Source organism: Chelon labrosus, assembly GCF_963514085.1.
Source record: "Chelon labrosus genome assembly, chromosome: 6".
In the NCBI taxonomy this organism is placed as follows: Eukaryota; Metazoa; Chordata; class Actinopteri; order Mugiliformes; family Mugilidae; genus Chelon; species Chelon labrosus.
Genome location: NC_140342.1, coordinates 18,565,529 through 18,708,904, shown reverse-complemented (window position 1 = coordinate 18,708,904; position 143,376 = coordinate 18,565,529). Strand labels below are relative to the sequence as shown.

General features: G+C 40.3%; 9 protein-coding genes, 3 long non-coding RNA genes and 1 pseudogene across 14 annotated transcripts; 3 read left to right on the top strand and 10 right to left on the bottom strand.

Annotated features, from left to right (window-relative positions):
- Window positions 1-4,715: 4,715 nt before the first annotated feature.
- LOC311489138 (protein translocase subunit SecA-like) lies at window positions 4,716-8,220 on the bottom strand (annotated as a pseudogene). The gene has a single exon. The product of its transcript is annotated as a protein translocase subunit SecA-like (transcript).
- Window positions 8,221-25,054: 16,834 nt separating this feature from the next.
- Window positions 25,055-28,059, top strand: LOC311489042 (protein translocase subunit SecA-like). The gene is given in 2 exon segments (XM_084545940.1): window positions 25,055-27,634; window positions 27,636-28,059. Coding segments are annotated over 2 exon segments (2,601 nt in total). The 5' UTR covers window positions 25,055-25,090; the 3' UTR covers window positions 27,693-28,059.
- A 16,800-nt stretch (window positions 28,060-44,859) lies between these two features.
- LOC311489427 (uncharacterized protein) lies at window positions 44,860-57,750 on the top strand. The gene is made up of 3 exons (XM_084546500.1): window positions 44,860-46,083; window positions 48,910-56,461; window positions 56,685-57,750. The coding sequence occupies exon 2, from the start codon at window positions 48,940-48,942 to the stop codon at window positions 56,455-56,457; it is 7,518 nt and encodes a 2,505-aa protein (XP_084402626.1). The 5' UTR covers window positions 44,860-46,083; window positions 48,910-48,939; the 3' UTR covers window positions 56,458-56,461; window positions 56,685-57,750.
- A 1,365-nt stretch (window positions 57,751-59,115) lies between these two features.
- Window positions 59,116-60,413, bottom strand: LOC311489157. The gene is made up of 3 exons (XR_014699103.1): window positions 59,606-60,413; window positions 59,414-59,503; window positions 59,116-59,300 (listed from the first exon to the last, which is right to left on the bottom strand). It is a non-coding gene; the product is annotated as an uncharacterized lncRNA (long non-coding RNA).
- Window positions 60,414-62,106: 1,693 nt separating this feature from the next.
- Window positions 62,107-63,201, bottom strand: LOC311488861. Its single transcript, XR_014699090.1, has 3 exons — window positions 62,798-63,201; window positions 62,608-62,697; window positions 62,107-62,491 (listed from the first exon to the last, which is right to left on the bottom strand). It is a non-coding gene; the product is annotated as an uncharacterized lncRNA (long non-coding RNA).
- Window positions 63,202-65,354: 2,153 nt separating this feature from the next.
- On the bottom strand, window positions 65,355-66,542 carry LOC311490037 (uncharacterized protein). Its single transcript, XM_084547375.1, has 3 exons — window positions 65,859-66,542; window positions 65,672-65,761; window positions 65,355-65,555 (listed from the first exon to the last, which is right to left on the bottom strand). Exons 1-3 carry the CDS (start codon window positions 65,982-65,984, stop codon window positions 65,460-65,462), a joined length of 312 nt encoding a protein of 103 aa, XP_084403501.1. The 5' UTR covers window positions 65,985-66,542; the 3' UTR covers window positions 65,355-65,459.
- Window positions 66,543-69,610: 3,068 nt separating this feature from the next.
- Window positions 69,611-71,002, bottom strand: LOC311488819 (uncharacterized protein). Its single transcript, XM_084545670.1, has 3 exons — window positions 70,499-71,002; window positions 70,312-70,401; window positions 69,611-70,195 (listed from the first exon to the last, which is right to left on the bottom strand). Exons 1-3 carry the CDS (start codon window positions 70,622-70,624, stop codon window positions 70,100-70,102), a joined length of 312 nt encoding a protein of 103 aa, XP_084401796.1. The 5' UTR covers window positions 70,625-71,002; the 3' UTR covers window positions 69,611-70,099.
- Window positions 71,003-75,735: 4,733 nt separating this feature from the next.
- Window positions 75,736-103,079, top strand: LOC311489912 (uncharacterized protein). The gene is made up of 14 exons (XM_084547223.1): window positions 75,736-75,870; window positions 82,604-82,825; window positions 86,424-86,560; window positions 90,984-91,064; window positions 93,211-93,308; window positions 93,874-93,954; window positions 94,061-94,207; window positions 94,697-94,832; window positions 95,516-96,060; window positions 96,284-98,239; window positions 100,041-100,220; window positions 101,033-101,194; window positions 101,866-101,961; window positions 102,042-103,079. Exons 1-14 carry the CDS (start codon window positions 75,758-75,760, stop codon window positions 102,147-102,149), a joined length of 4,062 nt encoding a protein of 1,353 aa, XP_084403349.1. The 5' UTR covers window positions 75,736-75,757; the 3' UTR covers window positions 102,150-103,079.
- Window positions 103,080-103,273: 194 nt separating this feature from the next.
- plxdc2a (plexin domain containing 2a) lies at window positions 103,274-111,980 on the bottom strand. Of its 2 annotated transcripts, none has more exons than XM_084546544.1 (14): window positions 111,626-111,976; window positions 109,963-110,171; window positions 109,645-109,788; window positions 109,402-109,471; window positions 108,567-108,689; window positions 108,324-108,439; window positions 108,144-108,243; window positions 107,947-108,042; window positions 107,742-107,823; window positions 107,131-107,191; window positions 106,830-107,049; window positions 106,239-106,274; window positions 105,961-106,118; window positions 103,274-104,633 (listed from the first exon to the last, which is right to left on the bottom strand). In XM_084546544.1, the coding sequence occupies exons 1-14, from the start codon at window positions 111,714-111,716 to the stop codon at window positions 104,418-104,420; spliced, it is 1,722 nt and encodes a 573-aa protein (XP_084402670.1). In that variant the 5' UTR covers window positions 111,717-111,976; the 3' UTR covers window positions 103,274-104,417. The 2 variants fall into 2 exon arrangements, with proteins under 2 accessions (XP_084402670.1, XP_084402671.1); XM_084546545.1 differs by lacking the exon at window positions 103,274-104,633 and adding an exon at window positions 105,219-105,409 and having other exon boundaries at window positions 111,626-111,980.
- Window positions 111,981-112,593: 613 nt separating this feature from the next.
- On the bottom strand, window positions 112,594-116,412 carry LOC311489845 (peptidyl-prolyl cis-trans isomerase Fkbp12-like). The gene is made up of 4 exons (XM_084547150.1): window positions 116,204-116,412; window positions 116,059-116,106; window positions 115,259-115,371; window positions 112,594-114,460 (listed from the first exon to the last, which is right to left on the bottom strand). Exons 1-4 carry the CDS (start codon window positions 116,238-116,240, stop codon window positions 114,335-114,337), a joined length of 324 nt encoding a protein of 107 aa, XP_084403276.1. The 5' UTR covers window positions 116,241-116,412; the 3' UTR covers window positions 112,594-114,334.
- A 1,901-nt stretch (window positions 116,413-118,313) lies between these two features.
- LOC311489069 lies at window positions 118,314-121,379 on the bottom strand. The gene is made up of 3 exons (XR_014699098.1): window positions 121,233-121,379; window positions 121,055-121,130; window positions 118,314-118,866 (listed from the first exon to the last, which is right to left on the bottom strand). It is a non-coding gene; the product is annotated as an uncharacterized lncRNA (long non-coding RNA).
- A 1-nt stretch (window position 121,380) lies between these two features.
- LOC311489068 (MAM and LDL-receptor class A domain-containing protein 1-like) lies at window positions 121,381-124,421 on the bottom strand. The gene is made up of 5 exons (XM_084545967.1): window positions 124,289-124,421; window positions 123,762-123,999; window positions 123,226-123,385; window positions 123,001-123,115; window positions 121,381-121,775 (listed from the first exon to the last, which is right to left on the bottom strand). Exons 1-5 carry the CDS (start codon window positions 124,418-124,420, stop codon window positions 121,581-121,583), a joined length of 840 nt encoding a protein of 279 aa, XP_084402093.1. The 5' UTR covers window position 124,421; the 3' UTR covers window positions 121,381-121,580.
- Window positions 124,422-124,463: 42 nt separating this feature from the next.
- LOC311489911 (apical endosomal glycoprotein) lies at window positions 124,464-131,613 on the bottom strand (the record flags this gene model as incomplete). The annotated part of the gene is made up of 13 exons (XM_084547222.1): window positions 131,585-131,613; window positions 129,905-130,252; window positions 128,692-129,102; window positions 128,507-128,615; window positions 127,643-127,765; window positions 127,436-127,535; window positions 127,106-127,265; window positions 126,586-126,691; window positions 126,329-126,475; window positions 125,623-125,810; window positions 125,099-125,264; window positions 124,664-124,871; window positions 124,464-124,467 (listed from the first exon to the last, which is right to left on the bottom strand). The coding sequence occupies exons 3-13, from the start codon at window positions 128,872-128,874 to the stop codon at window positions 124,464-124,466; spliced, it is 1,494 nt and encodes a 497-aa protein (XP_084403348.1). The 5' UTR covers window positions 128,875-129,102; window positions 129,905-130,252; window positions 131,585-131,613.
- Window positions 131,614-143,376: the final 11,763 nt, after the last annotated feature.

The following is a 143,376-nucleotide window of genomic DNA, read 5'->3' as shown; positions in this document are numbered from 1 at the left end:
TCTGATTTCATGATTCATATCCAGAGGTCCCTTGATGATGATCCGGCAGGTGGAAGATCTCTGTAGTTTTTGTTATACTTGTTCACCAGTCTCAGGTGTCGACACACTGTAAAGATGACAGAAATGCACTCTGGTCAACTGCTCACTGTAAAGTGAAGTATGCAGTGTAGCATTTTCTTTAGATATACTGTATATATATATATATATATATATAGATGGACAAGGGCGGATATATACATATACATACATATACATACATACATACATACACATATATATATATATATATATTATGGCATGCCATTCAGGAAATTAATCTTTGAATATATGGAATGAAACTTGAATATATTGAATGAATCTTGAATATATTGAATGAAACTTTGAATATATTGAATGAATCTTGAATATATGGAATGAAACTTTGAATATATTGAATGAAAGTTGACTGACGTCAGACTTCACGGCAGTGCCTGCGGTCATCTTGTTTAACGTGTGGAAGCTGCGGGCCAAAATCCTCCCGATACCCCTGCCCAATACCCTGCCCAATACCCTGCCTGTTCTTCTAACGAAGAAGTTCGCTCCTTTTTAACCGTGGCAGAGCTATTAACGGAACACTCTGCTGTGTGTAGAGGTCTGTATGTAGGTCTGTATGGTTAGCCTGATATAGTTTTCAGGTGATTTAATGAAGGCAAAACACATTGAATGGCCGTGCGTAACGGCACTACGCTCTGACGCGGCTCTTCTCTGGGACTGGAGAAGCTGCGGCTACAGGGATTTCGTGAACTGAAAGAGAAGCTCTTCATATATTGTTTGGATGCAAAAAGAATCACCCACATTCATAGACCAATGTAGGCTGAATATTTAGTTTAGTATTGAACGTATTTGATGATCGGTGACACATTGTCAGCTTTGGGCACGTTACTCACACAGCGGACTGCAAAAAGGAGCAAACTTCTTAGAAGAACGGGCAGGGTATTGGGCAGGGGTATCGGGAGGATTTTGGCCTGTACACGCATTCGCCAGTGTGTTTGTCATGTCCTTATTGTTTAATATTGCCGCAACGAGATTGCGAGTGGCCTGACTCGTTGTCACTCTGTCACTTTTTGCTGCAGCATCCACACGCTAAACAAGATGGCCGCAGGTACTGCCGTGAAGTCTGACATCAGTCAACTTTCATTCAATATATTCAAAGTTTCACTCCATATATTCAAAGGTTCATTCAATATATTCAAGATTCATTCAATATATTCAAAGGTTCACTCCATATATTCAAAGTTCATTCAATATATTCAAGATTCATTCAATATATTCAAAGGTTCACTCCATATATTCAAAGTTTATTCAATATATTCAAGATTCATTCAATATATTCAAAGGTTCATTCAATATATTCAAGATTCATTCAATATATTCAAAGGTTCATTCAATATATTCAAAGGTTCATTCAATATATTCAAAGGTTCATTCCATATATTCAAGATTCATTCAATATATTCAAAGTTTCATTCCATATATTCAAAGTTTCATTCAATATATTCAAGATTCATTCAATATATTCAAGGTTCATTCAGTATATTCAAAGATTCATTCAATATATTTAAGTTTCATTGGCTGGATTAATTAATCCAAACACAGACATGTTTGGGTTACATCTCAGGGTCAGAGGGCAACACCAGTGATACTTGCACTTCTTGGTGCATTGTTTTCTGTTGACATTCCCACGTCAACTTTGACCTCGAGCTAGAACATTTACACATGATGCACTATGAAAATGTGTCTCTGTTTCTGTATTAAATATTCCAATATCACAAGCACTCATATAGATGGGAAAGTTGTGGTTTAATTTAGTATCATATTAAATGTGATGTTACCTTTTCATCATAGGAGGTTGGAGACCTGGTTCCTGTGCGGGTCATTTTGATTATCGTAGCCCTTGTTATCGATCCATGTAGTAATGGTGTCAAGATGGGCTGGTGTCATGACACCCTTTCCTTGAAGAGGCTTGAACCATGTCTGTACCATCTTTCTACTGTGTTTCTGAAAACTCCGTTCAAAAACTTCAAGTCTGGATTTACTCGTGTTGTCGTTCTGAAAGTTCTTGAGGTTGTTTTTAAATTTGAATCTTGGCATTGAACCGAGGATCGCCAGTTTGAAGGTGCCCTCAACATCATCATTGCTTATGGCGGTAGCTAAATGCGATCTGAAGGCTTTTGATTTTGTACTGAGAAACTCTTGATGTATTTCTTTAGGGACATATACAGCTGGAAGTTCACGGCCATGATTTTTGTGCACATTATTTATCAGATTGTTATTCAGAGGAGAAGACTTTGTTCCCACTTCAAGCATGGCTTCTGTTAATCTGCTATTCTGGTTCTTCTTTCTAGCTTCCAGTATACTTTTGACTGGTGGCTGGTGATCTGCATTGATGAACTGTCCAACTCCTGGATTTTTAATTGCATATGCTTTCCATTCTTTGTATGATGTCACTTTTCCAGTCTCTTTCTTGAGTATCATTTTGTCTTCTGTGATCTTTTTTGTTGCTGCTCCTTCTGCCATGTACCAGTCTCCTCCCCTGATGCTTTCAGTAAGCTCTTTCCGCTTAATGAAAGACTCCCATTGAGCTGGATTTCTGAGGAGGGTCTGGGCCTCCACAGATCGGAGTCGGTCTGCTTCCAAAACAATCTGTTCTTCACTGGCCTGTGGTTTCATGCCTTGTGCCAAAGCATGAAATAGGCAGCCCTTGCCATCGCTGTCTATGCTCACTGTCTGGTTGTTGATGCGTACATCATAATGTCCATCAGGGTATTGGTCACTCTTTGGTCTGTAGATCAGTGTCACAGTTTGGCTAGCGGGTTTAGTGCTTGGGATCACCTCCTGCATTTTGGTAAGTCTGCCATGGCTATCCTCTGTTAGGATGTCAACCTTAGTGCCACTGGCTTCTGACAAGACTCTGATGTCGAGGATTGTACCTGCAGTCGTGGATTTCTTGATGTTTTCAGCATGTAACTTTGAGAGTTCACCTGTCTCTCCTGAATTTGGTTTTATTGGCATGTGTGCGATGTATCTGTTGTTCTGTGCAGCTCTGAGTTTTTCCTCTGTTCTGTCAGTATTTAAGGCACTTCTGACTTTCTGGCTGATGAAGCCATTTACTTTGTTTTGAACAAAGGAAACAATGTGAGTGGAGAACTTCTGGTGGAACACTTCTACCAAAGCATCAGCCAATAAATCACTGATGGTGTTGGCTAATTCCTGTTTGAATTCTTTCAGCATATTAGTGTCTGAAGCAGAGAGCTCCTTTACATCCACTTTCTGTGAAAAAACATCTTGATTTTTAAATTTATTCAGTTCTTCATGAAAGTTTGAGAAAAACTTTTTGGAGAGGCTGAATGCTGCAATGGTGGCATCCCCTGTCAGCGCTGCCAAGTGGGTAACTTTAATAGCTATCAGAATTGCTTTGAGGTGCTTGAGCTTCTGTTTTTTGGCCTCTGCTTCAGCACTTTTCATCACTGTGAAGATGGATGAGTTAAGCTTTTTCTGCCAGCTGAGGTCTGCGTAGAATGGCTGTAAAGCAGTGCTGCTTAACTGTTTGAAAATGTCCAACAGTTGAGTCTTTCTGTTCTCGTCCTGCAGGAGGTCATGGAGTTGCTCTTGATCTTCAAGGTGTGAGAGTATAATAGAGTCTACTAATGAAGCCGTGGGCTCTTGTACTATTATGGTTTTTATGTTGTCAGCAACACTCCATTTCACTGCAGGTTTGATGCTGTTCAGTATTTCTTTCAGTATTTTCTCTTCTGCCTTTCCTATTACATACATAATGGTTTCATTAACTACTGTTTTAACAGTGATTTGTCCTACAGTCTTCATAGTATTCATTATCAAAGCACTGCAGCCCTCTTTATGCTGATGAGAGAGAAACGTTGGCATTGACTTCAGGTTGCAAAATACTTTAGTTGATATTTTACAAGCTTTGAATCCCTTTGCAACCAGCTTTCCAACTCCAAATGCAATAAGAGATACACCAATAGAAATAGCCTTCTCTATAGCCCATGATTTCCAGCTGAATTCTCCTGTCACCATGGACTCTATGCTAGTGATGCAGTCCGATATTCCCTCAAAGATGAGTCCCATGCCAACATGAACCAATGTACCAACCATAACTGCAGTGAGCAATGCTCCTCCAACAATCTGTAGAACGCCAAGAAAGAACACCAGCAAAGCTTCCCATGGGAAACGAGGTTCCTCTTCCACAGAAAATACATATTTCAGACCTTGGCAGTAGAGGTTGTAGGCTTCGACCTGGAGATCTTCTTCAGAACTTGACACCAGGGAGAACATTGGTGATTTTTTAGCCATTGCATCCCTCCCCCTTTCCTTTATTTCATCTATCTTTTGGATGGCCTCACTAATGTTTTTGTCAAAGTAACTGAGCATGCTGCCCTTTGTTGTTAGCTGTTTTTCAAGACTGGATGGGTTACTATTGCCTGATGCAGCAGAGGACATTTTTACAAACATAAGACAGAGCACAGATTCCTCACTGAGATACTTAAGAGACTCCTGTGCCTTCATTAGATCATCTTTGGCCTTAGTGAGGTAATCTGCTTCCTGCTTCTTTATAGTGCAGTAGGCATGATTGTAGAAAGCTATGGCTGCCCAACTTTCATCTTGTTTCATGGCCTTTTCAAATAGCCTGGTGCTGATGTCCCATTTTTTTTCATTCAGTGCAATATTTCCAAACTTGATGTAGTGATAAATGCTAGAACATGGTGAAGTTTGACTTTGACACTGGGTTTTTGCAGATGCCAAATCAGCCTTTAAACTTTTTTCCAATTCATTTCTCTTCAGCTGCTCAATTTGTTTTGATTTAATTTGCAACCATATCCCCCAGAACTCATTCATGATCGCAACAACAGCTCTTCTTTCATCTCCATTTGTGTTCTTATAAATATCTTGAAGAGTTCTGCAGTATTCTGAAAACAGGTCTTCCCTCAGTTTCATCTCAGCAACATCGCTCATCACGTCATTATTCTTTTCTGCTGCAAGTCTATCCCTTCTGCTCTTGGCTTCCTCCAGAGATGACACAGTGCTGAAAGACTGCTGCAGGTGTTCAGTGGACATGATAACTTGAGCAGATCCAGGTTTACCTTTGCGAGCGGTCCGACCAAAAGTCTGGAGTTCCACTCTTGTGTTCTCAGAAAGAAACGAGAGTATCACGAATAATCCTCCATTATTGTTCACCTGTTTGGACACTTTTATGTCTGTGCCACGCCCAGCAAGGTTTGTGGCAACAATGACATCTCCAGGAAGCAGCTCTTTATCTATTTTGCTCAAACTGTCTTTGTCACTGCGGCAATAGAGAATGATTTGACCTGGGATGCTGCTTTTCAAGTCTTCGTAGATCTCGTTGGCTTTGTTGATAGTTTCACAGATCACCAGGGCGGCTCTTCCACCTCTGTATGAGTTTGGGCAAATCTGAGCCATAACTACATGTTTGATTTCAGATTTCCACTCTTCAGCTGAGGTCTTCAGAGTACCTTTGATCTCAAACAACTTTTTCCGGTTGAACGTTGGCATTTAGCAGACAGAAAGATTTGCATATAGGTCTTGCAAAAGCAGAATATCTGTTGTGCTCCCAAGTGTCCCTGTTGTTCCGTATATTTTTCTATCATACTTTTCAAAGAAGGAGATGTTAGAAATGTAATTTGTCACTGTTGAAATTGTGCTCAGTTTGATTTGGTGTTTGATCTCAACAAACTGCTGCAGACCATCGCCCCATTTCTTATTCAGTTCTACAATACCAGTGGAACTGAAATCCACTGGACAGACATTGTCGTTTTCTACAACATATTCTCGTCCTTGCTGCAGCTGCTTTGCCAGAAAGGCATTCTGAACCCACACTAACACTTTGCTCTCTATCAGATTCTTCATAAATCCAGGAATGCTGATTTTGTCTTTAATATTTGCACACGGGGTGTACTGAATCTTCTCTGAGATTAATTCAGCAATGGCCTTGATAAGAGGTTCTTCTGAATCATAAAGAGCACAACACAAGCCTTCCTCCAAGACAAGAAATGTAAGCTCTGGAATATCCTGGTTGTTGTACGGGCTGCTCTTTCTCAGACAGAGCAATCCCGTGTCGTCCAAAGTGTAAACAGTGAAACCATAGGGGACATATTGCTCAAGTTCTTGGAAAAAATCTACCACTGCATCCTGACTCACAGATTTCAGTTTTGTGAGAAGTTCATCCTTTTCACTTTTGAGGATATCCTCTGTAAATCCTTTTGGCACAGTGTTGGATTCTTCAGCAATAAGTAAAATGTCTGTTGGAGCCTTTATTTCACTTTCATCAGTGTCCATTGAGTCAAAGATGGCCTTGAAGAATGATGCAGGAGGAGCCTGTATAAATGTCTGATGTCCTGCAGACAGGAAACCATACTGGCTGACATGGCCCCAGATCATAGCCAGACTAACATTCAGGTGCTGCATGGAGACCATGGGGCTAGACAGGTAGGTCAGCTGCAGTCCCTGATCCAGCAGCAGTGAGTCCACTTCATCGATTATGATGCACTGATACTTGCGATCAGGCCTCACATCCTTCATCTCGAATATCTGGCGAAGGTGATCTGCAGCGAAGGCTTCAATAGTTCCATAGACCACGTCCTTCTGGTAGCATTCCTGTCGATCCTTCTCTTCGATTTTATTTGTGTTTGTGTCAACTGTGATTCCAAAGTACTTATAGAATTGGGTCCATTCTTCTGCATCTCTTTGACATAACACAGAAGAGCTGGACACTGTGTCTACTTTTTCACCCCTAAGCACACGCAGAACTGCAAACATTGCTATGACACAAGACTTTCCTTCTCCAGTGCCCATCTCCAGGAGTTTACCAGTGTCAGACAAGGCCAAGAGGCACCAGCTTATCATCTGAGTGGCTCTGGGCCACCACTTCCCTTCAGCCTTGTGCAGGTTTACAGCATTGCATAAGACTGCCAGGATCTCCTGAAGGTCTTCTGTGTTTGTCCTGTGACTCAGATTCTTTGCTCGTTGGATATCTTTGTGGTTTTTGATTTCTCCAGTTTTGATCAGGTCTGTTACATGAGTTACTATATCGCATGATTTTCTCAATGTCTGTTCATCAATGTCATTCATCTGCCTTATTTCATCAAAAACAGTGTCAATGCTTTTTATTTGCTCATCTCTCAGGCTCTTTTCTAAATGCTGGATCAGATTCTTAGTTCTACATTTATCTAAGAGGTTGAGGAGAGACTGATGGTTCCCATCTGTCCACTTGGAGGAAACCTGATATGTAGCCATCAAATGTAAAATCTTCATGATGGAAATACAGCCCTTGTCATAATGGTGGTCATTTAGAGCTCCAAGCAGGTTCAAGGCCTCTGTTTCTGACCAAAGTCTTTGTGCCACAAGACTTGAAACCATCTGGAGAAGATCTTTGGTTTGTTCTTTTGAGTCCTGGAATTTCTCCATACCGGCAAATAAAATCTCCAAACACCATTTGCCTGCTGGAGAAGTCGTATTTCTCTCTGCTTTTGTTTCTCCAGTAAGGAGTCTCAGGAGATTCTCAAGAAAGATCAGAATAAAGATCTGGTTCGACGGTAGTTCATTTCCATTCATTTTCTTTGAGATGGAGATGATTTTATTGCCAGTGTTTGTGTCTTTGTTTGGGTTGGTGTTGAGCACCTGAAAAATGGCTTTAATGAACCTGCGTCTCAGTTCCACAGGTTCATTGTGAAATTTACTCAGGAGGTTTTGTAAGACCTCTGCAGCAAACACCAGGGAATCATTGTCCTTGAGCTTTGAAAGTTTCATATTGCGGGAAACACTGAGATTTTTTTCTTCAGTGAAAAATCCACGACTAAGCTGGGCCTTCCCTGTTTCCATCACCTCTATGCCATGTAGAATGTAGTCAGACACAAAGTTATCCATAGTACCATACACAATATCTGCTTCATAGACCTCCATGTATGAAGCATTAGTTTTCTTCATGTTTGTGTTGACAGACATTTCAAGGTACTTGTAGAAGTCAGACCATTCCTTTGTTTGCTCCTGTGAGTGAACATCAGAGCTCAGCGCAATGTTTATCTTGTTTCCCATGAAGACTTGTGATGCTGCAAACATGGCTGTGACACACTGGTCTATGTCAATACCGACCACTTGTAGCACTCCACTTTTCTCAGTCAGCATCAATGCACACCACTGCAGCATCTGCCTCACTGTAGGCCACCAGCCTTTTGTGTCAAAAACTGCTTTGCAGAGCTGAGACAGTAGGCTCTGAATCTGGCCTTCATTCAGTGTTACACATTTAAAGGAATCTTTCAGAAATGGTGAATCTTTTGGTGCTTTTTCTGAATATTGCAGGACACCAATGGTAATGTTTTTTATACATATCAATCAAAGAATCATTCAAATTCCATAACATTTTTAATTCTTCCAGAGCTACATCTAGACTGCTATCATCATTCTCTCTGAGAGTCTTTTGGAAATCCTGATAGAATTTCTCAGGGCCATCAAAGTCAAGGGTCTGAATGAGAGAGCGTCCAGATTCATCTTTCCACTCAGGTGATATGTCATACACTTGAACCAATGTAAGGATTTTATTTATTGAACCATCCTCTCTGTATTTCTGTGACAGTGCTTGTAGCAGATTCAGGGCCTCTGTTGGGGTCCATTGGTTTGTTTGTACGAGTTTGAGGAGCATTTCAGTGGAAGCGGAGAATGTTTCTTTTCCATTCAGATGTGTGAGTATGGATAAAAGGAGTTTCAAGCACTGGATTTCCATCTTTAAAATAAACACTGAGACTCTTCCAACTGCTTCCTGCAATGATGATGTGAGGGTACTCAGGAATTCTATAAGAAAGAGTTGCTCAGTGTAAAGCTCATCTTCAGCCAATTGTTTGGCTATGAGGACTGCATCAGTGTCAGAGCTGCCGTCATTGAAAAAGTGCATCAGAGTCAGATACAGAGCTTGAGTCAACAGGAAACTCTGACAAACATCACTTGCTGATTGGTTGATTGACTCCACCAGGGACTGCAGGTGATTGGAGATGGTTTCTTGGGAACTTTCCTCAGATCCCTCCAGGGACAGGGAGCACAGCTCTGTGATGAACACCTGAGTGTGCTGCAGTGTGCAGAGAGATGGGATGGCACTAATCCATTCATCAAACAGAAGTTTGTCCAAGGCTGAGAGGATTTCTCTCATTTGATCATCTGTCAGCTGAGTGAGTCTGAGATTTTGAGGTGGGATGCTGAATTTCAAAGAGAGGATCTCTAGAAGCTCATCGTTGTCTGATTCATCACTATCTTTAAACTCATCCAAATGTTTTATTAGAACATCTTGCTTTGATTCATATCGTTCTGAAATGTCACTGCTTAGTTTCTCATGCTGCAGTTTGGCTCGTTGCTGTGATTCTTGTAGTCTTTGATTTAGTTTTTCTTGCCTCTCCTCTTTTCTCCTCTCCTCCTCTCTCCTCCTTTCCTCTTCTCTTCTCCTCGCCTCCTCTCTCCTCCTTCTCTCCTCTTCTCTTCTCCTCTGCTCCTCTCTCTTCATGTTCTCCTGATCCCTGATCGGCTTGTTAAAGCAGTAGTCACACTCGTACATATTATCGTAACCAACTTGTCTGTAGTATTCACCTCCATTGTACACATATACATACTGTCCATGAACTGTACTTTTGTAAAAGTCATCAAAGGATTTACATGGAGGAAGGACTTTACAACACTTGCAGCATTTCAGGCGGTCGCCCATGTTACTTTCTGATGGTGCATTTCCCATTTTTGATGATTTGAATTCGAAGTGTTGATTTTTATGCGCAACATGTGTTTTCCTGAAAGACAAATAATATAAATCATGTTATGATATAATTAAAAAGCAGAGGGGCCTTCCAAAGAAATAAGGCAACACATATGCAACAATGCCAGTCCATATAAGTATATCCATATTCAGTAACTGATCTTAAACACTGATAGTAAACAGACAATTCTACTCTGCCAATTGGAGCGACCTCACACCCCATTCATAACATCCCTCATTCATCCCCCAGGCCATTCACACTCTTGCCATGCAATTAGTCAGTGGTTGTTAGTTTCATATTTATTTTTCCTTACTCTTCTTCTATAGTGGTTTAACTGTCTTGAGTCAGTATTTTCACACAAATACATGTTGTAGACATCATGGTATTTGCTTAATAGCCTTTCATAAGATGTAAAGAAGGACAGATACCTTCCACTTAAGTAACGTGATTGAATACTTCCTACTCTATGGCGCTCTCAGGGTCAGTCTCCGTTCCATTCAGACTCTACAAGAGAAACCATCAAAGATCTGAAGAGCAGCTGCCACTTTCTTCTCACAAGCTGAAAATCTGGACTCTGCACTTTCAGCTACAACCCCATCTTGTGTGGCCACTGACCATTTATGACATGAAGATCACATGACATAAATACTGTTGCTTATTATGAAAGCCAAGAGTTTGCATTTAGTTTACTGTTATCAGTAATATATGGTAATGTGAACATACAGTAGAAGCCACCTGCAATCAAAACACGAAACTACTGACCCAGATTACTGTTATTTTTATAGAAAGACTAGATCTAGTGAAGTCATATCAAATAACCAATGACTACAACCAAATCATCTCTCATATTTGAGTCAGTTGAGTATTGTAATATTGCTAATTTCTGTAGTTTATCATTTTGTCAACAATATTCGCCACAGGAAAATATGGTCACAATATGGCCATATGAAGTTTCATGATTGCCAACAATGGGCAAGGACAACCATTACCTGAAATATGTATATCTGGAAATACAGCATAGATGACTAATATATCACTAGTCCCATTTTGTAATAAATGATCCCAAAACACTCCTTACGTGTTGTGTTATTAAACTTATTATTGTCAGGCTTACTTACTTTTCTCTGAATCCTGAAGACCTATTCTTGGCCACTGAGTTAAATGTCCTTGGTCTCTCTTTTCTTCATCACAGTTTGTTTTTCAATAGCAGGAACACCACCATCTAGTGGAAAGAATCAGTTACAGTCACATAAATGAATCAGAAACACAACTACTCCCTTAGGCAAGATTATTAGAAAACATGCCATAAACGTCCATTGTTATGCAGATGACTATATTATCCATGGAACCAGATGAAACGATCAGTTGGTTAAACTCCAAGCATGTCTTAAAGACATAGACAAGACTTGGATGACCTGTAATTTCCTACTCTTAAACTCAGACAAAACAGAAGTCATTGTATTTGGCACTAAACATCTGAGATCCATTATCTAATCATGTAGTTTCTTTGAATGGCGTTAACTTGGCCTCCAGTACTGCTGTGAAAAATATTCGACAAAGATATGTCCTTTAAATCACACATAAAGCAAGTAACCAGGGCTGCCTTCTTCCACCTACATAATATCGTCAAAATTATGAACATCCTGTCTCAGAGTGATGCTGAAAAACTAGTTCATGCATTTGTGTCTTCCAGACTGGATTACTGTAGTTCATTACTGTCTGGCTGTCCAAGCTCTTTAAAAAGCCTCCAGTTGATTCAAAATGCCGCAGGAAGAGCATTGACAGGAATTGGCAAGAGAGATCATATTACTCCAGTTTTAGCTTCTCTTCATTGGCTCCCTTTAAAATCTAGAATAGAATTTAAAATCCTCCTCCTTACATATAAGGCCCTTAAAGGCCTAGCTCCATCGAATCCTAAAGACCTGATTGTACCATATCATCCAAACGAATCACTTTGGTCTCATAGTGCAGGCTTATTTGTGGTTCCCAGAATTTCAAAAAGTAGAATGGTAGGTAGAGCTTTCAGCTATCAGGCTCCTCTCGTGTGGAACCAGCTCCCAGTTTGAGTTCGGGAGGCAGACACCCTCTCTACTTAAGTCAGGCTTAAGACTTTCCTTTTCGATCAAACTTGTAATTAGGGCTGGACTGAACCATCCCTTAGTTATGCTGCAATAGGCCTAGGCTGCTGGGGGACAATACACCGAACACATGTCCTCTTATCTCTTCTCTCACACGAGCTCCTATCCTCCACTTTTTTTTCTCTGGCACCGAGTTCTTACCCTCTAACTTCTTATCTACTACTAGTCATGCAGTTCTGTGCTATTACTGTATAGCACTTTTACTGCTGTGTGTCCCTCTCCCCCTCCTCCTCCCCTCCCCTCCTCCTCCATCTTCTTGTGAGTGTCTCTGGCCTGGAGTTCCTGTGGAGCTCCATACTACATCTTTTGTTGTGGTCCCATCAACCTGCCCAGTCTTTATGGCCTCCTGCAGTTATCCACCCTTACCTGAATGAACAATTATCCAACCTGCCCATGATTCCTCTTACATTCTCAAGCTGCCTTTTAACATCATCAGCTATATGTTGTATTTGTATCATCATCAGATTCTACATGTATGCTTTAGTCAGATATATCAAATCAAAAATCAAATCAAATCAAATCAAATCAAATCAAAATTTATTTATATTGCACTTTTCATGCCTTTTAAAAGCAACACAAAGTGCCTCACAGAGGCTAAAAACAGCAAAAACAGAACAAAAAATCGAACCCTCCCACCCCCATAAAAACACAGAGACACGAGACACAAACACCCCCCCCCCCCCCAACACACACGCACACACACACACACACACACACACAAACACACACAGACATGTCCCACACACCCCACCCACACACCCACAAGAGACATGGCCGGGCACCAAGACCCGGCGCAAGGAGAAAGCCACCTTTGGGAGCCGACCACACCGAGAGGGCCTCCAGCCCACGACTGTAGGGAGCACCGCCATAGAGACAGCCCCGACCCGGGCAGACAGGAGGCCCCACACCAAGGTGCAGAGCCCTCCAGCCACCAGGGCCAGAGCCGCCCACAGGACAGCACCCCCGTCAGTAGACCAGCCGCAACTCCCAGTGTGGTCGGCCCCCATGAGGAAACACTGGGGCTAAAAACCGAGGACTAAAACGACCAATATGGATAAAATGCTTTTCAGCTCATAAAATTAAAACATGTCGTTATAACGTATAATTAAAATAAAAATAGAAAAGGAAATAATAAAAAGTCTGATAAAAACTACTAAAAACTAAAAATTGCTAAAAACTGAGGGACTAAAACTGTAAAATGGGAAAGAAAGGAACAATATAGATAAAATGCTTTCTGACGTACCATAAAAATATATTAAGAGAATCAATTAAAAGCTTGGTTGAAAAGGTGGGTCTTGAGCCTCTTTTTAAAAACATCAACAGTCTCTGCGGCCCTGAGGTTCTCCGGCAGGCTGTTCCATAATCGGGGACCATAATAACTAAAAGCCGCCTCCCCGTGTGTTTTTGATTTAACTTTAGGTATGATTAAAAGGCCAGTGCCGGAAGACCTCAGGGTCCGCGAGGGTTGATATGGTAAAAGTAAGTCAGATAAATAAGAAGGCCCAAGACTGTTAAGACACTTAAAAACAAGTAAAAGAACCTTGAAATCGATCCTGAAGCGCACGGGAAGCCAATGCAGCGATTTTAAAACCGGTGTAATGTGCTCCCGCCCTCTGGTCCTCGTCAGCACTCGTGCGGCTGAATTCTGAAGTAGCTGAAGATTAGAGATACTTTTTTTGGGAAGACCAGAGAGCAGGGCATTACAATAATCTAAACGACAAGAGATAAAAGCATGCATCAGTACCTCCGTGCTGGCCTGAGAGAGAAATGGGCGGACTCTGGCTATATTCTTAAGATGGTAAAAAACAATCTTTGTTATGTTTTTGATATGTGGAATAAAACTAAGCTCAGAGTCAAAAATCACGCCCAGGTTTTTTACAATTTGCGATGGTTTAAAATCTTGTATGTACATCTGTCATATGTATCTATGACAGATGTATGTTTATCACATTTCTCCTGCTGTTTTCTTCCCTCTCTTTTCTGTCTCTACCTGGCTGGCCTTAGGCAGATGGTTCCCTCCATATGAGCTGGGTAAAAGGGAGTTTTTCCTTGCCACCGTCTTCTTCAGGCTTGCTCTGGGGGTTTCAGGCCGGGTTTTGTAAAGCATCTTGAGACAATTTGTATTGTTATTAACGCTAAATAAATAAAATTGAGTTGAATTTAATTGAATTGAACTAACTGGACTGTGCTGATCTTCGGAGTAATATTCAGGATGAGTTGCCTTTTATGCTCTGATACTGCACTGATGTTTACATCTGGATAACATATACACTGTAATAAAGTGAACACGGAGCCTTATGTGTTTAAACATCAAAATATTCCTTCAATCCACTTGATCACAAGGCAAGAAACATAACTGTCATTACCATGGCCAGAGTATTATTGGTCTTGTACAGTTTGCCAGTACCTACACATCTGTACTGAAACCCAGGTTACATACTTGTTCTGACACACCAATGGATAGGGGCTTCATATCAGTGAGCCAGGGAAGCCCATAAAACTCAGGTCTGGCTGAGGCAGTGATGAGGGAAACAACACAGTTAGAAACAATGAGACATTTAAACCACCTGGTTCTGAACAGTGTCTTTGTCATGAGCTGCTGGAAGTGACATCTGCTGGATGAGTCTCTGTTATACAGAGAGCTATTCTTTTCTACACAACAATGTACAATATCCTGCAATAATCTACTGTGTAGTTTTATATAGTTTTTATAGTTTTTATAAAGGGGATATATGTAAGAAATAATAGTTTATGTATTTAGTATTTATTTCTCCTTCTTGCTCTTTGCTGCTGCTTAAAATGTTTACCATAGTTTTACCATAGGGGATTTTTAATATATATCTATAAAAAAAAGCTGATGCAGGGAACTTTGCTCAATAATTCCAATGTACCTGTCCAAATGGTAATAAAATCTATTGTATTCTATTCTATTCTATCCTATTGATCTTTTTCACTAGCTCTCCCTTATCAGGTGATGTCCTGCAAGGGTAACGATCGGCTCATGCCTCACTGGTGGAGGGATATGCACTCAGCATGTGACGACTAAAATGAGTCCGCCCAACAGGCAATGACGAAATTCCAGTTATCGGAAAAAAACATAAAAACCTTGTTTGGGATTATGAGACCGTTACATAACTGGTTAGTACATCATCTTTATCTGAAGGCTGAGAAGGAGAAAATGATCTGAGCCATAGAAAGTAAAACCAATAACAAATGTTTTCATTATCATCACCGTTAGGCCCATATATTTTTGGATATCATCCAACCTCCTCTATTTATTCTGCTGTTTACATTCTCATTCATATTTAACTGGCGATTGTTTCACCTGACGTTGTTACTGTTACCTTTTTTTTCTTTGAAATTAAAATGGTGTCGTATTATTTTATGTATTGTAACTAAAGCTGTGTAGCTGAGTTAAGCTAAAGAATAACATTTCAAAATGGTTAGTACATTACCTTCATCTGGAGGCTGAGACGAAGAACGTGATTTGAGACTGTCATAGAAAGTGAAACTAACAACAGGACTACGATGATTATTTCTAGCTGTTTTATCAAAAATAATTTATTTTTCAGTTATACCATATTGATAGCTCTCTGTTTGGTTAAAATGCTCTAAAATTCTCTCAACTTTAATGTGATGGTATTCACATCCATATACACAGTCCCTTAATTCACTTGTAACTGTACAAATCAGAGTGATCATAAATGAAATGTTTGTTTCATAGTGTTAAGAATCTCATAGAAATAAAACGAAATATTACTTATAGCTGAGGCTGTGATTCACCTGCTTCCAACAATCATCAGTCCAGTTGAATAATGGAAACCAAACAACAAACTGAAAAACATAACAAAATTATATTAAATATTGGTATGTACGAGGCTTGAGAGATTACTGTGTCAGACAGCTCTTTAAATGCAGTGTTTTATCTGTCACGTCATATCTCCTTCAAATAAACACTGTAATTCTCCATTTATCCAGCAGATATCCTCATAGAGTTTCTGGCTGATCTCACCCATTTGTTCTTTTTTGAATAGTCTTTGTTTCCTCTCCCCACACTGCCTACAGCTTTACGGGATTTATTCTTGTCTCACTCCCCTTTTTTTTTTTTGATTATTTGTTTTCATATACCACCTAATTCCCAAAACATCACCTGATCCACATTACTACAGTAATTATGTATGATACTGTATTAGAGTGGTAGCTGAGAATCAAGATGTGACTAAGATTAAGATGCTCTAAAGCAAGATAGTAATTCAACATTTTTAGCAGTAATCTCCTCTGAAAATCAAAATTCATCAGGAAACTTTCATTTCTTCCATGTTGATAATTTCTACAAGAGAGAAAAACTGCCTTCTCGGGATCATGCAGCATAAGGGGAAAAAACAAGTTCCAACGAATCTCCAGTGACGTTTATTTCTGTTTTAATTATCAGTCTATTTTCTTTTATTTGTTTTTTGAATTAATCAGTATATCCTTTGTAGCCTTTCCAACTATATTATTATTGAAATGTAAATCCTATATGAGCCATGTCTTCTTCATAGAAAGTAAAACCAAGAACAAATGCTTTCAGTAAACATTATCAGCATACTGTTAGGTCCATATATGTTTGGATATCATCCAAATGGAAAAGCTGCTTTCAGTCATTTATTAAGTGGTGCTGTACATTAATCAGCAGATGCTATACTTATTCTACTGTTTACATTCTCAAATATTGACAGATATTTAAATAGCGATTGCTAAAGAATAACATTTCAAAATGGTTAGTACATTACCTTCATCTGGAGGCTGAGACGAAGAAAGTGATCTGCGTCTTTCATAGAAAGTGAAACTAACAACAGGACTACGCTGACTCATAGTCTCATTATTTCTAGGTGTTTTATCAAAAATAATATATTTTTTCAGTTATACCATATTTATAGCTCTCTGTAGTTAAAATGCTCTTAAATTCTCTCAACTTTAATGTGATGGTATTCACATCCATATCCACAGTCCCTTAATTCAGTTGTAACTGTACAAATCAGAATGATCATAAATTAAATGTTCATTTTTCATAGTGTCAAAAATCTCATAGAAAAAAAAAACGAAATAGCAAAAAAGGAAAATATTACATATTGTTGAGGATGTGATTCACCTGCTTCCAACAATGGAACAATGGGTAATGGAAACCAAACAACAAACTGAAAAACTTAACAAAATTATATTAAATATTATTATGTATGAGGCTTGAGAGGTTACTGTGTCAGACAGCTCTTTAAATGCAGCGTTTTATATGTTACGTCATATCTCCTTCAAATAAACACTGTTATTCTCCATTTATCCAGCAGATGTCCTCAGAGTTTCTGGCTGATCTCACCCACTTGTTCCTCTTTTTTAAATAAGTCTTTGTTTCCTCTCCCCACCCTGTGTTTTCACATACCACCTGCCTGTCCACAGACCACAGACTATCTCAAACATCTGATAACAGCTGACAAAGATAACTGAAGGTCCACATAAGTTCCTTGTTTCAACCAGCGAAGGCAACTGATTCAGAGACCAGTGAGTTTTTATGACATGTAAAAACATCCTTTTTAAAAGAAATGATCAAAACGACCACTCTTTATTTTTATTTTATTTTTACTGTCCAAGAGGTCACCTGCTTTTTGACACATTGTAATTTGCTGGTAGTAGCTTTCTGATCGTTCCATGTTGGACATTGTTATAGAAGTTTTGCGTCAATTTCACAGGCCTCTTCAATAAATCAAGGGAGGAGCAGCGGCCCTAAATCTAGTGTATGTAAAGAAACAACACAACAATAACAAAGTGACACAACTTGTTACAATAGAGTAGCAAGCTACAACTAGTTTTACACAACCAGAGGGCTTCAGCTGAAACTTCGAACTGGCCTCAAACAAGCACTACAATTAATTCGCTCTCCACAAAAGAGGTAACTTCATGCAAAACTTTTACAAACATGAGAGAGACTCTTAACCACATGTTTAACCAGCTGCTGTGATGAGACCAGCAGCTTGACTGGAGGACAGACTGGAACACTGAATTGTTAGATTTTGGGGAACCAAAATGGAGCACGAATCCAGTTGACCACAAGTGTTCTCAGGTCATGTGCAAATCGCCATTCCTCCTGCTGGCCATCATCTCAGATTTCTTTATTTTAATAATATTATGTTCTCAGGGATCTTCTTAGGGACTGCTTTAAGCTCCTGAGGAGCAATTTCATGACCATATCATTGCATGGTTGTGACTGTACTTGTTTTTAGTTTCTCAGTGTGTGATGTTCATTAATAATAGTGTGTGTGTGTTTTAATTCATTATTAAAACTATAAATTATTATTATGATTTTATACCACAGTTCTGATAACATTCACTACAACAGAAACCCTTTTGTAGTGCACTTTTATGTACTGAATCTTTCACACTGTGGTTTTATAAGTGAAATACACTGATCAGGCATAACATTATGACCTAATATTGTGGGCCTACTGAGGGTGTCCCACGGTGTCTAGCAACAGGATATTGTTAATGGGGTCCTTTGGGTACTATGGGTTGAGGGGTTTTTGTGTTTTTTGAGGTGTTTCTAAACTGAAACCTGAACCTGAAACCTGGAAAATAGTGTGAGAGAGCTGGTTACTTAGGGTCACAGAGACACAACAGGTGACATTCCAGCATAAATGTCAGGCTTAGGCTTGTCTTTGTTATGATTTTCTCTGTGCCACTTATCCTCATAATCAGTTTCTTCCTCCAGGGCCACGTGAAGTGCAGTGCAGGTCAGGCGTGAAGGCTGACTGATGCACGTGGGGAGTGAAGGCTGGCTTGTGTGATAGGTGAGCTACTGTAGCTCAACTTGCTGAAAAAGTAAATACAGGTTGGTCAGGGTGGCCATGCTGTCCCTTGTCCATGCGTCTACAAAGGGCATCTGAGCTTCGGAACTGGACCATGAAGGTGCCTTGGTCTGATGTAACATATTATATCATGTAGATGGCCAGGTGCAAGTAGATCACTTACCTGGTGAATACATGGCAACAGGATGCACTATGGGAAGAATGCAAGCAGGCAGCGGCAGATTATTGCTATAGGAAATGTTCTGCTGGAAGAACTTGGGCCCTGCCATTAACGTGGATCTGCCTTTGACATGCACCAACTAACTAATCAATGTTGCAGACCATATACACCGTTCTGTGGAAATGGTATTCCCTAATAGCAGTGGCTTCTTTCAGGCTCCCGAATTTCCCAGGTCTCAATTCCAATTGAAAATGTACACTTAGGCTCGTAGGATATCTCTGAATCTGCCAAGAAGGGACATGTCATGTTATGCATCTAAACATTCCTGGGACATCCAACATTTAATGTGCCAGTTCATGCTCTTCTCAGATAAGCTCTTGCATATGGACACAAATTGCAGTTACCCTTTATCTTTTATCCTTCATCTCTGACATTTGAAAGACATGCTGGTGATATAGCTCTCACGCACCTCCCTGAAACTTCCTGCTCGATCAGTTCGACTTTTCTTAAAGGTCGAGGCACAGATTGCTTTCTCCATCTCAACCTCTGGATGAAGAAAATGTAACAGGTTTGAAGCATTTTACTATTTATTGAAAGATGTATTTTTAATTTCTCAAAACTCTCAAGTATAGAGTTGGCTAGAATTGGAATAGTGGATTGTATTTGTGAATGGTCTGTTATTATATTTACACTATGTGGAGACATTTCTCAGTGGGGTCTTTAAATGTTATTTTTTTTAATTAGATTTAAAACTAACTGTCACTTTTGTTAAAACTGGTACTTTTGTTAAGATGTGATAAAAAACAAACAAACAAGTTATTTTCTGAAAGGGCTTTATTGAGACTAGAAGGTAGTTTCTGTTTGTGCAACTTCCAATAGTGTAAAATAACAAAGTCACCTACATTTATTTAACAAAATTTCCGTAAAGCATGTTTGAGAATGGTTTAGCCTTTATTTATGAATACATCTCTAACAGTCACTAGAAGTAAATGCATATAACACATACAGTAACTGCCTGCAATCTGATGTGAATAGTCATGAAATAAATGGTTATAATGGTATAATAATACACGGTTTTATTAATAAAATGACCAAGTCAAAATTATGCACCCCGTGAACTGTTTAAACTATCAACAGTTCCGTTGATATGGATATGTTTCTTAAAATTGAATAATAAGATTTAGGAACACATTTCAATTTTGTCCAGTTTCACACATTCATACAGCCTGTAATTGTTTGTTTTCCACTCAGAATAAGCTATACATTTGACAAATATAGATGCATATTACTGGCCCATGATCCCAAAGTTTGGAACAAGGTTTCTATTTTATTTCGACCTTTGGAATGTCATTGGTGTAGACCAGCGGTTCCCGAACTTTTTTGGCCGCACACCCTCTTCTATGTCCCAACCGGGTTGACACCTGTTATAATTAGGGGTCCATGCAAACGAAGTTGCAGGATGCCTATTGATTTTGTTGCAGTTTTTCTTCTTCTTCTGTTCCTTCTGCTTAGCTAAAAGTATCTGCCCAGGTCAAACTGCAAGGGCGAAAGGCATCAACCCTGGTAACTTGGTAGTCCTGGCATTCCACTTTGCCAAGGTGTCAATACACATGCCTACAGCTGGGTGCCGCTATATTAAGCCACTTTACAAGGACAAGGAAATTTCCCATACGTGGGATTAATAAACATGTCTTATCTTTACGTTTTGGCTCATATCTCGAGAACCATGTGCCTTAGAAACAAAATTCGTTCTCCCTCTGATTCCTTATATAGCCCCGGTTCTAATGGGCTAGGCCACGCCCATGCCATTTTTTTCTGCCATTTTGAAAAAATTGCACCTCAAAGCAAAATAAACTCCTCCTCGCCCGGTCATCCAATTCCAACCAAACTTGGCATGTATCATTTATGGACAAAGATAATGAAAATTCTTCAAAAGAATTTTAGCAGGGTTATTGATGATAAGGTTAATGGCTAATTCATTTTTATGGCGTTGCACAATATAACCCCATAGCTAATATTTTGTGAGGTATATACCCAACCTTATTCAAACTTCATATCACTGATAATAATATGATTCTGTACAAGCACCTCAACTTTTGTGATCCTTGGTCTCTAGGGGGCGCTACACAGCAACATTTCAATTTCTCAAAAACTGCAATAGGTTACTTCATGAAATTTGGCATACACAATCTGTAACATATTGTGTAGATGCCCATCAAGTTGCGTGACATTACGTCTATTGGGGGCGCTACATGTGACGTGGAAACTCTTTCAGTATTCACTCAGTCCTTATGAAACTTAGCAACCATCATTATAATATGCTTGCATACAATCATGCCAAGTTTCATGTAATTTGGGCTGTAGGGGGCGCTTCAATGACTACATGTTTATATCTCACAAACAACCACAGTAAACTGCTTGAAATTTGAGAATAATAATCTGCGGATGACTCCCTACAAGCAAACCAAGTTTCGTGCAATGCAGTCTATAGGGGGCACTACTGGTGACTTATGCCTCTGCGTTATGCTCAGGGACGACTTCCCCATAGCATGAACCCCTTTATGATCACTTGCGATCATCTAATTGTTATAATTTATTTTAGCCACATTAAACCAAAATGCCCGTAGTTTTAAACTTTAAATGACCATAGAGCTAACACAAAACCGTCATCATAGCACAGCGGTTATGGAAATAACATTAGAACAACAGTAATTTGAATTAAATTGTGATAAAGTTACACACAGCCCACAACATAAACATCCTTCATCACTAACTCTGGCTTGAGATATCCCACCTGACAGTTTCCCTGATTTCAGCCATTTGAAATACTCAAAAACGAATGATGTGTGACTTCTTCTTGCGCACCGCCTAGAGGCAGCTCCAAACTTTGGGAATCCCTGCAATAGATACTTTAATAATTTATACCAATACACAAAGACGAGATGAGACACGGGGTAAAATAGATGCCCCTGTAAAATTACCTTATTTTTGTTAAATAAGAATGCATTTATGCTTCAAATAAAACAATACGTTAACCATCACTATGGCATATCTTACTGAAAAATTGCAGAAATAATCCCTAAGAAAACGCTAATAATAAATATAATAAATAAAGTCGAAGGTAATCCTTCATTGATTCCACAGTGTGGAAATATGCAGTGTTACAGCAGCAGAAGGGCTAAAACAAACAGCATCAGTACAAATAAAGCAGGCAGTAAAAAACTATAAAAGGTATAAATAAGTACCAGTATAATACTGTACACTAATAATAAGTAACATAACATTTTACAGATTAATTCTCCAGATTCATTCATTACGTGTTTACAAACCTATTGAAAGACAAACCTATTTAAATCTGTGTAGGTGATGCAATACGTTATTTCATAAAAACATATATTATTATTTATTTTTTTTACATTTTTTTGGGAAATCACAGGTACAACCACTTATTCAAAGATGGGGAACAAATTACCAAAAGAAAGTAACATGGGCGACAGCCTGAGATGCTGCAAGTGTCATGAAGTCCTACCTCCATGCAAATCCTTTGATGATTTAGTACAAAGTATAGTTCATGGACGGGAAGTACATGTGTTCAATGGAGGTGAATACTACAGACCAATTGGGCACAATGACTTGTATGAGTGTGAATACTGCTTTAACAAGCCAATCAGGGATCAGGAGGAAATGGAGAGGAAGAGGAGAGAAGAGGAGAGAAGAAGTGAAGAAGAGAGGAAAAGGAGAGAGGAGAGGAGAAGAGAAGAGGAGAGGAAGAGGAGAGAGGAGGAGAGGAGAAGAGAAGAGGAGAGGAGGAGAGAGGAGGAGAGGAGAAGAGAAGACGAAAGAAGGAGAGAGGAGGAGAGGAGAAGAGAAGAGGAGAGGAGGAGAGAGGAGGAGAGGAGAAGAAAAGAGGAAAGGAGAAGAGAAGAGGAGAGGAGGAGAGAGGAGGAGAGGAGAAGAGAAGAGGAGAGGAGGAGAGAGGAGGAGAGGAGGAGAGAAGAGGAGAGGAAAAGGAGAGAGGAGAGACAAGAAAAACTAAATCAAAGACTACAAGAATCACTGCAACGAGCCAAACAGCAGCATAAACAAGTGAGCAGCAACTTTTCAGAAGAATATGAATATAAGCAAGATGTTCTAATAAAACATTTGGATGAGTTTGAAGATAGTGATGAATCAGACAGTGATGAGCTTCTAGAGATCCTCTCTATGAAATGCAGCATCCCACTTCAAAATCTTAGTCTCACTCAGCTGACAGTTGATCAACTGAGAGAAATCCTCTCAGCCTTGGACGAACTTCTGTTTGATGAATGGATTAGTGCCATCCCATCCTTCTACACACTGCAGCACACTCAGGTGTTCATTACAGAGCTGTGCTCCCTGTCCCTGGAGAGATCTGAGGAAAGTTCCCAAGAAACCATCTGCAATCACCTGCAGTCCCTGGTGGAGTCAATCAACCAATCAGCAAGTGATGTTTGTCAGAGTTTCCTTTTGACTCAAGCTCTGTATCTGACTCTGATGCACTTTTCCAACGACAGTGGCTCTGACACTGACGCAGTCCTCATAGCCAAACAATGGGCTGAAGACGAGCTTTCCTCTGAGCAACTCTTTCTTATAGAATTCCTGAGCATCCTCACATCATCATTGCAGGAAGCAGTTGGAAGAGTCTCAGCGGTCATTTTAAAGATGGAAATCCAGTGCTTGAAACTCCTTTTATCCATACTCACACATCCAAATGGAAAAGAAACCTACTCAGCATCCACTGAAATGCTCCTCAAACTCGTACAAACAAAGCAATGGACACCAACAGAGGCCCTGAATCTGCTACAAGCACTGTCACAGAAATACAGAGAGGATGGTTCAGTAAACAAAATCCTTATGTTGGTCCAAGTGTATGACATATCACCTGAGTGGAAAGATGAATCTGGACGCTCTCTCATTCAGACACTTGACTTTGATGGCGCTGAGAAATTCTATCAGGATTTCCAAAAGACTCTCAGAGAGAGAGAGAAAGATGATAGCCAGCTACATGTAGCTCTGGAAGAATTAAAAAAGTTATGGAATTTGAATGATTCCTTGATTGATATGATAAAAAACATTACCATTGGTGTCCTGCAATATTCAGAAAAAGCACCAAAAGATTCATCATTTCTGAAAGATTCCTTTAAATGTGTGACACTGAATGAAGGCCAGATTCAGAGCCTACTGTCTCAGCTCTGCAGAGCAGTTTTTGACACAAAAGGCTGGTGGCCTACAGCGAGGCAGATGCTGCGGTGGTGTGCATTGATGCTGACTGAGAAGAGTGGAGTGCTACAAGTGGATGGTATTGACATAGACCAGTGTGTCACAGCGATGTTTGCAGCATCACAAGTCTTCTTGGGAAACAAGATAAACATTGTGCTGAGCTCTGATGTTCACTCACAGGAGCAAACAAAGGAATGGTCTGACTTCTACAAGTACCTTGAAATGTCTGTCAACACAACCATGAAGAAAACTAATGCCTCATACAAGGAGGTCTATGAAGCAGACATTGTGTATGGTACTATGGATGACTTTGTGTCTGATTACATTCTACACGGCATAGAGGTGATGGAAACAGGGATGGCCCAGCTTAGTCGTGAATTTCTCATTGAAGAAAAAAATTTCAGTGCTTCCCACAATATGAAACTTTCAAGGCTGAAGGACAATGATTCCCTGGTGTTTGCTGCAGAGGTCTTACAAAACCTCCTGAGTAAATTTGACAGTGAACCTGTGGAACTGAGGCGCAGGTTCGTTAAGGCCATTTTTCAGGTGCTCAACACCAACCCAAACAAAGACACAAACACTGGCAATAAAATCATCACCATCTCACAGAAAATGAATGGAAGTGAACTGTCTTCTAACCAGATCTTCATTCTGACTTTTCTTGAGAATCTCCTGAGACTTCTTACTGGAGAAACAGAAGCAGAGAGAAATACGACTTCTCCTGCAGGCAAATGGTGTTTGGAGATTTTATTTGCCTGTGTGGAGAAATTCCAGGACTCAAAAGAACAAACCAAAGATCTTCTCCAAATGGTTTCAAATCTTGTAGCACAAAGACTTTGGTCAGAAACAGAGGCCTTGAACCTGCTTGGAGCTCTAAATGACCACCATTATGACAACGGTTGTATTTTCATCATGAAGATTTTACATTTGATGGCGACATATCAGGTTTCCTCCAAGTGGACAGATAAGAACCATCAATCTCTCCTCAACCTCTTAGATTCACGTGGAAGTGAGAATCTGATCTGGTATTTAGAAAACAGCCTGAAAGATGAGAAAATGAAAAGCATTGACACTCTTTTTGATGAAATACGGCAGATGAAAGACATTGATGAACAGACATTGACAAAATCATACAATATAGTAACTCATATAACAGACCTGATCAAAACTGGTGAAATCAAAAACCACAAAGATGTACAACGAGCAAAGAATTTGAGTCACAGCACGGGTACAGAACACCTTCAGGAGATCCTGGCAGTCTTGTGCAATGCTGTAAACCTGCACAAGGCTAAAGGGAAGTGGTGGCCCAGAGCCACTCAGATGATAAGCTGGTGCCTCTTGGCCTTGTCTGACACTGGTAAACTCCTGGAGATGGGCACTGGAGAAGGAAAGTCTTGTGTCATAGCAATGTTTGCAGTTCTGCGTGTGCTTAGGGGTGAAAAAGTAGACATAGTGTCCAGCTCTTCTGTGTTATGTCAAAGGGATGCAGAAGAATGGACCCAATTCTACAAGTACTTTGGAATCACAGTTGACACAAACACAAATAAAACCGAAGACAAGGATCGACAGGAATGCTACCAGAAGGACGTGGTCTATGGAACTATTGAAGCCTTCGCTGCAGATCACCTTCGCCAGATATTTGAGATGAAGGATGTGAGGCCTGATCGCAGCTATCAGTGCATCATAATCGATGAAGTGGACTCACTGCTGCTGGATCAGGGAGTGCAGCTGACCTACCTGTCCAGCCCCATGGTCTCCATGCAGCACCTGAATGTTATTCTGGCTATGATCTGGGGCCATGTCAGCCAGTATGGTTTCCTGTCTGCAGGACACCAGACATTTATACAGGCTCCTCCTGCTTCATTCTTCAAGGCCATCTTTGACTCAATGGACACAGATGAAAGTGAAATAAAGGATCCAACGGACATTTTACTCATTGCTGGATTTACAGAGGATATCCTCAAACGTGAAAAGAATGAACTTCTTACAAAACTGAAATCTGTGAGTCAGGATGTAGTGGTAGAATTGTTCCAAGAACTTGAGCAATATGTCCCCTATGGCTTCACTGTTTACACTTTGGACGACAAGGGATTGCTCTGTTTGAGAAAGAGCAGCCCGTACAACAACCAGGATATTCCAGAGCTTACATTTCTTGTCTTGGAGGAAGGCTTGTGTTGCGCTCTATATGATTCAGAAGAACTTCTTATCAAGCCCATTGCTGAAATAATCTCAGAGAAGATTCAGTACACCCCGTGTGCAAACATTAAAGACAAAATCAGCATTCCAGGATTTCTAAAGAATCTGATAGAGAGCAAAGTGTCAGTGTGGGTTCAGAATGCCTTTCTGGCAAAGCAGCTGCAGCAAGGACGGGAATATGTTGTAGAAAATGACAGTGTCTGTCCAGTGGATTTCAGTTCCACTGGTATTGTAGAACTGAATAAGAAATGGGGCGATGGTCTGCAGCAGTTTGTTGAGATTAAACACCAAATCAAACTGAGCACAATTTCAACAGTGACAAATTACATTTCTAACATCTCCTTCTTCGAAAAGTATGACGGAAAAATATATGGAACAACAGGGACACTTGGGAGCACAACAGAGATTCTGTTTTTGCAGGACCTGTATCCAAATCTTTCTGTCTGCAAAATGCCAACGTTCAACCGGAAAAAGTTGTTTGAGATCAAAGGTACTCTGAAGACCTCAGCTGAAGAGTGGAAATCTGAAATTAAACGTGTGGTTATGGCTGAGATTTCCCCAAACTCATACAGAGGTAAAAGAGCCGCCCTGGTGATCTGTGAAACTATCAACAAAGCCAATGAGATCTACAAAGCGCTGACAAACAGTCTGCAATGTCATGAATGCATGCAAGTCATTCTCTACTGCCGCAGTGACAAAGACAGTTTGAGCAAAATAGATAAAGAACTGTCTCCTGGAGATGTCATTGTTGCCACAAACCTTGCTGGGCGTGGCACAGACATAAAAGTGTCCGACGAGGTGAACAATAATGGAGGATTATTTGTGATCCTCTCTTTTCTTTCTGAGAACACAAGAGTGGAACTTCAGGCTTTTGGTCGGACTGCTCGCAAAGGTAAACCAGGATCTGCTCAAGTTATCATGTCCATTGAACACCTGCAGCAGTCTTTCAGCACTGTGTCATCTCTGGAGGAAGCTAAGAGCAGAAGGGATAGACTTGCAGCAGAAAAGAATAATGACATGATGAACGATGTTGCTGAGATGAAACTGAGGGAAGACCTGTTTTCAGAATACTGCAGATCTCTTCAAGATATTTATAAGAACACTGATGGAGATGAGAGACGAGCTGTTGTTGGGATCATGAATGAGTTCTGGGGGATATGGTTGCAAATCAAATCAGAACAAATTGACCAGCTGAAGAGAAATGAATTGGAAAAGAGTTTAAAGGCTGATTTGGCATTGGCAAAAACTCAGTGTCAAACTCAGACTTCACCGTGTTCTAGCATTTATCACTACATCAAATTTGGAAATATTGCGCTGAATGAAAAAAAATGGGACATCAGCACTGGACTGTTTGAAAAGGCAATGAAACAAGATGAAAGTTGGGCAGCCATAGCCTTCTACAACCATGCATACTGCACTATAAAGAAGCAGGATGCAGATTACCTTACTAAGGCCAAAGATGACCTATTGAAGGCACAGGGGTCTCTAAAGTATCTCAGTGAGGAATCTGTGCTCTGTCTTCAGTTTGTAAAAATGTCCTCTGCAGCATCAGCCAACACTAACCCATCCAGTCTTGAAAAACAGCTGACAACAAAGGGCAGCATGCTCAGTTACTTTGACAAAAACATTAATAAGGCGATCGAAAAGATAGATGAAATAAAGGAAAGGGGGAGGAATGCAATGGCTAAAAAATCACCAATTTTCTCCCTGGTGTCAAGTTCTGAAGAAGATCTCCAGGTCGAAGCCTACAACCTCTACTGCCAAGGTCTGAAATATGTATTTTCTGTGGAAGAGGAACCTCGTTTCCCATGGGAAGCTTTGGTGGTGTTCTTTGTTGGCGTTCTACAGATTGTTGGAGGAGCATTGCTCACTGCATTTACGTTTGGTACATTGGCTCAAGTTGGCATGGGACTCATCTCTGAAGGAATATCAGACTGCATCACTGGCATAGAGTCCATGGTGACAGGAGAATTCAGCTGGAAATCATGGGCCATAGACAAGGCTATTTCTATTGGTGTATCTCTCATCACATTTGGAGTTGGAAAGCTGGTTGCAAAGGGATTCAAAGCTTCTAAAATGTTAATTAAAAGATTTGTCAAACAGCTGAAGTCAATTCCAAAGTTTCTCTCCAGTCAGGTTAAAGAGGGCTTCAGCGTTGTCGCAAAGACCAATATGAAGAATGCAGTAAAAGTCACTACTAAAATAGTAGTTGAGAAACTCTTTATGTATGGAATAGGAAAGGCAGAAGAGGAAATACTGACAGAAATAATGAACAGCCTCAAAACTGAAGTGGAAAGAGGAGTTGCTAACAAGGTGAAATCCACAATAGTAAAAGAGCCCATGGCTTCATTTGTAGACTCTATTATTCTCTCACACCTTGAAGATAAAGAGCAACTCCATGACCTCCTGCAGGATGAGAAAAGAAAGACTCAACTGTTGGCCATTTTCAAAGAGTTAAGCAGCAGTGCTTTACAGCCATTCTACGCAGACCTCAGCTGGCAGAAACAGCTTAATTCATCCATCTCCACAGTGATGGACAGTGCAACGTCAAGTGCCACAAAAGGAAAGGTCAAAGCAATTCTGATAGCTATTAGATTTGCCCACATGGGGGCACTGTTCACAGATGCCCTCAATACAGTACTCGGCCTCACCGACAAGTTTTTCTCAAACCTTCAAGAGCTGAATACATTTAAAAATCAAGGTTTTTCAGAGAAAGTGGATGTTAAGGAGCTCTCTGCTTCAGACACTAATATGCTAAAAGAATTCAAGCAGGAATTAGCCAACACCATCAGTGATTTATTGGCTGATGCTTTGGTAGAAGTGTTCCACCAGAAGTTCTCCACTCACCTTGTTTCTTATGTTCAAGACGAAGTAAATGGCTTCATCAGCCAGAAAGTCAGAACTGTCTTAAGGAGTGACAGAACAGAGGAAAAGCTCAGAGCTGGACAGAACAACAGATACATCGCTCACATGCCAAGAAAACCAAATTCTAAACATCAGCTTGCAGCAGAGACAGGTGAACGCTCAAAGTTACATGCTGAAAACATCAAGAAATCCACAACTGCAGGTACAATCCTCGACATCAGAGTCTTGTCAGAAGTCAGTGGCACTAAGGTTGTCATCCTAACAGAGGATAGCCGTGGCAGACTTACCAAAATGCAGGAGGTGAGCCTAAGCACTCAACCTGCTAGCCAAACTGTGACACTGATCTACAGACCAAAGAGTGACCAATACCCTGATGGACATTATGATGTACGCATCAACAACCAGACAGTGAGCATTGACAGTAAGGACAAGAGCTGTCTATTTCATGCTTTGGCACGAGGCATGAAACCACAGGCCAGTGAAGAACAGATTGTTTTGGAAGCAGACCGACTCCGATCTGTGGAGGCAGAGACCCTCCTCAGAAACCCAGCTCAATGGGAGTCTTTCATTAAGCAGAAACAGCTTACTGAAAGCATCAGGGGAGGAGACTGGTACATGGCAGAGGGAGCAGCAATAAAAGATATCATTAAAGAAAACAAAATGATACTCCAGAAAGAGGCTGGTAAAGTAAGATTATACAAAGAATGGAAAAAACATGCACGTCAAAATCGAGGGATCGGACAGTTCACCAGTGCACCTCACCAGCCACCAGTCAGTGGCATGCTGGAAGCTAGAAAACCATGCTTGAAGTGCTGAAAAGGTAACATCACATTTAATATGATATTAAATAAAAGCACATGCATATTATTCATATTGTGTGTTATTGTTTACAGTAATACAATCCTGTGGAACAATAATAATAATAGTAATAATAATGTCTGCGTTTGATTAGTAGAGATTACTCCTACACTGTATATTTTGCATTACAATGAGCAGTTGACCGGAGTGAACTTGTGTTTTTTTTGTTTTTGTTTTTTTACAGAATATCGACTCATGAGTATACAACTGGTGAACAAGAGCAATAAAAGTACGAAGATCTTCTACCTACCGGATAACCAACAAGAGATATATGTATTGTGAAGATTGCTTTTTCTTTTATATTCTTTCAGAATAACTTTATTTTACAGTCCAGGCGCTGTAAACATTACTGTAAACTATCTATACTGTGATCAGAAATCATAGTTGCATGTGGTTAGACACAACATACAAGTTTTGTTAATGTCATTTTAAAATCTATTTCAACTGTGTCCTCTTTATTTTTAGGATACTGTACTTATTTTGGATGCTTCTGTAACACCTGAATCCAGATTATAAGTAAGATAATCAAATAATCGTGTATACATTTGGAAAGTCTTGATCTGTCATGGCTGTCAAAGGCTAGATGAGATGAGTTCATGAGAAACATCTTAGATCAACAACCTCCATTTAAACCTCCTTTTGTTTAAAGGAGGATTGCATACACACCAGTATCAATTTTGTCTTTGAAAATGAGTACACTTCAAATGTCAGTGTTGGACTCTAAGTGAGTCTAATTCATATCAGTGGTAATTATTTTATTCTATAGCCATGTTTCCCTTATTAGGTCATGCATGACATAGCACAGCCTATCACATGTGCCTTGATTACATAATTCAAATCAGAGAGATTCATCACTTTTAACAGCTATACATATTATTTCACATGAGCTACTCTGCTCATTAGTTTGACCGTTTTTTTGATAACCAATTTTTCCTTGTGCTGGACTATGCTGAGTATTACCAAGGTTCAGCTTTTATTTATGGATTTATGGGATGCACCTTTACTGTCACAGTACCCTTAATGGTTGTTTTAACAGATGCTTGTATCCATTTTTATTCAAATATCGCTACAATATAATATTTAAGATGTACATACAAGAGGTTGTTCACTGCTGTGCCTTGACGCTTTAAGCATCATGTCGACTAGTCGCCAATAACAACATTGAGGCCTCCTAGATGACAGTTGAGGAGCCCAGTGGGTCGTTGCTGCGGTTCATCAAGTGTGTGGAAATACTTCACTAAAGATGAAGCCCATACTACCTGCTGTGTCTGTATGTTTATGTTATGTCTGAGGACTACGGATGGAAATCCGTTTTTAGCTAAATCCAGCATATTTACCCAACGTCATGTATTTGTACCAAGTCTTCATTAATTTGGACTGTCCTCACCGAATAAATAAAGAATAAATAGACATGCAGTATATGTAAGTCAGTCCTGAAATACAACAAATGTACTACTGCATTACACACACATCTGAAAAGACATCCGGTAACGCTAACAGAGGAATGGTCCAAATCGTCTGGACAGCAGTCATCTCCACCAAATGCCCTGCGGTAACAGAGAGAAGGAGACTGTACATCAACAATTTGATGATGAATTTCATTATTAGACCTTTATTATTATTCTTTGGGTGATTTTATTTTATCCCATCTTACAACATGCTGTGAAGTACTATTACATGCTATTGACGGTGCAGATTATAAAGGCTAAACATATCTGAAGCGCTCATGTGTTTATGTTCAGTTCTGCTGCGTTCTATTAGTTTACATTGTGTTTGTGGTTGATGTCGGTGAATGCGCCATGTGAGAGACGGAAGTTGTGGTAGAGTTGAGAGTTTGCCGAACGAGTGCTGCGTATTAGAAGTGTCAGACTGACGGTGTGTGTTGGCGTAGGCTACAGTGGACAGTAGTCCGTGTTCAAGCTTCGGTAAACTTGCAGAAAAGCCTTCCTTTGTGTAAGACGCTACAATATGTATTCAGGCCAAGAACATAGATTTCATTGTTACAAAGCTTTACTTTCTATTGTGTTATTATGTGTGACGTCATCGGCTACTTGTCGACTTCGACTCGATTTTTACCACATGTTAGTTAGTTGTTCAACATCTAGTGCATATACATATTACATTTTAGATTTTCCAATGGATTTGTGTGTGCCTGCTTTTTATATTGCCTGCGTATATATTTTCCCAATTAATTTCCATTTTCTGTTTCTGCTTTGGATTTTGGGTTTTTTTTGGTTTTTTTTCATAAATTTAAATTTTTTGTGTGTGTGTTTAACAAACCAAGATAATTCAACACAGAGAGCTGAAGTGTCCAATCAAACCAATCAACTACAGTAAATTTGCTTTGTGGATTGCTCTCCAAAGTCATGATGTGTTATGACATCACATTTATTATCTGCAGATTATTCTTTCTCACTTATCCTGTGTAATTTAGATCAATAAAAATGATCTTTTAACTCCAAATTTTTATCCCGTGTGTTCCTTTAGAGTTTGAATAGTACACATCCCCCATGTATTCAGCTCAAAGAAGTACCAGTCAAATCTCCTTAAATATTGGTGTGATGACATAGTAAGGATGATTCTATAAGAGCTAGACCACAAAGGGAGCTCCAAATGGACAAAATCTACCTTGTGGAAATCATAAAATCTACAGAGGGGTGCAAATAATCAGTGAGAAGTACTGTAACTCTAGGTTACAATACATTTCCTCATGCTTTAATCATGCAGCACTTTACAAGGGAGATGTGATGCTCTGAGAAGGGCTTGCACCAAGGACTGAATATCCCAGTGTTAGGGCTGAAATATCCAGCCTGTAAAAACCTTGCAAATGTGTGACATGAGTCCCAGCAGGTAGCTGCATATTTTTTTTATTAATAAATTATCATGATTATTTGTTTATTATTTATTTATTTTGGATCAGACATTAGTTATTTTAGACAACCCCACAAAGCTCAGATTATATGAATAACTGAACCGTAATTGCACCGCTGTATTAATAACACTGGTCCTTGCTGAATTGTTTCATTACACATGGCTGCCGTGTATACACTAATCAGGCATAACATTATGACTCCCTTCCTAATATTGTGTAGGTCTCCCTTGTTCCTCCAAAACAGTTGTGACTCATCAGAAAATGGTCATGGGCCTGAGTCTGTGTAGCTGTGGTTTTTCTACTGAACTGATCTGACAAAAAGCAGGTGGAGTCCAACTCAATAATATTAATTTACTCTTATGCATATACACAGAGCCATTGTTAATGTTGTTAGTCATCTCCCAGTTTCCTAGAAAATCAAATAATCTTGTATACATTTGGAAACTCGTGATCTGTCATGCCTGTCAAAGGTTAGATAAGATGAGTTCATGAGAAACATCTTAGATCGCCAACCTCTTTATATAGTTTTTCTCGATTGCTAAAACACAAAACCTGGTTCCTGTAGCACAAAAACCCAAACCTTTTCATCATTCCCAGAAGCACACACACATTTCCCATAACCAAAAACACAATTCACCTGTTTCCACACATGTCTCAATATTCAAAACTCTGCTGCAAAACCTGACACAAAAGTGGCCAAATAACTCATTCATTGTGTGTTCATGTGTTCATTCAGCAACACATGCTCTCAATATAATTACAGTTTTTCTCAATTGCTAAAACACAATTTCTGAAACCTTGCTCCATTTTCTCAAAACCTTAAACACAAAACCTCAGCTTCAAGCACGATTTACAAAACTTCTGACTCCTCTTGCAAAATGAAACTTTGGCCTCAAAACAGTTTTACGTGTGCCCAAAATGAAACTTTGGCCTCAAAACAGTTTTACGTGTGCCCAAAATGAAACTTTGGCCTCAAAACAGTTTTACCTGTGCTCAAAATCAAACACTGCTCTCAAATAATAAACAAATTGCTCAAAATGACATACACTATCAAGCAGTCAGTAAACAATACACCAAAAAATAGAAAACACATTGTTCAAAACATATAGTTCTCAGGGAGAAGTACATTTTTAATCTCAAAATAAATTTCATATGTTTCTGTCATTATACAAAAAGCTCAAAATTGATCAGAAATTACTGTTTTGCTCTTTGCATTTTTTTTTGTTCTTCCTCCTTCTTGTACCCTTATTTTTACAGTGCTGTACCCTGCATCTCAAAAACTTCATCTCTGTGATACTGTAATTCTTGTTCTTTGATGATATGAACCTGTAACCAGTCGAAATCTATTGAGCAGTCAGTACTGAAAACAAATGGAAAGCACAATGTTCAGGGCCATACAATTTGTTTATTGTACAATATACAGCCAACAACATGGTCTATGATTGTTGCTCGAATTTCATCGGATATTTCCACTCTTTGTCTTCCTCTTCCTCTTCCTCTTCGTCCTCCTCTTTCTCTTTCTTGCCCTCCTCCTCTTTCTCCTCATCCCCCACCTCGCATACGCACTCGTCCTCGTCCTCTCACATAAATTCTTCTGTCCATTCTCACACTTTCCCATTCCCACCTTCAACAACCTGTTTGCTCTCTGAACTGGCTTATATTGGTTGTCACATCATTTGAAAGAAGTGAAATCAATTTTGACTGATTGTGTTCAATCAATGACATTTCTGCTCTCTTTATATGTAATTGTTGCCACTTGTGTTTACTGGTATGGATGACATGTGCATTAGAGTGCAGAATGTGTTTTAAGAATGAGAATGTGTTTAGAGTTTTGCTAAACCATGTGAAATGGTTTAAGGTATTGACAACAGACTGAACAGTTAGCTTAATGAGTTCAAGCAACTGAGAACTTCCTTCAGCCAATGGATTTTAGTGTTTTAGCAACTGAGAAAAACTGTAAGTTCAAGTTATCATAACCTAAACTCAGAGACCACACCCTTCTCCAAGTGAAAACACTCAGCCTAAAAATTGTTAACACACCAATCAGAACTGGGGGTCAATAAATAGAGCCTAGAGGCATGTTCATGTCCTTTGGAACAATGGATCCCAACCATGCAGAGGTTGAGAGACAACAGAGAGGACGGGGACGAGGAAGAGGGAGAGGTAGATGAAGAGGAAGAGGAAGAGAAAGTGGGAGAAGACAACAAAGACAAGTGATATCTGATGAAATCCATGCCACTGTCGTTCATCATGTGATGGTAATGGGAGGACAATGAAAGAAGCTGGCAACGATTCCAGTATGTGCAGGTAATTGCTATACTGTACAGAAATGCTATAGTATGTAAAGACCCCTCTTTCATTCTAATACACACAGTACTGTGTTAGAAGTAAAATGTGTGTTTTTTGACTCCTGTAGACAATCTTTGAGACGGATGCAATGGCTGAGCCTCATGAATACATCTTTATCGATGAGGCAGGGTGCAATCTCACAGAAAGGCACAAAAGGGGCCGCAACATCATTGGACAGCATGCAATCACACAAGTTCCGGGCCAACACCCCCATGTGTGCAGCCATTAGCAATCATGGCATCCTCCACCGCCATGCCATACTGGGTCCAACACTGCATTACTCCTTTAGTTTCTAGATCAGCTGCACAATGACATTCTCCAACAGGAAGGGGAGCCAGGGCAACCAGAGCAAGCCCAATATGTTGTCACTTGGGATAACGTGAGCTTCCATCGGTCTGCTCTGGTTCGCACCTGGTTCAGTGACCACCCCAGGTTCAGCTTCCTTTTTCTGCCAGCATTCTCCCCTTTTCTGAATCCAATAGAGGAATGTTTCTCAGCATGGCGGTGGAGAGTCTATGACTGCAACCCATACACACAGCACAATCTCCTGGAGGCAATGGTGAATGTCTGTGAGGATATTTCTCTGGAATCTATCCAGGGTTGGATCCAACACACAAGGGGATATTTCCCGCACTGCCTGGCGAGAGAAGACATACTGTGTGAAGTTGATGAAATACTATGGCCTGACCTTGACCCGAGACAAGATCATGCTGATGTTGATGCCAATGCTGATGAACCTCAATATGGAAATACTGTGAATGAACCCTATTCTTGACATTTTGGTGGCAGTGTGTTGAATTAATCCCTACTGTGTGAAACAAACACTCATGTAGTCTGTGTTTTGACAGCTTGTATTGTCTGAGGGTAAAAACTGATTGGGACCCAGAAGTTAAATGTTTGTGCTGTTGGGTGTGAGTTTTTAAAATTGTGTGTGAAGATTTGAGAAAATGGTGAGTTGTTCCAGGAACTGTGTCTAAGCAACTGAGAAAAACTGTACAATATTGTTAGTCATCTGTAGTTCTCCATCTGTCCACCAGGTGTCGTCAGAGAGTCTTACGTTTGTCACCCACCTGCTGTTTGTGCCACAGTAGCTTCTATAAATGACTTTTGTTTACCACTCAGAGATGTGTACCAAACATGAAACCACACAATATCTGATTTGAAACTTTATTTTGTAGGTAATATAATGAATATATATTTCCAATCTTCCACATTGCATGGCCGTTCCTGAAGAGCATGTGTAGAGCTTCTGATGATCAAGCGATCACATGAAGTTGACTCTTTCTTTCACGGCTGATTATTAATTTATCAAGAAGTGAAATGGTCTTGGTGGGTTTTGTGGGTGGAGGCTAAAAAAAAGGGGGACGGAGAGATACAGTCAATATTCTTTGTATAATTTCTATGTAATATAATAAATTGTGCCTTTTCAAATAACCGAATGAACTCAAAGTAAAGCAAGCTTACCACTATGAGTGCACTACACCCTCCTGTTTTCCACCCACAGCCTCCCTCGAACCAATATCTCCTCCTCAGCACTGCATTTTCTTTTACTCTCTGAAATATAAGTGTGTTACTCCTTTAGCTGGCAGTTCCTCATGGAAGGGCCAAGCTGATGTTCCAGTGCTGAAAGGCAGTCTTTGCTGTGTGTTCCTGATGGCAGACGTCAGAGGGAAACTGGCCGCTCCTTGAAGTCCTTTGAAGTAGCCTGTTAGCAGCACAGTGCTAACTAGCTGTGTGGCTCCTGTTGTTTGGGGGTTTAGCCTGCAAACCATCTGTTTGTTGGCTAAAAGAACTTGTAGATTTCTCAGCAGGATCTTGCTTCGCTGCTGTAAGGAGAATAGGCCTGGGGTAGCTGCTCTTCTCTTCTCCTCTTCTCCTGGACCCCCAGCTGCTCAGCTACAACTGATCAGGTAGCCTGCTAACAAAGAGCAGCTACTCCATACCTACCTTTCTAGCCTTAGAAGCTACGAATGCTACTTAGCATAGCATTGCTAACACCATTGCTTTGTTGTTGTTTTTGACACCTCTCCTCCGTCCCACATAACAATGGAGAACCCCTATGTAGAGCAATTTTTTTCGTCCCTTGCACAGAGCCTAAACCCAGGCTACCCAAAATTCATCAGCAAGTTGAATTTCAGTGAGTGCAGGGATGAGATAGATTCACTACTGAGTGACAGGTGCGATGTGCAGACTGCATCCAAAGGCCCATTGTTAAGATGTTTGCTTCTGAACTTCCACAGGCAATCCAGCCTTGCCTTTCAGAGCAAAGCAGCCCTAGATAAGGAGGTAGAGTCCCTTAGAGCGCAAACTGCTGGTCTCCTTCATGAGGTACAAACAGCCAATAAAAAAGGTATGCGCTACTTAGCAGACCTGCACTCAGCAGAGTCTGATCTTTGTGCACACAAAGAGGAATTGTTAAGGCTTAAAGGGGAACTACCGTTTTTTACAACCTGGACCTTATTTCTAGCATAAAATACCATAATTTACTCACCAACATTACTTTTGTTTCATTTGGACTTGTTCAGGAGATAATTAGATCAGCATATATCCATGTAGCGGGAGTGCCCAGGGCACCGAGACACAGCCTCTAAATAACGCATTATCTGTTGCAAAACTTGTTCATTTTGCCAATATTTTGTTATGATACGCTAATGCTATTCCATGTTGAGTGATACTGTATTACAGCGGGAGCTGGGAATCAAGTTGTGACTAAGGTTAATTATTGTGCTCTAAAGCATGATAGAAATTAAACATTTTTAGCAGTAAGTTCCTCGGAAAAGCAAAATTCATCAGGAAACTTTAATTTCTTCCATGTTGATGATTTGCACAAAAGAGAAAAACTGCCTTCATGCAGTATTAGAGGCACAAAAAGTTCAAATGACCCTTTATTTCTGTTGTTGTCACAATATGTTATACTCTATCTGTATACAGAATCTTACAGTTTTTCTCAATTGCTTTGACACAATTCCTGGAAAAACTCACCATTTTCTCAAATCTTCACACACAATTTTAAAAACTCACATCCAACAGTACAAACATCTAACTTCTGGGTCACAATCAGTTTTCACCCTCAGACAATACACACAAGCTGTCAAAAGACACACTATATGAATGTTTGTTACACACAGGAGGGATTAATTCAACACACTGCCACCAAAATGTCAAGAATAGGGTTCATTCACAGTATTTTCATATTGAGCACATATACAGGTTCATCAGCATCGGCATCAACATCAGCATGATCTTGTCTCGGGTCAGGGTCAGGCCATAGTATTTCATTAACTTCACACAGTATGTCTTCTCTCGCCAGGCAGCGTGGGAAATATCCCCTTGTGTGTTGGATCCAACCCTGGATAGATTCCAGAGAAATATCCTCACAGGCATTCACCATTGCCTCCAGGAGATTGTGCTGTGTGTATGGGTTGCAGTCATAGACTCTCCACCGCCATGCTGAGAAACATTCCTCTATTGGATTCAGAAAAAGGGAGTATGCTGGCAGAAAAAGGACCCTGAACAGGTGGTCATTGAACCAGGTGCGAACCAGAGCAGACCGATGGAAGCTCACGTTATCCCAAGTGACAACATATTGGGCTTGCTCTGGTTGCCCTGGCTCCCCTTCCTGTTGGAGAATGTTATTGTGCAGCTGATCTAGAAACTAAAGGAGTAGTGCAGTGTTGTATGGACCCAGTATGGCATGGCAGTGGAGGATGCCATGATTGCTAATGGCTGCACACATGGTGATGTTGCCTCCCCTCTGGCCCGGAACTTGTGTGATTGCATGCTGTCCAATGATGTTGCGGCCCCTTTGGCGCCTTTTTGTGAGATTGAACCCTGCCTCATCGATAAAGATGTATTCATGAGGGTCAGCCATTGCATCCATCTCAAAGATTGTCTACAGGAGTCAAAATACACACACTTTACTTCAAACACAGTACTGTGTGTATTAGAATGAAAGAGGGGTCTTTACATACTATAGCATTTCTGTACAGTATAGCAATTACCTGCACATACTGGAATCGTTGCCAGCTTCTTTCATTGTCCTCCCATGTACCATCACATGATGAACGACAGTGGCATGGATTTCATCAGATATCACTTGTCTTCGTTGTCTTCTCCCTCTTCCTCTTCCTCTTCCTCGTCCCCGTCCCCGTCCTCTCTGTTGTCTCTCAACCTCTGCATGGTTGGGATCCATTGTTCCAAAGGACATGAACATGCCTCTAGGCTTTATTTATTGACCCCCAATTCTGATTGGTGTGTTAACAGTTTTTAGGCTGAGTGTTTTCACTTGGAGAAGGGTGTGGTCTCTGAGTTTAGGTTATGATAACTTGAGTTAATTATATTGAGAGCATGTGTTGCTGAATGAACACATGAACACACAATGAATGAGTTATTTGGCCATTTTTGTGTCAGGTTTTGCAGCAGAGTTTTGAATATTGAGACATGTGTGGAAACAGGTGAATTGTGTTTTTGGTTATGGGAAATGTGTGTGTGCTTCTGGGAATGATGAAGGTTTGGATTTTTGTGCTACGGGAACCAGGTTTTGTGTTTTAGCAATTGAGAAAAACTGTAATTATCAGTCTATTTTCTTCTGTTATTTGTTTGTGAATTAATCTCATTAATCAATTCGTATATCCTTTGTAGCCTTTCCAACTATTTCAGTTATTATTAAAATGTAAATGCTATATAAGCCATGTCTTCTTCATGGGGCGATATGGACCAAAAGTCATATTCAGCCGATATATTTAGGCTGAATATCGATATATGATATATATCCCGATATGGAGCTTTTTCGGGTTATGGATGGCTTGCGACTGGGGCTTCTGCAGCACATACTGTAGTTTCACACACTCTTTGTACTGCAGTCTGTGCCACTGTTTTAGGTGGTGAAAAAGATTTGTAGTGCTTCCACCCCTGGCTGTAACTTGTTATTTTCCGTCGTTGACCGTTTTTTTAAAACTGTGACTGAAAAATCTGAAGGCCATCTGTCATTTAGACAGATTGCAATTCACACCCCTGACCACTTGGTGGCGAGTGACGTTATTAATTGGCTCTTGTCTCTAATTCCAAACATCACGGAACGTTTATCAGTCCTCGATTTCCTGGTACACCGATTATACTGATGCACACGTCAGAGCTTGGCTAACCGTAGACATATATACAATATGTAGACATATATACACATATAGACAGGTGGGATAGGCCCCAGCAGACTCCCGCGACCCTTAACAGGACTAAGCGGGTATAGAAGATGAATGAATGAATGAATATACACATATATATATATACACACAATATATATGTATATATGTCTCTGTCTAACAGCTACCAAAATGGAGGAACTGGATGAAAGCACGTTGCTAGGACTGATGAGTTTTTGTGTAAATTGTGCAAAATAAAAGAGTCTGCATACCACCAAAGCGCTTCAATCTTACGGTGCCATCTAAGAGCTATTATCGCTAGCAGTCCCGGCCCGAGTACGGACACGATGTGTCGGCAGCCCAAAGCCCAAGGATAACTGAAGGTACACATAAGTTCTTTGTTTCAACCCATGAAGGCAACTGATTCAGAGACCAGAGTTTTTATGACATGTAAAAACATCCTTTTTAAAAGAAATGACCAAAACGACCACTCTTTATTTTTATTTTATTTTTACTGTCCAAGAGGTCACCTGCTTTTTGACACATTGTAATTTGCTGGTAGTAGCTTTCTGATCATTCATTGTTGGATATTGTTATAGAAGTTTTGCGTCAAATTGACAGGCCTCTTCAACAAGGGAGGAGTAGCAACCCTAAACCTAGTGTATGTAAAGAAACAACACAACAATAACAAAGTGACACAACTTGTTACAACAGAGTAGCAAGCTACAACTAGTTTTACACAACCAGAGGGCTTCAGCCAAAACTTCGAGCTCGCCTCAAACAAGCACTACAATTAATTCGCTCTCCACAAAAGAGGTAACTGCAAAACTTTTACAAACATGAGAGAGACTCTTAACCACATGTTTAACCAGCTGCTGTGATGAGACCAGCAGTTTGATTGGAGGACGGACTGAAACACTGATAGATTAGATTTTGGGGGACCAAAATGGAGCACCAATCCAGAACAGTGGATGTGCACGAATGAACAGAAAGGGTAAGTAATGCACCAAAAATTAGGTCGAAGTGTTGTCAGGTCGTATGGAAATCGCCATTCCTCCTGCTGGCCAGCGTCTCAGATTTCTTTATTTTAATAATTATATCATGTTCTCAGGGATCTTCTTAGGGACTGCTTTAGCACCTGTTGATGTTAACAGTTTCATGGCCATATCATTGCATGGTTGCGACTGTACTTGTTTTAGTTTCTCAGGGTGTGATGTTCATTACAGTTTTTGCCAGTTACTTGAACACTATAGACACCAAAGTAACATAACTTGAAGTTGTTGTTACTATACCTTAAACAAAGTGTAACCATACCTTAAACAAAAGCGCTGCTTTGCACTTTAGTTGAAATTCTGTAACACACTTGACCCTTTCTGCAAGACACTTGCTGCTGCACACTACACACTATTTCCTACATGAAACAATTAGTTCAAAAATGAAATCTCAGGGTACCATTGGGAAAACACATCTATTCAAAATACAACACACATTGGTTTATTGAAAGTACTTAGACACACACCAGAAAATACTTAGAAAACTGAACACCAATCAGCCAGCTACAAAAAGACCTCAGTTAAGCTATTTTGAGAACTTTGCAAGTATGGAGGCAGGGAGAGCTAGAGGCAGAGGAAGAGGAAGACAAAGGGAGAGAGGAGGACGTGGTCGAAGAGGCCGTGCAAGGACCATTATTTCAGATGACATAAGAACAACTTTGGTAGCCTAGAATCCGGACGCGCCCCAAGCGGCAGCAAATTACATTTGCTTCCAGGGGCAGTCTAGTTACTCTCCGTTGACTTGAGATTTCGAAAAATCCAAGATGGACCGGGCCAATTACGAGTCGGTGGGCGGGCTTAACATGATGACGACTGACCTGCGACCATAAGTTACGCGTGAATTCCCCATCCTGCTAGAACTACCAGAGCGATGGCTGCTGCTAGCGAACAACTTTCTTTCGAATCGGCTTTGGCCGCCACTCTGAAAGACTTGAAGTTAAGCTTTTCCAGAGAATGTCTAATAGGAAGCCTAACAGGAATAATAATAATAGGAATCCGTAGACGGGCTCTGGCTTTTCTCTGAGAAAGGAACTCTTTTTTCCGTCGCTCTGACTACGTCACCTTCTTCGTTGCTCTGATTGGTTGTAGCGCTATCCTATTGCGTGGAGAGGGAGTTTGAAAGACAACCGTTTATCCCACCCCTCCGGTTGAGCCCTGTCTATGGAGAGTGCCCAGACCCTACATTTAATGTGGGTCTGGCTCGTCAGGCTATAACTTTGGTGGACCATGTCATAAACCATGGCCTGACTATGAGGGAAGCTGGGCAGAGAGTCCACCCTAATCTAAGCCGTTTCACAGTTTCATCCATAATGAGGACATTCCGACTGGAAAACAGATATGTCTTCAACCCTCTACTCAGACTGTATCTAGAGTATTTACAGTACTGTACGATATCACGTATCACATGTACTGTATTGCAGGGTGGCTAATGCTCTTTTTCGAACAAAAGTGGTAGTTTTGTGAAACATACCGTGATCATGTGTTGAGATGTTTCAGTACTGTTTATGGTAAATACAGTAAAGTACAGTATATTCAGTACTGTAAAAAAAGAAGCAAACAATAATAATTTGTGGTTGCATTTTTCTACAGAATGACTAGAAGACCTTACGGGGGTGGACGCTAACAGACGGCAGGATCCATAAGCTCCTGTGCAGAATTGTGTTTTTCTGTGTTTACAGTAGTGTATTGTTTGTTTTATTTTTAATTTAATTTTTTGCTTTAACTGAATTTACTGTACTGTAAAATACACTACTGTATTGTAATGATTTTGAGTATTTCACTTTTTGGTTGTTGTGAAAACTTTCCGTCTGTGGAACTGAATAAAAACAGTGAAAACAAAAGACTGCAGTGTTTTATATAAAGCAGACGAGTGTGTTGCTGCTGATCTGACAGTGTGACATTGATATGATGCAAGTGGGTATCATTTTGTCAACAGAGTGACATTTTGACAAAGGATTGTTAGGTTTTGATAGCAGAGTTTCAATTTGACATAGATGTGAATGGTTTATTTCCCAGTGACGTGTCTTATTTGCTTGTGTGAAGAGTTTTGAAACACTGAGCCAAGTTTTGCAAAACGTGTTCAAGCAATATTGTATTCCACAGATCTGATAACATTCACTACAACAGAAACCCTTTTGTAGTGCGCCCAAAATCTTTTATGCAAATCAATGACAGTCACATTCGGAAGCCTGAAAGAGGCCACTGTCGTTAGGGAAAACCATTTCCACAGAACGGTGTATATGGTCTGCAACACTGATTAGCTAGTTGGTGCATGTCAAAGGCAGATCCACGTTAATGGCAGGGCCCAAGTTCTTCCAGCAGAACATTTCCTGCAGCATTAATCTGCCTCTGCCTGCTTGCATTCTTCCCATGCTGCATCCTGTTGCCATGTGTTCGCCGGGTGAGTGATGTATTTGCACCTGGCCATCTGCATGATAAAATATAATACATCAGACCAAGCCACCTTCATGGTCCACTGGATGCAAGAAAAGCTTATCAGAATTTATTGAAATACAAAAGGTAGATGATACAAAAATCTCCAAGCAGAAACAGTGGGGAAGGACCAGACCACATGGTTGTGGCAAAGCATCAGAGTTCTAACAACAAAGACAGGCCTAAGCCTGATATTTACGCTGAAATATCACCTATCATGTCTCTGTGACCCTAAGTAACCTGCTCTCTCGCTCTGTTTTCCAGGTTTCAGGTTTAGGTTTAGGAACAACTCGAAAAAACATGAAACCCCCTCAACCCGTAGGACCCCACTAACAGTATCCTGTTGCCAGACACCACAGGACACCCTCAGCAAGACCATGTATTGCTCACAATATTAGGTCATAATGTTATGCCTGATCGCTGTATTTCACTTATAAAACCACAGTGTGAAAGATAGGCAGAGGTGGGACTTTGATTGATATTGATTTGCATAAAAGATTTTGGGCGCACTACAAAAGGGTTTCTGCTGTAGTGAATGTTATCAGATCTGTGGAATACAATCACAGTAATAATAATTTATAGTTTTAATAATACATTAAATTTAACAACAATTTAAACAGAAAGGGTAAGTAACGCACCAAAAATTAGGTCGACCACAAGTGTTCTCAGGTCGTATGCAGATCGCCATTCCTCCTGCTGGCCAGCGTCTCAGATTTCTTTATTTTAAGAATTATATTATGTTCTCAGGGATCTTCTTAGGGACTGCTTTAGCCCCTGATGATGTTAGCAGTTTCATGGCCATATCATTGCATGGTTGCGACTATACTTGTTTTTAGTTTCTCAGTGTGTGATGTTCATTAATAATAGTGTGTGTTTGTTTTAATTATTGAAACTATAAATTATTATTACTGTGATTATACTCCACAGATCTGATAACATTCACTACAACAGAAACCCTTTTGTAGTGCGCCCAAAATCTTTTATGAAAATCAATATCAATCAAAATCTCACCTCTGCCCATCTTTCACACTGTGGTTTTATAAGTGAAATACACCGATCAGGCATAACGTTATGACCTAATATTGTGAGCAATACATGGTCCTGCTGAGGGTGTCCTGTGGTGTCTGGCAACAGGATGTTGTCAGTGGGGTCCTATGGGTTGAGGGGGTTTCATGTTTTTTCGAGTTGTTCCTAAACCTAAACCTGAAACCTGGAAAACAGAGCGAGAGAGCAGGTTACTTAGGGTCACAGAGACATGACAGGTGATATTTCAGCATAAATATCAGGCTTAGGCCTGTCTTTGTTATGACTCACTGTGTGCTAATTATCCTCATAATCAGTTTCTGCCTCCAGCAGCCACAGAGTTTTGTTATAACTTTGATTTTTTTGCCACAACCATGTGGTCTAATCCTTCCCCACTGTTTCTGCTTGGAGGAGATTTTTTTTATCAATTACCTTTTTTATTTCAATAAATTCTGATAAGCTTTTCTTGCATCCAGACTCAATTTCACTGGTTGTCCTGTGTTTGTCCCTAAATTCCCTTGGACCCTCTTAGGGACGTAACAACACCCAAAAGCGTCTACAAAGGCCAGGGGAGCCTCGGAACTGGACCATGAAGGTGGCTTGGTCTGATGTATTATATTTTATCATGTAGATGGCCGAGTGCAAGTACATCACTCACCCAGCGAACACATGCCAACTGGATGCACTATGGGAAGAATGCAAGCAGGCAGAGGCAGATTAATGCTGCAGGAAATGTTCTGCTGGAAGAACTTGGGCCCTGCCATTAACGTGGATCTGCCTTTGACATGCACCAACTAGCTAATCAGTGTTGCAGACCATATACACCGTTCTGTGGAAATGTTTTTCTGGTTAAATTTGCCATGACATGTCATGCCACGCCTCTAAACATTCTTGGAACATCCAACATTTAATGTGCCAGTTCATGCTCTTGCATATAAACACAAATTCCAGTTACCTTTAATCATTTATCCTTCATCTCTGACATTTAAAAGACACGCTGGTGATACAACTCTCACACACCTCCCTGAGGCTTTCCTGCTCGATCAATTTACTTTTCTTTAAGGTCGAGGCGCAGATTGCTTTCTCCATCTCAGCCTCTGGATGAAGAAAATCTAACAGGTTTGAAGTGCTTTATTATTTATTGAAAGATTTATTCTCATTCTTTTTCATTTCTCCAAACTCTTAAATATAATGATAAACACCAATGAAAATATCTGTCATGTTGTGTCTATAGAAAGTAATATGCTAGAATTATAATAGTGGATTTTGTGTGTGAATGGCCTGTCATCATATTTACACTATGTGGAGACATTTCTCAGTGGGGTCTTTAAATGTTAATTTTTTTTTTAACTGTCACACTAAATCAGCTGCTTCTAACACACATCTAATATAAACTGGTGCTTTTGTTAAAATGTGATCAAAAACAAGTTATTTTCTGAAAGGGCTTTATTGAGACTAGAAGGAAGTTTCTGCTTGTGTAACTTCCAATACATTGACTCCAGCATCTCTGCAGAACTTTCTAGCCACCCTTTAAAACCAGACTGAAATGATCTTGCCTCAAAATAATTGGTTCTAAAAATTGTTATTCAACAAAATTTCCATAAAGCATGTTTGAGAATGTTTTAACCTTTATTTATGAATACATCTCTAACAGTCACTAGAAGTAAATGCATATAAAACATACAGCAACTGCCTGTAATCTGATGTGAATGATCGTAAAATAAATGGTTATAATGTAATACACAGTTTTATTAATAAAATGACTGACTCAAAATTAAACACTCTGTGAACTGTTTAAAATATCAACAGTTCCATTGATTTGGATATGTTTCTTAAAACTGCATAATAAGATTTAGGAACACATTTTAATTTTGTCCAGTTTCACACATTCATGCAGCCTGTAATTGTTTTGTATTTTTTCGACTCAGAATAAGCTATACATTTGAACAAATATAGATGCATATTACTGGCCCATGATCCCAAAGTTTGGAACAAGGTTTCTATTTTATTTCAACCTTTGGAATGTCATTGGTGTAGACCAGCGGTTCCCAGTTTTTTTTTTTGGCCGCGCACTTAAGTCCCAACCGGGTTGACACGGATTGGGGATGTTATAATTTTTTTTTTGCCGCATTAAACCAAAATAGCAGCAACTTTAACTGAACATGGAGCTAACACAAAACCGTCATCATAGCACAGCGGTTACGGAAATAACATTAGAATGCCAGTAATTTGAATTAAATTGCAATAAAGTTACACACGGCCCACAACGTAAATATCCTTCTTCACTAACTTTGGCTAAAGATATCCCACCTGACTGTTTCCCTGATTTCAGCCATTTGATATTTGGAAAAATTAATGCTATAAGAGGCCGCAAGCTAGGTGCACATATACAGTGCAGAGAAGAAGATAACTTCTTCTCAAGCACCCCCTAGAGGCAGCGCCACACTTTGGGAATCCCTGCTATAGATACTTTAATAATTTATACCAATACAAAGACTAGATAAGACATGATGCCCCTGTAAAAATTACCTTATTTTTGTTAAATAAGAATGCATTTATGATTCAAATAAAACAATATGTTAACCATCACTATGGCATATTTTACTGAAAAATTGCAGAAAATAATCCCTAAAAAACGGTAATAATAACATAAAGGGGTCCATGCCGTGGCGAAGTCGTCCCCGAGCGGAACGCAGAGGCATAAGTCACCAGTAGCACCCCCTATACACCGTAACATAGTAATTTCTAATGCACATGGTTCTCGAGATATGAGCCAAAATGTAAATTGGCTTATTATAGTGCCACCTAGGTGTAGGAATGTGTATTGACACCTTGGCAAAGTGGAATGGCAGAAAATTGGAAGCCAAACTAGATGATCACAAGCGATCATAAAGGGGTCCATGCCGTGGCAAAGTCGTCCATGCCATGGCGAAGTCGTCCATGCGTCCGTGTGACGCAGAGGCATAAGTCACCAGTAGTGCCCCCTATAGACCGTATTGCATGAAACATGATGAGCTTGTAAAGAGTCATCCACAGATTATTATTCTCAAATTTCAAGCAGTTTACTGTGGTGGTTTGTGAGATATAAACACGTAGTTGTTGTAGCGCCCCCTACAGCCCGAATTTCACAAAACTCGGCATGATTGTACGTAAGCATATCATATGACGGCTGCTAAGTTGCTAAGTTTCATAAGGATCGAATACTTAAAAGTTATAGGCCTTAAAGTCATATGAAATGTTTCCGTGTCACCTGTAGCGTCCCCTGTAGACGTAATGTCACGCAACTTGATGGGCGTCTGCACAATATTTTACAGATTGTGTATGCCAAATTTCATGAAGTTAGCTACTGCAGTTTTTGAGATATTGAAATGTTGCTTTTGTAGCGCCCCCTAGCGACCAATGGTCACAAAAGTGGGGGTGTTTGTACAGAATCATATTATTATCAATGATATGAAGTTTGATTAAGTTTGGGTATATACTTCACAAAATATTATCTTTGGAGTTATACTGCGCCACACTGTAAAAAATAATTAGCCGTTAACTTTGTAATTAATAACCCTGTTAAAGTTATTTTGATAACTTTTAATTATCTTTGTCCATAAGTGATACATGCCAAGTTTGGTGAGAACTGGATGAACAGGCTAGGAGAAGTCGATTTCGCTTTTTTTTTCAAAATGGCAGGCAGAAATGGGTGTGGCCTAGTCCATTAGAACCAGGGCTATATAAGGAATCAGAGGTAGAAAGATAGATATAGTAGATAGATATAGCTATAGATAGATAGCCTTGCGATGGACTGGCGACCTGTCCAGGGTGTACCCCCGCCTCTCGCCCGATGACAGCTGGGATAAGCTCCAGCAGACCCCCGCAACCCTTAACAGGAATAAGCGGGTACAGATGATGAATGAATGAATATAGATAGATCATTTATTTATTTATTTTTTTCAGGAAATCACAGGTACAACCACTTATTCAAAGATGGGGAACGATTTACCAAAAGAAAGTAACATGGGCGACAGCCTGAGATGCTGCAAGTGTCATAAAGTCCTACCTCCATGCAGGTCCTTTGATGATTTAGTACAAAGTACTGTTCATGGACGGAATGTACATGTGTTCAATGGAGGTGAATACTACAGACCAGTTGGGGACAATGACTTGTATGAGTGTGACGACTGCTTTAACAAGCCAATCAGGGATCAGGAGGAAATGAAGAGAGAAGAGGAGAGGAAGAGGAGAGAGGAGGAGAGGAGAAGACAAGAGGAGGAAAGGAGGAGAGAAGAGGAGAGGAGGAGAGAGGAGGAGAGGAGAAGAGAAGAGGAGAGGAAGAGGAGAGAGGAGGAAAGGAGAAGAGAAGAGGAAAGGAGGAGAGAGGAGGAGAGGAGAAGAGAAGAGGAGAGAAAAGAAAAACTAAATCAAAGACTACAAGAATCACAGCAACGAGCCAAACAGCAGCATGAGAAACAAGTGGGCAGCAACTTTGCAGAAGAATATGAATATAAGCAAGATGTTCTAATAAAACATTTGGATGAGTTTGAAGATAGTGATGAATCAGACAGCGATGAGCTTCTAGAGATCCTCTCTTTGAAATTCAGCATCCCACTTCAAAATCTCAGACTCACTCAGCTGACAGTTGATCAAATGGGACAAATCCTCTCAGCCTTGGACAAACTTCTGTTTGATGAATGGATTAGTGCCATCCCATCCCTCTCCACACTGCAGCACACTCAAGTGTTCATCACAGAGCTGTGCTCCCTTTCCCTGGAGAGATCTGAGGGAAGTTCCCAAGAAACCATCTCCAATCACCTGCAGTCCCTGGTGGAGTCAATCAACCAATCAGCAAGTGATGTTTGTCAGAGTTTCCAGTTGACTCAAGCTCTGTATCTGACTCTGATGCACTTTTTCAATGACGGTAACTTTGACACTGATGCAGTCCTCATAGCCAAACAATGGGCTGAAGACGAGCTTTCCTCTGAGCAACTCTTTCTTATAGAATTCCTGAGCACACTCACATCATCATTGCAGGAAGCATTTGGAAGAGTTTCTGTGTCCGTTTTAAAGATGGAAATCCAGTGCTTGAAACTCCTTTTATCCATACTCACACATCTGAATGGAAAAGAGACATACTCGGCATCCACTGAAATGCTCCTCAAACTTGTACAAACAAACCAATGGACCCCAACAGAGGCCCTGAATCTGCTACAATCACTGTCACAGAAATACAGAGAGGACGGTCCTATAAACAAAATGCTTACGTTAGTCCAAGTGTATGACATATCACCTGAGTGGAAAGATGAATCTGGACGCTCTCTCATTCAGACCCTTGACTTTGATGGCGCTGAGAAATTCTATCAGGATTTCCAAAAGACTCTCAGAGAGAGAGAGAAAGCTGATAGCCAGCTACATGTAGCTCTGGAAGAATTAAAAGTGTTATGGAATTTGAATGATTCTTTGATTGATATGATAAAAAACATTACCATTGGTGTCCTGCAATATTCAGAAAAAGCACCAAAAGATTCATCATTTCTGAAAGAGTCCTTTAAATGTGTAACACTGAATGAAGGCCAGATTCAGAGCCTACTGTCTCAGCTCTGCAAAGCAGTTTTTGACACAAAAGGCTGGTGGCCTACAGTGAGGGAGATGCTGCAGTGCTGTGCATTGATGCTGACTGAGAAAAGTGAAGTGCTACAAGTGGTCGGTACTGATATAGACCAGTGTGTCACAGCCATGTTTGCAGCATCACAAGTCTTCATGGGAAACAAGATAAATATTGTGCTGAGTTGTGATGTTCACTCACAGGAGAAAACAAAGGAATGGTCTGACTTCTACAAGTACCTTGAAATGTCTGTCAACACAACCATGAAGAAAACTAATGCCTCATACAAAGAGGCCTATAAAGCAGACATTGTGTATGGTACTGTGGATGACTTTGTGTCTGATTACATTCTACATGGCATAGAGGTGATGGAAACAGGGAAGGCCCAGCTTAGTCGTGGATTTCTCATTGAAGAAAAAAATCTCAGTGCTTCCCACAATATGGAACTGTCAAGGCTCAAGTACAATGGTTCCCTGATGTTTGCTGCAGAGGTCTTACAAAATCTCCTGAGTAAATTTGACAGTGAACCTGTGGAACTGAGACACAGGTTCGTTAAGGCCGTTTTTAAGGTGCTCAACACCAACCCAAACAAAGACACAAACACTGGTAATAAAATCATCACCATCTCAAACAAAATGAATGAAAAGGAACTGCCTTCTAATGAGATCTTCATTCTGACCTTTCTTGAGAATCTCCTGAGACTTCTTACTGGAGAAACAGAAGCAGAGAGAAATACGACTTCTCCTGCGGGCAAATGGTGTTTGGAGATTTTATTTGCCTGTGTGGAGAAATTCCAGGACTCAAAAGAACAAACCAAAGATATCCTCCAGATGGTTTCAAGTCTTGTAGCACAAAGACTTTGGTCAGCACCAGAGGCCTTGAACCTGCTTGAAGCTCTAAATGACCACCATTATGACAACGGTTGTATTTTCATCATGAAGATTTTACATTTGATGGCGACATATCAGGTTTCCTCCAAGTGGACAGATAAGAACCATCAATCTCTCCTCAACCTCTTAGATTCACGTGGAAGTGAGAATCTGATCCAGTATTTAGAAAACAGCCTGAAAGATGAGAAAATGAAAAGCATTGACACTCTTTTTGATGAAATACGGCAGATGAAAGACATTGATGAACAGACATTGACAAAATCATACAATATAGTAACTCATGTAACAGACCTGATCAAAACTGGTGAAATCAAAAACCACAAAGATGTACAACGAGCAAAAATCACGGACACAGAAGACCTTCAGGAGATCCTGGCAGTCTTATGCAATGCTGTAAACGTACACAAGGCTGAAGGGAAGTGGTGGCCCAGAGCCACTCAGATGATAAGCTGGTGCCTCTTGGCCTTGTCTGACACTGGTAAACTCCTGGAGATGGGCACTGGAGAAGGAAAGTCTTGTGTCATAGCAATGTTTGCAGTTCTGCGTGTGCTTAGGGGTGAAAAAGTAGACATAGTGTCCAGCTCTTCTGTGTTATGTCAAAGGGATGCAGAAGAATGGACCCAATTCTACAAGAACTTTGGAATCACAGTTGACACAAACACAAATAAAACTGAAGATAAGGATCGACAGGAATGCTACCAGAAGGACGTGGTCTATGGAACCATAGAAGCCTTCGCTGCAGATCACCTTCGCCAGATATTTGAGATGAAGGATGTGAGGCCTGATCGCAGCTATCAGTGCATCATAATCGATGAAGTGGACTCACTGCTGCTGGATCAGGGAGTGCAGCTGACCTACCTGTCCAGCCCCATGGTCTCCATGCAGCACCTGAATGTTATTCTGGCTATGATCTGGGGCCATGTCAGCCAGTATGGTTTCCTGTCTACAGGGCACCAGACATTTATACAGTGTCCTCCTGCTTCATTCTTCAAGGCCATCTTTGACTCAATGGACACAGACGAAAGTGAAATAAAGGATCCAACGGACATTTTACTCATTGCTGAAGAATCCAACACTGTGCCAAAAGGATTTACAGAGGATATCCTCAAAAGCGAAAAGGATGAACTTCTTAAAAAAATGAAATCTGTGAGTCAGGATGCAGTGGTAGAATTTTTCCAAGAACTTGAGCAATATGTCCCCTATGGTTTCACTGTTTACACTTTGGACGACAAGGGATTGCTCTGTTTGAGAAAGAGCAGCCCTTACAACAACCAGGATATTCCAGAGCTTACATTTCTTGTCTTGGAGGAAGGCTTGTGTTGCGCTCTATATGATTCAGAAGAACTTCTTATCAAGCCCATTGCTGAAATAATCTCAGAGAAGATTCAGTACACCCCGTGTGCAAACATTAAAGACAAAATCAGCATTCCAGGATTTCTAAAGAATCTTATAGAGAGCAAAGTGTCAGTGTGGGTTGAGAATGCCTTTCTGGCAAAGCAGCTGCAGCAAGGACGAGAATATGTTGTAGAAAATGACAATGTCTGTCCAGTGGATTTCAGTTCCACTGGTATTGTAGAACTGAATAAGAAATGGGGCGATGGTCTGCAGCAGTTTGTTGAGATTAAACACCAAATCAAACTGAGCACAATTTCAACAGTGACGAATTACATTTCTAACATCTCATTCTTTAAAAAGTATGACGGAAAAATATATGGAACAACAGGGACACTTGGGAGCACAACAGATATTCTGTTTTTGCATGACCTATATAAAAAACTTTCTGTCTGTAAAATGCCAACGTTCAACCGGAAAAAGTTGTTTGAGATCAAAGGTACTCTGAAGACCTCAGCTGAAGAGTGGAAATCTGAAATTAAACGTATGGTTATGGCTCAAATTTGCCCAAACTCATACAGAGATGGAAGAGCCGCCCTGGTGATCTGTGAAACTATCAACAAAGCCAAAGAGATCTACGAAGAGCTGAAAAGCAGCATCCCACGTCAAATCATTCTTTACTGCCGCAGTGACAAAGACAGTTTGAGCAAAATAGATAAAGAACTGCTTCCTGGAGATGTCATTGTTGCCACAAACCTTGCTGGGCGTGGCACAGACATAAAAGTGTCCAAAGAGGTGAACAATAGTGGAGGATTATTTGTGATCCTCTCATTCCTTTCTGAGAACACAAGAGTGGAACTTCAGGCTTTTGGTCGGACTGCTCGCAAAGGTAAACCAGGATCTGCTCAACTTATTGTTTCCACTGAACACCTGCAGCAGTCTTTCAGCACTGTGTCCTCTCTGGAGGAAGCTAAGAGCAGAAGGGATAAACTTGCAGCAGAAAAGATTAATCACATGATGAACGATGTTGCTGAGATGAAACTGAGGGAGGATCTGTTTTCAGAATACTGCAGAACTCTTCAAGATATTTATAAGAACACAGATGGAGATGAGAGAAGAGCTGTGGTTGGGATCATGAATGAGTTCTGGGGGATATGGTTGCAAATTAAATCAGAACAAATTGACCAGCTGAAGAGAAATGAATTGGAAAAGAGTTTAAAGGTTGACATAGCATCGGCAAAAACTCAATGTCAAAGTCAGGCTTCACCATGTTCTAGCATTTATCACTACATCAAGTTTGGAAATATTGCGCTGAATGAAAAAAAATGGGACATCAGCATCAGGCTATTTGAAAAGGCCATGAAACAAGATGGAAGTTGGGCAGCCATAGCCTTCTACAACCATGCCTACTGCACTATAAAGAAGCAGGATGCAGATTACCTCACTAAGGCCAAAGATAATCTAAAGAAGGCACAGGAGTCTCTTAAGTATCTCAGTGAGGAATCTGTGCTCTGTCTTCAGTTTGTAAAAATGTCCTCTGCTGCATCAGGCAATAGTAACACATCCAGTCTTGAAAAACAGCTAACAACAAAGGGCAGCATGCTCAGTTACTTTGACAAAAACATTAGGGAGGCGATCCAAAAGATAGATGAAATAAAGGAAAGGGGGAGGGATGCAATGGCTAAAAAATCACCAATTTTCTCCCTGGTGTCAAGTTCTGAAGAAGATCTCCAGGTGGAAGCCTACAACCTCTACTGCCAAGGTCTGAAATATGTATTTTCAGTGGAAGAGAAACCTCGTTTCCCATGGGAAGGTTTCTTGGTGTTCCTTCTTGGAGTTTTACAAATCATTGCAGGAGCATTGCTCACTGTATTTACGGTTGGTACATTGGCTCAAGTCGGCATGGGACTCATCTCTGAAGGAATATCAGACTGCATCACTGGCGTAGAGGCCATGGTGACAGGAGAATTCAGCTGGAAATCATGGGCTATACAGAAGGCCATTTCTATTGGTGTATCTCTCATCACATTTGGAGTTGGAAAGCTGGTTGCAAAGGGATTCAAAGCTTCTAAAATGTTGATTAAAGGATTCGTCAAACGCTTGAAGTCAATGCCAAAGTTTCTCTCTAATCAGGTTAAGGAGGGCTTCAGTGTTGTCACAAAGATGAATATGAAGAATGCAGTAAAAGTCACTGCTAAAACAGTGATTGAGAAAGTGATTATGCATGAAATGGGAAAGGCAGAAGAGAAAATACTGACAGAAATACTGAACAGCATCAAAGGCAACGTGAAAGAAGGAATTACTGACGAGGTGAAATCCACAATGGGAAAAGAGCCCATGGCTTCATTAGTAGACTCTATTATCCTCTCACACCTTGAAGATAAAGAGCAACTCCATGACCTCCTGCAGGATGAGAAAAGAAAGACTCAACTGTTGGACATTTTCAAACAGGTAAGCAGCAGTGCTTTACAGCCATTCTACGCAGACCTCAGCTGGCAGAAACAGCTTAACTCATCCATCTTCACAGTGATGGACAGCGCACGAGCAGAGGCCAAAGGAGTACTGAAGATAATTCTGACAACCATTCAAAGTGGCCACATAGTAGCATTAGCAGGAGAAGCCATCCATGCAGTGACAACCCTCTCCAGCAGGTTTTTCTCAAACCTTCATGAAGAGCTGAATAAATTTAAGCAAGAACAAGGTTTTTCAGAGAAAGTCAATGTGAAGGACCTCTCTGCTTCAGACACTAAGATGCTGAAAGAATTCAAACAGGAATTGGCCAACACCATCAGTGATTTATTGGCTGATGCTTTGGTAGAAGTGTTCCACCAGAAGTTCTCCACTCACATTGTTTCTCATGTTCAAGAGAAAGTAAATGGCTTCATCAGCCAGAAAGTCAGAAGTGTATTAAAGAGTGACAGAACAGAGGAAAAACTCAGAGCTGGACAGAACAACAGATACATCGCACACATGCAAAGAAAACCAAATTCTAAGCATCAGCTTGCAGCAGAGACAGGTGAACACTCAAAGTTGCATGCTAAAAACATCAAGAAATCCACAACTGCAGGTACAATCCTCGACATCAGAGTCTTGTCAGAAGCTAGTGGCACTAAGGTTGTCATCCTAACAGAGGATAGCCGTGGCAGACTTGTCAAAATGCAGGAGGTGAGCCCAAGCACTCAACCTGCTAGCCAAACTGTGACACTGATCTACAGACCAAAGAGTGACCAATACCCTGATGGACATTATGATGTACGCATCAACAACCAGACAGTGAGCATAGACAGTAAGGACAAGGGCAGCCTATTTCATGCTTTGGCACGAGGTATGAAACCACAGGCCAATGAAAAACAGATTGTTTTGGAAGCAGACCGACTCCGATCTGTGGAAGCAGAGACCCTCCTCAGAAACCCAGCTCAATGGGAGTCTTTCATTAAGCGGAAACAGCTTACTGAAAGCATCAGGGGAGGAGACTGGTACATGGCAGAGGGAGCAGCAATAAAAACGATCATTAAAGAAAACAAAATGATACTCCAGAAAGAGGCTGGTAAAGTAAGGTTATACAAAGAATGGAAAAAACATGCACGTCAAAATCAAGGGATTGGACAGTTCACCAGTGCAGCTCACCAGCCACCAGTCAGTAGCATGCTGGAAGCTAGAAAACCATGCTTGAAGTGCTGAAAAGGTAACATCACATTTAATATGATATTAAATAAAAGCACATGCATATTATTCATATTGTGTGTTATTGTTTACAGTAATACAATCCTGTGGAACAATAATAATAATAGTTATAATAATGTCTGCGTTTGATTAGTAGAGATTACTCCTACACTGTATATTTTGCATTACAATGAGCAGTTGACTGGAGTGAACTTGTGTTTTTTTGTTTTTTGTTTTTTTTACAGAATATCGATACATGAGTATACAACTGGTGAACAAGAGCAATGAAAACTACGAAGATCTTCTACCTACCGGATTACCAACAAGAGATATGTATTGTGAAGATTGCTTTTTCTTTTATTTTCATACAGAAAAACTTTATTTTACAATCCAGGCGCTGTAAACATTACTGTAAACTATCTATACTGTGATCAGAAATCATAGTTGCATGTGGTTAGACACAACATACAAGTTTTGTTAATGTCATTTTAAAATCTATTTCAACTGTATCCTTTTTATTTTTAGGATACTATACTTATTTTGGATGCTTCTGTAACACCTGAATCCTGATTATATGTAAAATAATCAAATAATCTCGTATACATTTGGAAAGTCTTGATCTGTCATGGCTGTCAAAGGTTAGATGAGATGAGTTCATGAGAAACATCTTAGATCAACAACCTTCATTTAAACCTCCTTTTGTTTAAAGGAGGATTCTGGATGCTTTGGAGTTTTGTTTTGTTTTTTTTGCTTGTTTCATTTACCACCGTTTTTTGTGTTTAACAAACCAAGTTAATGCAACACAGAGAGCGTTGAAGTGTTCAATTAAATTTTCAACTACAGTAAATTTTCTTTGTAGATTTTCGAATGTTTTTGTCGTATAGCGATCCCTCTCTCACAAGTCATGTTGTATTATAAATTCATTCATTAATACACATTATTATCTGCAGATTATTCATTCTCATTCATCCTGTGTAATTTAGATCAATAAAAATTCTCCTTTAATTCCAAATTGTGATCCTGTGTGTTCCTTTAGAGTTTAAATAGTACACATCCCCCATGCATTCAGCTGAAAGAAGTACCAGTCAAATTTCCTTAAATGTTGGTGTGATGATGTAGTAAGGATGATTCTATAAGGGCTAGACCACAAAGGGAGCTCCAAATGGATAAAATCTGCCTTGTGGAAATCATGAAATCCATAGAGGGGTGCAAATAATCAGTGAGAACTTTATGTAATGGAGAATAATGCTGGGAAGTACTGTAACTCCAGGTTCCAATACGTTTCCTCATGCTTTAATCATGCAGGTCTTTACAAGGGAGATGTGATGCACCAAAGACTGAATGTCCCAGGGTTAGGGCTGAAATATCCAACCTGTAAAAACCTTGCAAATGTGTGACGTGAGTCCCAGCTGGTAGCTGCACCTTTGAACAGAGACTGGTTATTTGAATGTGTCTCTGTGATCTGATCACAAGTAACCAGTGGAAACTTCTTTGGTCACACTTTTAAATGCGTCTCAAGATTTGATCACTGTTTTGCACTCTGCATGCAATAAACACATTGCATGCAGTAAACACACATCATCTGAGGCTCAGTGGAATGTTGTAACCACCGCTGCCTCTAATGGATCGCCATCTCTGCATCAGAAGCATGTATTGACATGAAGACCTGGCGATATGACAAACTTTGGAACAAGCTGTAATGTCTCTCTCACTCACTGAATGCATGCACCTATGTTATTTATTTTTTATTTATTTTTATTGATAAGTTATCATGATTATTTGTTTATTATTTATTTATTTCTGATTGGACTTTAGTTATTTTAGACATTAGTTATTTTAGACAACCCCATAACTGAACCGCAATTTCACCGCTGTAGTAATAACACTGGTCCTTGCTGAATTGCTTCACTCCACATGGCTGCCATGTATACACTAATCAGGCATAACATTATGACCCCCTTCCTAATGTTATGTAGGTCTCCCTTGTTCCTCCAAAACAGTTGTGTGACTGAGTCTGAGTCTGGGTAGCTCTAGTTTTTCTATTAAACTGATCTGACAAAAAGCAGGTGGAGTCCAACTCAATAATATTAATTTACTCTTATGTATATACACAGAGCCATTATTAATGTTGTTAGTCATCTCCCAGTTTCCCAGATAATCAAACAATTTTGTATACATTTGGAAAGTCTTGATCTGTCATGGATGTCAAAGGTTAAATAAGATGAGTTCATGAGAAACATCTTAGATCTCCAACCTCCTTTTAAACCTCCTTTTGTTTAAAAGGAGGATCCAACAAAGGTTCAAAAAAGGCAACGGGACTTGTAGAGTTTTTTTGAGAAGACGTTTCACCACTCATCCAAGTAGCTTCTTAAAAGGAGGATTGCATCAGACACACGAGTATCAGTTTTGTCTTTAAAAATGAGTACACTTCAAATGTCAGTGTTGGACTCTAAATGAGTCTAATTCATATTCACGCTAATTAATTTACTCATATATAGAGCCATTGTTAATGTTGTTAGTCATCTGTAGTTCTCCGTCTGTCCACCAGGTGTTGTCAGAGAGTCTCACGTTTGTCACCCACCTGCTCCTGGTGCTACAGAAGCTTCTATACATTACTTGTTTACCACCTAGAGATGTGTACCAAACATGAAACCACACAATGTCTGATTTGAAATTTTATTTTGTAGATAATATAATGAATACATATTTCCAATCTTCCACATTAAATGGTCATTCCTGAAGAGCATGTTTAGAGCTTCTGATGATCAAGGGATCACATGAAGTTGACTCTTTCCATCTTAACGGCTGATTTTTAATATATCAAGAAGTGAAATGGTCTTGGTGGGTTTTATGGGTGGAGGCTAAAAAAAGGAGACAGAGAGACACAGTCAATATTCTTTCTATAATTTCTATGCAATTTAATAAATTGTGCCTTTCCAAATAACCAAATAAACTCAAAGTAAAGCAAGCTTACCACTTTGAGTGCACTACACCCTCCTGTTTTCCACCCACAGCCTCCCAGGGACCAATATCTTCTCCTCGGCACTGCATTTTCTTTTACTCTCTGAAATATTAAGATAAATGTAACACCACTACACACAGAGCTCCTCACAGCAACATTTACAGCTAAACAGTGCAGAAAGCCCATTTGAAGCAAGGTTCTCACCAGATCTACAGGCTGTCTTCGTTGAGGATCATCAGTCAGCAGAGCTCCACCATCAGCAGCAGTGAAGGCTGAGATGAGCAGAAAGGCCTCGAGACACAACAGGACCAGCAGCAAACCTTTGTCCATGGCTGATGAACTGAAGAGTCTGAAACATACACGTCTTTATGTACCTGCTGCCCGCAAACCACACCCGTGTGAATAAAGAGGAAGTACTGTACCAACAAGCCTTTCATCACCAGTAGACGTCAGAGCATCTTGAAGGTAACTTTAGTTCCTTTAGCTGTTTTGTGTCGTGTCTGGTGAATGAGAAATCATCACTGATGTAAGTTGTGTGTGTGTGTAGTCTGACGTGGGCTGTTACTTAATTTCTTTACTCTTTTGCAGTGATTTGACCACATTGTCACAAGTAACTGCACCAAAAAATTCTCACTATTAAATGTCAGTGATCCACATTAAATATGATAGATCTGACATCCATCTTATATAAATCAGAGTCATTGAGTCCATTTATTTTGTATTAATTTAGTTTGGTTTGGTTTGATTTCATCATAGTTTAGGGAAATGTAATTGAGGATATTTCGACACCTGTAAAATAAAGAGGAAGCATCACTGAAATGAAGCAAGGTGATGAAATAAATTACAAAACAAATATAATGACACACACGCTCTGTATTCAAATTAGTTGATGAGAAATTCAATTAAATCCTACAGAATTTAATTTTCTTTATTTGTAGATGACCTGGCAACTTTTTCGCAGCAAAACTTGTTTCATTTATCGTCTTCTGTCAATACTAATGAATTGGATGCACTGGAATGTGATAAAAATAAAAAATAGAGTACACTACTGGCTGCACTTCCATTTTAACTGGATCCAACTGTTTGTACAGTAAAAGTTTATGTTTAGATTAAGAGAAAATTTATTTCCCAGTCACTTTAAATATATTATATATTATTCACCATCCTTTCTACTCTTTTTTTTTTTTTGAGACTACGTGGGCAACATGATTACTCCAATGGATTCTCTGATTGTACTTACAACACACATATGATTAGACACCTCTATTTGTGGTCTCCTCAAATGTAGCCTGAGGTTTCAGGTAAATACCTATGCGCTTATCAACATATTGTCATCGCTGTGAGAAGTTGAGTTGTTTACAAGAAACTGGGGCCTATTAGGAACACTTTAGGAGGTGGCTTTGGCTCAGTAGGTGGGTAGAGGAGGTTGACCACAAACCAGAGAGTAAGCACTTCGATCCCTGGTCGATCCATAGACCAGTGTTTTTCAACCACTGTGCCGCGGCACACTAGTGTGCCGTGAGAGATCGTCAGGTGTGCCGTGGGAAATTATGCAATTTCACCTAATTGGTCTAAAAAACTTTTTTTGAAAGCGAATTAATTATTATCTGCAAATAATATGCCATTGTCCAGTGTCTGTGTATATATATCTGTGTACCTATAGGGCAAGAGCTGTATTCATACAAACAGGTCCAGGTTTCACACTGAATGAGTCGAAATATGAAAGATCATAAGACTTTTTTCTTTGTGTTTATTTGATTTCGGTTGGTGGTGTGCCTTGTGATTTTTTCAATAAAAAAAATGTACCTTGGCTAAAAAAAGGTTGAAAAACACTGCCATAGACCACATGCTGAAGTGTCCTTGAGCAAGACCCTGAACCCCAAGTTACTCCCAGTGCTTTGGCACTGTTATGTGAATGTGAAGTGCGTTTTATACCTCTGTGGGACATATATGCAGAAGCCTAAGCTGGTGCGAGCCATTTGTACTTGTGCGCTCGTTAGTTTGGCTCGCTCTGTAACAACGACACCCAAACACTAGACAGCGCTGTGTCTTTTTTGCCAGTCGATTTAATTTTTGTTTCTACTTCCTGTTTCACTTGCAAAAATGGCAACTGAAACATTCGGCCAAGACAACTCATACAAATGTTTGTAGCTCTGAAACTCCTCAGTCAATCTTTCTTCGATGTGTTCCATCTTTATTAAACCGAAACAATCAATTTTAAAAGTACGGAGATGGAGAAGCAGGCGGAAATACTAAAGTGGAAACATACTACCGAGCAGACCAATCACAACTCTTGTGGTCTGCGGTCGCCGTGACGTGTAGTTACATTTCTAGCGAGGTGCACGTCAAGCTACAATGCTTAGGGTCTGCATAGGATGTGGGATGTAACTGTAGCTACGGCTTCAAATTGGCGCAGAAGCATAAGCCGCGCATGAGTGTGCTTGTGTGAATGGATGGTAGATGTGTCATTATAACAGTAAAGAGCTTTGGACACCAATAGGTAGAAAAGTGCTTTAGAAATATTGCTTTATACATAAACATATTTACCAAAATACAAGGCCATTTTGAGTTATTTATTAAGCCAACATGCTTCACTCATAATATAATTTTTTTAGAACTGCAGACAAAAGAAACCTTTGGGGCTCCTTGCCATTTTGAGCCCTCTGGTCCCCTCACTACTCCACCCCTTAAAAAACTTCAAACGCAAATGCATTCTGATCACTTCATCGTTTATTACTGAGGCTTTCCTGACATTCACTTTAATAGGACAAACTGCTCAAAAACATAATGCTTCCAGCCACGGCTGCTGGTAGTACGGAGACATAAAACAATACATTTATATAACAGAACGCTTGTTCTTTAAAATGTGATGAAATAGCAAAGAGATATGCTGCTAACTGTGCCACACAAATTTTTAGCTTGGAGAAAATATAATGAATACATATTTCCAATCTTCCAAATTGCATGGCCGTTCCTGAAGAGCATGTTTAGAGCTTCTGACGATCAAGCGATCACGTGAAGTTGACTGTTTCCATCTTCATGTCTGCTTTTTATTTTTTCAAGTGAAATGGTGGGTTTTATGCGTGGACGCTAAAAAAAAAAGGAGTCAGAGAGATACATTCAATATTCTTTGTGTAATTTCCACGTAATTTAATAAATTGTACCTTTCCAAATATATGAATAAACTCAAAGTAAAGCAAGCTTACCACTACAAGTGGAACACACCCTCCTGTTTTCCACCCACAGCCTCCCACGGACCAATATCTCCTCCTCGGCACTGCATTTTCTTTTACTCTCTGAAATATTAAGATAAATTTAACACCACTACACACAGAAATCCTCACAGCAACATTTACAGCTAAACAGTGCAGAAATTACTTGAATTAAGGTTCTCACCAGATCCACAGGCTGTCTTTGTTGAGGATCGTCAGTCAGCAGAGCTGCACCATCAGCAGCAGTGAAGGCTGAGATGAGGAGGAAGGCCTCGAGACACAACAGGACCAGCAGCAAACCTTTGTCCATGGCTGATGAACTGAAGAGTCTGAAACATACATGTCTTCATATACCCGCTGCCCGCAAACCACACCCGTGTGAATAAAGAGGAAGTGATGTACCAACAAACCTTTCATCACCAGTAGACGTCAGAGCATCTTGAAGGTAACATTAGTTCTTTTATCTGTTGTGTCCGGTGTTTGGTGAATGAGAAATCATCAGTGATTTAAGTTGTGTGTGTGTGTCTGATGTGGGCTGTTACTTAATTTGTCTGCTCTTTTGCAGTGATGTGACCACATTGTCACAAGTAATCGCACCACCTGTTAAAAAACAAAAAAAAACACTCTCAGACACCTTGATTTTCCTGGCATTTACCTCCAGTGATCCACATTAAATATGATAGATCAGACATCTCCCGCGACCCTTAACAGGAACAAGCGGTTACAGAAGATGAATGAATGAAAAGATCTGACATCCTTTTTATATAAATCAGAGTCAGTGAGTCAGGTTATTTTGTAGTGGTTTGGTTTGATTTCATCATAGTTTAGATTTAATTGATTTAATAGATTAATAGATTTAATTAACAAAATATTGGTGAAATGAACAAGTTTTACGGCAGATAATGTGTTATTTAGAGGCTGCATTTCGATGCCCCAGTCAGTCCCACTATATGGAAATACGCAGATCTAAATATCATCTGAACAACTGACACCAAAGTTATATTGGTGAGTAAATTATCGTATTTTATGCCAGGAATAAGGTCCAGGTTGTAAAAAACGGTAATTCCCCTTTAAGTCATGTGAAGCAACTTCCAGTGAGAACATTAAAAACACACAAAACAATCACTAAGAGCAAAATGACCACTAAGAGTAAACACACTTATAAAATAAAATGCATAAAGAAACACAAAGCAACAACGAAGAGATTACATCCTTAAATATTTACACCACAACCACTATACTCACCCTGAGCTGAGTATAAACCAACAATTTACTTATTAGTGTATTAATACTTCCTAAACAGAAAGTGATTTAGTTGTTGGACAGTTGAGAAATAATAGACGTTGCATTGAGAACCTTTGAGTTTGTGTAGTTCTGGTTTGTTAATTAACTGATCTGTTAGGGTGTTGGACTGTAGGAATTGCACAACAAACCATAGAAAAATAATAAGGAAGCTTCTCAGAAATGACAGAACAACACCAAACAGAGAATATAACAAACATAGAGACACCCTGTTCTTCCTCTATAGTTGGATCCTGGTTGATTTCCTCTTTTTCTCTTTGTAAGTTGTAATCAGTAAAAGTCTCAGCAAGTATTTAAAGGCATGAAGTACAGCACTAAAAATGACATTACTTTGTATAATGACCCTATAATGTAAAAGTAGCATTTTTGTGCAGTGGTTTCCACCTTATGGGTCGACACCCCCAAAAATCACTGGATAAATCTGAGGGGTCTTGAGATGATCAATAGAAAAGGAAAGACTTATTCATGATTTGGGGTTGTTTCATTTGCTTTACTGAGCATCTTTGGAAAGAAATTTTGCTTCGCTTTAAGCATGAGCCCACCGAGAATGTGCTGAAGTCTGGTGTGGACCACATCTCAAGACGTCTGCGCTTCATGTAGCGATTTGAACAAACATCTATTGAAAAATTAGGAAGAGGCAACTCCAAAATGAAGCACTAGAGTGTGATAAAAATAAAAAATAGAGTACACTACCCTCTTCTACAAACAGATAAATTATTTAAGAGTAGTCATGTCTGATAATGATGACCTGCACACATCAGCAAAATGTTTCCAGCATTTAATGAGAAAGTGACTCATGGCTGCAACATGATTACTCCAGTGTATTCCCTGATTGTACTTACAACAGAAATGAAATGAATAAAACAGACACTTAAAAACACACATTTGATTAGACAGCTCTGTTAGTGGTCTTCTCAAATGTTGCCTGAGGTTTCAGGTAAATATGTGTTTAACAACATATTGTCATCACTGTGAGAAGTTGAGATCTTTACAAGAAACTGGGTTTGCCTCCAGCCGCGGCTTCTGGTAGCACGGAGACATAAAATAATACATTTATATAAGAGAACCATTGTTCTTTTAAATGTGATGAAATAACAGAGAGAAACGCAGCTAACTGTGCCACAAAATGCTCCTGAGCTTAACAAAACTATACACCAGGCAGATCATTCAGGGACATCAGTCATCATTACTGTTGTTAGTCATCTCCTGGTTTGTTAAAAGTATTTTGATTATTATTCAGCCTTATAATCCTAGAGCTTTATTTTAATGGGGATACAATCATACTGCATGTTTCATCTCCTTCTACCAGACTCTGTAGTTCTCCATCTGTCCACCAGATGTCGTCACAGAGTCTCTCACGCCTGTTCCTGTCAGCAAGTTCAATACATTACTTTTGTTTACCACCTAGAGATGTGTACCAAACATGAAATCACACACTATCTGATTTGAATTTTTTTATTTTGTAGATAATATAATGAATATATATTTCCAATCTTCCACATTGCATGGCCGTTCCTGAAGAGCATGTTTAGAGCTTCTGATGATCAAGGGGTCGCATGAAGTTGACTCTTTCCATCTTCACGGATGAGTTTTATTTTATCAAGAAGTGGAATGGTCTTGGGAGGTTTTGTGGGTGGAGGCTTAAAAAATAAGGAGACAGAGAGATACAGTCAATATTCTTTCTATAATTTCTATGTAATTTAATAAATTGTGCCTTTCCAAATAAACGAATGAACTCAAAGTAAAGCAAGCTTACCTTTCTGAGTGCACTACACGTTCCTGGTCTCCACCCACAGCTTCTCTTCATCCGACTTCTCATCCTCCCCACTTCATTTTCTTTTACTCCCTGAAAAATTAAAATAAATGTAACATCACTACACACAGACATCATCACAGCTGCATTTACAGCTAAATGGTGCGGTAAGCACATTTGAGGTTCTCACCAGATCCACAGACTGTCTTTGTTGAGGATCGTCAGTCAGCAGAGCTGCACCATCAGCAGCAGTTAAGGCTGAGATGAGCAGGAAGGCCTCGAGACACAACAGGATCAGCAGCAAACCTTTGTCCATGGCTGATGAACTGAAAAGTCTGAAACATACATGTCTTTATGTACCTGTGCCCGTAAACCACACCCGTGTGAATAAAGAGGAAGTACTGCACCAACAAACCTTTCATCATCAGTAGACGTCAGAGTATCTTGAAGGTAACTTTAGTTATTTTAGCTGTTGGGTCGGTGTTTGGTGAATGTGAAATCATCAATGATTTAAGTTGTGTGTGTGTGTCTGACGTGGGCTGTTACTTAATTTGTCTGCTCTTTTGCAGTAATTTGACCACAATGTCACAAGTAAGTGCAACACCTGTTAAAAAAAACACTCTAAGAAACCTTGATCTTCCTGGTGTTTACCTCCTGTTTAAAAAGTCTTACTATTAAATGTCAGTGATGCACATTAAATATGATAGATCAGACATCCCCCGCAACCCTTAACAGGAACAAGCGGTTACAGAAGGTGAATGAATGAAAAGATCTGACATCCTCTTTATATAAATCAGAGTCAGTGAGTCAGTTTATTTTGTAGTAATTCGGTTTGGTTTGATTTCATCATAGTTTAGATTGAATTAGCAGATAATGGCAGATAATGTGTTATTTAGAGGCTGCATTTATTTAGAGGCTGTGTTTCGGCTGTGTTTCGGCTTAAATCTAAAGGTGACCGAGCTTTTTCTGTTATTGCCCCTCGGCTTTGGAACGACCTACCTGAGGAGATAAGGCTTGCAGAATCAGTAACCTCTTTTAAATCACTTCTTAAAACTCAATTTTTGTGATGTCGTCTTCGTTTTACTCTTTAATTTTTAGGTTTTGAGTTTTAATTTAACTGTGTTCCTTTTATTTGTTCTGCTTTGTTTGTCAAAGCACTTTGTAAACCCTGTTTTTAAAAGTGCTATATAAATAAAGTTATTATTATTATTATTATTTCGGTGCCCCAGTCACTCCCACTATATGGAAATATGAAGATCTAAATATCATCTGAACAACTGACACCAAAGTTATATTGGTGAGTAAATGATCGTATTTAAGGTCCAGGAAATAGGGTCCAGGTTGTAAAAAATGGTAATTCCCCTTTAAGTCATGTGAAGCAACTTCCAGAATATACAGTGAGAACATTAAAAACACACAAAACAATCACTAAGAGCAAAATGACCACTAAGAGTAAACACACTTATAAAATAAAATGCATAAAGAAACACAAAGCAACAACGAAGAGATTACATCCTTAAATATTTACACCACAACCACTACACTCACCCTGAGCTGAGTATAAACCAACAATTTACTTATTACTGTATTAATACTTCCTAAACAGAAAGTGATTTAGTTGTTGGACAGTTGAGAAATAACAGACGTTGCATTGAGCAGTTGTGGTTTCTTACTTGTTAACTGATCTGTTAGGGTGTTGGACTGTAGGAATTGCACAACAAACCATAGAAAAATAATAAGGAAGCTTCTCAAAAATGACAAAACAACACTAAGCAGAGAATATAATAAACATAGAGACACCCTGTTCTTCCTCTGTAGTTGGATCCTGGTTGATTTCCTCTTTTTCTCTATGTTAGTTGTAATCAGTAAACGTCTCAGCAAGTATTTAAAGGCATGAAGTACAGCACTAAAAATGACATTACTTTGTATAATGACCCTATAATGTAAAAGTAGCATTTTTGTGCAGTGGTTTCCAAACATCACGAGATAAATCTGAGGGGCCATGAGATGATTAATAGAAAAGGAAAGATTTATTCATGATTTTTGTTTTTTTCATTTGTTTTACTGAGCGTCTTTGGAAATAAATTTTGCTTCGCTTTAAGCATGAGTCCACCGAGAATGTGCTGAAGTCTGGTGTGGACCACATCTCAAGACGTCTGCGCTTCATGTAGTGATTTGAACAAACATCTATTGAAAAATTAGGATGAGGCAACTCCAAAATGAAGCACTGGAGTGTGATAAAAATAAAAAATAGAGTACACTACTCTCTTCTACAAACAGAGAAATTGTTTAAGTATAATCGTGTCTGATAATGATGACCTGCACACATCAGCAAAATGTTTCCAGCATTTAATGAGAAAGTGACTCATGGCTGCAACATGATTACTCCAGTGTATTCTCTGATTGTACTTACACAGAAATGAAATGAATAAAACAGACACTTAAAAACACACATTTGATTAGACAGCTCTGTTAGTGGTCTTCTCAAATGTTGCCTGAGGTTTCAGGTAAATATGTGTTTATCAACATATTGTCATCACTGTGAGAAGTTGAGATCTTTACAAGAAACTGGGTTTGCTTCCACACAGCAAATCCTGCAGAGTTAAAATTCTGGTGTTGGCGTAATTTTAGCAAGTGTAGTGTTAATTCTACTCTTTGTAGAGTTAAATGTATTATAACTCTCTGAGGACAAATAGTTGGTGTTAAAATAGAGTGTCAGAATGGAGTGTTTGTGATTTAACTCTGTAAGTGTCAGTGCAACACATTTAACTCTCTTAATTTCTACGACGAGCTCTGAACCTGCATATAACCCCTACGGTGTTAATTTATAAACCCGCCCATTTATTATACCCACACCTGGACAGTTATCACCACAACTACCGACTGATTATGGCTGATGAGAAAACGTTGTTTGGTGAGTAAATGTGCTTCACTTTGTGTATAATGTTATGTTTGACGTAAATATTGACTCTTAATCTTGCATGCGGCATCATGCCCCGTACACACTGTGTCCGAACAACAAGCTAACGCTAACGCTAACATTCGAGTTTACACGTATGCTACAGTCAGTAAATGCTAATTCATGTTCAGTTACAAGGTTAACATAAGTAGACTGTTTCAGTTGTTACAGCTGACCAAGTAGACAAAGACCGTATAACTGCGGTGGTGTTAACATGCGTGTCGGTTAGCATTAAGGTTTGACGCTAGCTAAACGCGGGACCGTCACTGTCGGTGCCGACGCTAACAAAGAGCAAGCGTTTCACATGAAGTCCAAAAACTCTGTATTAGTCATTTGACTGTATTTCTCTTTTAATTCATTTTTTTTTGTGTGTGTGTGTGTGTGTGTGTTTGTTTGTGTTTGTATGCGTTTCTTTAACCAGGAACTCTACTATGACCCTGAGGTAATACAACACCTGCTGTAGGAGCTACAGGACTAATTCTCTCCTTCACCCTGATGTCTGGGAACAAAGTATCTGGAAAGTTTGATGTGGCATTTAATGTGTTGTTCCATGCATTTTAAAATAAATGTTTTAAGCTTAACATGGCCTCTTTATTTCATCATATTTAATTTTACACGTAATATGTAACTGAAAACAATATTTACACCATACAGTGTAAATATGGAGGTGGAACACCTGTAGTAGTTAACAACTGACACTATGAGATAGTTGATATCTAACACTATACACTAGTGTTGAGAGAAACTAACACTGGTTAGTGTTGAGAAGTGTTAAATTTTAACTCTAAGAAGAGTCAATAATAACACTTTGGGAGTGTTAACATACCAACACTTCAAAAAGAGTGAAATTAACACTGTGGTGTGGACCCATATAGACACTTTAAAAGTGTTGAGATTAACTCTGGTGGTGTTGATTTGGGTATGCTGAATTTGCTGTGCAGCCGCGGCTTCTGGTAGCACGGAGACATAAAATAATACATTTATATAAGAGAACCCTTGTTATTTTAAATGTGATGAAATAACAAAGAGAAACGCAGCTAACTGTGCCACAAAATGCTCCTGAGCTTAACAAAACTATACACCAGGCAGATCATTCAGGGACATCAGTCATCATTACTGTTGTTAGTCATCTCCTGGTTTGTTAAAAGTATTTTGATTATTATTTAGCCTTATAATCCTAGATCTTTATTTTAATGGGGATACAATCATACTGCATGTTTCATCTCCTTCTACCAGACTCTGTAGTTCTCCATCTGTCCACCAGATGTCGTCACAGAGTCTCTCACGCCTGTTCCTGTCAGCAAGTTCAATTCATTACTTTTGTTTACCACCTAGAGATGTGTACCAAACATGAAATCACACACTATCTGATTTGAATTTTTTTTATTTTGTAGATAATATAATGAATATATATTTCCAATCTTCCACATTGCATGGCCGTTCCTGAAGAGCATGTTTAGAGCTTCTGATGATCAAGGGGTCGCATGAAGTTGACTGTTTCCATCTTCATGGATGGTTCTTATTTTATCAAGAAGTGGAATGGTCTTGGGAGGTTTTGTGGGTGGAGGCTTAAAAAATAAGGAGACAGAGAGACACAGTCAATATTCTCTCTATAATTTCTATGTAATTTAATAGGTTGTGCCTTTCCAAATAAACGAATGAACTCAAAGTAAAGCAAGCTTACCCCTCTGAGTCCACTACACGATCCTGGTCTCCACCCACAGCTTCTCTTCATCCGTCTTCTCATCCTCCCCACTTCATTTTCTTTTACTCCCTGAAAAATTAAGATAAATGTAACGTCACTACACACAGACATCATCACAGCTGCATTTACAGCTAAATGGTGCGGTAAGCACATTTGAGGTTCTCACCAGATCCACAGGCTGTCTTTGTTGAGGATTGCCAGTCAGCAGAGCTGCACCATCAGCAGCAGTGAAGGCTGAGATGAGCAGGAAGGCCTCGAGACACAACAGGACCAGCAGCAAACCTTTGTCCATGGCTGACCAACTGAGGAGTCTGAAACATACATGTCTTTATATACCACACCCGTGTGAATAAAGAGGAAGTACTGCACCAACAAACCTTTCAACACCAGTTGATGTCAGAGAGAAATCTGAAGACAACACATATTTGCTGAGGTTTGTAGAAGTGGAAGCAGTTTACCATCCTCTTTCTCAAATATATTATGAAAACATGGAGTTTTGTGAACACAGAGACACGAACATACTGCGTGCCTCTGAAATAACAACCATAAACACAGTTGGGAGTAGAATTGAATTAAAATTTTCTAAATAGAAAATGGAAAAGTGTGTAGCGTCAACAAGAAAAGCAAAGAGTATGGATATTTGTTTTGATAATCGGCACGTCCCTTTCCATTAGAGAAGAAGAGAAGAAAACAATTATTTAATTTAAATTAACTAGCTATGAATTTACAGAAAGTTACTTTAACACTGCACTGGTTAAAGTCTTCAAAGACACAAGACATATCCTCTTGTGTATTTGTCGTGTCCAGACAGCCCTCTCCACAGCCACTTCCACCAGCTCCTCCGGAGGAATCCCCAGGCCAGGTCCTGGGTTGGCCCCGAGGTCTCCTTCCGGTGAGACATCCCCGAAACACCTCTCCTGGGAGGCGTCCGGGAGGCATCTTTACCAGATGCCCAAGCCACCTCAACTGACTCCTCTCAACTGATGTTTTGTGCATTATTCCCTTCTCCTTCCAGATGTTTTTAATGAATCACAAAAATATTTTTTGTGTCTGCTAAATGTGGATACCAAAATTTGAGCCATTAATTTAGAAAATGTGCTAAGAACAATAATTTATGAGGATTAGACTGGATTTATAAAAACATACATAGATATTGCATACAGTTTGCAGACTGGGTATTCATCAATATTTAATACTCATGCTGAAATACTGTAGTGATGATTATGTTGCTGAACCAGCATTTGACAGGGTTGAGTGGGATTATGACTTTGTTGGTTATATCATATGCTGTAAAAGTCTAGTGGTTGCCAACCTAAGGTTTCCCAAATGTTATTAAATAAATCCAAGAGGCCATGAGATGATTAAGACAATTGCTTGGTCACAGTAGCAAAAAATGACCAGAGAGAAACTGTAAAAATGAAGCCCTGCAATGTTTGTGGTTGTCTTGTACACACAGAAAACGTTTCTAATAGTGATAATTTTCTTAGTAAGGGTGTCATAGCTGCAGTTCTCTTTTAGTCGTATTGCTCTTGACCTGAGGGTTAAGGTTTGAATAAATAAAGGTTTATGTTTAGATTAGGACCAGTAAATATAAATAGAGTTCTTTTCTTTTAAATACAAGTACTACTCATTTAGACTACTGTAACTCTGGGCCAGTCATTAATACGTTGCCTGCAGGTTGTACAGAACGCAGCAGCCTGTCATTTAAAAGGGAAAGAAAACGACGTGACCACATTACACGGGTATTGACATCCCTACACTGGCTTCCAGTCCATTTTAGGATTCATTTGAAAATTTTATTACTTGATTTTAAGAGTCTGAATGACTGGGCAGCATCTTACCTGTCAGGATTGTCGCCATACTCTAGCCTGAGGACTGCGATCAGCAGATCAGCTGTTACTGAACCTAACCCAGATCCAGGCTCAAACACAGAGGGAGTAGAGCCTTTTCAGCAGTGGACCCCCAAACTCTGGAACAGCCTACCATTTTATGTCATGTTAAAAAAACAAAAACAACTATGTCTTCTCGCTAGCCGTCAGTCCAAGTTGAGCAGGATATCTTGGATTTTATCATGCAAACACAGTTTTTATTCACAGTTTTACTGTTGTTTTATTTGGTGTTTTATTGCTTATTTTAGCTCATAATTATTTGTTTTTATATTAATGGGGATTGTTGATTAATTTACATTGATTTGAACTGAGGTTGTTTCTAAATGTGCTTAAGAAATAAACTTTGACTTAACATGTCTTGACTTTACAGTAACTCACCCTCTCCATCTGTTAAACGCAACGCCTTTATTGAGAAACACCACTTGGGCCACATGATTGCCCCACTGGTTTCCTGACTGAACTTAAAATCAACAATGAAAAAGGACTAAAACCAACACGTAAGAAAATGGAGCAGTTGAACTGACGCCTCTCATGTGTTACCATGCAGTCCAGTTAGATACTGCATACACTAAAATATAAATGAATGGTGTTCCGAAAAACTATATGGATGTTATTTCTCATGTGGGGCTCCTTGAACCGCCTTTGTTCTAGGACATTTTATTCACACTTCCTGATAAATCTGTAATCTTGTCCAGATGGTGAACACCAAACAAGCTGACAGATTAAAATCTTCTTGTTCGCTTTCACTTCCTCCTCTGCCTTCCTTCCCAAAAGCAGGTACATGGTACTGTACTGTATCTGGCATTTATGACTATGGATGCCCTCTAAAGGACATGTCTTTTCAGATTTACAAAAATGTGAAAGCGGCTCAGGTGAAGGAAAGCAGGTACTCGTCGGTTCTTCTTTAAGGTTAGAATTTGTATAGCACCTAACAGGAGGCATGTTGTCATGTCAAAGCAGGCAGAGCTCAATTGTAAAAATATTATTCATTCATTCATTCATCTTCTGTAACCGCTTGTTCCTGTGAAGGGTCGCGGGGAGGCTGGAGCCTGTCCCAGCTGTCATTGTGAGAGATGCGGGGTACACCCTGGACAGGTCGCCAGTCTATCACAGGGCTAACACAGAAAGACAGGCAACACATGTACATACTACGGCCAATTTAGAATCACAAATTAACCAATTAACGAGGATGTCTTTGGATGGTGGGAGGAAGCTGGAGTACCCGGAGAGAACCCACGCAGACACAGGGAGAACATGCAAACTCCACATAGAAAGGCCCCAGTCGGCTCATGTCCTGCAAAAATATTAGTAATAGAAAAGTGATCATGGCTGACATTAATTTCACGATTCATCAATTAAAAAATGAAAAAGGAAACAGGGTTAGTCCAAGCCTGCTGTCAATTTTGCGTACACCTGAACAGAGCAGAGCCATTGTTAATGATATCAGTAAAACCTTACGGTAAATATGGCTGTTGTGATGAATGGATTATTCTCAGAGATGGGAACATATTAAAATCACATAATTAATTAATAATAATTATTATTTTATTTGAATCTAGACACAAACATGCTGCATGTAGTTCCCCACCTGTCCACCAGATGTCCTCAGAGACTTACTCTCTCTTGTCACCTACCTGATCCTTGCGGTAGAAATACTCTCTGCTTCTCCTCTCCACGCTTTCGGCAACGTTAAATTGTTTGTCTTGTTTCTGGTGCCGTGATTGTTTTCTTGCGTGTTTCTTATCTGCTTTTTCATCTTTTAGTTTTCTGTTCTGTCAGTAGCCTACCTAGCTAAACAGCCTAAACACGTGCCTAAAACAACACGTGTTCCCAACGTTGCTGTGATTTAGGGACGACACTGAGACACAGTGACACTTGGGAATCAAGATTGTTAATTACTGTGCAAAGAAATGCCCTAACGAGACTGAAACTGAGCATATTTTGGCAGGAATATCTTCAAAGCAGAGATCAGACTCGTAATCACAATCTTCAAACTTCAAACTTTTTTATTTATTTTTTCCTTTCATAGAGTAAACTGAAAGCTTTCATCACTTCCATGTCGCCTTGGCAAGCAGAGAAACACTGGAAGTGGACTCTAATCAGGCTTTATCCTGATTCTCTCTCACAAACCGAGACTGGCTGCACTGACAGGACCTGCAGCTTATCAGCCTTTACCAGAAATCATCACCTCGAAGACTCATTGGACTATAACAGATTCTTATTTATTTATATTTATTTCATTTTTTAAGAAAAGATAACTTAAAGTGCAAAGGAGGTTTTTTATTTCATCAAGCGTGGGCAACGGATTCAGAGACCGGTGAGTGTTTAAGACACATTAAAGCTTCCCTCTTTATCATTAATATTAATTGGGTCAGGAGATCAGATCTGCTGTAACAGTAACAGGAAAGGGGCTCTTTACATGTACTATTTATTCACATTTCTACTCTCAGTTAAATGCAAATGTTTCTTGGTGGCAAAAGTTGGTTCATTTTTTACACAGTTTAAACATTAAATTCAATTTCAAAATGGATTTACAGTAAGGATTACTTTAGAAACCTAATGCAACTTATGCTCACTGCACAGATCCTCTACTTGAATAAAAGTATATAAATACTTTTAACATAGCCTATATGTCAAAATTCTACATTGCTATATTATATAGACCGATCAGCCACAATGTTAAAACCACTGACAGGATAAGTAAATAACATTGACCATCTTGTGATAATTTAATGTTCTGCTGGGAAACCTGTGGACCTGGCATTCATTTGTGTGGATGTTACTTAGACATGTACCTCCCACCTAGACCAGACCATAGCAATGACACTCCTTGACGGCAGCAGTCATCCACAGCAGGATGCAGCCTGACACAGGCACAGACACAAACACACTTTAGTAACAACTAAAAAAAAAAACATTAAAAACAGCACAAGGTGTTGACCTGGCCTCCAAATTCACTAGATCCCAAACTGATCAAGTATCTGTGGGATGATCCACAAAGGTCCCTCCCCTCAACCCATAGGACCCAAAGGCCCCCACTAACAACATCCTGTTACCAGACACCACAGGACACCCTCAGAAGGCCCATGTCCATTCTCTGATTAGTCACAACTGTTTTGGAGGCACAAGGGAGACCTACACAATATTAGGAAGGTGGTCATAATGTTATGCCTGATCAGTGTATGTGACATTGTGTGGTTAACACTGAGGCCTTAATGCAAAAGCAGCATCTTGTGTGTTAGTTGAGCTGACCCAACTCTGAAGTCCAAATAAATTACGTAATTATTAGTGGAATAGTCCTTCTGAAATGTAATGTAGTAGAAGTATAAAGTGCTATAAAATAAAAGCATAGTTACAACGAGTACTCAGAAGTATTATTAAGTACAATTTCTTTAGATATAAAGGTGTTTAGAGACTTTCCATTACTGGTTTACCAATTCACTGTTAAGAGTTTGTCTTCCAATCTTTGTTTTAAGATGAAAACAGTAAGCTGAGTGGCAGGTCAGAGGGGTTGAGTGCCAGCCGGAGGGGTGTCAATGATGGGTCGGAAGCTGGATCTGTCGGGGCTGTCGGACAACGAGGCGGAACATGTGCTACAGGTGGTGCAGAGGGACATGAGGCTACGCAAGAAGGAGGAAGAGCGACTCAGGTGAGTTCTGACGTCCTAATGTTGGTGTGTGTCTCCTGAAAGTGTAAACAGGAATCTGTCATCTAACTAACTAGACCCAATGGCATAAAAAAATATGTTACACTAATGCTGCATTTATACCTCCATTTATAATAAAAATATGATTTTAAACCAACTAGATAGTTTTTTGTGAGTCAACAGATAAATGTGAACAGTCAGATTTAAGTTATAATGCACTATATAAGCTGTGGGGATTTACAGGAGTCCTCTCAGTTTGCATTCGAGGCATTTTTAAAGCTTGGTGGAGATTTCTCTTCCTGCCTCTGTGGTCGGAAGTTTGTCCTGAAAAATACTGGACAGGAAGTGACGCCCTTTTCCTGTTGCACTCACACCGGCTTCCTAAAAATGTCCATGCAGCCTCCAAATCCTAAACACAATACACACAAACACAAAGACTTGAGTATTGTGGGATTAGGTGGATTTCAGCTAAGTCTCTGGTGCATATCAACCTAAGTCAGAGAGGTACAATAGAGGGAAGTGATTTGTCTGCTTGTTAAAAATAGCAAGAGTATGTCATTTCTTTCTTTACTTCCCATGTTTTCTTTCTAAAACACGATCTGCTTCTAACAACATTAGTCCTTCAGTTTCTTCAGGGAAAATTGCCTTTAGCGATCAGGGAGCCCAATCAAAAGGACCACACATACAAGATAAGCCCTAATAGCTGTAATTTCCTTCAGATTTGCATCAGCAAAAAGCCTTAATGTGGACATTTGGCTCACTTAGTTGGGAAGTTGCTTATCTCTTTTGACCATTAATGCCACAAGTTAACAGAAAATTAGATTCTTGCTTAAGAAAACAGTGCTAGTAAGTATTGTCAGGAATAAATACGTTCTGCAAGAACAAGGTCAGCGCAGTTTAGTGCACACAGACCATCTCACACCCGTAAGTCTGTTTCAGAGCGATGCATGTCAGTGGATAATACTGACAGGTGTGCTCTGTTGTTTACCCTGAGCGCTGTAAATGGTGCAGTAACACACTTTTATTACAAGCTTCATGAATGTGGGAATTATTGCCAGAATTTTGTATTTGACTCCACTTGTTTTTGTTAACTGGCGACTGGCAACTGCTCCAAATATCCGTCTGGCCTAAATCTCTAATTAAAACCCCGTGACGGTCTGGTTTGGACCCAGGTTTCTTCTGTAGACCTGAAATCTTGCAGAATTACAGCAGTCTATCTAATGTTATATCCTGTTTTGACCTGCATGTGTTTGCATGACTTCACAGAGACCACTGAGCACAACTAAAGTTATTGCACATGAGTCACATTTGCAGCTTTTTCTATGTTATAAAACCATGTGACATGACACAAAACGGACAAGCAAGGTGGTTACCAGCAGCTAATCTTGTTGTTGTTTACCGGCTATGTTTTGATGACGTTTTGCATATCTTCTGTAATCATAAGAATAATCTATAACTAATCTAAAACTTTCTAAAGCTGCTAAATGATGGGAAACACATTCACGTCTCATTTTTAGCGTAACCATTTTCAGATTTCACATGTACGAGGTGAATCCCTCATGTCGTGCAGATTGCCGACTTTTCGGCTTCCTCTCACACCGAGGCGTTAAGTGGGCGCTCGCTTCACGCATCCTGCCTTTCAATTTCTGCACTGACGCCCCCCTGAGATGAAACCCGGCAACCTGACTGAATGTCAAACACGGATGAGTGATGGACAGGGGAGCACAGGAATGGGCAATTAAAGCTGAAGTTTAGAAACGAGCACAGATGAGAAATGAACATGCGTCACTGATGGTTACTTTTGTTGGCGTTAACTCACGAGATGGATAACTTAAATACGGCACAACTGTTCATGCTAGATTAAGATGCATGCCTATTATATGTAATAATAGTGAGATTTTTGCTGATGAGATTAAAGTCATGTACAGGCCAAAGCACACACAGCTAAACACAGGACATCTAATGATTTAATTTAGATTGTGATAAACAGGCAGGGTTAGTTAATGACAATATTAATCACACCTGCTTAATGTTTGTTTCATGCATCATAATCTGTATTAAAGTTTCCCGTAATCCTGTTTAAACACTGAGATTACCGGAAGAATGAACAAACTAATTAGTTATTTTAAGCTCTGAAATCAAGCAAAGATTATTGGCTGCATGGATTAGAATGAATACGTACGTGTGTGATTACAGAGATTTTACACACAACCTGGCCTTATAAGGCGCTCTAATTCAACATTCCTGTTTTGCTCGTATGTGTTTCAGAGACGTGGTGACGCTACTGTATGGTTATCGTTGAAGATAGATTGTTTGGGTAAAGTGTGTCAAATGCAAGGCAGTGGGAGAGTTTTATAGAGCGATTCAACATGTAACATGTACTTTAAGAAGTCTAAACAACTTTATTGATTTTGGTCACTCATCCTGCTCTCGTGGATTTGTTTCTGGGCATAGCAGGCAGGTGTTTTCACGGGAAAAGCTCTAACTGCTCAACACAAAACAACAAATGGGCCCAAGTTTCACCAAAGTGGATCCAAAGATTTGCTTGAGATTGAACAAAAACCCCTTTAAGAAAGATCACCTTAAAATCAAAAAGAAGCCATCTTAATCCTAACTATTGCTGGAAGATAGAATCTCTCACGTTACCCACTAAAGCGTTTCCTTTCGCATAAACTAAACTTAAATTATAATAATAATTGTCACCATTACCTGTAATGGTGGCATGTGCATAAACAGTACCTGGATTAAAACACATCCCAACGTTGCCTCCTACTGTACAAAAGCAGCATGGCAGGAGCATTTTCAAGACACCACATTAACGTACACCAATCCGGCATAACATTATGACCACCTTCCTAATACTGTGTAGGTCTCCCTTGTGCCTCCAAAACAGTTGTGACTCATCAGAGAATGGACATGGGCCTTCTGAGGGGGTCCTGTGGTGTCTGGCAACAGGATGTTGTTAGTGGGGGGCCTTTGGGTCCTATGGGTTGAGGGGAGGGGCCTCTGTGGATCATCCCACAGATACTTGATCAGTTTGGGATCTAGTGAATTTGGAGGCCAGGTCAACACCTTGTGCTGTTCTTCATGTTTTTGAGTTGTTCCTAAAGTGTTTTTGTGTGTGTGTCTGTGTCAGGCTGCATCCTGCTGGGGATGGCTGCTGCCATCAAGGAGTGTCATTGCTATGGGGTGGGGGTGTCTGGTCTGGTCTAGGTGGGTGCTACATGTCCAAGTAACATCCACATGAATGCCAGGTCTAAAAGTTTCCCAGCAGAACATTGAACTGTCATAAAATGATCAATGTTATTTACTTCTTCTGTCAGTGGTTTTAATGTTGCGGCTGATCGGTGTTTAACATATATTTATATTGCACATATAACAAACAGCAACAGATCACCAACCAAATGCGAAGGCACACAAACCCCATCACACATTAATGGATGTCAGGTTATCCCAGGGAAGCAGACTTTCAGTGAGGATTATTGCAGCTGACATGGCTCCAGTCGCTCCTCGTTTTTTTCTCTTTATGCCTGAAGCCAGAAGGCTCCTTCCGACAACCGCACAATGCTTCACATCAGACTGTACACGTCTGGATGCTGTCGTTCGGAACGTTGGCTTCTGAGCTGCTTTGTTGTGAATATCACCGGACACTGTTACTTCAAGCTCTTGCTGTGAAGATTTCACTGTGACCGTGTGTGCATGAGTGTGTTGTGTTTGAGAGTTATTTATATCGTCCGCTGAGCTTCGGTAATGGATGCGCCGCTGTGGCGAGAGGGCAGCCGTGTCTCTGTTAGACAGCCATTTAAAGGGCACTGTGAAATTTTTATAGTTTGAGGCTGAAGTCTTGAGATTCTTCAAAAAGCCTTTCTAAGTTGTATAAAGCTGAAAAGATCAGGAGAAAGATTCACAGATTACAGCGTCGCCAATGTAATTTCTACAGGTTTTGTTCATTTTCCAAAAATGTGATAAATTGTGACACTTCCTGGCAGGATGATCTAGTGAGCAAATTAGAGCAGTGGCAGAAGGCAAAATATTTCCAAACACAGATCCTTCATGTGAATGCTGTGGTCTTGCATCGGCATCATTAGGGCATACTATGTCCTGGAGCTGTCAGTGGAAACACTGCTGAACAGAATATGGCACAAAGATAGATCTAAAGGTACGGACGCACAAAACTAAAAATCAAAGAACTACCGGCAACGAAGGCCGACTGTGACTTCGCCCTTGTCTAAATCCAAACGTAGCATTTGAACATAACGGCAGCCGACATCTTCTTGTTCAACGTGCTGAATCGCCTGAAAAGCTAGCAACAGGGTCAGTATAAGTGGCAACAGTGCATTCTTGTTTAGGTTCACAAACACTCACCGACTGTCCCGATACCAGAAAAACTGTTGTAGATAACCGTGGGATAAATTAAACGATTATCTTATCTTAATAGTGTTTTTTTAATAGCATTCTAACTCTTGTACATTCAAGCTTTTGGGATGTATAACTGCGCCATGTATCTCAATTCACTTTGAAACAACCATTTTCAGGAAGTGGATTCTCCTTTCTTCAAAACACTGGAGCGAATATTTGAGCGTTCAAAGGCCTGGGTCGGGGGTTGAGGAGTTTAGATTTGATTTAAAATTTAGTCGTTTCAAACTTGAATCAAACCAACTTTCATAGACGCGGTGACTCCTTGTTTCTGTCTCTGTCCCCGTCGTGTCAGACTCCATCAGTCTCCAGCTGTAATCTCCTATAAAGGATTCAGTCATGGTTGATGCTCCTGCTGTCATAATGTGAAGATAATCGACTTTTTTTTATTTGACACTTCACTTTTAGCGCGACGTACACCAGATTCTACGTCTCTCTCTCTGCCTTCATTCTTCGTGTTTTTCTCATTTTTAATTCCATCATATTTAAGCCCCTGTCGTACGCGTCGGCTTCGGTTTGACGTGTAATTTCATGCGAGGCTGCTGTTCAGTATTATTTCTTGGCAGGTAACCTTCCAGTATAAGAGTCAAAACATGTCAAATCGTTACGTAATACAAGGAACAAGATGAGACCTTTAACCTGCCAGTGAAATGTTGAGCAAGATATTCTCTACCTTTTCATGAAAGATTTTACCAAAAAAAAGAATAAGAATATTTTTAATATGTATTTAAAAAATGTGAATACTCCTTGAATAGACTTCAGAGAGACTTTATTCATCCACAAGGGAAATTGCTTGGTCACAGTTGCACATAAAAAGACACTCTTGAGAACCACTAGTGAAAAGAAGAACAGGTGAAGATGTATGATATAAGTTAAAATCCAGTAACAATAAAAGCAAGTAAAAATGTACAAAATTTGCATATAAACAAATGTGCAAGAATTAGAGAATTAGTATATATTATATACAGAGGAAGGATTAATAAGGTGCAATAATGTGAATTAATATGAATGGACATGGAGTTATATAGACTTCGAGACTCTGATCAAAAGTCAAAAAGGTTTCTTTAATCAGGAATTCATACACAGCTTTTATACAGATATGTATCTTGGTATGTGGTTTCCCTGGTAATGTGAGTACTATCAGTCCCTTATCACTTGTTGCCCGCAACGTCCTCAGTACAATGACTTTGTGAAGGCAGAAGAACAGATGAGAAAACAATGTAAATCCAACCATAGAGATGTTACATAAAGGGTCATTGTTAAGATTAAATGTAAGGTGAGCATAGAAAACAATCAATGATACAGTAAGTAGTATTTTTCTATCACTATTTACTATATTAGCTAAAAGAAAATAAAGATCACGTGACATTATCGCCAACTCAGTTGATTGGACAGTTTCTTCTCAGCGTCTGTTTCCAACATCAAGGATGAACGTTGACGCTCAAGTTTAAAACCTTTTAACCTATTTCTGCTGGATTTTACATTCCTCTAGGTAATCCTCGATAACTTGACAGTTAGACATAATAGAGCCATGTTTTAATAGAGCTGAAAACACCCCGAATACATTGTCAATGACTTTGAGGTGTTTGCTTGTATGATACAGACTTTAGTTTTAGTTATCGAATAGCTTGTTTCACTTGTAAAGAGGATGTGGTTATTGACACATGAGAAAAAAAGCTCCAGCACATTTAATTACCTGAGTAAGTAAATGTTGTTTATTTATTTGTTTTTGTAAATTAATTTAGTACTCTACCATCTGAGGATGTTCATGCAGAAAAGCCGTCGTCAGGGAATCTCACTGACATATTACTGAGCTCAGCCTCCTCCTGTAACCTTCACATGAGACATTAAAACAGATGTGGAGCGATAAATGCTCCGCTTTAATACTGAGTCAGACATTTCTGCTTTGATAGGATAGAAGGGGAAGCTGTATCACACACTGCACCTGTTTTTGGTCATCATTTACCTTTTGATGGTGTTTAGAAAACGATGAAATGAAAAGACTAAGTTCGTGGAGCCACTTTAATTTGTGCTCCACTTTCATTAAAGCGAGGTCGAGGATCAGCGTGTCCTCGTTGGGATTATCATCCTGACTCTGTGAACTCAGGACTGATGCTTTATCCACAGAGAGGCACTGGATCTCCTGCTTCTCATCCTGCTCGCTGTCACAGTTTTAAACAGATTTATACAACTCGCTCACACACATGCACATTCCTGGTTTCACTGTCTTTCTGCCTCTAACCAAATCATATTTCTCTCTCTCTCTCTCTCTCTCGCTCTCTCGTCCTCTCTTCCTCTCCCACCCCCCTCCTCCCCACAGTGAACTGAAGCAGGAGCTGGACGAGGAGGGCAGTCGCTGCCTCCTGCTGTCACGGCAGAGTTGCTTCAACCAGCGCTGCTGCATCCGCTGCTGCTCGCCCTTCATCTTCCTACTCAACCCCAAGCGCCAGTGCCGGGACTGCCGCTACAACGTCTGCAAGGCCTGCCGGGTCTACAACAAACGGGAAAAAGCCTGGCTCTGCTCAGCCTGCCAGAAGAGCAGGTAAGGCTGTCAGAGGAATCTGGGAGTGCATTTGTGTGTTTGGACAAGAGTGTTAAGGATGAGAGGATGCAGTGACGTCAAAGGTTATTGAGGTCTTCCTCTGCTGCTGGAGAATTGGATTTAGCGCTTAGACACACTATAGAATAAAGTCTCATCTGGCGCCGACATTTGTACTAATGCAAGACTTACGAGAGGATGTTTGAAAATGTGAAACAACATATCAAGGCTTTCCACATTTTACTCTTACTTTGAAAGTCTTAGGTGCTGCATTCAGAAGTGTTGTAGATGTGAAGAAGATTTTAAATAGTTTCAAATGGGATTTGCAGTTGATTCACTGGATAGAATTCAAATTGTGTTGCTCTTTTGACGCTTTAGGGAGCTGACCTTTACAGAGAATCAATGACAAATATCTCAAATGCTGTCTTGTTGGTTGTGCTGTGAAGCAGGCAGTCATGCAACAGGCTGAGGCGTGATTATCATTTAAAAGTTCATGCATTTTGAGACGGACAAGCAATTTCAGATGACCATGACCAAAGAACCAAAAGAATGGCATTTTGGGTACGAGATGGCGAAATGAGTTTCCACTGTAGAGTGTCTGGGCTCTGACTTAGAGATAGAATGAGGTGCTCAGACTAGAGCACCCTGCGATGAGAGAGGCCAATTCAGGTGGTTCTGGTGAAAACTTCCTGGGCGCCTTCTCTCTGAGGTTTACTGGTACCGCCGGCTGGAAGGAGACATGGATGTAGACCCAAAATTTGCTGGATGGATTACGTACTTTGACCGGGAATACTAAGGATGACTTGGAATCCGTCATGAAGAAGAAAAATTACCAAGCTGTTGCCTGTTGCCGCTGTGACCTAACTTTGGATAGGCGGAAGAAGAAGGTTATATGGTAAAGTTGCAGATGCTGCTGCCATTGGAAGAGCCTGCTAATAGCAAATACTCAGAAATGATCACAGCCAACAACATATTAGTCCATACTTCAATACTTCCCTGTAGTATCTGGTGCAAGAAACTCTTAGTCCACTGATTGACTTCTCATGACTTGTGTTTTTTTTCTTTTTAAAGTCTAAAAAATCCATCTTTAAAGGTATTTTGTGTGCATCTGTTGGAACTATTACTATCTCTGGATTAATTTGGTGCTCTGTTGTATATTTTAGGGTGACAGCTCAATCTTAATAGTTTGTTGCTCTTTGTTTGTGGTTTTGATGAAGCTGTATGGATTTTAACTTAGCAGGCAATATTGTAAGCAGGGTCAGATTATGTATGATTGGCTACAGATATCCCATCATGCATTGGGTAATAAGGAGGATACACAACTCCAAATAGATACTCCTCAATCACATACACCAACTGTATGTGCAACTTAATAATAATACAATTTAGCCTCATATTCAATTCCATACTCTAGCAGCATCTATCATCCTATTAAAAATTGTATATAAACTCATTTTGAAAAGGCAGACCTGACAGTCGAGGAGATAGTTAAAACCTCACTGACAGTTTCTTCCAATTATCCTCTCGGTCTGTGTGAGGAGACACCATGAGAAGCCTTAGGATGGGTGACACCCCAGAGTTGTGTCACCTCCACTTCCTGTCTGCACGCCCACTGTACACACACACACACAAACACTGTCACTCGCTAAACAGATGGAGGCTCATTAAAAATACAGCACCGTGTCATTCCTAAACATTCAATTAAACCCTTCATCACTAAATAGGAAACTTGGAGACATCAGCTGTCTCATGGGAATTACATTGTGCATAAATGAGGTCTGCACCACAGCCGTGTTTGATGTGTTAAAAGAGAATAACAGATCATTGTCATTGCAGAACACAAGCTTTTCTTTCCACTCTGTAAGGTGCCCATTAAAAACGGTATAAGAAACAGTAGGACACAAACATTATCTAAATCTGAATCAGAGAGGAATGAATATGGAACATACAGATATTATGTACAGTGTTGTGCTAATTGTTCATCCAGTGTAGGTTATTTACATACGTAGCAGCAGCAGCAGCAGCAGCAGCAGCAGCAGCAGCATGGTTATATTGTAGACTGTTGATGTGGTTGTGTGTCAGAGTTTCTTGGACTGATTTATAACATACATCGACCAACAACACAGACTCTCAAACTTCAAGCTACTATAGAATCTGAATAATTTCATCACTGAATTAAGAAATTTACAGATAGAGTAAGGTCCTTTTGATGTTTCTACAGAAACCTCCAGAGCCTTTTAAAATCGAAGTTTAAAATCTTTTCATGCATTCTTGCAGACTTTATTTCAACAACACAGTTAAATCTGAGGAAAGTACATGCTTTTATTATTTATTAGGAGCTCATATTTTGGTCATATTTTATTGGGTGCGCCCTGACGAGAGTTGCAAAGGACCCCACCTACTTTGAAATTCAGACAAATACACGTGAAACACGTCTTAGACCAGATTTATTTTCTGCGTCGGATCTACGCCGCGGGGTCGGCTTTGACGTGCGACTCTTCAAAAAAATGCAACCATAGCTTGCACCTGTGCAGACCACAGCAACTGTGATGTCCGAAATGCATTTCCACGTTCGCGTCTCTCAGTGGCTGTGACAAGCGCAGAAAAATCCCACCTCCTTCTGCCTCCTACAACCCGTCTGCTCAGACGTCTTCTCTCTTTTCTGAGTTGCAGTCATTTCAGTAAAAGTAACATTTAGCAGCTCACCAACACACCACAACATTTGAATGCTAACAAAGGCGACTTGCACAAGCTACGACGTTGGCTATTCATAGATCCATTGCAGACGTGTAACAAGTCTTTAGTCTCTTGTTTTTCCATGCAGGTCACATAAGAGTCACTGGGATTGTGTACTTCTCATTTGTCACTTTGTATAAATCAGATGCAGCATTGTTTTTCTAACTCAACTTTCCAACCTGAGGAGTAGCAGTCACAAGATGGCAAAGAACAAGACACCATCGCTGTATCACCGCTCAGCTGCAGGGCCAAGCTGTCAGTGTGATGCCTTGTTGTCCTGTAGGCATCAGCGTGGCGCACTTCAAAGACGGGTCAATGAAGATGTTTTTTTTTTTTTTAATTATTTTCTGCTGCCCAGTTTCCTGTGGGCGTGTTTTAAGAAGCTGCTGCAGACGGTGCTTGGCTAATGGTGAAGGTGAACCTGCACATCTGGATGAGTTCATCTGTGTCTGTGGGTCAAGCTGTAGAGGACACAGAGGATAGATTATCTGTACAGAGGTGCTGAGGAGTAGAACATGCCACATATTTAATATTTAATAGAATTTGTCCTGGATTTCATTTTGAGAATTAGGTGTTTATAGTTCTTCTGTGTTTACTTCTGATGATATTTATGATTCTATCGGTTTTATTCAACAGTTGTATTAATTGGAAGGATAGTCTAATCTATTATTTATGTATGATTATTGTTTTTTTTCCTAATAGTATATTGCTTCAGGATTCAGGATTGAAAAGTTGCTTTGTGTTTAATTTGGTGCACGATTAATGTTGCCTGACCCAAATGTGTATAGGTGTGCAAAGAACACTTTTTTTTTTTTTTTGTGCACATTTTAGGGAAAGACTAAAATCCAGTCTCTCTGTCTCTCAGGTTGTTGAAGACACAGTCACTGGAGTGGTTCTACATGAATGTGAAGAAACGCTTCAAGAGGTTTGGCAGTGCCAAAGTGCTGAAGACTCTCTACAGGAAGCACCTAGCAGAACACAGTGCGCTTTCAGAGTTGACTGGTAAACCTCTTCTATCATATCAGTTGAATACGTTCTTAAAATGCTTGATTCAACCTGTATGGTAAATGATAAATAATACGACTCCTGAAAACACACTAAAACCCTGTGCACATCTTTCCTATAAGCCTAATCCGATAGCTGATTGGTGTAAGCAGATGATGTTTCTACTCGACTACACGAGGCTGATTTTGTGTTGAGTTTGTATTTGTCTGATTTTTGTTGTGTAATATTTCAAGGAAGCATGAGGAAGAGGGTGAAACAGGATTAAGCTCTTGGCTCTCATCTCACATAACTTCAGCAGAGTAATCCGACTGCTGCCAGACTCCAAGAATATTAATGGTTGTTTGCTTCCTCCATATTTATACTCAGCAGGGAGTCGGTGCTTGCTGTTACAAAAGCATCTCTGATTTTTAAAGCTGCACTAACTGTGTTTTTACATTAGCCGTGTTTCAGATTTGGAAGAGTCAGTCACAGGGATGAATAATCACCCGACTCTGCAGTTCCCCTTGTTTATATTTTAACGATTCACTGATCTGAAATCAGCCTAATGTCCAGCAACAAACAGACAGTTAGCAATCAGCTAGTTTAGTTTAACTACAGTCCAACCAAATTTTTCTCTCAGGAGCTACCACTTGGCACATCTCCAGATGGAAGTAAATGCTCTTCTTTATGCTAAGTGTATGAAACACCTGCCCTGTACCCAATTTAAACTGCACGGACAACTCACATAGCATGTGAAGCTATTTGTGTTGTTACCTAATCAAAATTTACGTTACCGCCAACAAACTTTTATAACCCACTGTTTGTGCTCTTGATTTTTTAGACCATGGAAATTTACAGTTATTTGTTATTTTAAGAGAGTCGGTCAAAACCTCGAGGAATTCACTCCAGACGTAACGTGAACTAGCAAAGTTAGATTGAAAGTCAACTGTTTACTATAAATTTGATTTATCTTACATACATTTGTCCGTAGAATACCACGTCTCAACACCCTTATGTTTAGCATTCCTGTACATGATCTGCACAGGCTGCTGCTGTTTGTTGCTAAATCCGATATCTGCGTTATTACAGTCATTTAAAGACGGACTGATAAAAAAAACGCATGCTCTTATTTTATGTGCATACATGTCATATACTGCATAAATTATTTTTAATAGTTTGGATAACATAATATTTAGTTGTTGTTTTTTTTGTATTAAGACTGTAGAATAATATGCCAGGGTCTCATGAAATGACAGTAGTTTCTGTTCATTGTTGACCTTAAGCATAGTTTGACATATTTCCACAAAGTTTTGCTCACAAGACGTTTTGCCATAAAGCTTTCAACATTAATGTTTCTTATAAAATGAAGGTATGTAGGTATGTCTTTGTAGTCAGATTAGAGAAAGCTGCTTTTATCTTCACAGTTAAATGCTAATGCCGGCATGGTGCGAAGCTTTACAGAAAGCAGCCATGCTGAAAATGTATTTGTGCTTTGAATAAAAGGGTTCACCCTGCAGTATATGCAGCATGTAGGTCTAGTCGGGGACAAAGCCGTAATGCATCTCTGGACCATTAGTTCAGAGTCTCTGATCTGATTGAACCGACAAGGGATTTCAGAGAATTATGCGTGTTTTTGTGGAGGAGAGGTCGCTGGCTGCAGATGATACAGAGCTGTGACCCCTGTGGGTGGAGGACCTATGTGGGCTGGCGTCAGGCCGCACTCCTCTGGTGTAGGTAGATGCGTTTTTATTTTCCACCGCCACGTATCGCACATGTTAATTTATAACTGACCTGCTCTGAAAACTCAGCTGTGTTCATTCGGTTGCCAGATCTGATCTGCGGGGTGTGACTAATGGAAAGCCCTGCTGATGCTAGTTTGCATAAGAACAATGTGAACTGCATGAATATTGTTGGAATTTATAGCTCTGACATTTGGAAACTAAACGCTGTGTGATCCCTAATTCTGTGTCAGATTTGTGTAGCAGTGAAGCATTTCCCCTCATGACGCAGCTGAGTGATTCAACTCATGCTCGGAGACATCCTCCCTTTAAAGAGTAAAGCAAAGGAACAAAGTGACCCCGAGGAAATATAGTCAAGAAACACATACTGACATAGACTGTGGGAAAATACTATATGCTCAATAGTATAAATAGTTTAAAATAGGATATGTGATGACAATACTAAACGCCCAAAATCACCAAATCTTTACATCTGTAACCGAACGATAAGTAAACAGACAATATTTATTCAACACGATTAAAATAATTCTGATAATTTAACCGTTTAGATAGATGATGTACATTTTTTATTTTTTTTTTTTTAAGAACCATCTTTCTCAGGCTAAACCAGTTGTTCTTTATTGGTTTGTCTTCATTTAACAGTATTTTATGAATATAACACTCGTACGTTTATCTGAGTGGCCTCTTCGTAGTTGTGTCTCAATCACAAACCAGACTGTGAATTTTCCTAAACAAAGTTCTGTGAGTGCTCAAACATAACCAGACAAGTGTTTAATAGTAATGTAATCACTATAATAGTATATTCTACTTTAAAAGTTGATATATTGGTGGGAAAAATACATGCTGACAAATAATGATAATTATGTAAAAAGGAAACATGTATATTTCCTTCAAAATGCTGTCACTGATTAGTTGTATGTAAACGTAATCTCTAGCAGACCGGCTATATCTTTGGTAAACATGTACATTAAAAGGGGAATTACCATTTATTTTTTTTACAACCTGGACCTTATTTCTGGCATAAAATATGATTGTTTACTCACCCATATAACTTTGGTGTAATTTTGAGTCGTTCGTCAGATATTTAGATCCGCGTATATCCATATAGTAGGAGTGACTGGGGCACCGAAACACAGCCTCTAAATAACACATTATCTGCCGCGAAACTCGTTCATTTCACCAATATTTTGTTATGATACGCTAGTGCTATTCCCCGTTGAGTCCAGAGTCACAAAATATTGGTGAAATAAACGAGTTTCGCGGCAGAGAATGTGTTATTTAGAGGCTGCGTTTCGGTGCCCCAGTCACTCCCGCTATATGGATATACACGGCGCTCCACTGGATCTAAATATCGTCCGAACGACTCCAAATGACACCAAAGTTATATGGGTAAGTAAATGATCGTATTTCATGACAGAAATAAGGTCCAGGTTGTAAAAAATGGTAATTCCCCTTTAAGTCTTGGATGGACTAGAATGATTTTTTTGCAACATAATCAGGTCAAAATGTGTTATTATGTCCAAGTTGGTTTATTATAAAATATTTGAGACATTGTGTTTTAAGGCTAATTGGAAAATGTCAGCATGCTATCAAGCTAAATTATGATCGTGGAAAACTTTGATTCCAATTTTTAGGTTTTCTGGAAAGCCTCAAGATAAATAATTGTGCATGAAGACCGTAGCCTCTATTTGCATTAACCTGCCGTGACAAATTAAACAAGAGTATCTTCCTGTTTGCTGCACAGTTCACGCACTTACGCATACTGCTGTCAGATCACCTTCCTGAGAGACTCATGATCCCTCCAGGGTTACAGTGACCTTCAGCTGCTGTGTTATATGTGTTTTCCATGCCTCTGTGCTGGGGCCAAATGTGTCCTGACTCATTAGATGTTACAACACGGATTTATGTACACAAAAAAATCTGTGAAGGGTCACTGACACAAAAAAAAATAAAAACTCAGTTCGTCTTCATTTAAAGGTATTTTACATCAGTGAACTTGAGTTTGTAGCAGTAAAGAGACTCAGAATTGAAGTGCTCGCTGCATTTTCAGAATAGTTCACATCACTTGGTTTAAGTGCTCTCCTTGCCCCTTTAAAATGATTGGAAGTGACCCTGTGTACTCCGCTGTACTCTTGAACCAGGGCCTGCTGTGCACAGATCAGGTCGCCTGGTAATGCCACACACGAGGCCACTCTAATGCACTTATATAACCACAAATGGCCGCATTGTTGCATGAACATTTGCATGACGTGAAAAGAGGTTGGAAGGGAGGACTGCAGTGTGACTGAGCTCTCTGCAGATTAATTATCAAATCATGAAATCGCAAAAAAAGGCGGACATGACGCTATTAATACAAATTAAATGCGAGATTTTGCAAACACATAACAAATCATACCACTTTCTTGTGCTTTTTCATTTAAAGGAAAACATCTCATTATGGACAGACCCTTTCAGATTTCATTAAAATGAAACCGCACTTGAAATAATAACACTTAAAGTAGTAATTGCTTTAATATTTTCTGTTATTAAAGCACCTTAGTAACACAGGAGGCTTTTTTTTCTCTCTGATTTTCAGTCATTCATCTTTTTAATCCTCTGTCTAATTTGAATGTTTACTCTGGTCTAGATCCGGGAGGTTAATTCCATGTGAAAGTCCTGTATCTGCCTTTTCATGTCTGGTCAACATCTGTCTGTGTCTGCAGAGGGCAGCGCCTGCGACGAGAGCATCTGCAATGAGGGCAGCGTCTGTGGGAGCGACTCGACTTTCTACAGACAAACTGAAGGTGCAGACATGATTTCATTCGATGCTTTTTATACTGTTACTATATATGTATATATTTAGATTTTTTTGGTAACAAAAGCAAAAGGCAGACATCGATAAGAACATTGTATGTGCTCCTGTGTTCTTTAAAATTACATTAATGTGGAAGATTTTAATTAATTTGTGCATCTAATGGCAGAAGAAAGGAAGGAAATGCAACAAATTGATCCTGATAAAAGGCTTTTCTCCTCCTTCTCCAGGCTTTCTCTGCCTAAAAGGCTAAAATAAATGTTTGATATGGGGTAAGAGGAAATGAGATGAGAAATGGATGCTGAGATAAAGCCTGTATGTTAGATTTCTCTATTTTTAGATGTTTGTTGGAAGGGAAAAGCAGCCGAATAGCAGCTTTAGAGTGTTGCAGCTAATACCCTGAAGTACCATGGCTCCAACTTAGTTTAGTTTTTATTTAAGAATATGCATTACAATAATACAATATCTCTTTTTATATTCAGTGTATTAAAGCTGAGCTTTAACATTTTGGGAAATATTTGTTGTCTGGCAGAGAACACTCTTGTTAAGATGATACCAATCTCATATCTGGGCGCTGTATTTGAGGCTACAGCCAGAAGAGTGTTAGCTTAGCATAAAGACTGTAAACGAGGAGAAACGGCTAGCCTGGCCCTGTGTGGCCGTAACGAAATCAGTTTTAAGCCTTTTCCAGTTCAGGTTTTCTGATTATTACACAAATTAGAAGCAGAGTGTCACTTAGTGAGCTTAAGAGGTGCTGTTTGATGGATTTTTTCACCTTCAAAGAGAGTCATGCTAGCTGCTGGTTAGCCTAGATTTTATTTTAGCCAGGCTAAACAGAAGCTAAACCCATCGTTATACTAAATACACATTTAGAAGACATTGTTTGACGTTGAACTTCCCGTGTATCTGTCTAAAAGAATGCAAACTGGAGAAATAATCCATAAAATCCCTCTCTCCAGCAGCAGTTTGCTCATATTTTCACCTGATTTACATGATTCTCTTTAAAACTAACCATGAACTTGTGATTATTGGCTTAAACAGACAGATACACTTAATGTGCAATGTGAACAAAGTTAAATAGAAAGCCTCTCTTGTAAAAGTTTACCAATTTTTTGTTACTAAAATTTTGATTTAGCCTGGTGTAGCCATACTGAATTTTTATCAGAATATGAGTCTAGTTTCACGCCATTGGGATTTTATTATGGGCCGTCTTTCAGCAGATACAGGGGTCAAAAAATCTCGTCCTACAACCAAGCATAGCCCCTTTGTTGTAAACTAATTCAACTCCACAACACTTAGACGATGTGCATGACTACTTCTCTATTACTCTTCTATCCATCACCATGGCCAAACGACAGATCTTTGCTGGCGTATAATCAGTTCCCAATGGAGCGACTCCAGACCAACTGTCCTCTGCAAACATTATTTGTGGGCGGGGGGAGGTGAGGCTGGCATCCAGACTTTTTTTTTTTGGTGTGCACATGTTTGAATTAGAAATAAAAGAAGGTTAGGAATAACAAAACACCAGCAGCACCATGTTCTATATATGTAGCCTATAAGTTCCTAATGATTTTTTAGAAGTTGTGTGATAGAGTCTTAGCTTTAGTTTACATGCTATTTGTTTCATATGTAAATAAGTTGTACATGGCATTAAAACTAGACAATAGACCCGACCAGTTAATCAGAATACCACAAGCCATTTGCCACACAGGAGAGTCCTGTCCTGTTTGCTCGGTTGGCTACAGTGAGTTTTTATATATATATATAAAAATAGCCACAGCACATTATTATTCATTCAGGGTTGTTTTGGGGCAGTCTTTATGATCCTCGTTCTCAGCTGGTATTTGCCTCACGCTTTACAGCAGATACAACGGGGTGGATGAAATAAAATGTTACATCATCTTGGCAGTAATCTTTTGCTTCAAATCTTTCCTTTGCTTCTGCCCTCACTCTTCCCGGTTTCAGTGCAGGATGCAAACCTGAACCAAAGGCTGCAGCTGCCTGTTGGGTCATGCATCCGTCAGCGGGGCCTCAGAAACGGAAAATCGATCCCTACTGTTTTACATAACTTGACAAGTTCTATTTGAAGGATTATTCGGGTAATGACTAAGCATTATTGTGTGTGTGTTTGTGTTCAGAGCACAGCATGGCAGAGACGCTCGCTGTGGCCATGCGGGTGGCAGAAGAGGCCATAGACGAGGCCATTTCCAAGGCTGAGTGTGGCACAGCCAGTCAGGTTATTTATGTTTTTAACGTCATATTTTTTTTTTTATATATATAAATATACTGGAGTCCTTATATACACAGGAAAAACTTTTTATTGGTCTGTAATCTATGCACTTTAGTAAAAATATCCTTTCATCCTCCCTGTCCTTTTATCAAGTTCCTCTTCAGCATGTTCTCTCTCTGAGTTTGAATCAGATTATATCATGTTAAACCATCAGGATTATGCTGCAGCACCAGTGACACTTTAATGCTACTATATAAGAAAATACCAGGACCACAATAAAACATGCCTACATTCACCTCTTTCTCTGTGCTCATTTTGGGTTTAGGCTTCACCAAAGACGGTTTTATTTTATTACTTAAGTTAAGTCTGAACTAGATTTCTGGTTCTGCGTCCTCTCCTTTAAAATACATCTGTATGTTAGAAAAGATTTACTTCTCACTAATCTGTTAAAGTACCCCAAAGCTACTGAACTGTGCACAGCAAATATGTATATTTAGAGTAGTAATCAGCTTATAGAGTGTATGTGTGTGCCACTAAATAGCTTTCTTATTTGTGTTTGTTTGTTTCCCAGGAGAAGCAGAATGAGGCGCTCTATCTGCGGGAGCACAGAGGAGAGCTCATTGAGGAGCTGGCCAATACTATTGTGCAAAAAGTAAAAATAAGTAACAGATGTGCTTTACAGTACTTTATTTCCAGTCAAGTCAGCAAAGGGTAAAACAAAAGCATTAATTTACACGTTTGTTCTTTTTGCATGAAAGATCATTAAAAGGAGGAAAACTCTGGCTGAGATTAGGGCAGAATGTGATGACGACTGGGCCCGTGAACGCAACACTGAGCTTCAGCGCCATCGCCGAGCCACCTGCGATCAAGCCTCCAGCTCCTTGAAACGCCACCCCAACCTCTGGGTAACGTGCATATCTGCATCTTAGTAGAAGAAAGCAGCTTCTGCATGTGCCTGAACTGATATATTTCTGTTAATTATTAAAGATTAAAAGACTTTTTGACTAAAAACACATAAAGTAATGTCAATATTTTAGTCTTTAAGCAGTCAGAAGTGTTTCTTGCAGAAGCCCAAACGTACAAAGTTAGCTGTTTGCACCAACTACAACAGTACAATGCTCTTTACACACTGATGCATCTACTAATTAAATTACAACACATGTAAAGTTATACATTAGTCAGAAATACTTTTATATTAGCAGGAAAAGCAAGATTTGCCATTGCTGTATTCAGACTTCGTCCACCACTGACTACAAAGCATGACGTGTTGTTTTCTACCTGCACATTGCTGACCTCTGCTGGTTAAACCGTTAAACATGTTCTGCTGATTTCATTTTATTTCATTGTCGGCTTTCAGTTTGAACACATAACGTAAAAATCATCTCCATCCTCAGAGGTCACACTCGGCCTTCTCACTGCTGGACAACGACTCTCCCGGTCTGATACAAGAGTCTCCGCGCGCCTTGAAGAAGGAAGCCGTCGGGTCGCCTTTGACGGCTTGGAAGAGCGTTGACCGGCTGGACAACGCAGGTAAGAGCTTGTTGCTGGAACCTCTTAAATCCACCCATCATTACAATTTAAACATTCAAACTGTGGGGAAGTTTTTAAAGATGCTAAATATAATAGGCTGAGTTTATGGAAGTGCTTTAGGTGCATTTATGTTCTCAAACTTTGATTACTGCAGAGGAGGACTGAGCAGTCAATGAGTTAATGGATTGCCTCAAACTGCCTTCCCGTGTGTTTTAAAATTGATTTTAAGATGACTTCTCTGGTTCTTCATGAGCTGATGTATTTCTTACCCTTCAGTACCATGAACGCTTCTACATACAACGGTTACCGAATATTGTCTGAGCCAAAATCCTCAACTGTCTTTGCAGTCGGGGCCTTGAGGCTTCAGATTGAGACATATTACTTTACTTTTTAATAGAATTGATTAACTTTTATTCGTTTTTCAGTGAGCAGTAGGAACTGTGACTGCTTCTCTAAACACCAGTCAACAATTAATTATATTAATTATGATAATATTCAGTCGACAATGTTGAGATCCATTCTAAAATATACTAGGAGCCAGGCTTAAATAGTTGTGATGTGGTTCCACCTCTCAGTTCAGTTTAAAAGTGTGTTGTCATCTGTTTGGTTCTTCTCTTTGTTTGGCATACGGTCTGTGTTCGTTTTCATGATATGTGCATTTTTGTGCATGCCTGGATGCGGAGGTGTGTCCTCGGTGCTGAAGAGCCCCGACGGGAACTGGATCGCCCTGCAGAGCGCCCAGCTGTCTCGTCCCAGTCTGCTCACCAAAAGGAAGAGCCTGGTCTACAGTGCCTTGGAGAGGGAGTCGGGAGTCGTGTCCGCCTACGAGGGTCTGGGCTCTGACAACGAAGGCAAACAAGAGGCCGACAGCTCTTGGGGTGCCGTCCTCCAGAAGATCCACAGGAAGATGACCGACTCTAACTTCAACCTGCACGACAGCACCGACAGCATCCCGCAGCTGATGACGAGCCGCCGAGGCAGCAGAGACGATCTCATTTTAGACTTGGGGCCTAACTGGAAGCTCAGTAAGCCTCTTTTAAAGCGGAGGGTACCTGTGGAGATCAGGAAACCTTCGTCATCCGTTAGGCCCAGCATCATCGATGTGAACTTTAACATGGAAGAAGCAGGAGGGGAGGGGAGGGAGGTGAAAGCAGAGGTGGAAAAAGTTAGGAGATCACGGAAGAAGAGGAGGAGTAAAAAAGAGCTGACAGCTGCTTCTTCTGCGTCGGTAAGAGATAAAATATAGTAAACTACAAGGTTTGAAGGTTTCTCCTTTGCATCTCTAATCTAAAAAAATAATTGTCAGATTTGTCTTTTATAAATAAATGTTAGGTCCTGCTAAATATCTTCCCCTCTTGTCTCATGGTTTGGGAAAAATAGGGAGAAAAACCTCTTGGTATAATTTAACAGCACAATGTGTGTAAATGTTTAACTCTAAGATGTCTTCGCAGGATTTAAAGAATACAGACAACCATACTCCGCATCCTTGTGAATCTGTGACCTCTGACACTCTGACCTCTGGAGCCACGACCCCTGAGCTCTTAAACCCTGAGGGAGACGTCACCGGACGTGGAGCATGTCAGGTGGACGAGGAGCTCGCGTTCAAACTACAACAGCTGGCAGGACACGCTTCTGAGACCTCTGCTAGAGGAGGAGATGGGGACGAAGAGAGAGACACTGGTTACAATGGAGAGAGGGAGGGAAGAAGAAACGGGGCGAAGGAGGGAGATGAAGAAGATGAGAGGCAGTGGAAGATGGAGATCGATTTGGATGGAGGAAGAACGGAGGATGAGGAAGAGAAAGAAATGGATGATGAAGAGATGAAGAACAGATTATACAGGCTTGTCGCGCAGTCCAGACTCACATACTTCTCCTCTACCGATGATGAACTCGACAGAGCGGGCCAGAGTGACGCAGACTGGGACAGAGATGAGGACGCAGAGGTGGAAGATAAAGATCTGGAGAAGAGAGAAGGACTCTCTTATAAACTCTGTCAGCTGGAAAACCAAGTGAGAGCTTCGCAGTTCTCATCCACGGAGGACGAGCTGGACAGAGTCGGTGTGGAGAAGAAGGAAGGGGAGGAAGAGGAGGAGCTGGCAGTGAAAGTGTGCAGGTTGGCCAGTCAAGTCAACGCCGACCAGTTTTCATCTACAGAAGATGAGATAGAAAGAGCAGGAAGAGGGGAAGAGGGAGAGGAGACGGCAGAGGAGGAGACGCTGTGGAAACTGCAGGCAAAGAAAGCAGTTCAGGCGGCTCAGCTACGTGATTTGGCCAGTTTAGTCAGCGCCTCTCAGTTTTCTTCCACTGAAGATGAGCTGGATAGATTTGTAGAGCAGGAGGTAAATGAAGGAGGAGTCAAACGCAGCAGCACTGAGATGTGGGAGGGTGCAGCAGGGAGGAGAGGATCCATTGGAGACCTAGATGAGGAAATGTTTGATTTGAGGGATGAGAGCGAGGAAAGAAAGGAAGTAACGGTAGCAAGCAAGAATGTTTTCGACAGTCAGACAAAAGCTGAGGCTGTTGGACATGATGAAACCGAGGGGGACAAGAGAGTAACAGAGGCTGACATGACCACAAAGGGTCACTTATGTGATGAAAAAGTAGAAGTGTTGAAAGGAGACGGGGCCGAAAAAGAGAAAACGGCGGTGGAAGCAGAGAGAACAGAGGAGATAATAACCGAGGCAAGACTTCCGCGAGAAACTCGGAGGCCAGAGGCAAAGTGGCGAGAGGAAAAGTTTCAGAAAGACAACCAAGAGGAGATATGGGAAACGGCAGCAGGCAGCGACGTAGAAGACGTGGAGTTTGACAAAATAATCAGCAGCATGTTGCTGATGACCCTGGAGGACATGCAGGTGGAAGCAGTGAACGATAAGAGTAGCACCAACAGAGAGTCAGAGCAGGAGGAGACGAAAGAGAATGACAAGACGAAAGAGAATGACAAGACGGAGGGAGGGAGTAGATTGAGAGAAAATGAGGCTGATGCACAAAGCACAGAGGACGCTAGAGAGGATTCAATAGAGACTCAAACTCGAAGTGATGAGAGGCCGGAGTCGGGAGGATGTGTAAGCGAGAAAATTGTAGGAAATATTTATGACAAACAGGAAAGTGGAGACGTTACAGGCCGACGTAAAAATGTACAGGAGGAAAGACAGATGAGTTCAGTAGAAGAGAGACCTACAGATGGGACAACAAAAGAGACACTGGAGACAAATGGGGTTACGTCGACGTGTAAAAGAACTGAAGTGTGTGATGAGAAGCAGGATGGAAGAGGAGGAATGGCAGCAGAGACTGAGAGAGACACCACTGACTGTGGAAGGACTGACGAAGAAGGAAATGCAGACGACATGGAGCAGAGCAGCTCTTCCTCACTTCATGAGGGTTTACTGTCACCAGAGGAGATTCAGAACGTAAGAACTCAGTCAGCTCTGATTCACCTTCACGTCCTTCTTCCTACCTCTCATTTCCTACTAACAGTCTGCTGTCGTTAAAGTGAGTCTGTGTAACTTTAAAAGAGAATGCACACACTTACAAATGAGAAGGTGAATCCATGAACAACATCATGGACAAAATACTTGCTAGCTGCTACAGCTCTGCCGTGTTTGTCTTTGAGTGACTGATAAACTTCCACAAAACAAAATGCTGGCGCTTTATTAGGAACGCCAGCACAGACTAATACAGTCCGATAAAAGAGCTCTGCACTAAGTTCTGTTTACATGGAGGTGAAATAAATGATAAAATATGTGTCTACGTCCCAAACAGAAATCAGAATACAACTTTATTGACAACAGTGAAGTCCTTCAGTAGAACAAAATGAGCAAGTTGGACCAATATTTGCTGTACATTATTTCATTGATTTTTTCAGACTTGTTTGAACACTTCCTAATATTGTGTAGGTCTCCCTTGTGCCTCCAAAACAGTTGTGACTCATCAGAGAATGGACATGGTCCTTCTGAGGGTGTCCTGTGGCGTCTGGGAACACAGTGTTGCTAGTGGGGGCATTTGGATCCTATGGGTTGAGGGGAGGGGCCTCTGTGGATCATCCCACAGATACTTGATCAGTTTGGGATCTAGTGAATTTGGAGGCCAGGTCAACACCTTGTGCTGTTCTTCTTGTTTTTTTTTGTGTGTGCGCCTGTGTCAGGCCTCATCCTGCTGAGGATGGCTGCTGTCATCAAGGAGTGTCATTGCTATGGGGCGGGGGTGCCACACACACGAATGCCAGGTTCAACCGTTTCCCAGCAGAACATTGTTCTGTCAGTGGTTGTAATGTTGTGGCTGATCGATGTAAATGTAGCCAGATAATTGTACGTCATGTTTATTATTAAGGTTTCAGTTGGTGGTGGTCATATACTGGACTGCATTATATACATTACTATCAGAAGAATAGTATATTAGCAGTAAAAAAGTACAGTTGTATCAGTAAAGCTCGGCTGTTGTTAAATACTGAGTCAATCTATAACGAGTTTGCTGATTTAATTAGTAATGATTTGAACAAATGATATTAACTCAAGGCCACTTAATAGCTTTTCCAGTTACATCGGGCAGTTTTCAGATTTGGATGGATCTTAGAAAGCTCAGGAGAAACCTCATGAGTCTGATAAATAATTTATGACTCTGTTCACTGCACTACCAGAACCTTGGTTTAAAACGAACCATCGTCCTGTAGCTGTAATCTGAACCTGTGTGCTGACTTACGAGTTACAGAGGCTCACTTTAAAGTCTAAAAAAATGACTATTTTCAATGCTACTAACTTCTTACTGACACTTGTTTCTGCTGCATGTGCTGTGTTTTCACCTCTTCTGTGCTGTGTGAACTGTAGGATAGTGACATGGAGCTTGTAGAGTTTATATCAACTCTGCTGGAGCAGGTGAGAAGGAACTTGTTTTGCCTAAAAAAAATTTAAAATTGTAATGATTGTAGATTAAGATGTTGCTGTACTGGAGGTGAGCTTTGGACTCATGTTTTTTCTTCCTCATTGCGTTTTCATTTTTTTATGCATGTATGCATGTAATGTAATAACACATAAAAGCATTTTTAAAGCAGTAATTTATTCAACAAAAGATTCCTGCAACTAAATCCAAGTCTTAGTATTCCAGTATGATCCAGGAATCAAGTTGGTCTTGAAAGTCTTGAATTTCAGTCATAAAAAGAAGTTGCGAGTTAAATATCAGGAAGCAGTAAAACAGCTGTGTGTTTATGTACTGTAGAGATACTCTGCCATCTCGCTGCGCAGCATCACCACTGAGGTGCTGAAGGTGTTGAATGCCACTGAGGAGCTTCTGCAGGGTATGGAGGGAGGAGACAACACCCAACTCTCCACCCCCGTGTTGCCCCCCAATACTGACCCCATGAAACTGGACCAACAGTTCTCTAGACTGGAGGAAAACGTAAGATCATTCATTTACTACCCACACTGTATTTTAAGATCACAAATAGTATACTATCGATACTATCCCCATAAATGGGTGCTTAAAAAAAAAAATAAAGTAATAAAAGCTAGGTAACAAAAACAATAGCTGTAAATGTAAATGTTTTATTGACTGTTATCTTACTGGAAAGTTCTTGTATGTACATTTATCAATGTTACAAATTTATTTAAGTCAAGGCTGGACTACCAACTGGATAAAGTGACGACAAAAGCCACAGGTTACTGCAGACCTTTAAAGTTTTCAGTTTCAGATTCATTAGTTTACTTGCTATAAAGTTGTATGGTTTTAACTAAACTGTAAGACGAAACCAAAGATTATTTTCATTATTAATATATTTTTTTTATAAATATTTCAGTGTCAACCACACTGACATATTCTAAACTGACCTGCAGTCACAAATCTGAAGATGTTGAGTTTACTCTTCCATAGAAACTATGAAATTAAATATTCACATTTGCAGTGCTGCTAATTATTGGCATTATTGCTTCATTACTTTCTTGATGCCAGGGCCCCTCAGAGGCGACAACTTAGGTGTTTAGTTCTTGGTATTTCACAAAACATTTATAATTATTTATCACAGAGCTAAAAAGTATTTTAGGAGTATTATTGGTGCAAAACGCTGAATGTTTTGAGGACCAATAATCATATTGATTACAAGCATCAACAGATGGCTTTCCTCTAACACTACAGCTTCAAGTCCACATGCGATAACTGCAGCGAATGTTGTTCGTGAAAGCAAGTAAATTTGTGTTGAACTGAACATGCTGCAGGTGTACGTGGCGGCTGGCTCCGTGTACAGTCTGGAGGCTGAGTTGAATGACCTGGAGGAGTGCGCCAGGGGAATCTGCAGCTCTACATCCGATTTGGAGCTGTCCTTCCTGGAGGAGCAGGTGGCGGCAGCTGCTGCCAAGGTTCAACAGTCGGAGCTACAGGTGAGCTGGATGCACAACAAACACTATACCTGATGTATACTTTAACCCAGGAGTGTCAAACCTGTTTTAGTTTGGGGGGCCACATATGGCTCAGTTTGATCTGAAGGGGGCCGGACCAGTAACATAATAATATACTAACCTATTAATAACAGCTTCTTCAGATGTTTAACTTTGTTTTAGTGCAAAGAAGAACACGTACATTATGGAAATGTTTACAGTTAATGAACAACCTGATATTTATTAAGAAAACTAAGTGCAATTTCGGTTTAGTTCTGGGTCTCAGTGTCGTTGTGGCCACAAATATTCCTAAAACAGTGCGACCCCTAGTGGATAAGTTAGGATTAACAGTTACTTTTATTGGAAAATTGCAGTTAATGTCTTGAAAGTAGTTCCAGTAAACTCATCCCGCAGGCCAGACTGGACCCTCCGATGGGCCGGTTTTGGCCCCTGAGCCAATTGTTTGACACCCCTGTTTTAACCCATATACTGAGTTGATAAAGATAAAGGAAGGTAGTGCTATAGTTTAAGGTCAAAATGTCAAACGTTTCACACATCTAGCTAAACAAGTTAATATTGATTTATATTGAAAATGCTCTTATGGCTTCAACACCTATTAAAAACTCATAGGGATTATACATATTGTTTGTTTATATTTCACGTTTCTGTTGTAGATCAGTGACATCTCAGCAAGGATCAATGCTCTGAAGAACGCAGGCCTCAATGTGGATCCGCAGTCACGCTTTACTAAGAGCAGGATTCCAGTCATGGTACAGTAACTGTATACATTATGTAGAAAATAGAGTAAGGATGTTGAACTTTTTTTATATAAACATGTTTCTTGTTGCAGCCTGTCACCCTGGACTCCTCCAGACAGATGAGAAGGCGATTACCCGCACCACCAGTGAAAGGTGAACCACCTCTCAGTTCTAACCCACCGTATAATACTGTATATTAACAATCTGGTAGCAGTCTGTGCAAAAACAAGAATCAGAAAGCAAAGACATCCTCCAGTTGCAATGGGGCAACCATTAGTGTTGTTGTCTTGGCAGTGAGCGTCCATGAATTTGGGGCTAAGCTACAAAAAGAAAAAAAAAAAGACAGTGGATCTTGTTTGGCTGTTGCATGTCATTCAAACTGTTTGACTGCAAGCTTTCTCTGAGGACTTATTCACTATATTTTTAGTTCTGGAAAAACAGGAACCATGTTGCTCAAGGACATTTAGGTTAGAGTTGCTTACTGTCTTTTTTCAGCCACTGTGCAACTATGCAAAGATCATAGCAGGAACAGCAGAGGTGTGAAATGGGAGAAGCGCCAGCAACTTTATTGGATGAATGCATTTTGGCTCATTGGTTTCACAAGGGTCATCCACAAGGTGAAACAGTACTGATCTAATAGACCTGTTCCATATGCTATGGAGTATGAACCTTAGAAGTAGGTGAAGTTGAACCAGAAATCCAAACTCAGTCGCTCAGTTCAGTAATGTGTCTTTGTAATGAATGCATTTTCCTTTAAAGGGGAACTACTGTTTTTTTTTTTTTTACAACCTGGACCTTATTTCTGGCATAAAATACGATTGGTGTTATTTGGAGTCATTCGGACGATATTTACATCCGCGTACATCCATATAGTGGGAGTGATTGAGGCACCAAAACGCAGCCTCTAAATAACGCATTATCTGCTGCGAAACTCATTCATTTCACCAATATTTTGTTATGATACACTAGTGCTGTTCCCCGTTGAGTCCGGAGTTTCGCAGCAGATTATGCGTTATTTAGAGGATGCGTTTCGGTGCCCCAGTCACTCCCACTATATGGATATACACAGATCTAAATATCGTCCGAATGACTCCAAATGACACCAAAGTTATATGGGTGAGTAAACAATCATATTTAATGCCAGAAACAAGGTCCAGGTTGTAAAAAACGGTAATTCCCCTTTAATGTATTTTTCCAGCTATGACGAGCCAAACCGTCTGTGGTGAAGAAAGTATTAATGTTAGTGCACATTTCTTTTACACATTATTAAATGTTTTTCTCTCCATTTCTTTCGTTCTCTTTTAGAAGATAAGGAAACCTAAATCATGAAGCACTACCCTCAACACAGCAGTGCCTTTACTCCGTCACTCTGCAGCCTACAGGCCAGTGTCACATAGTTCATTCAAAGACCATTCGCCTTAATTTAAATTTTCAACTAAACATGCCTCAGATATTTGGGATGCTCGTACTGTATGCGTGTGTTTTGTGTTGTACGTCACGGATGACGCAGGAAATTGTTGATTCTTGAGTCGTCTGGTCAGAAATGTACATGTAAGAATATAAAAATCAGTTCCAGTGATGTCAAACTTGTAAGAATCATGACAGCAGGTGTGCAAAAAATATTTTTAATGAAAATACTTTTTATCAGTTTAATTTTAACACTATTGTCCATTTAAGTAGTTGAAGAAAACTTTATAAATAATGTCCAGTGACGGAAACGATCAAAGATACACTCACTGAATAAAACCTGAATTTTACAGTTTGTACCACATATCAAATATACAAGTTACACGTACGTGGGAGCAATTATAGCATGTTAGAAAAATGTTGTTGTGACTGCATAATGTATAAAATTCTGAATATAGATTATGTGTGACTGCATTTACCCATGGTTGTGTATGTTGTAGTGTACGTATTTGTACAGCAAAGCAATCAGTAAATGTTATAGATCTGCCTTTTAAGTATAGAATATAAAGAAAAATCAGTGGGAAAATACTCCGTCACACTCTGGCTGAAAACACTGCGCAGCCTGTTTGCCTCTCAGTTGAAGGTGGGTGTAATGGTGAGGAATTTAGTCTGTGTTTTTGAGATGAGGAAATGACACCCAAATATGACATTCCTCTCTGTGAAGGAAGATGTGGGAAGGACAGCTCTGGGAAATAAAAGCCGTCTGAGTGAGACGGTTTCAAAACATTCAGCAGCGACGCCTCACAATCTCCGTGACGCTGGAGTTAAAATTAATAACCTGAGCTTTCCTTTTCCAAGCTAATGCAAACAGGAAGCCAAACTGGTCCGTAAAATAATACGTTGCTGCAGTTTCCTCATGGAGGTTTGATGTGTGTGTGTCTCTGAATCCTTAAAGTGAACTATTTAGGGAAAAAAACAAAACATGGCATTCAAGGAAGGAATGCAAACTCACATAGAGAACCAGCTCTGTCCCAAAAGCCTCCTGGGAAATGTAGTTCTGGTCAGGAGCTCTCTGAGACTAGGAAGCGCTCCCTCTGATCGGGAACTATGAATCCTTCCTTCTGTTCGCTCTCTCTTCTGTCTGACATCACAAAAGACTGCTTGGGGTCGATGACCAGCGTGCCATCTTTGTCCTGACCAGGAGCCTCCACCTCAGCGTACGAAGGGCGACCGGAGCCCCGTCTGAACTTCATGATTGGCCAGCGGGTTGGGCGTCGCTGTGGGGAGTAAAGAGACAGAATACACTAAAGATCTGATATCATCTTTTGATGGCGATCATAGATGTGTCTTTAGCACTCAGGTCATGGTGTTGTACTGGACTGAATTATATTCAAAACATTGTAATATAATGTAGTCCAGTGCTACACAACCTTTAACTGACCTCAGTGAAGAGCACAATGGACACGTTTCCGACGGACAAAATACAACTTTATATCGGCTGGGCTGTTAAAACTAATTAACTCCAATAAAAGCATCTGAACTATTTTGTGTGTCTCTGCTCTCCTAACATGAACTTTTTAAATTGCACAACTCGGGATCAATAAATATTCCTTGGTGCTAATTAAAACTTCAGAAAAACAAAACAAAAACAATGTTCATGCCAAAGATAATGATGTTAGATAAGAGTGAGACACTCTTGTGCACATGGATGCAGTTAGATACATAGATAGGGTTGCCAACTCCCTGAAAAATAAATAAGGGACACCTCATTGGCAGGGCCAGCTGACGCGATTGCCTTTATTCTTCCCAGCATGGTGAATTTTCTTTAGGCCTTATTTGTGTGTGTGAAACGATTTTTTTTTTAACTATTTGACTATATAACAATAAAGCAGAACATTCCTCTTGTAATAGTGCACTAAGAAAAGTGCAAACAAAGTGTGAGGAAAAGTTGTTTGTTGTCTTCTGGTATCTTCTTCACAAGCGACAGTGCCTCGACCAATGAAACAAGCAGGATTCCCGTTGTCAGCTCATTGGTCACAGAGCAGGAGACGCCCTGGGAATAAGTTTACTTTAAAGTTTTGCTATTCATTAATTCCACTGACATTTTACACACCATTTTTGATTCTCACAGTAATCAGGGACAAAGTGCGTCCCGTTTCAGCTCAATACGGGATGCATACTTTTGTTTCTAAATACGAGACATTTCTGTTTTTCAAGGGACGGTTGGCAACCCTACACATACCCCCAATGAAATTCTGCAGTATTTAGACCATGTGAAACATGAAATTTAATAGCAGTGCTGCTTGATCTAATTCATTAAACTAGTCCACTGGCAATGATTAATAATTGCAGCAAAGGTCAAGCAATGCTAGCAGTCAAAATGGTGAGCTAAAGATGCTGTAAAATACAAGTGTAATTAGAAAAATAAATACATTTCATGGTAACCTCCTAGTAGCTGTCAGTTTTTACTCAACACTGCCATAAAAATGTTCCTGTATTTTGATTTTAAATATGCGAGAAGACAAATGGAAACCAGGAACATGGGAAACTCAAACTGAATGTGCACTGGTACCATGAGTTATTGCTGGGTCTATAACGACGTACCTCCATGAAGAAGAGGCTGACATTAGAGGTGGGGTGATAGTACATGTAGACGGACATGAGGACGGCTGCTGCCATGACGACCATCACGGTGACGATGCCCACCAGGAGGCCGATTTGCAGCCGCTCATCGCTCTCCCCCGCGTTCTCCTCGTCTCCCGCTGCGCAGAGGAAGAGAGTGAGTAATAATACTCAGAAACTTATCAATTCAAAAGTGACAACCGATGAATTTAAATAAACATATTTAAGTATGTAAATTTTAGTGACCATGAATGACTTACGTGCTTCACTGATGTGAAAAGAGACCTCTGCATTACCTGGGAAACAATGACATAAAGGTAATACTATGATTATATTTGATTAATTTTGTGTGTCATTTAGTATTTATAGAGCGCTCCATTGATTTTAGATGAAATCTTAAATGTCCAGGGTAATGCCGAGATGTTTTAAATGTTCAGTAAAAATAAAGAGCTTAAATAGCTTTACAGTACTTTTGTTTGAGCACATTGTTAACCGACCACAGTGATGCACATACATCGAGTCATCCCTCAGCAGCTGAGGACACTATGCAGTATTTAACATGGCGCTGTATACGCTCGGCTATGAGCTGACAGAGTCCTGGGAAATAGCTGACCACTTGACCCTCACGCCGTCAAGAGTATACAGAACACAGCAGGCATGGATACTATGCAACAACAACAAACATAAATCTTATGTGGTTGTGATGATGTTGCCGGCACCGACGTGAGCTGTGATCTGTCCTGAGATATGAGATTCAATGATGCGATAAAGCAAGATGATCAGACTGAAGGAATAATTACTGATAACTTCCTGTAATTACTAGTGATTCTGAAAAGCATTTATGAGTTTACCGTCTGCAGACTTGTTGGTTGGCGTCTCTTGGCTTGATGCTGTTCTTCTGCTGTTTGTTGAGGGGTTGGTTACGGTGGACGTCTTGCTGAGGGGGGTGGAGGTCACGTCCGAGGTGTTGTGCTGCTCTGCGGTTATCGTAACAGGAGTGGGTGTGAGCGTCGGGTGGCGCGACGTGGTGTTTGCGACGCCTGTCGTCTGCAGACATCTGGGATCCCGTCTCTGGGGAAACGGCCACATCTTTTGATTAGACAAACTTCTGAGTTCAGTTTAACTTTCTGTTAAAAAAAAAATCAGGAGAACCTCTTCCAGGCAGCCGAGGTCAACCCAGTCCTGCCGGTTCCGGTCAAAGCCACTGGAGCATCTGAGAATGGAATAGATACAGTGAGTGTTACAGCTTTACCTGAACAAACACACTGCTGCAGGTAATTTTAACATATAAAACCATTAATACAGCACAGTCCTTCTGGTTCTCTGAATTATATTTTACATTTCACACTGTTTTATAGGATTTAAAACTTGTGAAAAATCCTAATTCTTAATCCTAATTTGGATTAATATAAAATAAAAACCACCTCATGTAATCATCTCAATGAGAACAGATGGCCTGATTGGAGGGGGAAATCAGATTTGAAAGGAGCGGTGTGATCCTTTAATAATGGGTTTAATTAGAAAATAATAATCACTAATAAACGCCAGATATGTTATAGGTAAAATATAGGCAAAAATGTTATTTTCTAACAACGTATTTGGGCATGCAAACACACATGAGATCATTTTATGTAGCCTCCAAGATAAAGAAATATTGTGCATGCTGCCTGTCCTATTTAATTTATCTTTCTGGGGATTTTGTAGGATTAATTATTCTACAAGTGGTTATTTTCCCTTTTCTCTTGACAGTTTTTCCAGTTTACCTTTGTAGCCGACTGCACCAGCTGCAGTTGAAGCCAATCTGAGAAGTGACACATGGGCCACAGCTGGAGAACTGCAGACATGCTGAGAATAAAGAAGACTGAGTAGTCAGGAACCGGAAATAATTTTTACTGAATGCCCTGTGGCACAGAGCTGACTAAAACACGCAACTGTAACTAAACTCTCTCTTAAATGTGAATAACTTACTCGGGAGAGGAAGCATCTCCACGGCTGTAGAATTGGAGATTTTTGACTTGAGGATGTCGACTTTGTGATACTCGTAGATGGTTTTCCGACGGACATCTTAAGTATGTCAGAAAGGATGGGACATTAAATATTAGACATATGCAAAAAGGTAAACTAATCCAAAGTTTGTTTTTTTCCACAACAAATCTGCAACTCACTGGGAATCTGCTCTATCTTATGAAGCACCACAAAAGCATCTGACAAACCCACTTTGACAGGATGATTCTCTGTGCTGATGTCGCTGACATCGATGGGGATCTGTGGAATAAAAAGAGCAGAATGAATAAAGTTATATCGCAATAATAAGAGAGCAACATAAAGAAGAGAACGAAAGTCACCTCTTTGTAGGCAAAAACAATCCGTCCGTCGCTGTGAAGAACGGCCTGGAAGGTAAATGATCCCACGCTGATGTTCTGGAGGTGAATGCGGTTCCACTGAACCACCAGCGCGGTACCTAAAGGACACATGAACACAGAAAATAAAACACACATAGTGTAGTCAAAAAAACTATTCCACAGTAAAAGCCAAAAAGCAACAACTGATGTGTATGATGATTTAGAAAAGCTGTGAAACTCTCCTACCATTGTCAAAGTAAAACACAGTAGAGTTTTTTGACAAGCTGGGGTCAAAGTTCGCCATCAGAGGAGCGATGTACTGAGTGGCTGTGAGCATCCGGTGGATTTTATCTCCAGTGTAAATGAAACCTGGCAGGCAAAGACATGTACATCAGTAATTTGATTCAATTGTGAGAAATTCACAATATTATGCACCGATCAGGCATAACATTATGACCACCGTCCTAATATTATGTAGGTCTCCCTTGTGCCTCCACTCATCAGAGAATGGACATGGGCCTTCTGAGGGTGTCTTGTGGTGTCTGGCAAAACGATGCTGTTAGTTTGGGTCCCACAGACACTTGATCAGTTTGGGATCTAGTGAATTTGGAGGCCAGGTCAACACCTTGTGCGGTTCTTCGTGTTTTTTTGAGTTGTTCCTAATGTGTTTTTGTGTGTCCCTGTGTCAAGCTGCATCCTGCTGGGGATGACTGCTGCCATCAAGGAGTGTCATTGCTATGGGGTGGGGGGGCCTGGTCTGGTCTAGGTGGGTGCTACATGTCTAAGTAACATCCACATGAATGAATGCCAGGTCCAAAAGTTTCCCAGCAGAACACTGAATTATCACAAGATGGTCAATGTTATTTACTTCTCCTGTCAGTGGTTTTAATGTTGTGGCTGATCGGTTTATATTTCCATTAGTCATGACATTTTTGTGATGAAACACAGGAATTAGACTAAGACGTATCAGATTACTCCCTGAGTTACTATAATCAGTCTCGTGAGCACACAGTCTCATCCATTCACACTGTAGATGTAGTTTAACATCTCCTTATACTGAGCTGCGTGTGTAAAGACTCACCTCCAGTCGTAAGTGTGATCTCTTTTAGTAAATGACCATAGAAGGGAAAGTCGAAGGAAAGACTCACTCTCTGCAAACACACAAAGATAACGTGCGTCACCAACTGTGAGCTAAAAGACGGTCAGCAACATGAACAACTAGTTTCTGCCAGAATCGTTCATTAAGTCAGGATTAATTCAAACCGTCTCTACATGGTCGATTTTCATAAATCACTGATCTTCCTATTAACTCCAAGACTCTTACCTCAGCTTGTCTGTGTGTGCTGGACAGGAAGCCACGGCCCTTCCGGACGTCTTCCCCCATATCATCGATGCTGACCCACAGCTCTTTACCAGCAGTGTCCCCAGGGCCGTAGATTTTAGATGTGTAGTAGGCGTGATCAATGTCCTGCAACATCCAGACGTTGATTATATATTCCCCATCTGTTACTTCTTCACATGTACATCTTTCACATTAATCCTATCATATTTATGCCATTTATCATAATCTGAAAATAAACACTTTTCCTTTTTTTTTTTTTAAATCCCATGTTTGCTCATCGTCTGATAAACTTCTCCTTACTACAATCTGTGTGGCGTTGTCGTGTCCCTCCTCCATCAGCAGGTCAGGATCTGACTCCTCTGGCTGGTGCTGGTCTCTGTAGTGGCCCCTCTTATATGCTGCCCAGCCAGGGGCCCCAGACCTGGGCCCGGATCCCCATCTTGGCTCTCTGGACTTCTGGTTCTCTGCGACCCCGTATGAATTTCCCTCTGGGTAGCCATCAGCTCGGTCTTAGAAATCAGAGGTGAGGGACATAAGCCGTAGGTTGCACTTGAACACATTGCAAAGACTAAATATAACAGCCAGCTGGCACATATACTTATCAGCCATAACATTATGACCACCAGGCACCCCCACCGCATAGCAGGATGCAGCCTGACACTTTCTGAGGATGCAGTTTGCAGTGGCCTAATGCAGGGCTGTTATACTGGACTGCATCCAATTTACTTATATGGACCCGTGAAGTTGGCAGCTAAGTGAAGATGCAATTAAGAGCTTGGAAACGCATGACTCTTAAAGTGTGGATTATTTTAACAACCTTAATAAATGTGGAGCACAGCTGACACGCCAGTAAAGCTACTCCTACGTCTCCTTCTCACACGCCGCTGGACGTAAACAGTTCCTCACGGCCGGGGGAGCCATGTGGCAAACATGCGTGGTCATTCTTCCCCCTGCACCGACAATCAGACCGCTCTAACTTTCCTCTTCACAGTGGACGGTGAAAGCATGCTTCACATTCTTCACACCAGCAGCTCCGGGACCAGGCATGTGAGGCCGGGCAGCGGTGACTGTTGCTTCTATATATCTGTCATACGGTGGCACTTGGTGGCCGCAGAGGTCTCGGAACCCCTCAGCCTGTACGTTTAAGTGTGACTTGGGCGGTGTGCTGGGTCTCAGCTCTCCAGATGTGAAGGATATAGGGCAAGTTTACACATAATAAGGTGTAGTAATAACAGTTACTGTGGAATATTTAGTGCAAATGTCCTCAGGATGAACAAAAAAAAGCTGATTTATCAGACAGCTCACCAAACACAGTTGCTCCTTTGCTGGTCTTTTCACTGATCCTGACACAAACAGACACAACTGTGCATCTTTCACACAAATCAGCAGCAACACACCTGAATGCATCACACACCTGTTATTAATCTGAGCCAATCACCACCAAATAAAAGCTCCTCCTGGTGGTTGTCGGTTGCATTAACACAAATAAACACAAACAACTGAATGTGACTCTTTAAATACACAAAGTTCTCAGTGCTAGTTAAATGTGAAATGTGAAAATGCTGTGAAATAGACTAATCACTGAATCAAGGATAAAGATATGTGGAAACAATAGCAACATAACCTTCTGCTGTTAGTATATTCACCCAAAAATATTAGTACAATGCCAGTCTTTCAAGCTAATGATTCTTATTGCCTGAAATGTGATAATTTACTAATATAAAAAGACGAAAACGTGTCACAAAGGGTAGTAATGCTCATTGTTAGTTAGCTAATTAATGTACTAATATCTTGAGTAATAATACAGAAGTACTAAATAACGCAAAGTGATCAAATAAAACGGATTGATATCGCTTCATGCTCATTAATTCTGCACAGATCTCCCGAGAGAAAACGCAATTTCATTCTGTCTGCATTACAGCTGTTTGTTAAAATGACACTAAATCTTAAATTAATTACTTACCACGAGCAGATTTTAGCTTCATGAGACTCGTTTGAAACTGGAGAAAGAGGACCAGACCTGTACACAGATGAAGCATCTTTCTAATGGCCATCCTTCTCCTAAACTAAGCCTCAAAGCACAAGAAATTCTTCAAAATCAACGAAAATAAAAAATAACGCTAAACGACGCTAAGTTATCTATATAAGAATCCCAACGCGGAGTTTCTCATCACCATGTCCATGTTTAACTCTCAGGTTTTCCGTCTGCGCGTCTTTTCAGTGAAGAGCCCGGACGCCGAGGAAACGTTGCATTCAGGCGCCGCCGGAATTAACACTATTAAGTAACTACCTTTATAATCCCTATAAAATTTACTGTACATCGATAATGTTATATTTATATACAAATATGTGAATATCGTAACTATAAAGCCAAAACAGTCTCTTAGCAATCTTGTGACTAAATTCACGTGGGGACCAACTCTGAACTTCTAAACGGTAACACAGATTATGACAGCTCGTCTATTGTACCTTGATGTGAATTTAAGATTACCGGGAGCACTTGAATGCAGCAGGCGTTGTACCTTTCTATGCCCACTAGACGGCGCTAGATCGAGTTTAATAAAAAAATAAAGGTAGGCCAAAACAAACTAAGTTCATTTTAACGCAGGGCAGGATATTATTTTCTTATTATATACCGATGAAGTGTACTTTATTAAATTTGTAAGAATATGGTGAATAAAACAAAACTGGTGTTTGGTAACACAGCATACATCTTTAGTATTACATTTTACTTATATTTGTGTCTATATTGTTGTTTATAGGTTTAATTTCCAGTATTTTGAGAATACTAAGATAAGTTATTGGGAGCGCTCATTTCAGAGTAACATGTTGTAAAACAGAGCTGTTACCAACATGCAAATTACTGCAATCTATGTAAACCCACAGAGCTGAATACAGTTCGACTCTTAGTCATATGAAAACAATGAAGCATTTATAGAGTATACCATTTTTAATGCAAGAAGGCAATACCCACAGATAAGATCATTTATTATTGATGAAAAAAAAAAAAAAAAAGGAGTTACCAAAGCATGTTTGCAATATGAGAGAACACAAGGACACTTCAGGCCTATATACGAGACCCAGGAGTAGAGCTCAAGGTTTCCTAATACTGTAAATAGCAACACAGCAGAAAGGTGAATTAAATTACCGCTTTCAAACATACAAAGAGTTTCTTTACATTGTGTCAAAGTTCATTTCATTAAAGGCGTCACGTGTTCACTAATAATACCACACTACTTTTAAAACACAAAGAGGTTTGCTGAGAAGACTGTGTTCCAACATCTACGTGATTTTCCTTAGCTCTAATTCTATTACTATGTGCCTTTATTTGTCTAACGTTTAAAGAGCGAACAGACAAATGTTAAGTATGAAGGCCAAAATAAATCCACAACTTGACAAGCAAAAGCTGCACTGAATGGTCAACTTGATGATCGACAACCTGACCAGATTCAGAAATCATTTAATTTTTGTTTTGTTTTTAAATGAGTTTAAAAATCTGCCGTTTTAAACATATTACGCATGCTTAATCTTTAAAGAAATTATTTGTTAACTGGGGAATGATTTCTTCCTGAAAGTGAGGCAATTAGATCAGTGCTGCTCATGTCTGTTCGGCTAATATGAAGCTATAAACAGCAGCTGGTTAGCTTAGCTTACTGTAGCATAGAAGCTCCACACACATCTGGCCCTCTACAAGTTTCATCTATTATCATTTAATCAGTCCAAAAAAAACAACTAACATCCAAGGATTTACTGTCATTTTGTACGATTTGTTTTTTGGACAAATTAAGCAAAAAGATGTACACTATATTGCCAAAGTATTCGCTCATCTGCCTTTACACGCATATGAACTTAAGTGACATCGCATTCTTAATCCATAGCGTTGAATGACGTCGGCCCACTCTCCGCAGCTATAACAGCTTCAACTCTTCTGGGAAAAGCTTTCCACAAGGTTTGTCGAGTGTGTTTATAGGAATAAACCACTCTTCCAGAAGCGCATTTGTGAGGTCAGACACTGATGTTGGACGAGAAGGTCTGGCTCTCAGCCTTCGCACCAATTCATCCCAACGGTGTTCTGTCGGGTTGAGGTCAGGACTCTGTGCAGGCCGGTCAAGTTCCTCCACACCAAACTCACTCATCCATGTCTTTAACACCTCCACTGCTCTAGAGTCAAGTGGCGGCGTGTTTTACACCACTGCATCCGACACTTTCAAATGTTTGTAGAAGCAGTCTGCATGCCTAGGTGTTTGATTTTATACACCTGTGGCCATGGAAGTGATTGGAACACCTATTCAGTGAATACTTTCGGCAATATAGTGCATGTGCAGGGTAGAGTTAGATGGACAGAGACAAGCTAGCTTTCAGTATTATTCAGGTTTGGTGGACAGACATGGGCATATCACTGATCTTATCTGACTCTCAGCAACAAGCATTTGCCCCAAAGTGTTGTACTATTCCATTAAGGTTTGTAGGCCTGAGCGTCATCTTAGCACCAACAATATGTCTGGCAGCAGCGTGATGTCAATTATACCAGGATATTTGAACGACTACCTTATGTTTGAGATACAAATGAACCTTTAATTTAATGGATATTTGTGTGAAAAATGTGGGTGGAATGAAAGGGGGAAAAAAAATATATTAAAAAAAAAATAAGAGCCTCCGTTGGTTAAAACACTCAGCATTTCAGAAGCTCCACTTCAAAGATGAGAGTGGAATTTGCCGGGATGATGGGTGGGTATCCTTTGCTGCCGTACGCGTAGTCCGGCGTGCAGGTCAACTTGGCAACCTGGCCGAGGCTCATCTGTGAAGGCAGTGAAGAGCGAGTTACGTAAGAGAAAGCAAACAGCAAAATTTCTCTATCAAAAAGGAAAAGATAGTAGATGTCTACATCTGCTGTTATGGGTCACAATTCTCATGTTAAGTGTAAAATAAACAGTTTGCTGCAATTGAAACAAATGTCCTGACTGGAGGTGGCTATCAAAGAGAACCAAGACTCTGCAGATATCAGGCTGATCACAAGTAAAGGAGCAATAATTTATTAGTGAGCAGAATGTTCCATTTTCTTTTTCTGCAGCTAAGCAGTGAACAGATGTCCACTTAAATCAGTCTCTAGAAGTGACAGTCCACTGCTCTATGGCGTGACTAGTATTTTGCAATATTCATAATAGACAGCGTTTACATGGACACTAGTATACCACCTCAATCAGACCAGACAGGTCCAGTAAGAAGGAATTTCCTATTAGATGCAGAGAGATGGTGTAATCCTTTTGATAATCTATTCAACAGGAAATTAGCATGTTAACACTTTACTTGATCGCTTCTCTCCAAGCAGAATAAATACATGCCATCTGCTCATGTTTGCCCCATGTGGGGTAAATATCATGTGATCAAAAATAAGTTGTATTCTGAACAGCATTTTGGGTGTGTCAGCACATTTATAGAGACTGTTTTTTCTTAACTGATGAACCTCAAGTACTGGCAGTTGCAGATATGTCAGCTACCACAAAATGTCTTGGACATGAAGAGCCAATTCTAAAAGCCTAAACAAGGTGCTCCAATTATGACCATGTCCCAGTACACTGGATGCTCCTCTCCTTACCTGAGCTACACCTTCATCCCAGCCACGGATGACTTCCCCAGCGCCCAGTTTGAACTGGAAGGGCTCTCCCCGATCCCTGGAGGAGTCAAACTTCTTTCCATTTGTCAGTGTGCCTGTTCAAGGACAGTCAAATAATATTAAAAAAAAAAATTGCTCTAATCTCACAATATTTCAGCAGATCTTTGGATTTGACTACTTAATGTTATATATAATATGAGCTGAAGGGCCTTGGCTCAGGCACATCCGACAAATTCTGGAAAATTAAAGAATACGCTTGTAAAAGTGTCACAAAATAATTACTATTTAGTGAGTGGTGCTTTAAGTTAATATCCCTTTCTGGATTTTAGCATAAATACCATGAATAGCTGAGATATCTATGGGCCCACACATGCCAGTGTTGCAAGAGTACGGCTAGCAACGATTAGCATAGCATAAAAGACTATAAATAAAGGTAACTCGATAGCTTAGCCTAACTCTGGTACGCTATTTTACGCTGTAGTTCACGCTCGCGTTGAGTGCCAAATTTAAGAGGCGTAGGTAAACAGGTAAATATGTTTTTTTTTTAAATTATTTAACTCGAGCTAAGCTAGCCGCCCACTTCTTTCCAGGCTACATGCTAAGCTATGCTAGGCGTGCGTTCGCTAGCTGCAATGGCGTGTGCGCCCCCTGCAATGCACCGATCTTTTCATTCAACTTTCGACGCATTTATCAAATATGAACTCATAATAGGCTTAAATTTAAGCGAATTGTACGTTTTACATGTAAATGTGTGAACAAAATAAACGTAGACCGGGTCTTACCGACGTAGTGCACGGTAACGGTCCGTCCTCTCTGCGGGAAGGTATTTCCTAAAAGGAGAAAAGACGCGTTAAACTGATTTAATTTTGATCGGAAACACAACATTGTTAGTTACTGGAGTTAACTGCAGTTAAAATGTATCATTACCGTCTCCGGGTCTCACGGTAACGACGTCGACTCCCATTGTTCTTTCGGTGCAGCAGTCTTCTTCTTCTTCTTCTCTCTGTGTGACTGTGTGTTCATGCGACGGGGTTGGCTCGTGCTATGAAGCCGTCGCGTGTAACATGGCTCACGTGGTCTGGAGGAAGAAATCAGTGTCTGCCATTGACTGACGTGTGTGTGTGTGTGTGTGTGTGCAGGAATTACAAATGAACGACAGAGGTGGTTAAGTAACAACTCAACTTTGTGCCTAGGCAACCCTTGCTTGATCCCCACCATGTACACCTATCAGCCACAACATTAAAACCACTGACAGGAGAAGTAAATAACATTAACCATCCTGTGACACAATGCTGGGAAACCTTTGGACCTGGCATTCATGTGGATATTATGTAAGGTATCCAAAAAAGATTTAAAAAGGCAACTAGACTTGTAGAGTTTTTTGAGAGGCAACTCTACAAGTCCAGGTGCCTTTTTAAACCTTTTTTGGATATATCATGACCTGGATGACTGAGAAGAACCTTCACAGATGTTATTTAAAGCTCATTTGAAGTACTGCGGGACACCATTGGAGTATAAAAATCAAGCCCAAGAAGTTGTACATCAGAATATATTTATACTTAGCTCAATGGAATCACAGAGAGGGACAAATGTGTTCTGATATAACAGTGCTGCACCGAATGTTAAGTTTGTTACATACTCCACAAGTCAGCTCCTTGAGCTGGTCCCATTCTCTAGCACTAAAGACCAGGGTCCGTATTCCTAAAGATTCTGAAAATCCTCTCACCAAAAACGGAGAGGAAGAGTCGGAGCATGCGCATAACAGCTTGAGCGCTGTTTACAAATCGGCAGTAGAACATAGACAGTAGAAGAGCTCGAGGGGTGTGGCGATGACATCTTCGAAACACAAGTATGCGTTTTCGCCATCCACACGAACACTCAAGGGAATTTTTTCACCCTGGGACCAGGTTTCAGAAAAGTGCGTTTTAAGGCGATGCATTTCCAGGATTCATTTGGACGATCGGCCAAAACGATGCAAAACATCTGCGTTTAAACCAAAAAGCGTCTCCATGTGGATGGCCCCTTAGCTAGGAGTGATTCAAGACAATTCTTAGAGAACTCTGAGCAAGGAATGGACAGAAACTCTTATGTTAGTGAGGAGGTGTGGTTGACCCCGTTGCTAGGTATGAGTCATCATTTCAAGAGGTGTGATTGGTTGATCCTAAAACTAGATAAAACTACAGTTTTGGTGATAATTGGCCTAGAATGGACGTCAAATTAATAGACTTAATAACAGAATCTAATCTCTTTGAAGACTGAGTAATTATAAATAATACTTTACATAAAAGTAAATAAATAGTAAGCTATACTTTAAAAATGATCCTATAAAATGTGTGATTAAACTATTCACATGCTGATAGTTCTATTTATTTGCTTTCATTCATTTACCACGCTAGTAACATTTTGCACTTCATCCATTTGGTACTAACGAGGGTAAAATGGCTCAGCTTTCATCAATTTCTGTGATTGCTAACCGGCCTAGAAGAAGCAGTGTTGGTTGGTGTTCAAATCTTACAAAAACCGACAGCAGTGGAGAAGAAATGAAGTAGGCAACCCAAATCCTTAAGTTTTCAGTTACTTTGAATTTCTGGGTATCCTGGACAATGCCAGCCACCCTCTGCACACTGCCATCAGGAGCCAGAGAAGCACCTTCAGTGAGAGTAATTTTAGTGACTTTTTTAGTTACTTTGTACTTTTAGTTACTTTTTCAATTACTTTGACATTTAAGTTACCTTTTCAGTTACTTTGTACTTTTAGTTACTTTTTCAGTTACTTTGAGATTTTAGTTACTATTTAGTTACTTTGAGATTTTAGTTACTTTTATAGTTACTTTGACATTTAAGTTACTTTTTCAGTTATTTAGAACTTTTTCAGTTATTTAGAACTTTTAGTTACGTTTTAGTTACTTCGACATTTTATTTACTTTTTTAAGTTACTCCTTACTTTTAGTTACTTTTTCAGTTACCTTGAACATTTTAGTTACTTTTTTAGTTACTTTGTACTTTTTCCATTACAAAATTAAGATGGTACTCCTTACACCTGGATATGTTCCAAGTCTCAGTCCATTGTAAGGTTAATGTCTTCCAAGTGTTAGTGAAAGTGCTGAGATTGTTTATATAATAGTGAATATACTGCATTACAGGAAAATGTACACGTTGACGTCATAAGCTTTTGGCAAAGCTTATGACAGAGGAACCACTTCTACTGGATCTACAGAGCAAAATGACACAGACAAAAGAAAAGAACAGCAGACACTTCTGTTAAAATGTTTAATTAATTAGACTCTTGTAAGCATTATTAACACTGATAATTAACACACAAGAGTCACCCATCTGTTCTTAGTGATCTGCCATTACATTCTGATCTGTTTCTTGTACAAAACGCCACAAAATAACTCCATGTTCTTCAAGTAAAAAAAAAAGTTAATAATTTACAAAATCGCCATTTCATTTGAGTTATTGTCATTTTAAAAAGGAAAAACGTCAGGGTTAAGCATCAAATGAGGTCACGGTGGAATCCTCTGCATGCGGTGACGGATTATAAAGGTTGTTGTAGAAGGAAAAGTCAGGCTGGGTTCCATGCTGTGTGCCCTGGAAAGGAAACAAATATTTAATCCTCTGATCAACGTAAAGCTAGAAGAAAATGTTGAACTGCTAATCTCACATCTAATCTGCAGTCATCAGTGATGGGCATGTTGCTTTTAAAAAGTAATTAGTTATAGTTATTAGTTACTTTTCCCAAAGAGTAACTGAGTTAGTAACTGAAATTAGTCCACTATAAAAGTAACTAATTACCTGGGAGAGTAACTTTGCGTTACTTTTTTTAAACCGACAGCGCTGTGTGTAATGGAGATGTCAATGTCAAACCGTCCAAAGGGATCGATCTTTTAATTTTCGTTACTTTTTTCGTTACGTTGTACTTTCCGTTACTTTTTAGTTTCTTTGTAATTTTAGTAACTTTTTTAGTTACTTTGACATTTTAGTTACTTTTAAAGTTACTTTCAGACTTTAGTTACTTTTTTAATTACTCCTTACTTTTAGTTACGTTTTCAGTTACTTTGAGATTTTAGTTACTTTTTCAGTTACTTTGACATTTTAGTTACTTTTTTATTAACTTTCAGATTTTAGCTACTTTTTCAAAAGAGTAACTGAGTTAGTAAGTGTATTACTCCACTATAAAAGCATCTTATTACCAGGGAGACTAACTATTGCATTACTTTTTTAAAAAAAATGTTTAAATAGTCTAAGAATTATAATATTTTTCTGAGCGTAATGTACACTTCACATGTACGTTCTTGCCTATTACCTCAATGAGGTTAAAGTAGTGCCTATACTTCCACCTTTAAAACAGCAACTTTACCTCTGAACGCTCCGAACTACATTGCTGCAGACTATCTCTGACCACTTGTGTGATACTGCTATACGCGTTTGTGTGTAAACAACACTCGCCCAACTGATTGGCTTACCATGAAATCTTACCCTACCGATTTTTTTTCGTTTATTTGTGTGTCCTTGGCTTGTTCTCCTGCCTCTCTTTCTTTCTTTCTTTCGTTTTTATTTGTGCATTATTTATTTTATTAGTGTTTGTTCATAACTTCTGTTTATTCTTTCTTTCTTTGACAAATAAGCTGATAAGAAGTGAACAATAAGTGGAAGACAAACTGGAAACGTTTGTCAGCAAACATTCAGAGCTTTGCTGCCTGATAATTTCAGTTCACTGACTACCCAGGCCCAGAGTAGGGAGAGGTCCCATGAAAATTAATTGAATGAATTGGATCCTCCAATTAATTGGTGTCATAATGTATTTCAAATATATTGATAACATCAACTGAGAGAATGAAATTTGTGTCACAGCCCTCCCAACACATTGGACATTCTGGGAGCCCCCTTTTGGAGATGCAAAATGGTTTAGTGCGCCCAGAGTCAGCGGCTGGCGACAAGTACGTCAGTGAGTGCAGATTGAATGACCTGGAGGCTTGCTGTCATCATGCCGCCCAAAAAACACAAATTGGGGTACCAGAGATTTTAGTTACTTTTTTAGTTACTTTCAGATTTTAGTTACTTTTTTAGTTACTCCCGGAATTTAGTTACTTTTTTAGTTACTTTCAGATTTTAGTTACTTTTAGTTACTTTCAGATTTTAGTTACTTTAAGTTACTTTCAGAATTTAGTTACTTTTTTAGTTACTTTGAGATTTTAGTTACTTTTTTATTTACTTTGACATTCAAGTTACTTTTTCAGTTACTTTGAACTTTTAGTTACTTTTTAGTTACTTTGACATTTTAGTTACTTTTTTAAGTTACTCCTTACTTTTAGTTACTTTTTCAGTTACTCGTTACTATTAGTTACTCTTTTAGTTACTCCTCACGTTTTTCGTTAAAAACATTTTTCATGTTAAAAACCTGCTGTTAAAATGTTTAATTAATTAAAACATTATTAACACTAAAGAGTCGCCCATCTGTTCTTAGTGATCTGCCATTACATTCTGATCTGTCTTTGTACAAAACGCCACAAAATCAGTCCATCTTCTTGTTTTAATGGAATTAAAACACCTTCAATTAAAAAAATTTACAAAATCGCTGTTTCATTTGAGTTATTGTCATTTAAAAAAGGGAAAACGTCGGCATCAAACGAGGTCACGGTGGAATCCTTTGCATGCGGTGACGGATTCAAAAGGTAGAAGGAAACGTCAGACTGGGTTCCATGCTGTGTGCCCTGGAAAGGGAACTAATATTTAAATCCTCTGATCAACGTAAAGCTAGAAGCTAAAAATTACTCACATCTAATGTGCAGTCATAGAGGTCGATCACAGAGTTCTGCTGAGTATCGTGATTATTCGTAATTGTTGGCTGGTTTCTAAGACACACAAGCACAAATGTGAACAAAACAACAAAATGAATGTGAATTTATTATTAGGCACTACACGTTAATTATTGAAGTATTTAGATGACCACATACCCTGCCATACACTTCGGGTTCAACCTAAAGAGGAAGATGGAGATGATGACTCCGACCAGCAAAGTCAGACCAACCGCAAGGCCAACATACAACACATCTGTAGACACACAGAGAACAATAAACCGTAAGAATTTAAAATCAACATCTGGAAGGCTCACTCTTAAGCATTTTTTATTGTCTGTGTAGTAAAATCATTTTTCTGCGTGCCACAGACATCCAGTGTTTGGTTCATGTTGAAAAGAATACTGATTCTTTAAAAATGGGACTATACAGTAGATTTGTGACTCATTTTAGAGTAGGAAAAATTAGGCGTGTGAGCCACAAAGGCAGGGGTGAATAACTCAAGCCTTATCCATATAAACTTACACCTCTGGAAGAAGGTAGTTTTTTTTTAGGTGACGTGTTTAAGGGGGATTTCAGGTTACCGTTATTGTTAGACGGCTCGACAAGAGGATCTGTGGAGCAGCTGCTGGGAACAATAGTGATATCATCCAGAGCAACGTCTCCGCCTGTATTCATCCCCCTCTGATACGCAAACACAAACTGTGGCGGAGAAGAAAGAGACAAAAATGTATAAGACACACGAACAAACATTCTTGTTATCAGTAAACTGAGTTTTTAAAAGGTTATCCTTTTGCAGAATGCACAACGATTATTTTCTATATCATGTCCCAACTATACAATACATATTAGTAACAAGTGTGCATCTAAATATGCCAACTGACAGGTGGCATTGATAAAGTTGGTCTGCAATTGATCCAGATGGCCTTGCAATCTGAGCACTATTACTTCTGCCTGAGCCACACTCATGGTAAACACCTGATGAGGAAACACCATAAATCACCGCTGTGATTATTTCCTCCTGTGGCCAGGTAAAGCTCACCATGTGTATATTATTAAAGGAGAATTACCGTTTTTTTACAACCCTCGACCTTATTTCTGGCATAAAATACAATCGTTTATTTACCCATATAACTTTGGTGTCATTTGGAGTCATATATCCATACAGTGGGAGTGAATGGGGCACCGAAACGCAGCCTCTAAATAACGCATTATCTGCCACGAAACTCATTCATTTCACCAATATTTTGTTATGATACGCTAGTGCTATTCCCCAATAACTATATCTCATAACAAAATATTGTTGAAATGAACGAGTTTTGCAGCAGATAATGCGTCATTTAGAGGCTGCGTTTCGGTGCCCCAGTCACTCCCACTATATGGATATACACAGCGCTCCGCTGGATCTCAATATCATCTGAACAACTCCAAATGACACCAAAGTTATATGAGTGAGTAAACGATCGTATTTTATGCCAGAAATAAAGTCCAGTTTGTAAAAAACGGTAATTCCCCTTTAAGTTGCTGTTCTATTTTTATGACATAAATATGTATGCATTTACAACTTTCAGGATGAGTTACATATTGTTTAATGTTTGTATTTGTCACGTAAGCGTGTTTGTCGGCTTTTTGCTCCAATTCCAGAATACACTTATGTTTAGAGATGTATTTGCTGAAATTACCTCATTTCGTTACATTTGTTATATTTGTTTCATGTGTCTGCAAGTATGGAAGTACACCTGAATTGCAGATAAACACCTGATAAAGAAACACCATAAATCACCGCTGTGGTTATTTTTTCCTGTGGTCAGGTCTGCAGCAAAAACAACCGCTCACTCATGTGCAGCAAAATGTTCATAAGTGACTCTTATACTAACAGTTTACCCTAATGCTTAATGCCTTTGTCTTATCAAAAGCCAACTATTACCCAGAATGCCTCTTCGTGTTTAACAGACACACTGGCCTCCTGCCATTGGTCTCCCTTGTTTCCTGTCTGAATCCACTTCAGAAGTCCTTCTTCATTGCCACCAGCATGCATTTTCCTGCAAGATGGGACATCATTAGATAAATTAATGTAATGCAAATGTTACTTTATATAATGTCAATTAATATAAAGCTCATGGTGCTTAATGTTGATGACACAGTTAGTTACCTGTCATTTATGTAGACTCTCAGAGTCCCGACGTGGTCACCGTACATGTGGTACCAGAATGTGAGACAGTGCCCTCTAGTGGACGGCTGAAACACATCACTGATCAGGAAGGACAAGGCTCCCCACTCACCCACTGAGCTGTCCACGTAAACATAGTGACCTGAAAGAAAAAAAGAGCAAAGTGAGTTCTTATAGTCCTTTTACAGTATTCAAAAATACATGCGCTGCAGGTACTGCTGTAAAGCTAAAATAACGTTAACCTCTCACCTGCTTGTTGTCTTGGTGAGTGTGTTAAAAATTTAAATGCATGCATTTAGAAATTGAGTATCCTCTTTTCCTGTATACTTCATTTAGGCTGCTTTGAAACTTATTCTTACAGTTACACTATAGATATTTTTATATATAAAGAATCAGCCATGATTACCAACTGAATTGGTGGCAATGATGTTCTTACATGTTCCCAAAAAGGGGACTCTCTCTCTCACACACACATATCCTGTTAAAAAACTCAGGATCTCATAGTTGTGCATTATTACCATTTGTAGAGTTAGTGGTGTGATCAAAACTGGGTCCCGTATTGGGGTTCGGGGTGGCTCCTCTGCCACGGAGCCAGTCCCCTTGGTCGACGTCTCCGCCCAGGTTGCTCCAGCTACACATCGTGCTCTCAAAGTCGCAAAATCCACGAGGAGGGCACTTAGCATAAGTCAGCTGTACGTCATCGAAAGCCATGTCTCCCTCCTGCGTGGGTCCGGCCTTCACGCCCTCCACCACAATCTGAAACACAAAGTGTGTAACTACTTACTGGAGATGTTTAAAATCTCTTGTAATTATTGGAATATAGGTACTGAAAAAATACATACAAACATAATTTTAATTACGCTAATTCATTTATTATATTATTATGTAGTTATGTATACTTTAAAACATAATATGTAAACTAATTTAATATTTTTTTGAAAGGCGCAATATTAATATTAAACCCGAGGTTTAAGATAAAATGGGTGTAAGTAATTCAAGATGTGCACTGCGCATTACTCATTTTGTGCACATCTTTGCGACTCACTCTGTAAGGCTGGACCGAAGGCAGAAGTGCAGCCTGAGCGAACCTCCACAGTCGGCCCTGGTCTCCGGACTGGGAGAAAATCATAACTTCGATCCCTTCCTCGTTCTGCTGGTAAACATTCAGCATCCCCATTCCTGTGCCGTACATGTGGTACCACATCTGGAGACAGGTTCCTTTACCTGTAGAATGAATGAATGAATAAATGAATACACCTGTACACTGCACAGAAGTCAGGTTATTTGTGTTATCCCAAAGAGAAATGTTAAACAGGTTGGCGGACAATTTATAAGGCGGAACTTTAGCAAGACGCTCAAACCGCCCCGTCTTAAAATGACCAGATGCCTTGAATCAAGTGTCTTTTTACCTGCAGGGTACAGCGGTGAAGACATCGAAGCGATCTCGCCGGCTCGGTCCGCTGCAGAGGAAGGCATGTAGTAGTAATGACCCGTTGGTGTGTTGGTGGTGTGGTCGCTGTCCGGGCCTGTGTTGGGGTTCTGAGTGCCGCCCGAATGTCTGATCCAGTCAGCGTGGTCGGCCGTCTCCTGCTGCCAGTTACAGCTGCCCTCCTCAAAGTCACACCAATCTACAGCATGATTAATACATTATGTCGGAAACAATGCGCATAGTTTGCACGTTATTATATCTTCTCCTCAAATCATCTTTTAGTTGTGTAAGTTTTAGAAAACGGTGGTATTTGTTAAATCAAGCAGGAGGAAATTGGCCAGCTGATTGGAGTCTAGTCTCAGCTGCATTACGACCCCATTTTTTTTTTGGGGGGGGGGGTTGTTTCTCAAGCTTCAGCCTTATTACCAGAGGCAGGACATGGTCCATGAGCAAGGGCAATGTCATCAATGGCTATGTCTCCTGCCTCTCCTCCCACCGTAGCCTCCAGAATCACTCGGTGAACTTCCTTCATTGTCACATGGCTCTGAGCCAGCAGCCACTCATCCCCCTGGTTTCCTGATTTTTGCCACACCTACAGGAAAGACAGGAGGTTGATTCACTCGTCACAATGAGGATGTGAGGAGGCTTTTGCAACACAGCAGTATGCGGCGAAACTGTGCAGCTTGCACTCATTAGTACCATGCATTTATGTTATTTTGCAACCAGCATTTCACAACCGTGTGAAATGTATAATGAGAGAGAGAAGATCCAGTGGAGCCGGCCACAAATATTTCCCAATCAGCCTCACAGCCGTTTTTCTATCGCTGCAGCAAAGGGAAGTGTCCGGACGAAAACAGAATTATTAATGAAAAAAATAAAAAAAAGCGGCCCTCTCTGACCTTCTTGCTTATCATATATAAAATAAGCTGCAGATTTGGTGCATGTTTTACCAGGGTTTTCTTCAAGGGATTAGCTGTTTGTAGAAACATCCTCAAGGAACCCACAGTAGCTCCAAACATGTGATATCGAAATGTGAAGCAGTATCCATTTTCGCCAGCAGGTGGCAGCAGTGAAGACTTCAGCTGTGCTGCGTTCCCCTTCACGCTCGGTGAGGAACTTTCAATGTAAAGGTAACTCCCTGTGAAACAAATACAAGAACATTTTGACTCTTAATTAAGGTATATTTGCAGGCCCTGACTGTGGCATTTAAATAATTATAGTTTATAGAGGTGAAACTGTAACGACAAGGGCTGGGAAGAATGCAAAGGTTTGGAGGAGGAATTTATTTACTTTTCCTTCAGAGCCCAACAGGCCTGATTACTACTGACCAACATCCGCCATACATGAGTTCCCCATAATACTCTACTCCCAAAGCCTAGCTGATGTTTAAAGAAATACATTAAAGTTTAAAACAATTTAAGAATTTGAAATAGAAACTGCAAATTTCTGTTTCTGAAACGTATAAAAAATAAAAACCGTTACTGTTCAATTAAATTTCCTTTTATGCCTTGCTTGGTCAAATTGATCACTATGGCTATGTTACGTCTGACCGTTATTTCACTTGTGACCACAGGGGCTGCTGCTCAGCAAAAATGACAGGCCTGCCAAACAAGGAAACCGCTCATATATAAAAGAACAAATTAGCTCTGTAGTGACCGTTGCCTGTGGTGTGGTCTCCTGCAGGCCCGGTGTTAGGCGTCTCGGTGGGACCTGATCCGCTGAGCCAGTCCAGCTCCTCCTCAGTCCCCTGCACCCAACCGCACAGACTGCTTCTTTCAAAAGAACAGCCAAAGGAAGGCAGAGCTGGGGAGGGAAAAAGGATTTAACAAATCTCCTCATATGGCAAAATATAGATGCGAGAAATCACCATATCCGCAGCACTAGCTATCATTCTGAAAACGATGCGCATGTACCTGGTGGTTTGTAGGATTTTTCACAGTTTACAAAAGAGATGTCATCCACAGCAACAATGTGGTCTCCAGCAGAAGTTGTCGCCTTATTAATGCCACTGAACCAAACCTGAAAAACAAAAGGTCATGAACACTTGTAAAGGATTAAAGTCCACTAAAGCACAAAAAACTGCATTATCCTGCATTAATGGAGCATTGTGTATCTGTTCACATATGATGCAGAGTCAAATATAAACATGCCCCATAGTCTTTTTCAGTTTTCCTGTGCTTTTGCTGCAGCTACTTTAAAGTGTGTCTCTTTCTGTTCTCCATAACATGCCAGGGTATGACTTTAAAATTCCAAATACTGTACATTTTGGATATATTGCCATATATACTGAGCACTCAAGTATGTGTAGTACAGTGCCAGTGCAGGCCTGAAGGCAGATTCAACCTTCTCTGCTCTTTTACTGCGATTGTTTCTTTAAAAAATGCACTTTTCTGCATGAGCCCTGCGTTCAAAGCTCTTTTGTCGAGTGGGCACCTTATAAGGCTGCTGCTGCAGGCCCAGAGGCAGATGCTCTAGAGTCCAGTGGGAGACAGTGTTGTGACTGCGTGACCACAGGATTGCTTCACTCCCATCAGCTTGCTGCATAAGCACTCTGAGTGACCCAGCACTCGCTGCACCGATGTGGAAGTGAAACCTGGGTATAGGAAAGAAGGAAGGAAGAAGAGGAGAGTGTTGGATTGGGAAGAGAGTTGCATGGTAGAAAGACGGGGGCGGTGGGGAGCGTTGAGCAATTCATACACTAATATGTTCGACTCCCTATCAAAATAATTATTTAACAGACTTTTTGGGGTGATAATCTCTTACAGAATCTGGCAGTAGGGCGATGTAGGGGCGAGTGGAGGACTTTGGAGTATGGCCTCACTCTGTTCGGATCCTTGGCTGAAATTCACCGCCATGAAGTAGCCTGAGGATCAACAAAGCTGGCCTTAAATAGGGATTACGGAGAATCAGTGCAGCTATGATCATTTCACATCCATAATATCACTGTTTAACCGCTCATTAAATGGTCACCTGTGCCTGTAGTGTGATCAGCGGGTGGCTCAGTGTCATTATTAGCTTTCTGTCTCTGCCACGTGCTCTGTCCATCGCTGGCGTCAGTCCATCTGCACTGATCACTCTCAAATGTGCACGCACCTAAAATGTAAGGTCAACGCGTGAGTAATGCAGAAAGGAGGGAGGTGAATACCGGTTCACAATTACCATATTTGCAAGAAACGACTATTCTGTGCCACAGGGAGGCATGCATTTTTGCGTGCAAGAGAATATGTTGCGTCAAGTTCTCGGTCCGTGTGAACCGAACCGATTTCTGTCGCTAGAGCAGGGCCGACAAACAACTCTATGAAATGTTCTTGTCACAGGGCAGGCTGACCTCTGTGAGGATAAATGTGCCACTCTATTCTAAATTATCATGAAGGGAGAGGCCATCTGTCTCTACTTCCTGTCTCTGCAGAGAATCGAGTTTCGACCACAAATCCTCCGCTTGCTTTAACATAACATGGTAGCATACAGGATTTATCCTATGTTTTAAAAACTGTGATGAAATACTTAAAAGGCATTGTTATTTATATAAGTTAGTCATCTCCTGTTTTTCAGAGCCAAATAAAAAAGCTCAGGAAGTCGCCATTTCTGCAAGGAATAAAGTGCACTGGTGTTTGTTAACGCTCAAAATAAGATGGGGAATTTCAAACATTACATAAAGCGAGGGTAGAAAGACTTCACAAACAACAGCATCTGACACGATGTTGCAACAAAAACTAGCGCTCTGGAGGAAAATCGAACATTGGCGGTTGAAGGTACTCTCCGGCTCGTCTCAGACGGCTTTATATGCAGTCTATGGTCTGAACAGAAACAGTGAATGCAACTTGCAGCTCTCACCACAGCCAGCCTCGTCCTCCGCCTGGGGGCAGTCTGCATGATAATCGCATTGTAATGTATCCACAATACACACATCTCCACCTGAGCTCCAGCAAAAGAACTCATCATCCTGCATCACCAAAGGAACAAAATTAGCAAAAGCAGTGCTGTATTTACGCTTGATATGCAAAATGCTGCAGTTTTACCTGACAGGGGTTAGTCGGAGCGACTGAGGGCGTAGGTGGGGCAGAGGTGGGCGGTGTGTCGGGGAGTTTGCTGTTGTCGGGGTCAAACGAGCACTCCTTGGAGAAAGAGATGTCGTCGAGTGCAACCAGCCCTCTGGGACCTTCTCCGAGCACATACCTAAAGACAATCTGAGGAGGAGACATAAAACAGCGTTAACAGTCTAAATGAGGACATGGCTGCCTTGTTAATGTGTCCTCGCTGACCTTGCTGCTGGCTGACGTGGAGAACGTGACCTGTGCTCTCTGCCAGCTGTAGCTCGCTGAAGTTTGCCTGAGCCACAACTCTCTGTCATCGCTACCGGACTGACGTGTCCGGGACTGTGCTGTCAGCCTGGCTGCGGCGTCGTTCATGCTAAAGTAGAAGAATCTCACCTACGAGTATTGTAACAGGAAAAAAAAACAAAAAAACAACTGAAAGTATAAGGGGCCGTTGTTTGTTAAAGTAGTCTTGTGAACTGTGATCAGCCTGCAGTGGTAGTTAATAATGTACAGCACCTTTACAGACGAGAGATAACGCACAAGAGAAGGTGATAAGGCTGTGCAAGGTATTCTAACGGAATGTCATCAGAAGTTTTTATATATGTCGATCATGCATAACATTATGACCAACGTCCTAATATTGTGTAGGTCTCCCTTGTGCCTCCAAAACAGCTGTGACTCATCAGAGAATGGACATGGGCCTTCTGAGGGTGTCCTGTGGTGTCTGGTAACAGGATGTTGTTAGTGGGTCCTATGGGTTGAGGGCAGGGGCCACAGATATTTGATTAGTTTGGGATCTAGTGAATTTGGAGGCCAGGTCAACACCTTGTGCTGTTCTTCATGTTTTTTGAGTTGTTCCTAAACTGTTTTTGTGTGTGTGTCTGTATCAGGCTGTATCCTGCTGGGGATTGCTGCTGCCATCAAGGAGTGTCATTGCTAAGGGTGGGGGTGTCTGGTCTGGTCTGGTCTAGGTGGGTGGTACATGTCTAAGTAACATCCACATGAATGCCAGATCTAAACGTTTCCCAGCAGAATGTTGTATTGTTACAAGATGTTCAATGTTATTTACTTCTCCTGTCAGTGGTTTTAATGTTGTGGCTGATTGGTGTAGGTATAGGAAAGAAATGTCACTGCTAGATTATCACTACACCTGTGCACTCAGCTTATACACATTTGGCCATCTCAGTAAACTCACAGTGCAGTTTAAGGAGGGCAGTAACGTTTTGGAGAGAATCTCTGACGTCTGGCCCTTCTCAGTCAGGTGAGTCCCAGGTATCACATAACTACCTGCAGAACGACATCAGAAAACACGGCTGAAAGTCAAGCCGTATTTTAAAATTTTCTGCGTCGAGACCCGAACATCTCAGAGGGTCTTATATACCTGCTTCAGAGTTCTGGGTGTGATCCCTTGGAGGTCCGTGATTCGGCCAGGCTTCCTGTCCTCTGCGATGCGTCCATTCAGCTCCAGGTGTGTCCGCGTCACTGTCGGCCCAGGAGCACAGGCCTTGCTCAAAGCTGCAACGCTCCACCGCACCTTGTTGCTCTGCGTTATTAGCAGGGAAAGAGTAGCAGGCAGTGGGCAGATAATTATTTTTGTCACATAAACTTCAAATACAGTCATATTTTCAGCCTTCCACCATGGTGAGAGTTCTACTGTACCAGTACATAACATACCTGCCAACTTTTCAAAAAACCTTGGAGTGAGATTTTGTCGTGGGTGACCAAAATTATGCCGTGCACGCAGTCACACAAATTGGTGGCTCAGATATTAGATAATTGGAATTAATTTGATGTTGTACCAATGTTGTACCCTGCATTCTGGTGGTTTGTGGGGAGGTCCAAAGCTGTTGATAGGGGCAGCCCACTGAAGATGGACAATATTGGTTACATTCTGTGAAGCAGACATAGCTGAAGGTCCACCCCCAGGACATTTTGGATTAAGTAGATGTGGTTTCCAGCATTCTAGTGGATTTTTGGGCGGTCTGCTAAAGATGTGCAATACCTGAACTTATTCTGATTCATGTTCGGCATCATGACTTGTAGGTCTTAGTCTGTAGACTTGAGCTGAACATTCAACCAGAAAACTATTGGTGTGCCTAAATGACAATAAAGCCTTATTCATAGATCAGTGTTTAGGATTTGACCTAGGTAGGTTGATTGATATTTTGATTAAAATGGTATTAAATTAATTCTTAACTAAAACCTAACCTATGTTGTGAATAATTGCATTCTTAAGAGCACTTAATGATTTATGTTCAGCCAAAAACGACACAAGATTAGTTAGGGAGGGACATTATTCTTCATTCAAAGTCTCCCACCACATGGTCCATCAGAGACAAATAAAGTGCAACAAATAAAGTGCAACAAATAAAGTGCTTAAACAGTACAACTTTTTCAAGCAATAAAACAGATGAATGCATTACAAAAATAGCTAAAATGAGGCATAATCAGTATCAGATGCAGGTCAGAAGCTGGGTAAAGTCCTTGTCTATGATCTGTGTGCATGGTTATACTGGCCTAGTCTCAGCTCAGATTCTCTTCTTTATCAGACTTCTCAAAGTAGTTTCTGGTTTCTCCTGCTGTCTTGGCGGTCTCTGTATCTCTTCTTCTGTCTACTTCGGGGTGCAGGCATAGATAGTAAAGGGGTGCACTGCAGGTGTAGCGCAGCTCAAAGGTTCAGGGGCGCTCATCAGCGCCATCTACCGTCGTGGAGTTTGAAAAGGAACGGAAGAGTCTCGGACCAAGATCGGATTTTTTTTTTTTTGCGTGAGAAATTGGATGTGTGGCGTGAGTGCGTGTGAAAACAGGCAAAACCGTGTGTCACACGGCGAAAGCGTGAGAGTTGGCAGCTCTGACATAATGTGTGATATCTCACCACAGTTGTTCTCATCAGACCAGTCCCCACAGTCATCGCTGAAGTCACACACACGGCTGAGGTCCACACACACACTGTTGTTGCACACGAACATACCGTCAGGACACCATGGCTGGGGCGCTAAGAAGGAAGCCAAAACATGATCATTAATCAGATCAATGAGTCGGTCAGGACAATAAGGAAGAGCTGGTGGTAAAAGCGTACCAGGCAGGGTGCAGTTTGTGAAGTCTACATCATCGATGGCAACGTGTCCGGGCTTGTCGAAGGCCCTGGAGGCCTCGAACAGGATGGTGAAGTCCTGAGGGATTCGGCCAACTGTTACCTCACCGCGTTGCCAGGCGTCTCCATGGTTACCAGACAGCCACCACAGTGTTGTGGTCCTGTAGTTCTCCTTTAGCAGCACGCTGAGCTCTTCTGTGTCTGGGGTTTACAGAATTTAATAATGAACGCAGAAACTTCTTTTTTTTTTTTTTGCTGCTGCTGCACGCTGACACATGCAAAACATACCCTCTCCATACATGTTGTAGTAGAAGTGTAGGGTGCAGGTGGCGCTGGCCTGTCTCATGGTGGGACTCTGCAGGGCAGCGGGGCTCATTTGATCTCCTCGGTCTGTGTCGACCGCCATGTACCAGCCTGGAGGAGTCAGATCAGAACACATTCAGACGCCCGCTGAAAATGGAAACGCCACAGCAGAGCAAATGCTGCTACTGTTGTGGAAAAACGAAAGAAGCGGTAGATCTACCAGGCTGACGTAAGGTGACAAAACAGTGGAATAAATTAGTGTTCACAGTAATTTTTCAGCGAATGAATTTAATTTTAGAATAACAAAGCCCATTCTGCAAATAAACCCGGTGAAAAGAGGAAACAAAAACTTCTCATTTTTGTGATCATCAGGGCAGTTCCAAGTTCAAAATGTAATCTTCTTCATCCTCATTTGGTGGGCTGCAATTATGAAAACAGTCTAGACTTGATAACGTGTGCTAGCTTTCGCAGTGAAACCTTTCCAGCTCTGACTCCTACAACTTCCTGTAGTATAAAGGTGTGTCCGTGTCTTTAAGACCAGAAAAAGTCTGTTTCATAACGGTACAACAGTCAATGTGCTGCTATATATAAAGGCCGTAGAAGAAGGGGGCGTGTGAGGCCTTACCTAGCTCAGTGCCCAGTGTGTTGTCCACAGACGGGCCATTGTTCCCGGTAGCATTCCTGCCTCTCACCCACTGAAACTGGCCGACACTGATCTCCTCCCAGGCACAGGTGCCATTTTCAAATGAACAACCCACAAACCTTGAACTTGTTTCATTCACTACAAAAGAAAGGAAACTGTTTTATTTCTGTCGCTGTTAAAAATACTGCCTTTAAAACCAATGGCAGTACCTTGACATAAACCTGCCGTAAGGCCGACGTCATCAACGGCAATAAATCCTCGGCTGTTAGTCTCCGCCTCGATGAGCAACTGTGATTGAGAGAGTGTGCAAAAGATCATTGATTGTCATTCTGTTCAACGTTGAACTTTATGTCGGCTTTGGGGTTACCTGGAAAGGTCTGGACGCCTCTACAGACTGAGAGAACCTGCTCCAGATGCTCCCACTGCTGTTACTGTGGAAAATCAGATCCTTCTCAGATGGCCCCGAACTCATGAAAACCCGCAATGTCCCAGAGTCACTGTTTTTGTTTGATATGTAAAAAAAAAAAAAAAAAGCAGCTCAAGTTAGTTTGAGCGAAAATAATTCTTCTCCAAAATTCTCCAAGCACTAACTTTGTATTTTATGACACAGATTCTTTCAAGAGATGTTGCTAGAACATAAATCTTTGATAAACCACACATTTGCTCACTGCTTATCTCAATTTGCGTTACAAACAAACCAAAAATGTACTTTAACACAGATTAGCCGCTGTCACGTTTGTCTTTTATTTCAAAATTAAGAGTAAGTCTTGAGTAAAATAGTGAACTCTGCCACAAGATATTCTCAGTCTTGCACAAAGTGAAGCAGGTGATTCATGACTAAAGGACACTTGTGCACACTTCCTGAGGAAGTCAACAGGGAACCTAAACAAGATAAACGGGATAAAGTGCATCCTCCCTCACACTGCACTGTCACATACTGTATGCAGTGTAAGAAAATGGTGATTTTTCCATTTATTTCTGCTGACCTGTCGTCCATATGGTACCAAAATGTGAGACAGGAGGTGGTGTCTTTGAGCTGGATCCATTCCGACACTACCTGTGCTACACTGCTGTGGTTCCGGTGTAGTGATGAGCTCAACAAAAACCAGCCTGCACGCAAAAAAAGGAAACGAAAATGCCAAATAATAACCTTTTTTTTTTTCTCTGAATGGAGGACGTGTTAACTGAAAAACACAATCCTTTTTAATGACGTTCAGTGGCAGTTTGAAGTTTCAGACATTAGGACGTTTTTTGTGGTGCAGGGAGGAGGCGACATGGTATTAGTCAGGCATAAAAAGAGAAGTTAATGAGTGACATGCTCTGCAAGTTTAACAGTTAATAATATGTTGTAACAAAGGCAGGTTTTTTAGATAGTTGACTGATAACTGACTAACATTGTCACATTTAAAACATCAGTTTTGGTATAATATGCCAAAATGTTGACAATTAAAGGGGAACTACTGTTTTTTTACAACCTGGACCTTATTTCTAGCATAAAATATCATTATTTACTCACCCATATCACTTGTGTCATTTGCACTCGTTCAGGAGATAATTAGATCAGCGTATATCCATATAGTTGGAGTGACTGGGCCACTGAGACGCACCCTCTAAATAACGCATTATCTGCCGCGAAACCCGTTCATTTCACCAATATGTTGTTATGATACGCTAGTGCTATTCCATGTTGAGTCCAGAGTAACCTGTTATCTGTCATTTTGACTGATTGCAATTCACACCCCTGACCACTTGGTGGTGAGTGAGTTAATTTGCACTTGTCTCCAATCGCAGTTTGCATTCCAAACGTCGCAGAACTTTTGTCAGTGCACGATTTCCTGGTACACCGATTACACTGACGCACACGTCAGAGCTTGGCTAACCACAGACCTAGTATATATAGTCAATGCCATAGACATATATACAATATGTATATAAGCCTATGTGACTGACAGCTACCAAAATCGTATTAAAGCACGTTGCTAGGACTGATGGAAGGTACATTTTATTTAAAAAAACTACATGATGGAAGCCGTGATAAAAGCAGAGTTTTGTGCAAATTGTGCAAAAATAAAAGAGTTTGCTTACCACCGAAGCACTTCAACCCTGCGCTGCCATCTAAGAGCTGTTAGCTATTGAATGTCATTATTATCATTTTAAAAAATTAAAATGACAGATAAAAATAGATAATGATGGGATTTTTATGACTCTGTCAGTCAAAATGACAGACAACGAAAAAGTCTAGCGCAACCTCTGATACAGACCCTGGATGATGTCATCTCTGAGCGCACCCGCGACAGTTGGCTTGTTTATCTGTAATTTGCTGCTGCTAGTTTTTTGCAACATGGCTGAATATTTTTCCGATTCTGAGGTTGTGGACAAACCATAGCAGTAGATGCTTTATGCTAGAAATAAGGTCCTGGTTATAAAAAACAGTAATTCCCCTTTAAGAACTTTAGTTTAGTAAGTTTTATCCCAAGTCATTTCAAATAACGTGTTTTTGCTAGTTTTTGCTAGCTGGGCTCATATAGTTTGTGTAGACTGTAGCCTTTCAGTTCATGTCGTCCTCCAAAATCTATCAAATAACAAAATAAAAAGTCTTCAAAATAAAACCCAAATTTGCACCACCTTTAGCCTTCACTCATGTTGCAGCCAATATCTTACTGAGACTGAACCTAAACTATGACATTCTTGTAAAACTCAAATAATAATAAGGGCATGAAGAAAACGTAGTCCTGATCTTAACATCAATGAGTCAGTCTGGGATTACATAAAGATACGGAAGGAAATGTTCGTACCATCTGGGGTGTGAGTGGTATGGTCTGTCGGTGGACCCTGGGAGCCTCCGTTGGCCAGCACCCAGTCATGTCCATCTTCTTTGGGGATGTTGACCCACGTGCACTGTCCGGACTCAAAGTCGCAGCTACCTGGAGGACTGCATGCCCCATTCCTCACAGAGAAATCATCTAGTTTCACAGAAGAATTAGAGCCAGGAACATGGACGGCCTTAAACACCACCTGGTGAAGGAACGCGACTGTTTAATGTAGCAGCCTTATGTGAGAGAGGGATAAGTAAACTACGGATTTAAGTGAGAAGCTGCGAGAGAGATAATTTGGTAGAGCTGAAACCATTATAAAAAACTGTTTACGTGGAAGTTTGCAGGTGAGGACACAGTGACCTCTGCCACCTCCCAGCCTGTAGAGGGCGCTCCTTGCCGCTGCCAAAGGGCATTGCCCAGCTCCCCGCTTCTCAGCACATGGACGGAAAGGGCATTAGAGGAACTTTCGGGTAACCAGTACCTTAAAAAAAAAAAACAACAACATTAAATCCACAAAAATTCAAATGTGCATGTGACAACAGCGTGCCAGTGTGTAGCAGCAGTGGACTCACCAGAAGCGAACACACATCTCCGTATCAGACGTGAGCTCTGGTGTGAGCAGCTGGGCTTCCTCGGCCTGTGTAGAATTTGATAATAACACACTCATGTAGAAACCTGCAAAAAAGAAAACTGCCTCTTATTTGTGGCCATGACTGATGTTATTGCTAACTGTGCTCACTATAGACTGTGCTCACCTCAACAGCTAAGCCCTACAGTACAGGTGATATAAACTAACTACAGGGTAAGTGTAGAGTCTACACTGGCAGTTCTTTGAGGCTGTACTGCGCCACAGACAAACCTCCTCACAATGTCACACAAACACTTGACGTACAGCTGAGGTTGTACTTAAGGTTTTTTCTTAAGTCTGTCTTTTAGACAATTGAAAACGTGGCCTTATTGTAATCCACTCCAGAGCCATCTCACTAACATGGTTATAAGCATTTTTAGCTATCTTGGTGATAATCTTGCTAGTCTTGCAAGTCCCAAGCAAGCTTGCTCTGCTTGTTCTGCAACTGGCCTATGACCCAGTTTTGTGCTCACCATGTTCAGTTCCATAGGTGTGATCCACGTGATCTATGGTTCCCTTTCTGCGACCCCAGCGACCCTTGTGACTGACCCCGTTCTCAAAGCCACACAAGCCGGAGTCAAACCCGCACAAAGCTGAAAAAAAAAAAAAAAAAAAAAAAAAAAAAAAAGGCAAGACAGCATTTATTTCTAGTTTGTCTTGACTTGCTTCCTGTCAACTTCAAGCAGTGCCGGGCCAGTGTTTGCTTACTCTGACTAGGGCAAGCTCCTGCTTTTACAGTAATGTCATCAACAGCGATGAATCCTTGGCTATTGGTGTTTTTATGACCAGTAAACATTATCTGTGGATGAAGAAGGAACAAGTTTTACAGAAAAAGACAATGAAAATCTGTAATCACGGAGAAAACTTTTGTGCAAATACTGTAAAATATAAGTGCCAAAAATTGCAATTCCTCAAATGACCACTAGAGGCTATCTCCAAAACGGAGTCCCCATTGACCTCCATGTTAAAACAGCAGAAATAAACATGTTTACAACCTGGTATAAAAAAAGGAGGTACGGTTAAGGTAATGATTAACATTAAATCTAGAAGGAATCTGGAAATGCCAAGATGGCGATGGCTAGAGCCGCCACACTGAGCTTTAAAAATTATCTTCAGGTAACCTGTGGGTGATGTCCCAGAGGGTTCATCCATCTTTATATACAGTCAGCGGAAACAGAAACACTACTTCCCCAATACTGAAAACCCGAGTTTTGGCATTTTTCAAATTTAATTGTAGGTACAATTATTTTTAAATATCAACATCAGTATCAAGCTTAAATATCATGCACCAGTTAGGCTACAGAACACTTCTGAAAGCAAGAACAAATGCTTGAATTCAGATTTACCCGTGTTGTGTCGTTCCTGCTGATGGTCACTTGTGCATTCATCCACTCTGGTTTCTGGGTCCCGCGACGCGTCCAGGCTAATAGTTCAGTTGATTTCTAAAGCAAAGAATGTGAACGTACAGTAGCTCTAAAAGAAGACGCTGTAAGTAAAAAGTGTTTGTAGTCACACTAGGGATGGTCCTTACTGTCTGAATGAGCAGATCAAGGGTTGACACTGAAGGCCCGAGCATGTAATACCAGAATCCAACACAGATCTCTGATGCAAGATTGACGACAGGAACAGAGACGACTGCTCCCTCGCCATCCTTAGATCCAGATCCGTTCAGCAGTAAAAAGAAACCTTTGTAGAAGAAGAAGAAGAAAACACTGAGATCAGATGTAGAAACAATAATCTGAATACAAAGCAACATTTGTTAGATCTTTGCATCTAAGGGCTGAACAGAGAAAAGCTGAGAAATATGACACGATGTATGGGGCTCTTTATTGACTACTCTGTTTTCATCTTTTTTTCATTAATCAGTGAATTGTTTTACCTAAAAAGTGTCAGGATCTGCAGAAAACTTGTAGAAATCCTTTGTTTGGCTCTACCAACAGTCCAAGGATATTCACTTTACACTGATAATGAAATAAATTATTTTTGAGAAGGTAAAATCTTTTTTCCCCCCCATTTTTTCATAATTAATTTTCTGTGATGAAGTCTGGTTTCCCTCTAGAGCTCTGTTTTAAATGTATTCCTACTGTGAACAGGTCCAGACAAATACCTTTATTGTTCCCAACGGTATGATCGTACTGAGGTCCATCCCACGGCCGGTCTGCTTGAAGTCCAACACTGAGGGTCCAGTTCAAATCATCATTCGTCTCCTGGACCCAATTACACAAACCTGTTTTACAAGAAACACATTCCAGTATTATAATACCGTTTTGGTAGACAATCCTGGACAATCCTTACTCAATACAATGCAAATATTGGAATGTAAACCTGTGTTAAATGTTAATAAAACAACAAGTTAAAAGATACAGTATCAATTTAGATATACAGTTAAGCTCTATAAATAGTTTCTTCTATGTGCTATTGAGTTGTTCAGGGACCATACTACGCAGGATTCAACGATTGTGTTGATGACATTTCTGGAGCACAATGACTAATTATCTCCTGAAGAGGAATGTTATGTCCAGTACTTGTTCCTGTAATCAGAAATCTTTTTCAGTTTCACTATGAAAACGGTATTTTCCAGATGGACCTTTTTCAAAAGTGCAGTCCATGGTGGAGGAGGGAGCCGCGGTGGTTGTGGTGGCAGGGTTTGGAGTAGTGGTTGGAATGAAGGCTTCACAAGACGTGTTCCTCATGATGTGGACATCATCCAGAGCAAAGCTTCCTTCCTTTGAGGCAGGACACCTGGCTTCTAAAATAATCTGTGATAAAAAAATGAAATAAATAAATAAATAAAGCTCCTTTGCATCTTTGCTTTGATTTATTTATAGGTTGTGTCTTCAAAAGAATTCCTCAAGGTATGTTATAAAAGGATAAATGTTTGACCTTGTGAGGACCTGGTGACCTGTAATCCACTCGGTCTCGGATCCATGTGTTGTTTGTGAATCCACTTGTATTCCATACAGGATGCAGTCCAGTTGTGTCACTGACATAAACAGTCAATGTAAAGTCCGACGGGCCTGAAAGCACCAAAAAAATATTTATTTGGGAGAGTCTGATTTTGTTCTTTATAATACCACAGCAACAATATAAGTTAACTTTCACCCTGCACCCTTTCTAGGGGGAGTGGTTGATAGAAGTGGACCACGCCCAGTTATTTTGGTTGTGTGCACATTTTCAAGTGGGACATTAAATGTCTAAGTTGGATCTTGTTTTTTCTTGATTATGCATGATTATTAAATACTAGCATGTTCATATTTAACAGGTTATCAAAAGTTCACAATACCCCCTCTCAAATTAATTAATCCCCCTGGTCTGTTCTTACTGAGGTGGTCACATGAGGCCTTTTTTATTATTATTATTCTGGTTTCCATGTAAACAGAGAAAGTAATGGAGGCTCTGTCTCTTTTCCTCCCTTTGTAATGAACTCTACCTGCCAACACATTTCTCTGTTTGCCGACATCAGGTCATGTCCACATGTTAAACTTAAAAATTTAAAAATGAAAGATGAAACTGTACTCACTATTATTAATCCATGCTTGGGTGTAGTGCCAGATCTCCAGGCAAGCTTGGTCTACAGCCTCCATGGACTCACTCTCTAGCCTGGCAACTTTTTCTCTATCAGACATTCGTCTATAAGAGGACATGACTAAGGCAAAGTGGCCTGCAATGATAAAAAATACATCAAGAGAGTTATTGGTCCTGTACATACACACGTCTGCAGAATAACAATAATGTTATATCCACTTCTAGTCTGAGAAGTATTTTTAATCAAGAGGGTGACATGCTCTGTTTAAAAAACACCTTAGTGGATAAAAATGAACATGCTACCCAAGAAATATATTACCAACTCATCTATGATCTTTAAATTACACAATACGTGTTGAAACAGTGAAACGACTTTGCAATTCTGGCACTTCAAGTATGTGATAACTTACCTAAAGGAGAATTTATGGTGTGGTCCTTTCTTGGAATAAACTGGCCCTGACTTTCACCCGAGAGCCAGTCCCAGTCCACTCCAGACTCTGGTGAAGGATTGTTGACCCAACCACAGAAGTCCATCTCAAAGTCACAAAAACCTGCAAGGGATAAAAATGACAGTAACCCAGCGAACACACATCAATCACCATCTTTCATCCATTTGTAAGTTCAGAGCGGTCACCAACCTGTCGGGGGACAGGCTTCGTTCAGGACGATGAGGTCGTCAATGGCAATATCTCTCCTCGGTCCGTCTCCTACTGTCGCCTCAAAAATCACCTGTCACTCGGAAGGACAGACTAAGTCGAACTTATAGGATGTCCTTTCATGTTCTTTCATTACATTAAGCATGTACGGCATTTCTCAAACTATTATGTTTTGCTAGCTTAAGAGATAAACTGAACGTCTGACTACAGTGTCTGAATGTCCACTGCAAATATACGGTACAGTCTATTAGCTATGTATGTCAATGGTATATAATTTTAAAAAGTGGCGTTCGCAAATCAAAAAGGAGTAAATACAAGCTTGAACTTGAAATATCCAGACAATGAATGAAACAATTATTCACTAAATGAGCAGCTAGATTCATTTTCTGTAAGCTGTTTTTTGAACATGTAGTTGTAGCTCTATAGAGCATGGCGTCAAACAATATTTTGTTTTTAAAATCTTTCCTGTGCACCTACCTGGTATGGGGTATCAGGGCTGAGAAGCGTCACTCTCCCATGCCTCCAGTGCGTCCCCTGATCTCCTGTCCTAGTCCAGAGCTGGATGGGATCCCCATGGCTGTCAGGGGTTTGTAGGTAAATGCTGAGTTCACCCACTCCGCTTCCCTCCATGTAGTACCAAAACATCAGGCATTCTCCATCAGGAGGAGTGGCCTCCATCACTGCAGTCATCACTGCACCTCTGGACCCCACAGGGTGTCTCCATAGCTGAGCACTCAGGTAGTAACCTACACATAGGTGGAGGCATACGCTGTTCTGTATTTAGATCAGCCACAACATTATGACCACTGACAGGAGAAGTAAATACCACTGACCGTCTTGTGAGAATACACAATATGTTCTGCTGGGAAACCTTTGGACCTGGCATTCATGTGGATGTTACTTAGACATGTAGCACCCACCTAGACCAGACCAGGCACCCCCACCCCATAGCAATGACCTACACGGTATTTGTTGCTGTGAACATTTTGTCACGGATATAAGAATTCAGGTCAAAGCACATGTAAAGCCTTGAAGTGCTCCTAACATGGAAGTAGACCCTTAGTCTTGAGATGCAAACCTTGTTCTGTCCCCAGAGTGTGATCTATGACAGGGCCTGAAGAGTTGGCTGGTTGGGACGTCCCGTTGATCCGGTCCCAGCTGAAGGCTGCAGACGGTTGGGGCAGCAGGCCACAGAGGGAACCCTGGAAGGTGCACTCTCTCTCAGGAGGACATGAGCCATGCTCACTGCTGGACACCACTATGTCATCGATAGATATGCTCCCCTGTACACCACCCAACACCGCTTCTATAATAAACTGGAAAACAATTTGAATTATTTAAAATGTGGATTTTACAACATCAAATCAACAATGAGTTTGACTTTGTCATGAAATAATATAATACATTTATTTACTGCACTGAACTAAACTAGCAGTGGAGGTCAATGGGGGAAAACAATGCATTAAAGCTAGTAATATGGCTCTTTACCTGGATTGGTTTGTCACTGTTGAAGGTAAGATCAGCAAATCGCCATTTGTTTCCCTGAGTGCCACTTCTCATCCAGACTACTGTCTCTGGTTCACCAGAATACTTTGTGATAAACTTCAATGAGCCTGAATTGAGAGGATATCAATAGAGTATGAGAAAGAAAGACTAATAAAATTCACAACTGTAATTTTGTCTAGTTGCAGCTAAGCACAGAGAATCACATACCAATGCTGTTGCCAAATATGCGGTAGATGAAGCTCACACATATGACTTGACCTGCAGGCTGAGGGAAGCTGACGAGTCTGGCTGTTGATGAGACATTGAGGTTGTGTTCTGCCGTTATGGACATGTAGTAGCCTGAGGACGAAGAAGCAGGAGTAAAAGTCAAGTGCAGCTTTTGAAGGCTCATCAAGTATGAGGATAAGCTGGAAAAATTAAGCCATGGTTGGACTTTAATCTACTGTTCCAACTGAAACCGGGGTAAATATGAGGCCCCCAGGTATGTTAAAAATGATTACTCAAAAACAAATGTTGTATTATGGGCCTGTTTTTCTATTCTCTTAGTGTTTGTTCTACTCTGGCAGGAACCAATGAGGATCCAAACAATTAAACCCATCTGAGCAGAACAAGCTGATACAGCTGTATAACAATATGGAGGTTCAGTTCAGTCCAGTTCTATTTATCTAGTCCTAATCATAACATACTGTATATTCATGGTACTTTACATAATAAGGGTAAGACCATACAATATTAAGGAGAATCCCAAACATGAACCAAGCAACATTGGGGCAGAAAAACTCCCCCTTTGAAAGAAAGAAAGCCCTAACAGAATCAGACCCAGGATGAACGGCGTTCCAGGGCCTCAAAACACTATTACAGAACCTTGAGTCTTGTGAAACGACCTTAATATACACTAAGAGGAAGGTTTTGAGGCCACTGAGTTGGTTTATGTCACCTTAACAAGGTAGATTGAACCAATAAATAAAATAACTTTATATTACTGTCAGATGGATCACCGTTCCCATATTCACTGTTCCCAGTTAGATCTTCATTCACCCTTTTAGTCTTTTTCCACAGAAGACTGGCTGTGTAGTCATGGTACCATGAACAGGTATCGTTTTCAAAATCACACGAAAGGTGCTCCGATCCAGCTGGGACATCGTTCTCTGCACAGTACTCAAAGTTGATATCATCCAGCATAACATCCTTGTCTTCCATAAATGGAGGGCTGAATGTAAACAGAAGCTGAACAAAGAGAAGCACCGCATTTGTTTTGGAAAATCAACGTTCTACAACATTATTTAGGGGTTTCTTTTTAAGTCCACTACCTGTTATTCCAATAAAGTGTTTTACTTGTGGTCAGATTAATCCACTTAAGTAAAAATCGACTGACCACCTGGTTTCTTCTACTATGTGTGCTCTTTTTGAGCACTGCTCCCTTCAAGTACAATTAATGTACAATTACATAAATATATGTCATATTCGATATATATATTATAATCCAAACCTGTGAG

What these genes read in the sequence shown, in the direction of transcription:
- LOC311489427 (XM_084546500.1), top strand. Translation starts at nt 48,940, where the DNA reads ATGGGGAACGATTTACCAAAAGAAAGTAACATGGGCGACAGCCTGAGA.
- LOC311490037 (XM_084547375.1), bottom strand. Translation starts at nt 65,984, where the DNA reads ATGGACAAAGGTTTGCTGCTGATCCTGTTGTGTCTCGAGGCCTTCCTG. An exon ending in AAAGACAGTCTGTGGATCTG is followed by an intron (nt 65,762 to 65,858) that starts GTGAGAACCTCA and finishes TTAATTTTTCAG; the next exon opens with GGAGTAAAAGAAAATGAAGT. An exon ending in CGTGTAGTGCACTCAGAAAG is followed by an intron (nt 65,556 to 65,671) that starts GTAAGCTTGCTT and finishes TTATTTTTTAAG; the next exon opens with CCTCCACCCACAAAACCTCC.
- LOC311488819 (XM_084545670.1), bottom strand. Translation starts at nt 70,624, where the DNA reads ATGGACAAAGGTTTGCTGCTGGTCCTGTTGTGTCTCGAGGCCTTCCTG. An exon ending in AAAGACAGCCTGTGGATCTG is followed by an intron (nt 70,402 to 70,498) that starts GTGAGAACCTCA and finishes TTAATTTTTCAG; the next exon opens with GGAGTAAAAGAAAATGAAGT. An exon ending in CGTGTAGTGGACTCAGAGGG is followed by an intron (nt 70,196 to 70,311) that starts GTAAGCTTGCTT and finishes TTATTTTTTAAG; the next exon opens with CCTCCACCCACAAAACCTCC.
- LOC311489912 (XM_084547223.1), top strand. Translation starts at nt 75,758, where the DNA reads ATGATGGGTCGGAAGCTGGATCTGTCGGGGCTGTCGGACAACGAGGCG. An exon ending in TTTCTACAGACAAACTGAAG is followed by an intron (nt 91,065 to 93,210) that starts GTGCAGACATGA and finishes GTTTGTGTTCAG; the next exon opens with AGCACAGCATGGCAGAGACG. An exon ending in CAGCTGCTTCTTCTGCGTCG is followed by an intron (nt 96,061 to 96,283) that starts GTAAGAGATAAA and finishes ATGTCTTCGCAG; the next exon opens with GATTTAAAGAATACAGACAA.
- plxdc2a (XM_084546544.1), bottom strand. Translation starts at nt 111,716, where the DNA reads ATGGCCATTAGAAAGATGCTTCATCTGTGTACAGGTCTGGTCCTCTTT. An exon ending in GCACACACAGACAAGCTGAG is followed by an intron (nt 109,472 to 109,644) that starts GTAAGAGTCTTG and finishes GTGTGTTTGCAG; the next exon opens with AGAGTGAGTCTTTCCTTCGA. An exon ending in TCAGCCTCTTCTTCATGGAG is followed by an intron (nt 104,634 to 105,960) that starts GTACGTCGTTAT and finishes TACTCCCCACAG; the next exon opens with CGACGCCCAACCCGCTGGCC.
- LOC311489845 (XM_084547150.1), bottom strand. Translation starts at nt 116,240, where the DNA reads ATGGGAGTCGACGTCGTTACCGTGAGACCCGGAGACG. An exon ending in TACCGTGAGACCCGGAGACG is followed by an intron (nt 116,107 to 116,203) that starts GTAATGATACAT and finishes TTCTCCTTTTAG; the next exon opens with GAAATACCTTCCCGCAGAGA. An exon ending in CGTTACCGTGCACTACGTCG is followed by an intron (nt 115,372 to 116,058) that starts GTAAGACCCGGT and finishes GTCCTTGAACAG; the next exon opens with GCACACTGACAAATGGAAAG.
- LOC311489068 (XM_084545967.1), bottom strand. Translation starts at nt 124,420, where the DNA reads ATGGGGATGCTGAATGTTTACCAGCAGAACGAGGAAGGGATCGAAGTT. An exon ending in CTTCGGTCCAGCCTTACAGA is followed by an intron (nt 124,000 to 124,288) that starts GTGAGTCGCAAA and finishes TTTGTGTTTCAG; the next exon opens with ATTGTGGTGGAGGGCGTGAA. An exon ending in CACCACTAACTCTACAAATG is followed by an intron (nt 123,386 to 123,761) that starts GTAATAATGCAC and finishes TTTTTCTTTCAG; the next exon opens with GTCACTATGTTTACGTGGAC.